The 126,284-nt window shown below is 40.1% G+C and overlaps 1 protein-coding gene across 1 annotated transcript; it reads right to left on the bottom strand.

Moving 5' to 3' along the window:
- Nucleotides 1-5,413: 5,413 nt before the first annotated feature.
- Nucleotides 5,414-97,288, bottom strand: LOC139734291 (nuclear factor 1 A-type-like). Its single transcript, XM_071645085.1, has 12 exons — nt 96,947-97,288; nt 90,165-90,699; nt 55,392-55,454; nt 26,395-26,481; nt 23,924-24,256; nt 22,041-22,202; nt 18,987-19,153; nt 17,522-17,711; nt 15,240-15,406; nt 14,088-14,256; nt 9,415-9,462; nt 5,414-7,510 (listed from the first exon to the last, which is right to left on the bottom strand). The coding sequence occupies exons 1-12, from the start codon at nt 96,980-96,982 to the stop codon at nt 7,434-7,436; spliced, it is 2,034 nt and encodes a 677-aa protein (XP_071501186.1). The 5' UTR covers nt 96,983-97,288; the 3' UTR covers nt 5,414-7,433.
- Between the last annotated feature and the right edge of the window lie 28,996 nt (nt 97,289-126,284).

Here is a 126,284-nt window from a genome sequence, read left to right as displayed (position 1 = left end):
CTTGAGTTGTATATATTGATAATTGAAAGGAATCCTACCAATATGACCCCATTTAACCCGTTGAAGACAAGTCCCGAGTATACTTGGGCAGGTGTCTGGGGAATGCATGTTGTAGCAAAACAGCCCATCCTCAACGGGTTAGAATAGCACATGGACACAGCCAAGGCATGAAAAAAACATAGAAGAAGTGCATCGAGTAACAGTTAAGCTTTTACTGGGAGGTAACAGCTACATTTATATACTTCCAGTGCATGGCTTGGATCCCTCCCCTCCTCCCCCCCCCCCCCCCCCCCCCCCTCCCATCTGACCAAGCAAACCAACAAAAATAAAAATAAGAAAAAACAAAAAATGACAATACATGCAGAGAATTCATACAAAGTAACATCATTCAAGGAAGTACTTTGAAATCCACTGCATACAATCCAACTCTTACAATTTGCTTCACCTCTATCCTAAAGCGTGGGACTCAATAAAATGGATAGATTAATCTGTTTACCATTCCCACCAACCCCATAAAAGAAAGGGGGGAATGAGGTGGGGAAATCAGCAGAATTGTACAAAGCACAATCACGCAATCACAGTGAAGAAGATTGACTAACCAAAATTTGAGCATCAAAATGAATATATACGCAAAGACATATACCCTGAGCTGTTTTAATTTTGTACAATATAAAAAAAAAAAATGGTAAGCTAATTTTCAATGGAATTTATATAATCTTTCTTCCTCCTAGACACCAAGATCTGTTTACAGTTCAAGCGAGGTGGCAAAAAAGGGACATGGGGGGGGGGGGGGGGGAGGGGAAAGGAGAACACAGAATTGATGCTAAGCATCCTATACACTAAGCAAAACTTCTAAAATTGAATTTACACAATCATTCCAAGTACTTCAAGTCTTTTTCTCTATAATACATCCTTTCTTTTTTTTTAAAGCTTCTAGGTATTTCCTGACAATGTGTTTGAGGGAGAGAGAAAAACGTTTACGGGATAATCTTTCTCTTCCTCTGCCTGTCCTAAATCCTGACTTTATTCCACAGAGCTTCATGTACTGCTACACTAGTAGTACTGACTTCATCAGCTCAGCTCTCCCTGTGATATTTACCAAAGAAAACAAACCAACGAAGAAACAAGACAACCTACGCCTAACACAGCAAAGTAAACAAAGAAATTTTAAAAATCCCTCACAAAAAGCAGCAAACTCTGCATCAAAGATAACATCCCTGCTCAATGAAAAACATCAGTCTGCTGAAATGTCATTAAATTCTGGGGATTCCGGGATCATTTTTTTTTTTTGACGGCCTTCATGAAGACATCTTCTAACTTGTGCGACAGTGAAATATGGGAGAGTGTTGACAGACCAAATATTTTACAAACAACTGACATAATTTTTCTTTCATTGACACTTCCCACCCCTCCCCCCCCCCAAAAAAAAAAAAAAAAAAATAAAATAACAATTCCCATATTGATAACTTTAGTAAGCTATGTTCAAAACATTTTGTAACTTAACAAACTATTGGTCCACTGGGTTCTTGGAAATAATAATTATATTGGTCTACAGGAATTTAAATCTACTGCACAACAAGCCTTTTAAGATCTAATAAAAAAAACAAAAACAAAAAAGTCCAAACACTTCAGTTCAACTAAATCAAGCTGGGAATTCGATTATTTTTTACTATACAAACAGAAAGATGAAATGCAATAAAGACACAGAGAGCAGCAACTGGCTGTACTTTTTTCACGTTTGCCTCAATTGTGACAGCGTAATGCACTGCACAGAATCAAGCTGGTTTTACAAGTGGTCACTTCTACACTCAATATCAGGTTTCAGGAGTTACAGATAGGTTTATTCTGTACATGTCGTCTTTTCCTCGCCGAGCAATAAGGCAGAAACGGCGCTCAGTCATTCCAATTTTTCAAGAAGGGTCACAGATTTCACAAAACGTAGAGTTTCTCTTCCCGGAGAGCGAAGGAAAGATGCAGTAAACATACAAATGATGCCAGAAACGGGCGAGATGGGAAGAAAAAAACAATGCTGCAGCAACCCCGCCTCTGTCCCACCCATGCAAAGCCACGTCAGACAACAGGTAGAGCAGGCACAATAGTAATGACCGTACTGGGTCTAGTTTGTGGTTTTCAAAGGCCCTGCGAGATGCATTGGATTTCTCCGTCCACTTAAGAACCCCTCGCCCTCGTCCATCTCATTTGGGACCTTAAAATTCACCAAAGAATTGGTCTGAATGTCTTCCGCACAATATAAATCTCGATGCCTACCGCACAAAAAGCCCTAAATCTAGCCATAATGAAAACTCAAAACATTGGTGCCTTCTAGATATGGGCAAAAATAAAAGAGAAACAGCAATCATATAGCGGTCATGTTCTGTGTGTCATCAAAAAAAAAAAGAGGAAGTAGGAGTTTCTAATCAGTGAGAAAACTTACTAAAATATCCAGACATAAGGTCTCTACCTGGTGCTTACTTCATGCATTATCAATCAATTCAGCACATGAAGAAAAAACTCAAATCACCTGATTTTTAGAAAATGAAAATGAATTTTATCAACTCACATCCTGAAACAGCGAGTCCTAATATTTGCCTCCTTTTTAGAGGAGTTGTGGAGGAGAGGGTGGGTAGTTTTGGAGTCAGGCACAATTTTTTTTGGGGGTCTCACATTACCAGAGAGCAGTAGCTATTTCTATTCTGCTTACAAAATTTCAAGAGACTCACAAACAAACTGACATCCTCATCAAGTCTGTCTCTATTCATTTTCCTATTCCCACATAGCAGGCATACAAAATCCCAATCCTTTTACTTACACACTGCCTGCACTTTTTGATTAAATCATGCCACAAGATATTCAATATTGATTCAGAAGTGTGACAAAAAAGTTCTGGAATTATGCTGGACCAGATAAAAAAAAATGAAAAGTTATAGTATTGGGAGAGTGTGAGGAATGAGAACACTGTTTAATGTCCCGTGTCTACTTTTTTGTTTTTCCTACCATCTGCAGTCCCTTTTCCTTGCTCCAACCTATTTTCATGTTTTCAAAGCGTAAAAAAACTTGCTAAGCAGCTTCCGTTGTTGTTGTTCAGCTTCTTCTTTTTTTCCGATCAGCATCATACTGGAGACAATTGAACGGAAGCATTGTGGTGTGTGTTACTCTGGCATTTAGTTTGTAACTATGTTTGCCATGGGAGATTTCCTCTGTCGAACTGGTTACAACTTCGTCCGCTAATGGGAGAACCCTGTCTACACTCACAAGAATAGCTGTGAGACAAATACAGTGATTAATACGTTTCTTAAATACAGAGGTACACGTACTGTGCTAAATATAAAAAACCGAGCATGCAGGATCTAAACATCTTACGTACAGAGTTAATTAAAGCCATTGTTCCAAGTACGAGTGAGTGTAAACATGACATTCAACAATTTCTAATTACAAAAGACATGGACGCCACCGGCACGGCGGGAGAGCCCCCTGCCGATGTTCGTCAAAATACACACATTACCATATAAAATACAAATACATTGTACATTGCGCAACATTTTATGAGGATACACTGCGAATATATATAGATAAGCTTAGTAGTTAAGGCTGAATATACAATTTAATCAAGTAGCACTTGGAAATATGTAGCTATACAATGGTATTTCATCCTTGCACAGTTTCATAATGACTGTTCCTTCACATACAAAAAAAAAAAAAAATCCTTATCCACAAACTGTTGAGTAAAGTCTCAGGAATCCACAAATATGATTGAAATCATCTGGAAATTGGTAACATCAGCCATCCTAAAACATCTCTTTGATCACTTTTAATTCTCTTCATTTCTATTAAGACAAGGAAGGCTAAGCTCAATACATTTTGGTATCAATATCAACAACAGAAAATGACATCCTTCTTTTTCTGCATAAAAATAGAACTCTTCTCTTTACTTGATCCTATACAAAAAAAAAATCAAAATAAGATAACTCTGTTTCAAATTTCACACTTTTCACAAAAAGTAATATATATAATATATATATATTTTATTTATATATTTATAATATATTCATAACATATATAGAGTATACAACAGAAAACAAAAATAAAATGTACAAATATGAAAAACTTGTTTGGTAAACAGATTCTTTAAAAAAAAAAAAAAAAAGGTATGAAACACTCCTTTTCAGTTCCTGCTCATAATTTGAGCAATTTAGATTTTACAAATACTGCCCACAGAAAAAACACACACAGTCACAACTTCCGCAATAGTAACGTGGTAATATTATCATAAAAATGTGTGAATTCACCACCAAAATAGAATTTCCAGGATAAAATAGAAGAGGAAGACAGTTGGCTATCCATTCCAGTGTAAGACATACGGTTGAAACGATTAAAGAAATCAAATCTCGCTCACTCCGAAAAACCACTCCGCCACCCATGCTTCTCTTCTCTCGTCTTTCTCCCTCTCAATTTGCCATCTCCATCATGTCACTCTTGTGATGGCGCCCTCACGTTATTGCTACGAGAATGTCGAAGAATCATTTTCAAATTATTCTGACTGGGATAACATTTTAAGAGTCAGACAACAAAAAATGAAATGCAATCAACACTCATCCGCTAATCATTCATACCCAAGCGTTCTCTGACTCCTCTCTCTCTCTCTCTCTCTCTTTCTTTAGCTGTCTCTTTGACTGACACGCATAAACACACAAACATACACACAGACACACACACAAACACACATCGAGAGTTTACATGCTACTCATCTTTCCTACAGAATTCAAACACCATTGCAGATACAATCTCAACTCAAATTTGAATATCATGATTTTTATCAACATCTAGTCACCTCTGGATTCTTCAGTCTGCAGCCTTTAATACACCAAACCTTCATTCACTCATTCCAACATTAGAATTAGAAATACTCCTTCCTCTGTTTTTTCTCCTCGTAGAGAGAAGAAATATCGAAGAATAACGCATTGCTAAGGTTAGGCCGCAGCATTTCAGTTTTACGTGGTGAGAATAACAGCCATTAATATACCAGTCGCCCGGTGGGGACGGTAGTTTGCGAATTTTGTCTTGCATCCTATTCAGAATCGACACCCACGGTGTGACTGTGTAAGGCCCCTTGGCATACATCAACAAAGTCTCAACATCTCTACAATAAAGTGTGGCATCCTCTTCCAGCCCTTCCCTTCTATGCAGCCATGACTTTTTCTTGTCTTTTCTTTTTTTCGTTGCTGTTGTTACAAAAGCTTCAACACTGCAAACATTGCATACTCGCCATACGACGGTAAATTTGTCTCCATTTTTTTTTTCTTTCCTTCAGAATTTCAAAGGTCTCACTGCAACAGAATGAAACTAGAACGGAAGTAGTTTCACCCGAAAGGAAGCATACTTGCCAATGCTGATTCTACTCAGTTTTTAAGATATCTAAAAAAACAAACAATAACATCTATCTGTTTTTACTAGCTGTTCTATATTTCTTATTTGAAATTTTCCTTGATAATCAATCACACATTGTCGATGGCCTGTCATCTTTCTAGCAAACACAAAATTTATGACTGTGGGAAACAGAGACAATGGGAAAGTCAAGTATTTGATTACTCAAAGCCCATCTCATTAAAAAAAAAAGAAATGAAAAGAAATAAAAGAAACAACAAGTCAAAGAGGAAGAAGAAAAAAGATTATCCCAAAATGTGTTGATAAAGAGTCCAATTCTAAGCCTGCTGAAGGATACGACTGCCTTGGAAAGCCGCCGATTGAAGTCAAGTCTTTTTCGGCTTATTCCTACGTCTGTTGCTATCTCGGAAACTAGAAGAGACAACTGCACACTCTGTGGTTTCTTTTTTCTTACGCTATGCCTAGCCTTACATTTTTTTCCCTACCAAAAATATTCAATTATTCACCAATCATATTGGCAGACCTCAAAAAAAAAAAAACAATAACAACATTGCAGCAGTTTTTATAATCAATACGCAAAACCACAACTCTCAGAATTTGGCAATATCATTCATGCTGTGTCAAACTGTATAATGTGTGTGATTCCCTTCATTTGTTTTATAAGACCTAATTAGCATCCCAAATGACTGGGCATTGCCACGCAAATTGGTTTCATGGGCAATTCCGCAATCTTTTTTTTTTCTTTTTTCTCCATACAAATCACACCAATTTAAAAAAAAAAAAAATCCATTTGACAGCCTTTGAGGCCAAGGCATGATAGAAATGAAGAAAAAAAAAATGCAAACCTGGACAAGTGCTGGAACAATGCAGGAACACAAGTCGATCACTTTTGCACACTTTCTAGAATACCATACCATCATTTCTGTACACGTGGAAGATTAACAAAGAATCTTGGCTATTTTTCTTACATACCAGACTGAAACATACAAACAGGATGTATGTTACAATGAGCTGACCATCAAAAAAAAAAAAAAAAAAAAAATCAATAATGAAAAACAAGAGGAAGAAAAAAAAAGCTGATTTGATCTATGTACAGAATACCCGCTTTCTGCTTGCAAAAGACTCATCGTCCCCTGCATCCATCACACTTTGTGTAAGTCTTGGTATCCGCTGGTGGTAGCAAGTCAAGGCAAACTGCAAAATGCAGTCAAGAGTCATTTTTCCCTTCGCTGGGAGCTCCTGCGAGGCCCTTGGGTCATCTCCCCCCCAGCCACACTCCCCGCCGGCACATTATCAGCCAGACAGACAAGACACCTTGCACGGAATTCCGTCCTCTTTTATATATATCTCTCGATGCACCTCGACAGGCTTCTCAGAGTCATCAAACTGTTTCTTAGCCAAGACAAAGCTTCGGTCAATTTCCTATCACTCCCTACCTCTCTCTCTCTCACTCACTCACTCTCTCTCTCTCTCTCTCTCTCTCTCTCTCTCTTTGACCATCATAGCAAGCATCTTTGCGCTGGGCAGTTGTGAAGCATGGAGGTGACAGCGATATATTATGATCTCTGAGAGTTGCTCTGGGTTTTTTGTTTTTTAACCAAGTCTTGCTCAGGGGTACCACGCATGCAGTTCCCACTGCGCATTCATCTTGGATATCAGCTCCAGTCATCGAAGGGGGGGGGGGGGGGGGGATAAGAAACCTACGAGGGCAGTTTTGAGTCTTAGCACGAAAAGTCGAGGGCTCGTCCCGTGTGACTACACAACAACTGTTCGCTCGCTCGCCCAGGGTGGCACGGGGGTATTCCTGATGATCCAATAAATGACAAACAAATGACAGTCGGTCGTCGAAATTCCCATCATGCAGAGGAGACGGTGGTGAATCAGTGGGGGCGTGAAGGAGGGAAACCAAATGAAAACGAGGAAAGCGGGGATGAACGGATGACCCTCGCTGGTCTGAACTCTGACCCAGGCTTTGACCCCGGTGACATCATCCACGCTGGGTTGGAGTGGTGATGCCTTCCAAGGCCGTTGCACTTCTCTGCGAGGTTTCATCATTTGGAGGGGGCAGAAGGCACGCCGGTTTGACCGGTATCCATTGGCTCCGAGCTCATGACTGGTACAAATCTTGCTGAAGGGATATTCAAAGTGAAAAAGAGTAGAAAGAAAATCAAACCATGGAGGCACGTTGATGTTTGACAGATTCGATCGTGACTTAGAATTTACTATCATGACGTACAGAAGACATATCAGGCTCCTATACAGTATGTCCCCCCAAAAAAATTACAATCATATTTTCACATTGATAACTTCCAATATGATTTAACCGTCTAAATGCAACTTCATGGTCTTAAAATATAACATCTTAGCTATATTATACAGAAAACCCCATTCAATTTGGTTGAGTGGTCAGGGAGATATGCGGATCATTGGAACGCATGTCATATTCCAAGTTAGGCACTTGGATGCTCTTGGAACTGCATAATGTGTGAACACAATGGACAAAACTTGAAGGGAAGGGATTCCTGACATACTCTACAAAACTCCTCATTTCTCTTTGACTACTGAAGCAAATCGGATGGGGTTTTCTGTAAGATGTGGGTAATAAGCTATAGTGTCATACCCTAAAATTGTATTTGGGTTGATTCACTATTTTTAGAGTTATCATTGTGGAGGGTCCCGTTGTAATTTTTTTTTTAGGGCATATGGTAGACAGATGGGAGATGGCACAGAAGAGAATGCTTTCATGAATGGAATCATCACAAGTCACAGACCGGCAAGTATTTTGGCCAAACTGGATGAGAATTAGTAGAAGGCTAGAACTGTACTAATGTCAATCAAACATATTAATGATGGCATCCAATGGGTACCTTGGAATGGACACCCTGATCTGATGACAATGGTGCCACTTACCAACACATTCTTGTTTTACCAACTTTGCCCTATGTTCCTAGCCTTTTGTCAAGGCCCTCTCGCTGTAATGGGCGAGCGAAGCGAGCCCAGCCGAGCGCGCCAGCGCGAGGGCCTTTTGAGATCTGCTTCACACTATTATTATTCATGACACGTGAACCCTTCTGAATACTCATTTTAACGGGTTCCGGTCAACCAATGGATTGGCGCGCTCCCCGAATCCTCAGTCTTGGTGCTGTCATGCCTGTTCGCATGCATCACTGACCACCCGCAGAGGTCTGCCACAGAACTCTACACACTCTGTGTGTGTAGAGTTCTGTGAGGTCTGCGGCGTGCATTCGCTCCTTTCAAATCGGGTTCGAGCAGACAGACACGCTGATTGGTCGACTTTTGCTCCCGAAATCGGGGAGCAAAAGTCGGTAATTCAAAGGGCTAACAAAAGGATGCGAAGCAGATCTCAAAAGGCCCTCGCGCAACCCCACTCAGCTGGGCTCTCTTCACCATACAGCGAGAGGGCCTTGACAAAAGGCTACTTTGTTCCCTGCTACCCTGCTTTTCTTGTCTCTCTTGTCGTTGTACCCTTCCCCTATGGGAACCCAACCCAACCCCGCCCCTCCCCCCTCCTTTAACACGTTGAGGACGAGTCCCGAGTATACTCGGGCAGGCGTCTTTGGAAAATGCGTGTTGTAGCAAAATCAAACCGTCCTCAACGGGTTTAAGTTTGTGTGTCCTTCTTGCATCCCTGAAAGTTACACTGTAGATCCCTTTCATAAGCTGGTAATTTGCAGAGGCAGGTAATTCAGACCTTTCCTCATAATACACAAAACTGGAAACGTCTTTATAATGAAGGAGAATAAATACTAGAGATTTCAGTGGATATATAAAAACCAAACAAATTTGCAACTGTTTTTCTTGGTAAAACAGGGGAGTGTATACTTGAGTGACATGGGGTTAGTTTTTCTTCTTCTTTATTTTTTCTTTTTAACTTTGAGGTGTATCATCGTAAGATTTCATACAAAATGTTGAGAGACATTATTTTTCACCTAAGCAAATTTTTCACAAAAGGGATATATGACCTTAAAGTTGATTATAATCATAGACACTTTAGAAAAACACTGTACTCACATTCCTGGTTCATCAGCCCGTCTTCGGAGGACACACTCTGAATCATACCTGCACCATGGAAACAATCAAAAGAAAAAAAAAAGGTGGAGGAACAAACAGAGAGAGGAAGGTTAGTTATCATCGTTATAAACTCACAATAGCAGCCAAACATATTAAGGTTGTATTGACACACACCAGTATTCATATTGCACATGCAATATCATTCATATTGCCCGTGCAATATCATTCATATTGCCCGTGCAATATCATTCATATTGCCCGTGCAATATCATTCAAATTGCCTACACACAGACACAGACTCATGAAGACCTGTGTGTCTGATACTGAAGGCAGTGTACGGACTAAACATGTTTCTCTGTAGAGATAGGGGGTTGCAAGATACTAGCGGACGTGAAAAAGAATTTGAAGAACAGATTTCGTCACTTGTGATATCTTATTGGCTGCGACTTATGACCACAAAAAAAAAAAAAAGAGGAGAAAGTATTGAATTATCGAGGACAGTTTGGTGTGAGTTGTGAAGAAAAGTACATGGATTATGGTGGAATAGGAAAGAAAAGTCCCTTCACACTCCATCTCCTCTTGATTGATGGTTCTAACATTTTGAGTATTCTTTGACTGATAGAAACAAATTTCAGCTATCAAGGTGGTCTAGAAGCCACACACGTTGAATCCTCACCGGCCAATCTGTGCACAATGAAAGGTGAGTCAATTATATCAATTTGTATTCCTCAAGGTAGATACAAAACATGAAATTACATTTCATTTCATTTCATTTCATTTCATATTAAGGAATGGAGTAATATGAAAAGAAAAGATTTAATCACCAAGCTGAATATTGCTATGAGTGTAGAACTATGCTCGTGAGGGAAGAAGAAATACATTCCAAGAACAATGTGAATCGACATGTATCACTTCATCTCATCAATCAATTTTGGTAATACACCATATCTCTAGCACTATGGTCATTCTTAACTTGTGAAAATACATTTTATGACAAATAACACTTCTAAATCTAATGCAATCCTGGTAAGTCACATTTTTTTTTTTTAATACAGCCAACAGCAACAAACTGGCCAATGACTGCATGTGGCAAAGATCACAGTTCTTCCTTCTCAATATCCACCTTGCAGCAAATGGCCACCAGTTGACAGTTATTTGCAGACATCATCAAGGAAAGTTGAATCCAGCCAAAGGAATGTAGATAGAAAGTTCTTGTTAAATATGAAATTGAATTGATGACGAATGTCTTGTGATCTGTGATTTTATTTTTGTTTAATGTGTTCACTGTGTTTATGTGTAAGGCTTGAAACAAAATGAATTTCATAATGGGCAATAAACGATTGAAATTGAATTGAACTGAATTGCTGGAGCCTAATTTAATGCACCTGTAAAAATAGCACATTCCACATTCATGGCATTACAACGGAACGCTTACACCCACACACTTTGTTCACTACAGATGCAGAAGGGAGTTAACTGTTCAATGTTGGTGCTGGAGTCGAAACCGTCTGCATTTCCAAAGTCTCCCAAGGCAGGTTTCAATCACCACCGATGCTGATCATGATGACAAGTCATCTCACAAGTTTCATGTCCTTTAAATTGGTTGACAAGCACATACAGCAGTTTCAGAGGAGAGAGTGTGGATTAATGTGAAATGAAATCTTACGCTTCATGCACTGCAGTGGAAACATACACGTGGTTATCAGAGTACTTTCGTGTTTTCCCTTTTTCAAGGAATATGCAGGCATGCAGGTATCAGTAACATTGCATCATTGGCCAGACACAGAGGCTTCTTTCCAGAAGTCCTCACAGTGATGCCACACTCAAGAGAGATGACTGCTGCACACTCCATGGATGACAGCTATACTATTGAATTTTTTGTCTGGTTTCCTAGGTTCTATGTACTTCACCTACACACACCACTTGTGATGGAATTGAAAGGTATTTGAATATGATCTACTGCAACACTCCTCAACTGTTTTTTGACCCAAGGCCCACTTTGAGTCCGGAGGCCCAGTTAGACAGAATACAAATATTCTCATTTATTACTTCTTCTTTTTTTTTTTTTTTTTTTTGGGGGGGGGGGGGGGGGGCAACATCGTGGCCCAATTGAGAGAGAGCTTTGCAGCCTACTTATTGAGAAGCCAGATCTACTGTGTGTGCGTTATGTGTATCACTGTCATGTGCATGGCCATCTGCTTAGCATTGCTCCCTGGAGCTGGATGGGAGCAAAGTTAATGACAGGTGTAACTTTCCAAGGAACCACATGAGGCCCGACCAATAAAGAAGAAAATAAACAACAAAAACAGAGAAATAAACCGAAACAAGAAGAAGGTACGGACAGGTCTGTGTTTTCAGTGCATTGAATAAAGTGTGCACTTAATACTGTATACGCCATATATTTCGCGAGTCTAACTTTTCGCGAATCGGGCATTCCCGGCGATTTCGCGAGTGGTTAAATTCGCGATCGTGGAGTCCTGTACTGAACAGAGAAATGTACATGCGTACGTAACATTCACATCGGGGATCAGAGTCAACATTTTTACATGTCTTTAATTTCGCAAATAGCACCCGACTCACGAAATTCGCGAAAATAAACACCTCGCGAAATATTCGGGGTATACAGTATGTCACGCTACAAGGGTACTGCCCTCTTTGAAGTGCGCCCGGAGAGTTGCCAGATTCTCAATGCAATATCAGCTCACAGTAAGTCCATCATCTTGTGAACATCATGTTTGCTTGGACATCTTCAGGGACATTCTAAGGCATCTTTTTTCTCTCTCTGATTCTGTCTTTCTCTTCAGAAAATGGTCTATATCAAAATGATTCTTGCACTGCTAGTGGCTAGAGAAAGCGACGGCAGGTCGTAACAAAATTGTTCATCCTTCCATACCAAACTCAGCGGCAAATATGCAGAAAATCTTTCAGATCAAACAGATATCACGCAGTGACACTTTTGGGGAGGTTGCTGAAGAAGTACATCCTCTATACCAGCTGAAAAACTGAGAGGTGCAAGGGAATGTCCACTGGGGCTGAATTAGTAGGGCCACGCATCCTTCCTGGCAGGGAAAAACCAAGGGTTGAAGGGTCACAGAGGGGGGCCAGAGAGGTCAAGGGGGTCAGGCAGACACCAAACAGCCTTTCAGAGTGGCTGTTCATCCGAATTTTTGTATCTACACACACAAACGCACAAACTCACACAAGCACAAGACACTTCTAGGCGAACACTCCAAGGTGTGTCCTTAAATCCCCTCTCTGGGTCCTTCAGGGTATGGCAGATGGCCCCGGTGGTCAGCTGGGCCATTGGTCAGCTGGGTCGGTGTCACACCAACTGCTACCGGTAAAGATCATCTCCAAAATTTTCTGCCCATTCCACTATTAGGAGTGGTACTCATGTTAAACACTTTCAGTGCATGTCTGCAGTCTGGTTCTACCAGACTACTCTTCATTTCTCATTCCAGTAACTTCCAGATCCCTCCCCCTCCCCTGTTACAAGCCTGATGCTGCATGTTGATCTTGCTGTGTCTTGTTATGTTCTCAAGTGGTATCAAAATAGCAGTTCTTAACTGTGATAACCATAGAGACTACAGGGAGGACACTGAACAACACTGATTCACATCGACATTCACAGGAACAGCCAGCACGGTACAAAGCATGAAAAATAGAAGAAGAAACTTAAAAAAAAAAAGAAACAACTATAATATATAAAAAAGGGGGAGGATACACGGGCAGAAGAAGGGCTAGGTATACCGACTGCAGATTGCGAACTTATTGACTCACTTTTGCGGCCTGCGATTATCACTGAATCGTCATACCTGACGACTCAGCTTCCAACAGAATCTGCAAAACTTCTTGGGCAGCAACTATGGGTGAGTTAAAACAGTCAGGGTAAGTAACCAAAAAAAAAAAAAAAAAGGAAAAAAAAAAAGAGACAGACAGACAGACATACATACAAACATACAGACAGAGAGACAGACACACAAACACACACATACATACATGGCAGATGTGACAGAAGAGAATTTTGGACCATCATCGCAGGACAGGTAAAACAAGAATACACAGAGAAATCATAGTAGTAGGGGTTAAAGGTCGTGTGGTGACCCCCCCAAAACGGCATGCAGCAACACTACCCCTACGTCTTGCTTCACTCTCACCATTCTTTTGTTATTTCCCTATTTGAGGCTACCATACACTCAAGGCCAATCCTGTTAAGCATGCGTCTAGTCTACAGGTTGCTGTTTGCCTGTGATAGCGCAATCGTCCAGTTTATCAATTTGTGCGTGCATGTTCCCACGACCATTCCTGGATGGGAGACAGCAAGGCTGGGGGGCAAATCCCAAGTGACTCAGAGTCAAAGTCGTAATTCTGTCCTCTCTGAATATTTTTGTGGTTGCAGCTTGCCGTGGTAAATGTTTTTACTTGTTTGCACACAGAGTACCAGTGAGGCAATGCTTAAGGAATTTGCAAAATTGTTGTAGTGAATCTCATCGAAATGCAACAAAGTTTGTCCTCACATCATTACCACTTGCTCGGCTCAACCTAGCCGACATTTGGATTTGATGGAAAGTGTCCCCTTCGACGGACAAAAGATAAACTGGATAGATTGCCCGATCACTGCCGATCCCTCCCAACTGGAGCCGACTGACAGGCTCAGGGACACCCCTACTCACCCGACATCAAGGAATAGTCCGAGCTCTCATCCAGTGAGATGAGCGGTGCAGTCCATCGTGGGATGGGGGTGGATCGCGGTGTGGTGCGGGGTGTAGCAACAGGCGAGGCCAGGAGGGACATGGAGGTGGGGCTGATGTTCACGGGACTTATATTTGGGTAGGACAGAATCTGCAGGGACAAATATGAAAAAAACAACAACACAGATATCTTGATTTTGTTGTGTGAACACATTGAGAATATCTCTTCACTTTAACAACATATGCAAAGCTTCAATATCTGAATTTTCATGCCCTCGCATGGGAGTGCAAAGAAAGGGGCACACTCATTTTAATGATTGTAATTTCCAAGCTCTGAAGAGGGTTCCATGACATTTGTTCCTGCAGCAAACATAAATTCTACCCACAAACACAACCCTAACCCTAATCCTAATCCTAATCCTAATCCTCACATCAAACTAAACCTAACCGTAAATCCCTGGAGAAAATAAGACTGTAGCAATCGTCGCAGGAGCAAATGCAGTGTCACCCTGTAGAGGCCTTTGCCCGTTTGGCTTTATCTTATGACTTTTGGAGTGAATATCTTGACAGGTGATTTTTCTATTCTATTCATATCCTCCTATCTTTATCTCTGGTCTTCATTCATCAAGGCTGATGGCTGATGGCACACCATCCTCCATCATTTTTTCATCGAAGATAAAGGTCATATTGAGTAAAAAAACACAAACAAAAACAAAACAGAAAGTCTAATTGTTCAGCAGGTGTGATGATGGAAAGTGGTCAAAGATATGGTGGGGAAAAAAAAAAAATCACCAATATCGATTCCTGACAGGGAATGTAATCAGACATTATACACATGTAGCTGAAACTGTGATAACTTGGGGGCAGTTTGTTCATCTGTTGCCCATTGGGTCCAGTGATGACGTCAATGTGTATTGGCTGCCTGCGAATCCATCTCCCACATAATGAGCAGAAACACAAGAAAATGCTGATTATTTGTGGTAACTTTGGAGGTAGCATGAAGGGTGGTTCATGACATTTGGCACCTAACACACTAGGGAATCATCTCATACAAGAGACAACTGACATGGAAAAGTGTGGGAAAATTTAAAAGAAAAAGCCAATGAAAGGGAATGGTGCTGTATCAATCCTCACCTGCTGCTGCGTGTGGACAAACGAGTTCTCCGGCCGTCCGAGCACAGTGAAGGGGCTTGTCATGATGCTCCGACTGGCCGGCGGCGTGGTGGGCCCACTGGACGCTGCGGACAGGATGCTGCCCGTTGAGGTGATGGAAGGCAGGTTGAGTGGTGCTGCACTTGTTGCTGTCAGAGGAGGGGGAGTGGGCAAAGAGATCGGGCTCAAATTAGAGTTACTTTACTTGATGTTACTATTTAACCATGGTAAAAAGCTTACCATCAGCTATAAGCTGTTTTTCAGCAAGGCCGCAAAATCATAATACATAATATACAACGAAGAAATCATTGAATGAAGAGAATGGGATTTAAAACATATAAATAATCAACACAAATGCAAAAAAAAAAAAAAACACAATAGAGAAAGAAATTTATTCATCTTCATTACTAATTTGTGTGACAAACTGAAGCTTGATTCATTGCTATCATCAGGAGGGTGTGGCATGTGCAAAAACTACAAGGAATACCGCCATCTCAAAGGCAACAATGTAAATGGAAAAGTGAACACATGCTTTTGGTCAGGCAAGTCAATACTGCATAAAAGACTTCTACTTCATAGGTCTGTCTGTATCCTTGTCTTCCTCCTATGCCTCTTCGAGAGGTCATCAACTTGCAAGGAAATCAAGAAATTATCTGCCTTGGCCTAGATCTACCCCACCCACCCATCCATCCAATACCAAATATTTAGAAAGGGGTGTCGGCTTGTTAGTTCTGTTACCCCCAAACTTTAAGAGCACCAAACAAATGTACTCTCTTTTAAAGACTCAGTGTCTGCGCTCCTCCTTCCGGACCCTCGCCTTCCATCCCTCTGATAGGGTTATCATCTGGAACATTCTGTCTTACCATGGTGGTATGAGACAACAAACAAAACTTGAACAAAACAGAGCACCTCTTACAAAGATTGGTGTGCAATCTCCCTCCTTTGAGCGAGACGGAAAACATTGTGACGATAACCTCCCATCAACTCGTTTTTTTCGCTAAGATTTCGGGTCTTGTCTCTGCCTTTGTAAACTTATTAGCCTCCTTATCAGCATGACCGAAAAAGTAAGGGCATCAACCTGTGTATTTCCCTCACCCATCCCCCCCCCCCCCAAATGAAACACATGTCTCACACAGTATCTTATGGATGAACTCATCTTACTTTCACTCTATGTTTGGAACGAGAATTGTCACGAGCTTAAAGGGCAAAGTAGGATGCTCATTCATGCTATCTCACATCATGTTCTCATGACCCAGAACGGCTATCAGGGAGTCATTTCATAAAGACGATCGCAATCATCACTGCCAGTTTACCACCTGTTACAGTTAATGAGGCAGCAGTAAGTAAACTATTAAAACAATCAGCTGCGAGAATTTAAATTGTTGTCATGGTAACAGCAATTGTGGCGAATCTACCTGCAGCAACTTCAGACACTTAAATGAAACAAATCGGGGATCAGCAAGCTTGTTCCAGCCAAATTTGCTGCAAGCCCTTCTCTCAGCATTGTATTTTTTGTTTTGTTTTGTCTTTTTTCTTGAGTACAATTTGGAAATGGCTGAGCAGTCTCTGGGCATATCAACTACTGCGTACTGTCTGGTTTGGCTCAGGACAGACGAAACCACTCCTAACCTTAAAATTGAATCTGGCCATGGTCAGGAAGACAACTTCATATAAATCATTTATCTCCCGCCCACGGCACTGTTACCTCATACCCAACCAGATTTTGTGAGCTCTGATTTACATCTACTGTCAACCAAATCCCACCCACCCCTCCCCCCCCCCCCCCCCAAAAAAAAAGAAAGAACCGAGGCTATACAATGGTAGCAGAAGAGAGCAGAGAAAGAGGAAGGGGTAGGGAGGAATAAGTTTTGTGTTCTGGCTCATACACATCCAATCATGAATGCTTTGAATAGCACCTTCAAATCAAAGCAATCGTTTTCTTGAGAGTATAATCTGGCTTGAAGCAAGTCAGGTTGAGCACACTTTGAAGGGCGACTTTGACCTCAACCAAGCCAAAGCTGGAAGATCTCTCGGGGGAAATCTCCTTGAATTATGCTTGGCTTAGAAACATGAGAAGTCTAAAGGGCAGCTTGAGTGTATCATCTGCCCAACAGTCATGACACCGCCTTTTGATGACAACCCGATTTTGCCTTTTTGTTGGGGTTCACTTTTGAGGGGATCCTTTTGTGTGTGTTCAACGTCAGTCACCACATGCAACGGGGAATAATTATCTCATGACTGTTGCCGGGGGGAATCACCCTTACCCATGACGCCGTTGGAAACAGCTGTTGTGCAGTTGTTGCCCGAGAGCGTGCCCATCTGTCCGATGGACGTCGCCAGTGCGACGGGCCGAGCGACGGGAGGCGGTGGGGGAGGAGGAAGCATGGCGGTGGGGATGAAGCCTGCGATCTTGGTAGGGCTGTTGGCGTTGCCGACTGCTGCCCCCGTCTTCACCTGTTTGGGAGGAGGGGATGGGGGAGAGACGGAATCCATTCATTGTTGATTCAAATCAAATTGATCGTGACTCCAGCTCTGCTAGTCTGCACACACCTGTTTTAAATCATATCTGTTACTATCTCAAGCATCATATGTATATCACATTATCATTGTAAAGAAATTTATCCATTTGTTTAAAAAAAAGGCAATGTCATTTCCCATGATATACAAGTTTATTTATACTCCAACACAATCTCGTATACATGTACAAATGTATGAAGACGATTTATCGCAACTCTCCAATACGACTCCATCAAACTATTTACAGTTGTACATCATGAAGAGTTTCATAAGAATCATTCTCATGTGATCACTACCACTATCTTAAACACAAACATCACTTAAATGATACCGGGTCCACTGTTTCAATATTATTAAACCATCGGCCGCGCACATACATGCACTTAAGGTATAGCCTAATTGTATTGCAACTGGGTGCATGCATGGGCCAGTGATACGTTGCTCTACTTTTATGTTGATTTCATCGGGTGATGAATCGAGTCAATCTGGTAACAGATATCACAAATGCCGCCGTTTGTGGAGTCAGAAGGGGTTTTTGGGGTTTTTTTTTTTTGGTTTTTTTTAGAAAATGGCTGTAATTCAAAGTATATATCTTTATGACTGGTGTATCTGTCATGATTAGAGAGAACAAAGTCCTAGCCAAGAGGTATGCTTGAACTCTTTATGTGCCACGTTTGTATGCCCGACTCAGTTGACGGTGTGCCAACTTCGCATATTCTGCTCAAACGCACAAACCCCCCCAAACCGATCGATAAATCGCCAAATGAAACAGTACATTGAAAGCGTTTCTCGCGATTCCATTCCTCTCACACGTAATTTGTATTTTATGTGGTGAATGACCAGCAAGCGGTGTTCCCTACCGGATTCTGCGTTGAAATTCTAGGTTTCTGTCACCCTTTTGTGTGCAGAAGTCATGCCTTTACAATAAATGTATCTCTTAGTCATTTGAAAGAAAAACAACATAGATTTGTCATACAGTTTACATCAAGGCGAAGCCTGGCATTTTCTGTACAACATTGCTCACTACATGTCCAGCTTAACAGAAATCTATACAAGTTACACAAATTTGAAAAATAGAATGTTTTCCCAAAACATGATGATGTTGCTGTGTCAGAATAATGTGGCATGCAGGGGGTTTACACCCATGGCACTTAAAGAGATAAATCATCTTGAACACCAACACCTCCCATCTCCATCTCATCGCCATCGTACCTGATGATTGGCCGCATCTTGGTGACTGACCAGCTGGACATACTCTGACAGCTGGGGGTTGTCCTGGGTGGACGCTGAATGAACTCTAAGCTGGTTCTGGTAGTAACTGGACGACGCCGGGCCGGGCGAGGGCGCCATGCTGCCATACGACAGGTTCGGTTGGCCAACTGTGACAGAAACAGGAAGAAGACTTTGTTGAATACACAACATGGGTCTACCTTGGGCCACAGTGCTACAAAGTCTTTGCTTACACATGAATATCTTCTCATTATCCTGTTCTACTTTGCTCAAAATGTTCACGTTTGTGTGTTTTTGTTGTTTTTGTTTTTGTTTAATTAACAGTCTCGGTAGTATGCACCTAATAATCCAACAGCTATCAAGTCAATGACACTTTGGACATCATGCAAGAGTGAGAAACATGAGCAGCAACACAAACAAGAATAATGCGCATGTCATCTTTGATTATGTATTAGGCACATAAAAGGCATCCACCCACTACCAACAGGAATCGGGCGTGTCTTGTATGTGTATCTGGATACATGGAAGATAATCATTCCCTAGGAGGCATAAAGTTAATAGGTCAACAAGATAAAAACAAACAAACAAACAAACACCCCCTCCCACTTGCCCAAAGCTCCTTTTATTATATGACTTTGCAACGAACAAAAAGGGGGTTATACAATGTATATTTAGCATATCAACAAGTCCTAAGGATGTATCACTTTCGGAGGTTAAAAATCACTTTCACCCCTACGACAAACCCCCCTCCTCCTCCCAGTTTCAACCCTAATCCCGATTGCTCTTGAACTTCTCCTCACTCCCTCTACGACTTCCGATGCGAGATCCACGGTGTCTGTGCCACGTATCCCATAATCCCCCAAACTTCCCCCATACGCACACACAGGAAGGAATATCACACGACACAGGCACGTGGAAATGAAGGAGGGATGAATTTTTTTCTTTCCCCTACCCCCTCTTTTTCTCTGTCGCCCCCGAAACAAGCTACCTCAAAAGCACTGTGATACGGCCGCAGTTGATTCTGCGGGTTAACGGGTGAGCTTAGAGCGCTTCTGGTCGGTAAGGTATAAACGGCGCTAATCCCCAGCGATGGATTGAATAACTAGGTTGGGCTTTGGGAAAGCCGTGCGGTTTTCCTCAACCCATGACACGCAAACAGCTCTGAACTTTGCTGACGCGAGAGAACTTTGCTTTGCACTTTTCTGCCCCCTTGTAATACCCTCTGCACAGCAAATTAACAGACCCCACGCAGTGCAAGTGATCTTATTACCATGCATTAACCAGGACTGAAGAACTCATTTCACTGCCTGTACAAAATGTGACAATTTAAATTTTCCAAAAGCATTAGCTGGATAAATCTTGAATTGTATTGCTTTTGAACAATTGTCACCAACAAATGTCACCAACAAAACCCTGTTTGGAATGTGTGAGGAGAGCATATAAAAAGGGCAATTAAAGCTTTCAAATGGCAAAAATTTGAGCAATCCGGACTCGATGCATAAAATTGAGAGCATAGTTTACTTGCTTATTCCAAAACAAAAGAAAGCAAAACAAAATGCACATTTGAAACCTGGCAGGAAAATTCTGCTTGGCCAATCACAATTGTATTGCCTGATGATGAACAAAATGCAGCTGATTCTAGTAGGGGGCAGTGAATTTGACATCCTACATCAATAGCCAGCTAATACAACATAGTGTACTTGATACTACAAGTGTAATAAATGCAGCATCCCTCTCAAACATGACACAAAGGTGAGGCACTGCCCCTCCTAAAAATCTAACAAAAATTAGTCCCATTAAGATCCCAAAGACAATCTTTACAAGTTTTCTTCTTTTTTTTTCCAATTTGTGTTGTTAATAGACAAGGCTAAGATTGGAACTAATTTTCACCAACCCCCCCCCCAAGAAAAAACTAAAATAATGATATCATTTCTAAGAGAAATAAAAGAGCATCAAGTTTTGTTGATTGTTTGTTACTTTTTTCTCCATGGTTCAAGGTCATGACTGACTGTAACTGGGGTCAGGCATTTTGATAACCCAAATAGAAAACAAGATACGACAATATGTGGGACTACACTGAGATATGTGTGTCTGAGAGAAATCTCCTGTAACACCTGTTGGATAGGAAAACTCTTCACCACTATAAAAGAGCAGATAGTGGGAGATACCAATGGCATTTTAAATCTGTCAAAATATGTCAGGATGCCAAAATTTTTCCGTGGGACTCGAACCAGAAATGTGGACGCCTGCACAACCTGAGGAAAATGACCCCGCCTCACCTGACAGGTATATTTCTAGCATTTAACCTCTTATGCTACTCAAATGATTTTATTTTTCAAGTACATCGAGGAAGAAAACCAAAACCACCAAATAAACGAAAAAGACCCAAGATTTGACATTATTCTCTCAGCGATGCAGTCCGGCAACTTTGAACTTGATGCACATACATCTTTCTGCCATGTCTGATTCCGATGGGTTGACAGATCCCGGTTAATGGCACCAAGAGATAGTCTCGTCTCCCTACTCTACCCCCAAATCCCTCCCTGTCCTCTCAAGAGACAAGAAGAGACAAGGACAGACAAGAGACGGGAGACAGAACAATGGCTCTGAAACCTAAAAACAAGCCGTTGATCAGCCAACACCTCTCTACTAAGTGGTCCTGTTGCACATTGCTGCCAACATGGCTTGCACAATTTACGGATCATTCTCACGGAAATTACTGATGTTGCTTTGCAAAGAAGCACACAATACAATTGTACATCTATTGTATAGAAAAAAGTAGATAAGTACTACAGCAGAATTTTACGAGGCCAATTAACAGTAGATACAAGCTGAAGTTACTAATACCATTAACTTTTGCTAATGGTTGGGAGCTATGGCCTTGGCATCGGCAGAGATCTGCAAATTTGTTTGTTTGTTGACGCTTCCAATGTTTTGGTTTGTTTGGCTTTTTTCCACATATCGTCTAGTTTTCTCTTTACATCACATCAAGATGCCTCCCATGTTTTGGCCTGTTTGGCTCTTTGCCCCACATACCGTGTGACGTCTGGGGGCCACCATCGGGCAGTGTGCAGGTGCTCATCGAGTTCTCGCGCTCGATCTTCACGCAGACGGGTCGGGGTCCCGTCGGCGACTGGGCGTTTGGTAGTCCTGTCTTGGGCTTGTTCATGTTTGGTGAGTGGATTCCAGGACTGGCACCTACAAAAGATACAGCAAGGAAGAAAGAACCAACAAATGAAAATGACAGAAAAGCTGATGAACACTGAAGGAGAGAAAAAAAAAATTCTAACAAAAATGGCAACTGATATCCTGGGGGTAATACTGGCTGACTTATACCCCATTTATACAGGGCAAGTACAGCCCTCAAAGAGTGCTTCTGAACCCCTCTGAGCTCTGTATGAACAGACAGTCAGGACCTGGAGCGCTCTAAAGTTATGCCCCTCTCGAGGCTACGTTCAGGAGTGCTCCTGAAGTGCCCTAAACTTCGTACGAACTGTCACTAACGGGCAGAACGCTCCGGAAGTGGAACACGGTGCGCACTGTGCATACAGTTTGCATGCTAGAAGTTCCTGCGCACTCGAAGGTCGTCAGGACAGTTATGCTATGCCCCTCTCATCCACTTCACGTGTCACCTCAGCGAGCGGTGATTCTCCATATGAACAGACTCAGACGGGCATAGAAGTTGAAGCACTTCAGGAGCGCTCCCGTTCCCAACTATGTGCGTAAGTGGGGAATTCGACTTTTGCCAAGGTAGCCACCCATTCTCAAGGTTTCCCAGCTTATACAACTTCACATACAATTGTAAAACATCCTAAAATAACCTTACACATTTTCAATTTGATGATACAGTGATTTTCATTCCAAGGTATCAGAGTGCTCTTTTTCCAGAGGACCTTGACGTCACTATGACCCTAAAGCATTGCCAGGGACCAATTTATCCACTTGGGTCAAAAAAAGATGTTGAGCACACATTTTCACATTGAACTGGAGTTGGGAGTCAGGGTCTCCTGGTTCAGAGTCAACATTCCAAACCACAAAACTACTCTTCTGTTCTGGTCTTTAGAGTCTACAGCACAAACCATGATACTACTGTGTGGATAGAATCTATAGTCCAAACCACTATAATACTACTGTATGAACAGCATCTACACTCAAAACCACTTTACTACTGTATGGATGGAGTCTACAGACCAATCCTCTACACTACTGTTCTGTAATGGCAGGGCTTGACATTAGTGGTGGCACAGTGGCCAGGGGCTACTAAAACTTGATGTCGGGCCATCAAATTTCCAAAAAGCTATAAACCATATGGTGGCCTGATTGTGTAACTACATTGTAAGATTAAAAATGGACTGTTAAATTTCCCTTTATTTCAGGTCAATACATTTCTCTTTTGGGCCACCAAAATTTCAGATTTGAAGAGTTTCGTGGCCTGAGCCATCAACCAGAAAAAAAAAAAAAGTTAATGGTTGAAGAGTGTACAGTCCACATCACTATGGAATACTACTGTGTGGATGAAAAAGATGAGAAGAAACTCAGGGTTCCCAGCATTTCAAGAAAAAAAAATTCCCTGATTTTTCCATGATCTTTCCATGATGAAGTCTCAAAATTCCATGATGATTATTTCAACTCATTTCAAGTTTCACATAGCCAGTCATCCAATTGATGTTGCTTTGATATGCAACAAAATATAACAGAGTCTAACCGACTACGTTCAATTTTAGGCAAATCGAAATTCCCTGACTTTTCCATGATTTGAGGCATCTTATTCAAATTCCCTGACTTTTCTCTGACTGGAAAAGAGTAAAGGCATTTTCCCTGATTTCCCTGATGGGCTAGGAACTCTAAAACCACAGAGGCAAGGATGGAAGCTATGAACGAGGAGTGAATGATGGGTCAGTTGCATCAGCGAGTCTCACCAGCATCCATGTCACTCAGCCAGCCGCTGGAATGACTGCTGAGCGAGTTCGCCGGCGACCGTCCGTAGAAGGCGAGGTTGTCGCCTTCCTCCCCGATGCTGTCCACCTCGTCGTCCGCCGATGACATAGTGCTCGAGTTCCGCTTGATGCGCTTTGTCCCGTGTGAGAGCGCCGAGGGCACGTTCCGTCGCAGCCCGCCCACCGTGGGCTGGCCCCCAAGGGTGGGGTGGACATGGTTGCCATAGCTGTTGGCGTAGTATGTGGGCGAGGGCAGTTCGCTGAGGTTCAGGGCATTGCCGATGCCTGAATCGATACTCCCCATCAAAATTGGCACTGTATGAAGACATCAATAAAACAAAGAAGCAATCATTTCATTCATCTCTACAGCATACAATGTACCTATTCTTCATTGTCATCAAGTACACAATAGAATAATAGTACACCATGATAACCTTTTTCTTTTAATAATTACCTTGGCTTTCTAATACATTTCGCTTGAGAAACAACAGTCCAATGCTGAAGAATGTATAAAAGGTTAACAGTTTTGTTCCTGAGTTTTTCTTTTCTGAAAGGGGGGGGGGGTGGATGAGGGGAAAGTTGGGATGCCTCTCGAAACATTCAATCCAATGAAGGAACAACGGGCATTTCAAGAAGCATTTTGTCAGATACTTTTTTCTGACAAACAGTAATAAGCTACTGAAATACTTGCATCCGATTGGCTGAGAGCAAATATGTCTGACAAATTTGTCAGACAAAATGCTTCAAGATATGCCCCCCACGTGTGATTAAACTTCAATATATGATTTGAACTCTGTCCTTAAAAAGATCACTGACTGCACACTGACACAGTCATTCATGCAATATTCCTTGGCGGAGTGTGCTTGTCGAGGCAAGCGCTTCCTAGAATTGCTAAACTAGTGCAGACTGTTGCGACCAATTTGATTGAAACCGATACTCAGACTGCCCAGGCAACGTGTTCCCATTCTGAATGCATAGCCTTCAATATGATATATGAAAGGCAAGTTGCAATCATATATCTTTAGTATATGGTATAGTATAGAGCATAGAGGATATAATACATACAATATAACCTCAATCACCACAAACACACACACACACACAATACAACTTGCACACATAAATAATAGAAAACACTCAATATGACTATTATTATTCTGAAAGCATCTCAAGATTGTGCTGTAAGAAATCAGTCCATCAGCTGTGATTTGAGAGAAAAAGTGCAGTTAATTTCTGATCGCTTTGATTCATTACCCACTATGGGGGAACAAGAATACAGAACTGCATATATGCCGGTATGTGCGCATATACAGGCAGATTCAACTGGAAATCCCACATTTCAGTGACATTGTTATTGCACTCTGCGAGAGACGCTTTCGCAGGATATCATGCTTGTGCCATCAGTGTATGGTTACAAACAAAACCTACTCTGGACAAAAAAAAATTCCTTGATCGGAAACTTTCATTCAGTGATCAATGTCAAGAGGCCAGACGCAAAATGTGCGGCGCCACTCGAGTGAAATCTGTGACCCAGTTCCTCTTTCTGCCTTCATTCCACACAAAATTCTCCCCTCGGATATCACACCAAGCGCCTTTCCCCCGCTGAGCAAGCAATCCACACTTCTGGTTTACAAAGAGGGTATTATCGTTTCTCCATTTTCCCGTTTGTGTGCACTGCGCATCTAGTTTTCAGTCAACGACGTATCATGCACACACACGTATGTCCAAGTGATGTACTGTAGTATGCAATAATGGTCAAGTTCACCCTTCCCATCCCTTCATAAGAAAATAAGAATTACAAAAGCCTCCAAGAATATATATGCCCACTGGTAGATGCCACTTATGAGAATATTCACTTCAAGTACTTGCTCTTCAGGAACACTTGCGACATAATTATGTTTTCTTTTACATATGTATGAGCGTACAATGATTGGGTATTTTGCATCATAGAGGGTATTTTAAGATTGTCGGTTTTTTGTTTTGTTTTCAAGTGTGACGGAAATCCTTGCAAAACACATAGTGCCAAGGACTTTCTTGGAAATTTTAATCATAACTCCACGTTATCGATACTTGTGAGGTTGTGCCGATTTGATGGATAATGGATGGTGCATATCAAGACTCACCATTTGCCCTAAACTCTTTCTCACACACATACGCACACCCACACACAACTGTATTTTGAGTCACCTGTTTTGTACCCACTAAGCTTGAGTGCAAATGTACTGGGCTGATCCACAGATGATTTTCATGCATAGCGCAGTACTGCTTGCATTAAAGTTGAGGTGCTCCACAAGAAATCCTGGAGCGATTTGTGATTTTCTCTACCCCCGTGCATATTTTGGGGGCGCTCTCTGCAACACACACTACAACGATTTACAGTAATCATCCTCAGAACTATTTTTCGTGGTCTCTCTGACTTTTAAAAATCTGCGAGTCTGCAAAGGGTACGCTACCTTGCGTAATTCTCCTCAGCTCCAGCGCAGTGAAGACACCGGTTGACGAAAACATATGATGGTTCTCCTGGCCATTCAGGACACTCACTGTTCCGTCGAAGAAAGCGGATCGAAGAGAGCGGATCGAAGAGAGCGGATCGAGAGAGCGGAATGGAGGAGGAAAGGGGGAAAAGAACACCAGAAAAAATATGAGTGTTGTCAAATGCTGCTGTGTCTTAGTCATCCCATAAAAAAAAACTAGAAATGTCGCTACAGCGACTGGTATGCCTCCGCCATAATGCATGGTTCTCCTAATATAGTACAATGTCTTGACAATGTGTGATGACAGTTTCACATAATTGGCAAAATATTAAAATGACAGGTTTGTCACAAATGTGCTGAATGTTCACTTTCCTTGAACTAGGTTCAATTGGATGAATGACTAAATTGTCAGAGTGCAGGTATTTGGGGATTTACGTTTTTTTTTTACTTTTGACCCTTTTATAAGTTCATGCATTGAGTAATTTTCAAGGTACATTTTGTATGGGGGAAAAAGTGTAATTTCAGTATTAAATGGTAAAATATTAGCATTTAAACCTGACCTTTGACCCTTGACCTTTGACCTCAAGGTTCCAAAGAGAATCACTATTAGGTAGAACATGCATAAATATGTAGTAAGTTTCATGATGATACCTTGAGTTACTTTCAAGATATGGAGGAAGAAGTGAAATTTAGCACTTTCACTTGACCTTTGACCTTTGACCTTTTGGCAAGAAACTTCCCACAGAATATCTATTGGGTAATACATGCATATATCAAGTTTCAAGAAAAATCCTGCAGGAATTGCATAAATATGAGGGAAGTAGTGACATTTTGAGGAGTTGACCTTGACCTTTGACCCATGACCCCAACTTCTCTACATAACCACTGCTCGTCAGTACATGCATATTTACTAAGTTCCAGGAAGATAACTTGAACCACTTGCGAGATATGGAGAAAAACGTAAAATTAATTTCAACCTTTTGACTTGACCTTTGACCCTTGACCTTCGACCTCATGACCCAAAACTCTCTGGAGAATCTTTATTTGGTAGTTCATATATACACTAAGTTTCGAGAAAATACCTTCAGGCATTGCATGGATATGGGGGAAATAGTGAAATTTTGAGCATTTGGCCTTGAACTTTTGACCTTTGACCTTGAGCATGTGCACCTAAAAGTTGACAGGCACAACTTTGCCTACTCATACATATACATGCCAAGTTTCATTAGGATACCTCTCACAGTTTTTTAGTTATCCTGCCCACAAAATTGATTACGGACGGACGGACGGACGGACGGAAGGATGGAAGGACGGACAACCCGAAAACATAATGCCTCCGGCGACACTTCGTGGCGGAGGCATAAAAATGAAGACGACATTATATCACTGTGTTGAAAATAAATCACAGGCAAGAGTCACATTTTTGAAAAAATTTTCTGAGAAATCACTCACAAGTTTCCAAGTTCTTATGATTGTAAGTCTGACACACAACTTTCCATAAATGACGAGTTAGCATACCACAGGAGTCCCACGCATCAATGCTTACATGTTAGACATTCCTGGTATGCCACATGAACATTAAGTTTCGTCACTTTCATCTTCTACTACCCTGGGTTAGACAATAGTCCTACACATTCAAATACACGTGGGGTTTGCACGGTGCATTGAAAAAAAAAGTTTGGTATTAAACTTCATCATGATCTTGCTGCTATAGATTTGTCAGAAAGGATGGGGAAACTGTGGAATAGATGATTTTCAGCAATCAAACAAAATCATATCACTTTCTCTCTTTATATGAGTATCGATGGCCAAAATAACTTGCTGGGACATTTTAGAGTCAAGGTACTCTATCTTACCAAACTACAAAGACGTTGGGGATGGCTAGTAACTGATCAGTGGGAATTAGTGGGAATGCTGGGGGATGATTGTTCCAATCCTTGTGGGATTCATTTAAGAGCACATTATATGTCTATTGTTGTGTGAAAATTATTTGCTTCAGAATGGTCTCATATTCAAGTAATGTGCAGTTCAATGTTTCCAGGTTAGCATGCCTGTACAGTGTCGGGGCGAATGTTAACGGCCCGTTAACGATCACCCCAACACTGTACAGGCATGCTAACCTGGAAACATTGAACTGCACATTACTTGAATATGAGACCATTCTGAAGCAAATAATTTTCACACAACAATAGACATATAATGCACTCTTAAATGAATCCCATAAGGATTGGAACAATCATCCCCCAGCATTCCCACTGATTCCCAATGATCAGTAACTAGCCATCCCCTTTAAGGAATAGGAATGTTGACTTTCCCTACTGCACACTCTTGCATTTCCCAACTTCTAAGACCTACTAGTCAAAGAACTAATCAAGTGATCCACTACTGTATGAGAACCCTAGATTCCTGTGTTCATCTCTTGAAGGGAAGTGCTCTCCCCAAATAAAACATTTGCCACTGACAATATAGATATTAAGGTAAGACCGGAAACATTCCCGGCATGAAAATTCCTCAAACTGGAGCAACAGCCGTTTTCACAAATTGCCGACCATGAAAAACAAGTAAACTATATGTGCTGAATTGTGTAGACAATAAACATTTGCAAGTATTTCACTCCTGCAAACCTTGGCACCTCGCAAAATTTGTGAAAGCCCCATGCACACGTAAATTTCTGATGATACAGTACTGTAAAAGTGGTTTCCGCGTATGCACATGCGACTAAATTTCTGATTATACAGAAGTCATCCCTGCCACCGAAGGAACATGTAACAATGTCTTGGTGTACCAAAAGATAGTAACTAGACTATTAAGCAGCCAGAACTTCTCAGTAAACAATTAAAAGGGTACTACCGGTACCAGTTTTATTTTAGCAATTGATACGTGATATGTGCAATTTTCACAGTGAAGGCATTTCAATCTTGGGGTTTCTCAGCGGACTTAGAAAGGCTTGTATAAAGGCTATAACAATCTTCTTCTTCTTCTTCCTTGCATAACAATGGTATTCAGGGTTGGACAGTCTCCTAGAATACTTTCTAGAGGGTACAGTAATTTCTTGTTTTAGACACTGCATCAAAGTGCTGCTGACATTGAAATGCTGGCATCTTCTCCTCATCTTCTCCTCAATCTCGACGCGACAAGTGATGAGAGAGTCAAGTGGGGGAGAGAGAGCACTTGCCACCTCATAACCAGGAAGCACAACACAAAATATCTAATCAACTAACACCCTACACTTATCTTTGCAGGGTATTCGGTATCTTCTTGGGTTTCAAACACCCATTAACTCAGGCCACTCTAACTGCACTGTGATTAGATAATGATGGTTCGTTCGCTGATAATGCACCATCGTAATCAATATTGGGGAAATATGAACACAGGTGGGCATTTTTTTTCAAAGAGATCTTTGCGTGACATTTAAACAAAAGTTGACAAAAAGAATGAAAAGTTATAAATTAAGTAGCAAACTAGCGAGATATTGAACGCACGAGGCTAACCCCCTGAGGCATTCCTTGACCCACTTACTGGTGACATCTGGGTGATTAGCCCCCATTTCCTGCACTGTGCATGAAGCTGTCAATCTGACGAATAACCCGACATAACTGACAAGAAGCAAAGAGAACCCCTGGGCAATTGGGGGGGGGGGGGGGGGTTAGGGAGAGGACAAATTTAAAGGTACATGTAGGTAGGCTTTGATGATATGTTTAGTTCCAATGGCCATTTATCTGTCACTAAAATTGTCAAGACTCAACACTTGCAATGCTTGTCTGAGGTATTGGAGCTTGAAGCTATCAGAGACTAACTCTCCCGTTTTCGACGGGAGAATCACTCCTGTCTCCCGCCCTGGCTCTGTGTCTCCCGTTGGAAAACTTAACTATATAATAGCCTTTACACCAGAGAGCATCTGATAGGATAGCACACATCAACTTGGAGTCTCCCGTTTGCTACAGGCAGCAGACATCTTGCTCTGCAACATGTAAGCTCCCCCCCCCCCCCACATCCAAAGCAAGAGATTCCTGTTCTTAACTAAGATCAGAAGCAGCCTCAAAAGAGAATATCAAAATTCTACCCTCCTTGCAGAATCTACACAACTGACATCTCATACACCTCTACTGGAATGTGCCAAAAAGAAGTAATCTTTGGTATATTATAGTGACAAAAAGAACAGCAAATTACAGCAGACTACTGGACACAAAAAAGGAAAGTTTAGATGGTTCAAAGATAAGTAAAACTCCAGAAATGGCAGCCTGCAGGCATTTCAGTTAGCTGAACCCGTTGAGGACCGTTTAATTTTGCTACAACATGCATTTCCCATAAACGCTTGCCCAGTATACTCGGGACTCCTCCTCAATGGGTTAAAAAGCCAGGAGACCATCATCTCTTGTTCTCTTGCTTTGTTCTACTCATAGTTTTTAACAACAAACAAATATAGGCCTACACTACATAATGCTCTGCAGAGAATTATACATGTATGTATTAATTTTTTTTCCCTTTCTACGTTCTCTGTTTTTGACGAAGTGTCAGACCAAAACATCCTCCCTAGATCTTGTGCAGAGTCATAGAGACAGGACTTGGTAATGACTGAAAAATGTGACATCCGCAATCTTTAAAGTTTCATTAAGAAGATTGGCAAGGATAAATGTTTTTTTTTTTAAACATCAAATTAAAAGAAGAGATCTGATAGATTGGTCATTGACTCACCAAATATAAACTACTTACAATCATGACCTTAAATCTAATCTCGGATCGACATTGGTACGGCAAAGGAGGAAGGATCTAAGAGAGGTCTTTGGCATGACCTAGCCCCACTACTGTATCCACCGATACAAATCATCACACATCATCAAGGTTAGTGAGTACTGGGGAAACAGTCAGCCTCGCTCCAAGCCCAGGTCCCCCTTTCCGGGTCACACAATTGAGGAATAATTCGGCCGACGATACGAGAGGCTTCTCCAGCTGAGAGGTACATGTACCTTCTTCAAAAATTCTGACACAAGATTGCACAGCGCTTTATGAAGTCATCATGTTTCAGCCCAAGCCAAGATCGCATTCTCCCATTTATAGCGTTGAGGGGATAATTCACACATGGCAGCATGGCGTGCCAAGTGATCGGCGGGTGATAATGACGACTCCTGCCACCAACAGCAATGCTGTGTTGCGAGGGCCGTAAGATACACGCCGCGTGCCGCGTGCTGCCCGTCCTGCAATGCTCTGACGTGGCGGCGGTGGGGCATGTTTACAAACACGACGGTATGGAAGTGATTGAGCAATGCTGTCAGGTATGTTTTCCAAGTGAGGCCTGAATGCAGCCCTCCTCCCCCCCCCCCCCCCCCCAATCACCCGGGCAACCTGCCTCTCTCTACCATCTACCCACTTCCCCTTCAACCCCCTTCACTCACCCTCAGCTCTCTTTTTCAAGTCTTCTTCTTTTTTTCCCCCTACCTTTCCCTCTTCCTCGTTTTGCGTGAGGAACACTTCCGTCGTGCGTTCCAGATCTTAATCTGCGCTAAAATGTCAGGGGTTCCATGCACTTATTCATGTAAATGATAAACACTTCCCAGCAAATGCTGGATGGGGGGGGGGGGGGGGGGGGGGGGGGGGGTGGAGGTGTGGAGAAAACATGGTTTCACTTCAAGCCATGGATTAGGAAGCATTTCTGCTCATCAAGAAAAGACCAACAGGGAGTCTGGTGACAATAATACTGGTAATCATGCAAGGAGCTGCTACTATGACAGAGAGAGCTATGAAGTGAGCTTCAAATCTAAAATACGTCGCAGGGGAAAAAACTCTCCATAGAAAGACAGGAAAAAGAAAGCTAAAAAAAGCTCACTTATTGATGCACATGAGTACTATCAGTAAACAGTGTACTTCATAACACTTTCACCATCTAAAGAGAAATGCACCCACTTTGACTTGACTTTTAAGATACATATACCACCACCTTATACATTTCAACTACGTAAGCCACACATTCAAGTCATGAAACAAAGTTCCTTAAGTCTCTTGGCAGCAGATAAATAGCAGCTCCATTGGATTTGTGTTCCAATTATCGGCAAGGAATGGCATCTCTTTCTGGCCAAAAAGAATTGAACATTTTTTGTGACAGCGCTAGAAGCCCCCACTCACAGAAATACTGTCAAGGTCTCAAATGGGTAAACACTATCAATGTTGGAGTGCATGATGCTAGCTGGAGATCTTGCAGTAGTGAAATATCAAAGCTACTACTACTGACCGTGTAACACCGAGTCTTGAAGCAATTGCAGTAAGCTACAATAGAAGCACTCCAGGAAATACTAAAAGAAGCAGAGGGAATATTTTCCCACTTTGCCTCCAGATGGAAAGTTAATTTACATTTTGTGTTTGCGTGCATATGTGTATGTGTGTGTGTGTGTTTGTATGCTTGTCTTTGAACTGAATGTCATCTTCAGAGAATTCAAGGTGTGCCTGGGAAGATTCGTGAGAGATAATGAGCAGGCTACTTTCAAAGAGTTTGTCAAAGACTCGGCAAGCTTCCCTCAAACACGCAACGACGCTCAATCTCTGAAGGTCGAGTCTTACTGCCTTGCATGCTCTCCCGACACCTGTCCCCAATCGTGGCTCGACGCAATAATTTCTCCCCCGCGATACGCAACGACTGTTCACCGATTTCGACAACTGCTGCTGTTTACTGTCTGCGAACCCTCTCCATCCTGCTTTGCATTTGCTGTGTGCCTGTTCTGGTTTGACGGGTAAACAGTTTTGCGGCTAAGTTACTTCCCGGCACCACAAGCTCAACCTGTGCACACTATAATGTTGTTTCCCCGATCCGGCATAACATCGATGACGGATTGTCTTGTTCTGACACATTTTAATAGCAGTTGCAGTCACCCCTGCCACAAGCCATCGTATTATCGAGTATCCTTCAAGCGGAAAGGTCACACTATCAGAGAATTTCTACAAACACCAATGGTGTCTTTATTTGAGCAGTTTTTCACTCCATTTTGTAAATTTTCATATGCTCGTCAGTCCACAAGTCCTCTTTCTCCATTTTAGCCTGAGGAGTTTGATGTATTAAAACTCATTTGACAACTCAAGAATATGTCAGTGTTTCTACATACATACATGTAGTGCACATATCAAAATTATGAACATTAACTTGTGGGATGCATTTTGGTGATTTCTGTTAGGTGATCTTGTGTGGACATGATATGTACAGACAACCAAGACAGGATAGTAAACAAGAGCAGGACACCAAGAGTGATTGGGTGTGGTTTGGGAAGGGGGCACAGCTGGTCCTCCCTGGCCATCCAATTTTTTCTTCTCCTTGGCCACTTTTTTTTCTTCTTCAAATATAAATATCTCTTTTCATGCTAAATTACAAACTTTTCATCTCCTTTTTCTTCGTAATCTTACATTTCCACAAAGGAATCAAGTGGGGTGATTCAGTTGCTGATAGTTTTGCTGATATAAACTGTTGATATATGTGAAGTTGTCTGATCAAAACTGCCAATGGTTTCACAAATGATCCTGGACACACATATGACTCTTTGGCCCCCAGCCACTGAAAAGTTCATACATCCCTCTCAAAGTCTGTATGTACAATGTATACTACTTTTAGCATTGTCATAACTATGGAATTGAAACGGGAGGGGGGGGGGGGGGGGGGGGGGGGGTGGGGAGTGAGAAGGGGGAAGGGGAGGGGTTGCTCTCCATTCCATGATCACAAATTTTGACTGTAGCCTGTTGATAGCGGGACTGTGGTTCAGCCGGGTGGCTGTATACAGGACAGTGACCCAACGACAACATCACAAACTCTAACCAAACTCTAATCAGGGAAGCAACAAGAGGAAGGAACCATAAAAAGAACAGAGATTGGATGCATGTCGTTGCTAGGTTACCAGGCATTTCCAGTGCTGTGCGGAGAGAGAGAGGAAGCAGGGACACCGGAAAACACCATGCTACTCAGAATCGGAGGGTGATGATCCCATCCCCTGCAAGCCCCTCTTCCAAGAACCTGCTCTGGTAAATAAAGAAGCACCGTAAATTTTGTTGATCCTCCGTCGATATCTAGTGCTGTTGTTTTGCGTCAATCCATACACACAGTCTTTCCTCTCGTGAGCATCCCTCACTAGCCGAAATGGGCAAATGCATATTAGAGATCCATAAATGTCTTGCCTGATATGGCCCTTACTTTGATCCAAGAGCTGTTAACAAGACGTGAGACAACTACACTGAGAAGTATGACAAAACTTCTATTCCAAAATGTAAACATCACGTCAATAGTTATGCGATTGGAAAGTTTTCGTCACTCCATCTGTGGAACTGCTGAAATCTGGGCTGGCATCAGGAAAGATCGGAATATTTCTATTTTTCCGATGCCATATTCGCCAGTCTTTAAACTCAGCCAGCATTTCTCACTGCTTGGTGACTTTGTATGCAGGAAAGCATCGTGTAGTATCATGGACCTAGCAACCTCAGTCCATGATAGCATCAATTGTACAAATGAATATATAGCCAGATGATCTTGAGGCACGCGTGGGAACAGTTTAGTTATTTTAAAGCAAATATCTGTATGACAACATGTTATCATCACTTATTAAATGTGATGCTGCTACCATTGAAACATACCATTCCCGTGATATTTCCTTACAGTTAATTTTTAAGTAACAAAATAATCTAATAGAAGAATACGATGCATTTTGACCTTCTATATTCTCTCCCTTCACCATCTAAGTATCATCACTTGGCTCCCACCCCTCTTTTTTCACCGGTTCTGCCCCTTTTCCTTAACTGACCCGCCTCCAAAATCAGGGTGTTTATGTTTATTACACTGTTCAACGTGACACCTGGAAAATTTCTATCAGTAAGATATCGAAATTTATGACTTGCGGGATGTGGAAAATGGGCAAGGAAGTGTCCCAAGCAATGACTCATAGAATGCATTTATCCTGGGTGTTTGAAACTTGCACATAGTCACAGTCTATGGTTGCTATGAGCAACCCAGCCAATTTGATGACATTCCATGCTAGCGAGAGTCTAATAGATTGCATCACACCAAATAAAGGGGGGGGGGGGGGAGAGATGAGACTTTCCAAAGTAAATTGCTAGCCACGCCCCACCCTGGTGAGCTCTTGCAGGCCGTATCTGACATCATAGCTTCCTTTCATACAACTTCCTCATCGATGGATGAGTGACTGAAGGAAGATGAAGAAAGATAGAGGGAAGAAGAAGGATAGAGAGAGAGAAAGAAGAGAAAACACTTTGAGGGAGCAGAGTATCAGGTGACTTCCCGTCTGACTCACGAGGGTGGCTTGCAACACACCGACACCATCGTTACGTATGTCACCGTTGACGAAAAGCAGTGACTGCACCCATCAGCCTCCTGTACCTCCCTCCCCCATCCCTTCTCCCCCCTCCCCTCTCACCCTTCTCCCTTAACATCCAGCTAGAACAATTGGGCATCACATCACAAGAAGCTGTGGGTGCAAAGAAAGGAAGGGGGGGGGGGGGATCATTACGAGCAATAGGTGGCACCATATGACGAACAAAAAAAAAAGATGCACATAAAAAACACACAAACAACCATCTCAACCTCATGCCTCCAGAGCATAAAGCTTGTCAATTCTGATTGAATGAGATGTAGGAAGTTTTTATTTACTCGTCCTGGTGTTGTGGCTTGTTGCCACGGCTACACGACGTTTTCCTCCCCAATTCTAATCCCGTCACGGTCTTTCTTTCTCCCCCCTTTCCCCTTGGTATTTTGCACTGCACTTAACAACTAATCACTTTCAATTCCAACAGTTATTGACTAGTCAATCTTTCTTCCTACTCGTATCTTTTTTTTTTCCTCGACAAGATGATGCAGCTTCCCTTGCTTTAGTGGAGGAAAGAGAAGTCTGCTGATGAACGCACTAACTCAGGGGGACTTCACTGCCAGCTGACCAGCATTTTTCCGCCCTCTCGTCGACTGACAGCTACATCCCTCCCATCGCTCAAGCTCATTTGCATAGAGGTCACATGATTCAGTGCGAGCAGTTAGGGGGAAGGTACGAATTAAACCGGTTCCGCACATGTGCCCGATTTCATTAGGACTGTTTGTTGGGTCACATGACTCACGGTGAAGTCATGTGATTTCTACTGCTGCCTGTCGCTGCAAAAACATGGCATTTCAAAGGCACGGCTACTGTACCGCAGACACCCGTGTGCACTGCGTCTTGCATCCTGAATCCTTCCATGCAAACTCTTGACAGTTATGGCACTCGTCATTCTCATTCCAAACGCCCACAGGAAGTCGGCTTTCCACGTTATATTACGCAACATTCTATGTGGACTTCCCCTCATGGGTCCAAAGGAGCCACCAGGGAATCGGAATGAGTTCTGGTCTAATCATATTCAAGCAATGTGGCTTGCCTACCTTTTGCCATTCCTTCATCTGACATTGCTATAATCTTCTCAAATGATATTAACCCTTTGGCTATGATACTGAAACTATGCAGGAGTAGCACTTCCCTACTGAATCTTTACACACATTTGACTTTTGTCAAACAATTTATTGCTCTTCAGAAATAGGCCTGCAAAATAGCATGAATCTAAAAATATGTTTGACAATTAAGATGAGCTTTTCTTTTAAAGTAACAGGACACTATTACAACATTCATCCCTTGCGTGACTTCTGATGCAGAGCTACCAAGTCTCACGCATTCTGAGTGAGACTCAAGCATTTAGGGGTTGTCTCACGATCTCACGCATGGCACCCATTTTTCTCACGCATCGGGCAAAGTCTGCAATTTGGGCCCATAATAAGGAGCATAGCTCAAAGGATTAAAGTGATAGTTATAATTGTTGAAGGTATATTTTCCTTTTGTCTGTCAAAATAAGTAAAAAATAGTCACTTAAGTATGCACCTGATCGCGCCATTAAGAGCTAAAAATTGAAAAAGCACATTTGCTCGCCGAGATGCCAAGTAGTCCAGGCTAGAAGGCACCCAACCTTGTTTTTTGATATATACAATGTTTTTTGATGGTTTCTTGTCAATTCGAGGGTGCTGATTCCAAATCCGATTGATGCCACTCGCGTAACCTTGAGCATTTTCGGCAAAATGCGAAAATCCAAAATGGCCGCCAGATATGCTAATTCGGCCGTGATAAACACAATAATGTACATTATATGACCAATTATTCCACTAAACTTTGTACATTTCTGTTCCTAGAGTTACTCCATCTGCGTTTGCAAGCGAATTTTCATTTCATATAGGTTCATTTAGCATTTAAAGCTCATTTTTTTATTCAAAATGGCCGCCATTCCTATGCTTATGTATTATATGAATGGCAAAACATATGCATGGAAATATAGAACATATTTACTGTATTTCCAGTCCCGTACCTACGCTATCATAAAGTGTTGCATGTGCAATATGTTGGGTGTCACTTACAATATAGGGGGCCTACATAATGATGAGCATTTGATATTCATAAACCTTACGATGTTGAACACAATTTCTTATATATTTCATTTTGTCTCAACAAAAGTCTCAACAATATAAGTTCACTAAACGTCTCGCAAGGAATCAATATACCATCATATTCTACATGCCGGTTGAATATAAAAATGTAATACTAACACAATATATTAAGGAGCCTAGATACATGGTATTTATCAAATAATGTTGAAAATGGAGGGGAAGCTAGAAAGCAAAGCTTGTAATATGCATTCCCCTAAAACCATGTCAACAAAGTACAGAAAAATCCTATACAGTATAAGTGCAGAGATACATGGTTGCAGACAAAAACACATCGGACATTAATGATACAACTAAAAACCCTTTACATCATATAGATTTTTTTTTCCAGCAAGGAGTTGGAGGGGGGGGGGAGCAGTCCTGCAATGAGGCGAGTTCGAAATGGATCATAACCTCCATCACTTTGATATGATTTAATTTAGAAGTGCCGCCTTGATATTATCGAGCAAACCTGATTTTCTTCTTAAAACAACAACAAAAACTGTTGAAGGCATAAACGAAACTGTCCTAATGCAATACCGTACAAACTGTTCATTTAACATCAACCAAGGAGCAATGTGAGATACCTCTTTCAGTTCTCTCACAGTTCCCAGGTGTTGATAATATACACTTTGACATCATTTGATCTCATTCAGTCTTGTCTTAAAACTAAAACTGTCATTTCTATTGTCTTTAATGAACCCTTTAGCATGCAGCAGGCGACATCAGTCCTAAATTTGCAGAAATCTCAGGCTTAAGATGCATATTAGTCCTGCAATTGTTTTAATTGCAACCACATCTGGTGATGTTCAGGGAGGCATTTCATGAAGTATTTTGTCCGACAAAGTTGTCGGACAAATTTGCTCTCAGCCAATCAGATGCAAGGAATTCAGTAGCTTGTAACAGTTTGTCAGAAAAATATCCTACCAAAACGCTTTATGAAATGCCCCCAGCACTTCCTCAGGGGTCAGAGGACGATTATTTGCCATATACAAACAGGATGAAGACATGAAGACTTGCTTGATCACCACCCGTTGAAGCCCTGTGGCTTTGTTGCCAGGCCAGAGACAGTGTTGTAGGTAACTTGGGTGTTATCAGAGATGACATCAGACCAGCATCTGCACCAACCTGTTTTGGGGTCAAAGCTTTCAAGTTACAGTAGGGAAATCTAGGCTTGCGGGATTTCAGGCGCATTGATGGCTGGTTGTTCAAGGGGGCATTTCATGAAGTGTTTTGTCAGATCTTTTCTTTTTGACAAACTGTTATAAGCTATTAAATCCTTGCATCTGATTGGCTGAGAGCAAATTTGTCAGACAAATTTGTCAGACAAAATGCTTCATGAAATGCCCCCCCCCCCCCCCCCCCCCCCTGCTATCGTGTTTGGAAGGTCAGGGTATAATGCGTTGACGGTATACTGGTGACACTTGCCATCCTTTCCTTCCAGTGTGAGGGAGAGTGATCGAGTGCCAGTGAAGGAGGGTGGACTTCCTTAGCCTATATGCTTGGAAGGCTTGCCACAGAGGGCTACCTTGAACATAGCGTTGGCAAGATGGTTACTATACTAAGATGGAAGGCATGGGTCTGATGATAATCTGATAAAGGTTGGGGCAAAGTCTCCAGAAGATGAAGTACTCCACTATTGTCTTGAGATGGGTCAGTACTCGGCTCATGTCATCCAAGGACTTTCTATGAGACGTAAAGGCAAGATCATCTGCAAACTTCCTACGTGAAGTGAATGTAATGTCACCACATATGATGTTAAAAAGACCTCTAGTGGAGTTAGTTTACAGCCACCATTAAGGAGGCCATCATTCAAAGTCCTAACACAGCTGGTCTGGTTACCGAGAGCAATCCTGAATCTGCAAATGCTGAAGATTAAAGACAAGCAGTGTGAAGTTGTTATAACACTGCTTTCAGAATGAGGCAGTACTGTACAGATCTCAGAGTCTCCTTCGAAATCATAGGCCTATACTCAAACACATTCACTCCGAAAAAAACGGTGGTAAAATTCATCTACCATATATAATTCATCCGGGTTAACATTAAAAACTTTGGGGCTTTGTTTTCATTTCAGAGATTTGACAACAGGAGGTGAGGTGGTCCCTTTTTCCACTTTCCCCTGCCTCATGTTCTTTCTCGGATGAGGGGACTGAAAAGTTTGTATAATATCGCTTATAGATAATGTAGAACAGGACAGTTAATTGGAAATTTCATTTGTGTCATCATCTAGGATTCAGTCTTTTAATTCAGTAAATCAGAATGAATATTTTGTTGTTGAACATATCAAGGCAGGTAAGTATCAAATGTTCATATCTAGTAATTCCTGATAAACGATCTTGATGTTGGCGTCAATTCAAGTTTTGGTGGATTTTTCCAAACACCTAGGGAAAAATTCAGACTGAGGTAGCAAATTTGGATGTATGCATCAAAAAATAAAACAGCCTTTGTTAGTAACAACCTTCTGATTTATAATCAGCACGCAAATTGGTAAACAGTGTACCTGAGTGACAGAAAAAAAAGAAAATTTGTTTATTTCACACGCTCTGCCGTTCATATTGTGCAGGGGTATATGAGTGGCATCCATTTTGAAGTTTTGTATTAAGAAGAATATAATAAGCCTAAAAACAATAAACTTTCTGTTTGTTTGCTTTTTTGTTTGCTTGTTTTGCTAGTGGCACTCATCAGATTTGCATTGCACATGCAAAACTTGATAAAAGCTTAGGTATGTGACTGAAAATTCGTCTTCTATTTCTATGCATATTTTTGCCATTCATATAGTACATGACTATAGGAGTGGCGGCCATTTTGAATGGAAAATAAGCTTAAAATACTAAATGTACCTCTTCAAATGAAAAATTTCTTGCATGTTCAAGTAGAATTACTCAAGGAACAACAATTTAAAAAAACTTTGATGGAATAATTTGTCATAAAATTGACATAACTGGGATTATCATGGCCAAATTAGCATATCTGGCGGCCATTTTGGATTTTTGCGTTTTGCCGAAAATGCTCAAGGTTACGCGAGTGGCATCAATCGGATTTGGAATCAGCACCCTCGAATTGATAAGAAACCATCAAAAAACATTGTATATATCAAAAAACAAGGTTAGGTGCACTTTCTATGGAGCCTAGCCTGGACTAAAGTCATGAAAATCTCACTCATAAAAATTTTTTGAACTTGGCATCCCTGCTGATGACGTTTAAAATGAATGAAATTGGTAAAACTTTGTGTGTAGGTCAATGGGACAGTTGTGTGTTAATGATTACATCATCATCTCATTGCATTCAAATATCATGTAATGGTGGCCAGGATCACTGTTTCATGACTAAATGCCAAACTTTAAAATCCATTTAACTGCTTATACTTTGTGCAGCTTGAATGGAACTTCTACCTCTCTCTGTTCACTGTGTTTGCTATAGTTGAATGTAACACTGAGCTTTCAAATAAACTTTTAACACCTGTCTGAATCTCTGTATGTCGGCTAAATCCATCAAACAGTTTCACACAGGGACACAGATACAGCCATCTTGGTCACAAGTCTCACATGATGCTTTTACCGTTGATCATTGATGATCATAAGCCCTTTTTACACTTGTGTTTCTTAGCCCCGGACTTTCTCTGACCCAGGACTATCGTTAGTCCCGTACCAATTTTTTTGGCTTTTTACACTCGCCAATTAGTCCCGTACTATCTCTTGTCCGGGGCTAAGAAGAAAACTGACCTTTTTACACTTGTATTTTTTAGCCCCGGACTTTCCAAACCACATGAATATTCATGATTATGCTGTGTACTGTACACGTACACGCAATTGCGGTGCTAACCCTGCTATTTTGCAGAGCCAGATAGTACCGGACTATCGGTGGGGCTAGCCCACTTTGGCAAAAACGAGTGTAAACAGAAAGTGGGCTAAGGATAGTCCCATACCAACGGTGGGGCTAAGGCCCCCCCCCCCCCTTAGCCCCACCGTTGGTACGGGACTAAGCAAAAATTTACAAGTGTAAAAAGCCCTATAGCCTACCTGAAGCCTCAATTTTTTTGCCAAATTACATAGATTTTTTTCCAGTTCATACTAATAAATCAGCTTCACTTTTTTTTGCATGGAAGACGAGCAATAAATGTTTCAGTGATAGATAAGCAAAGTCACAAGAATAATGACAATAATAAAGATTAAAACAATGATAAAATATTGCTGTACTTAGCAATAAAAAAAATGATTATTTAGCTTCTAATGATCAAGCATCTTTTTTTTTTTGCAAAAGACAAAGATCACACTGGTAAGTTAGGAAATGATTATTACAAATATGAGACTTAGTGATTTTTTTATAAGCTGAGATTGATGAAATAGACAAAAACTTGTTTCTTCTTGCAGATAACACAAGAAACCCCCCCCCCCAAAAAAAAAAAAAAAATAATAATAATAAAACCTCAGGTTAAAGGGACTATTATTGGTTGAGGTGAGGATTCAGCTTGTAATGTTTTGCAAGATATTTAGAAACCACTCTATGTTAAAGAGCACACAATTCTAGGGGGAATCAAAAGTTTATTTCTATTTGATGAAAATCAGTTTTGAAATGACTGAGATATCCAAAAACAAAGAGACCCTAATAAAAGTCGTGGTCTGTCAATTTTGTTAGGTTCGCTTTTTTGGATAACTCAGCCATTTCAAGGCCAATTTTCATCAAATAAACGTAGAATCCTTCTTGAAATTACATGCTCTTTCATATTTCATAAGAGATTTCTCATTATCTCACCATAAAATGTTATAAACCTGAATCCTCACCTCAACCTGTACTGTACAGTCCCTTTAAAGACTCTCAAGTTTGTGGCTGAACCAATTCCCCCATGACCTATGAGAGGATGACATCACCCGTGACCTATTTCTTTCACCCAGCACAGTTTGCCTGGCATCTTCACAGGGGTCCACCAACACAGCCACCACATGGTTCTATTTACCTGCCTAGTCTCAGACTTCAGTCTCATAGCATACTTTGCCTTGAAGTGGGGATCTGCTCGCCCATGCTTTACTCGATTCCATGCTGCGTTCCACAATCCATGACTCACATGGATACGTGCGTATAAGGCTAACAAGATGGTTATAAGAGAAAAACCTTACATCATATGGCTACTTGTCATATAATTGCCAGGGACCATTTGAAACGTGCTCCTACGGACAGCACATTTCAAAATGTTCCACAATTTAATTTATAGACGATCATTTTTTGGTCAAGGAATTGCAAAATAAAACCACAGCACACATTAATTTCGTGCAATTAAAACAAGAAATTATATCATACATGATGATTAACCATCATACATGCATCCAATAATGTGCAACATGTATGGAGATGTGGCTTTATTTAGGAAATAGTGTGTGCTAAGATTTGATACATGCTGCAAGCCTAAGGCATGCAAGCATACTATGAGCTTGGTGATGATGCCACCCCCCCCCCCTCAAAACCTCCCCCCCCCCCAAAAAAAAAAAAAAAACTTAAGTTGAATATTACTCCCAATTGTAATTTTCTGATATAACTGTACAGAATAACATGGGGGATTCATACAGAACAACCAAAAAAAGTTTAAAAATATATTTTGGAGATATGCTGTTCTTCACTGCATTTCAAACCCTTTTGGATAGAATGTACTACATGCTCCCTCCACGCAGTCGTCACATAAATGATTTGACGGAGTCAAAAAGTGTGGGGGGATGAAATTTGCCAACTTTCTTGGAGTATGTGGGTCTGGGAGTAAAGACTAGGCAACCCATTCCTCCACACCCCCTGGCCTACAGCCAGTAGCAATGTTTACATTCTGAACCACCTAGGCATTAAATTGATGTGAGGCAAATAAAAACATCCTATTTTTTTTTACCTGTTCTATTTTTTCCTGATCAACCTGTCCACCCCACCCCTTCCCCATCTCTCCTCCCCCCCCCCCCCCTCTCTCTCTCTCCCTCTCTTTCTCTTTCTCTTGGGACCATTTAAAAAAAAAAAGGGAAAATGCTTTGGGGATATAATCAGTCATCAGTTATTCTCCTCCTTAAAAAAATTCCTAAAGTAAGCTCTAGGGAAAGACTTCTAGTCATAGTTTGATGACCTTTGACCTTGAACTAAAATCCTTTCCTCCAATAATTACAGACACATAACTATCTACTTCATTCTATCATTCCTACACAACGATATTACTGTTAATTTTTGTCTCTTACTTATGTATTTACTTTGAGAAATAACAATCACCTAAAAGTTCAGTGACCTCTGACCTGATAGAGCTTTGCCCACAATTCAGAAGGTAAATTTAAACACAATGTGGTAAATCTGAGGCTAAGCAACACATTCAAAAAATTTTAAAAAAAAATAAGCATGTCTTTTGTTTGTTTGCTTTTTACATCATTTTAATGAGAGCTGGGGTGCAGGATAGGATAAATGGAAAATGCGAACTTAATTCTGCTGCAGTCCACAATTTCTGATCATAAACTGCATGCATCAATGAAATCACAGAAATGACACCATTAATTTCAGTGCACTACATGGCAGAACAACCTTGCATATTTTTTATTCCACTGAATACACCCCAGGGCCTGGGAAGCTGCGGAAGCTCCCTGAAATCTCCAGATATCAACAAATGCTATTATAGAAACCCTGGTCACACGAATCAACATGAAGCAAACTCTTTCTATGGTGAACAGGCCACCAGTAGAGAAGGAAATCTGCTCTCATCTCTTCTACCAGCCGCAAAGTCAGTGTTAAAATTCCTCTTTAACAAGGTCACCAAAAACCATTGGGTCACCATGTCACATAGCTACCAGAAATAGCACAAAACGCCAGCTTATTTCCCTCAAATGCGGAAACCAATGCACAGGTATCTACAGCAACGCGCCCCATCGACATGAAGGCCTGAACAGTGGCGTGGTTAAGCCTTGTAACCCCAGTGATGCAAGTATGAGGGACATATCTGCCCTGAATCCAGAAATTTCTGTGTGGTTTCTGCACAAATAGACAGGGAGATGGCGATCATGGTAATAGGCACTTAGTAGCAAGCCTCTCCTCAACAAATTTTGCACACAGCACTAACTCCAGCCAGGGAACCATCCAAGGCAAAAAGTTTAGTGACCCCTTTCCCCCAAGGCTCCAGGGGGGAGTGCACAAGACTGTTGTGGTTTCCCCTCCAGCCTGGCATTCTTGGAAAGGGCTGAGGTTTCAGCAGCTTTCTATTTCCACCCTCTGCAGTGTGGTTTTCGGATTCGTACCCCAGTTGCTGAGGAGTGAGGTACAAACACAACACAACAGCTCACAACTTCTACAAGACCGCAAAGGATTCACCCTTCCATAGTAAGGGGTTGTAATCTTGACATTTAATAGTCGATCAACAGTGGTCATGACTAAACTGGTCTTCAAACTGTACCTACTCCTAGTCTGTCCACCTAAAACACACATAAACATATACACAGAGAAACATAAACATACACATACAGACACGTAAACACACATACAGATTCTCGGAAGATGCTTCCACTCAGACTACTATAGCTTGCTCAAGGTAACCAGGGATATTCCATTATTTGCTCCTGAAGGGAAAAAAAAAATATTTTGATAAACTTTTCATAAACTGCCTAAATAAACTGGAAAAATCATCAAATGTAATATTTTAATTGAATTTAGTAAGTAAAAAGAAAAGAAGGACTTCATGTAGGGTGCAGGTGCATACACAACAATCGAAGATATGTATACCAAAAAAAAAATCCCCCATTAGAACAGTTTGAAGTACTATTCACTTACATGCATGACTAAATATACACGTGTACAGAACTGCAGGTGCACTGTATTGCCTACCCCTAAGGCACTGTTACAGCCTTATGAGGATGCTTTTTCATTTGTTATTAAGTACTGGGAACAAACAGGCATATGCCCTGTGTGAAATATATTCCCAGTTGCCCGGACAGAAACTCATAAACGTCACCAATTGAAGCCGTTTACAAGAAGTCACTGGTACACGTATACAAACACAAGACACATGCAACAATTGCAACGTACATAAGTTCAACTATTGAAATGAATTTCAATGTCACTCCCAAACAAATACAACTGTGCATGTACTCAAGGGGGTGAGTGTGACAACATTAACAACATTGAGTTAGACAAGTGCCTTTAAGTACAGACTTCCTAGGGAAGTAAGCAAGTTTTAATATGGACAGTTCTGGAGTAAACTTTGATAGAATATGGCCAGCTCGTGTCCATTCATTCATACATCCCATTTCCTCCTCCTCCTCCTCTCAAGTTGCTAGGCCAAATTTCATCCAAAATTATTTCAACTGGCAACATGTAGCATAAACAGTATCCATTTACACACTTCCCCATGGCCTTGGCCGTCACCAAACTCTGACCTACATGTAAAGCCAATTGAAGGATAAAAGTCTTTTGGGAATAGCCTATCATCATCCTTTTTTCTCTTTTCTGAAGACAGTTTCCACTGTACACTACAAAAGAACTCGCAGAGCACAGACCTCTGCTAAGCACACATGCTGAAAATGGCCTGCATATTTCCCAATGATAAAGAATCCTCAAAAAAATTAAAAAGACATTTCCTGGATCCATACAGTGATACGGATCCCAACCAAAGTTTAATCATCTGCTTTGTGTCATTATCAACTTTACTAATGCTACTAAAAAGTAGTTGCAGGTGTACATAATTGTACCTTTATGCCTAATATGTAAAATCTTGAAAAAACACTGCTTATTTGAAAGTTTGCATGTTAACTCAAACATTGTTTTTTTACACAAATCGTTTAAATGCTAAAGGGATCAGAGAAAGAGGATTCAGAAATAACCCCCATCTGATTTGAGATGAATGCAGTAGCAACTCAAACTTTCAAGGTTGGGTTGAATATCCTGACTGCGTGGGGAAAATTTTCTTCATAAAATGAAACAACCTCAGAGAGCTCATTCTACAAGGTCTCCACAGAAAAGGTTTCCCAAGTGACTAAAAAAAAAAATGTTTCCTACTGGGCAAAGTGATCTGTTCCTTGCTACATTGTACTCTATGGCCAAATTCTTGAAAAGAGAGGGAAATATAAAAAAAATAAAGCTTAACAAACTCTTAAAAATGGTAACCTTTGTTGGTAAAGAGGAGGAGGAAACTTTCATAAAAGAAACTCCTTCAAGTATCTGCTAAACCTATCACAACATTCGGATCTCGTTTATGACCGATAAGCAACAACTAAAGACGCAGATCTATCTTTTTGTTCACGTTACTCATTACGGGACGAGGCGCGGAAGACACAAACAAAACTGGGTCGCCGGGGTCAACTCCGGTCTGTCGGGAATACAGAAGACAAACTCTTTTGGACGGTGAAACATGGAAAGCACAGCAAAAGTCTAAAAAGCTCATGCTCAACACTGTTGATTTCACTCTGAATCAGCATTCACTTTTCAGAGATCCACAATCCAGTCAGTTATCCTGTCATTATAAACACAATACCCTGGGGCATGAACTGACTGTCACATTCCTTCCGCCAACTTCGCTTTCCTTCCATTTTTTTTTTCTCTTGACTGTGCTTGTTTTAAGTAAGCAAAATATTTCACTGGTTAAAAAACAATAACAATAATGATGATAATAATAATTGCTTCCTCAAGACAAACTTGTGGTCTGAAACTCACTCTATAGCTTGATCACTTGTAATTTAACAGCAGTTAAGAAAACAAAATTTGTGTTATTGAAAAATAGCTCATCATCAAACTACATCAGGATTAATCATTTGGCTAGTTCCTCTTTAGATAAAAGATAAATCCTTGCCTCTAACTAGGCATTGGACTTTTCATGATATATTCTAACAGTAAAGCATCCTTTGCAACAGAAGCACACACCTAGCACAACCTTACTAGTCGATCATAGGCTGAAATAAACTCAAGAACACAGCAAAGTACTTAGCATACACTAGGGAAACGATGCATTGGAAGCAACAGTCCAAACTCACAAAAATATATGGAACCGATGAATAAACAGCTCAGTACTCGACCAGAGTTGCTTGGCACAGCTCCGCCTCGCCGGCCACAACATCGCAGATGAGATTTCTGCGAGCTCCATTCACACACAGGCTATACTATTCCTCGGCGAGTTCCGGCGGTGGCGTCTATCTAGCCACGCACTCGCTCGTAATTCCTTCTCCACGAGCCAGCCTGCAATATCACTCTGGCTGCGGTGTTCTCCGTGGCGGCACTGCCAGCGCTGCTGCGACCGCTGGGGGAGCTGCCGGCTTGGCAGGCGCTGGCATCGTGGTAGGCCGGCATCCCGACAGTGGCGGGCGGCCACGTGTAGGGACGCGACCCGTCTTGAAGTTTGGCTGCGTGTGCGGCCAGACTTGGCAGTTGAGTCTCCGCTCTCCGCGCCACAATTGGAGGTTTGGCAACCCCGTCACATCCCTTCATCATTAGAATAACATGCATCATGAATTGAGATGGGCACAGAGGAATTAAAAATTTAGCCAAAAAATGATGATTAGTGGGAATCCCCCCCATCCCAATTCCCCCCTACCCTACCACAACATTAACATGTTCCCACATTTCCCTGCACCTTGCTCCTCTTCCAAGCCGCACTGCTATTTTTAGAAAACCACAGCCGCTATGTTTGGTGGTGATTTCTTATAGAGGAGAGAGAAAGAAAGAGAAAGAGAGTGAGAGAGAGAGAGAGATAGACTTTCTTCCAGCGAGATTTTCTTCCATGTGCCAACTCTGACAGGTTGGGGGAGAGAAAAAAAAAAACGCCCTACTCTTGAAATCCACCCAAGTGGGCATGAATGAATGCTGAGTGCAGTCAATGAGTAGAGAAGCCAAAGCAAGTCTGCCGTGGGGGAATCCCCACCAAATTTGGCATGTCATCGAGATGCCATGAACACCATCACACACACACACACACACACACACACACACACACACACACACACACACACACACACACACGCACACACACACACAAACAAATGTGTGCGTGCATACCACAAACAGGTCCACACATACCAGTTACGACCTTCCTTTTTTTTTACCCCCACTACACTTTCCAGAACCCTCTTTTCCACCTGACACCACTCCACGAGGCTGCCAAAAAGTGAGACTGCTGAACATGAATCCCCCACTCCTAGTGACATTTATTTTTAATCACTGGACAGGAATGCTCTTGCCTCATACAGAGATTGTATGTGGAAGAACTTACACCCACTGGTAGTGGTATGCACAAAAAGTGAATGAATGCCAAATCACACTTTATGATCACTGGTCAGAGACTTGGGGACTGCTTAAACTGGTGATCCATCAAATCTACACAATTTCCCATCAAAGCATCAGTTCCAATGTAGACTTTTGGACCTCAAAGTTGGGTAAAAATAGAATGAAATATCAAAAATAAAATATTTGAAATACAATGTACCAGTTCAATAAAATCTTTGAGTGCTTCATTCATATCCACAATTCAGCACAAAAACAAAACAAAACAAAACAAATCTGAAGTTGACAAAAAGCAGTTTAGGGACCCTGCAATGCAGTGTCAACAAAGTTACTAATGAATTTGAGTAAAAGTTCACTACAATTTTAATGTGCATCATTTCACACTATAGTACAATGATGATGATGATGATGATGATGATGGTGATGATGCCCAGTTACCTAGCTTAGAGGCTGCGTTTATCTAGAAGCTTTCTGAGGCAGAATCACGATCTAAAACGTGTTTGAGGCATTTTCAGGGGTTAGATAAACGCAACCCTGTTTTCAAACGCGTTTAGAAACGCCGTTTTGAAACGCCTTTCAAAGGGCTTTTTGAAACACGTTTGAGACCACGATCGCCGTTCTGTGAGTAGATAAACGCAATGCCGTTTTGAAACGCGTTTATATCTCAAGGTCAAATCCCAGCTACTTCCGGTTGTGCTCTCTACCCATTATTTGTGTGTGACTGAGGAGGCATGTTTGGTGGTATGCAGTTGACCTTTACTTCCCGGGTCAAATGGCGCAAAGCTGCGCAGTGACACCACTCAAATCGCGACTGTATGATGGTTAGATAAACGCGGCTCCCCGAGAATCGTGTTTCAAACCACGTTTGCAAACACCTTTCCAAACGCGTTTTGAAACATGATTCTCTCTCTCAAGTTAGATAAATGCAGCCTTAGTTTCCCTGCATGTCCAGACTGTAAACTCAATACATTCTCCTGTAATCTTATCACTGTTCATCATAATGTGTCACACCCTCCCCCTCCCCCTCTCTTTCTCTCTCTCTCTCTCTCTAAGAAGGCAGAGAAACACTTTGTGTCAATTTTCTTCTCCTTCTCTGCCCTGATTGCATGTCCTGAACATCTTTGAGCAATAAGCTCAAGTCAGATCAGGGGCAAACAATCGTGAATCACACTTGCACGCAGCATTGAAGAAAGACCTACGAGATATTCGAGCCACTAGGGGCTGTGCACTTCTTCATAAAGCGAATTTGCCACACAAAACCGTTGGAGCCACACGACCTTCGTCTGTGCGCACAGTTTGACATTCAGCGGTACGGAACACTCTTTGTGGAGTATCATGAATCCACTTGATTTGCAACGACACAGTACAACAAACTATGTGCACGGCCTCAATCTGTATCAACGTTCATTGAGACTTGACGGTATTGCAAGTACATTGTAATTGGGGCATGCACAGCCTTAGGTCGTAATAACGACAACAAATAACATACAGCCAATATGACAGGCAAGTTAAATACAGATTTTCTTTTTTTTTTTAGGGGGGGGGGGGGAACACCAAAACACACACTGCACAACCTATCAAACTCCATAGAGTAGTTTTCACCTCCATACGGCCAAAAGAATAAGAGGAAAAAAAAAAGAGGAAACCCACCTTCCCTGGGAAATGTAATTACCATGAGTATTCAGACATGCACACTCATTATGCAAACTAACATTGCAACCCACAGAAGTATGCCGAGGTTAAAGTCTGTAGCTCCAATCAGTGCAGATGCAAGAATGCGATATATTAGAGTGGGACTTCCCCTCCATTGTGTGTCGCGGCGACGACCCCATTGTGTACGGTACGCCGCGGATCAGAACACCTGGTTTATACATAGAGTTCCTGCTCGTAGTCAAAACATGCCTCGCCGCACAAGGCCAAATTCAATGTTGCCAGTGCGAGATAGAGTTGCCGGATAAGCCCATAAAAATAGAACTTCGGGTTGCAAAAAAAAGAAAAAAAAGAAAGAGGAATAAACAACATATTGCACGGGGTGCTGTATCTGTTGTATTTAATTCTAAAAAATGACTTACAGTGCTGAAAACCAAAAATAACACTCAGCCTGTCAGCCTAATCCAATGCTTGAATTCCACTTCTCTGAACTAAAAGACAGTAATGTTCATTTGGGTATTGCTGTAGTGTTTTTTTGTTTGTTTTTTGTTTTTTGTTTTTTTTGGGGGGGTTGAGGTTGGGGTTTTATTTTGTTTTGTTTTAAACAGAATGGTCCCACTGCAGCATCCATAGAGTTAGAATTATCATTTGCAAGGTGAATAATACCAATGTAAGGCCAAGTAAAAAAAGAAAGTAGTTTCTCGTCCGGGTTTTTTGAGCAAGGCGATGAGGGAGGTCCTTACTATTTGATATCTTACTATTTTTTCAAGGATCGTCAAAATGAAAGTAATATGTGTTTCTCGTCCGGTAATTCTGAGAAAGGTAACGAGAGAGGGCTTTACAATTTCCTAAAGAATCCTATATTCAATTTATGAAATGAAACATCACTCTGGTAGCTGTGTTATGAGACCAGGTCCCAAGTGTACGTCTTGCCTGCACTCTGTGCATTTTCAAACAAATAGATATATGTGCCATACTTGAAATGAAACTTCATGCATGCAGAAATACATTTGCTTTTTCTTTCCACTACAGATGTCAAGGGAAAATGACCATCTTAATGTGTACTGGTATTTAGTGTTGTAATGGCTTTTCTGATACCAGTGTACTTGCAATTCTGATGTATTGTGCTATTAATTGAAACAGGTATAAAACATGTCTTTCAACAAATGTACGACTGAAATAAATTCCATGATATTCAAAACACTAGCTTTATTTATTGGTGTTTGTGACTTTTTGTGTCCACACAGCTGGTATGTATATCTGCAGTTCTTCACAGTACAATTGTAGCACATTCAACTGGAAACTGGCTTGTACAATTGCAGATGGATGTCAAAATGATACTGATATGGCATTCTAGCATTAAACGTTTAAAGATGTTTCTTCATGTTCTAAAAAGACATTTGATAATCACTCATTATTTGGATGATGAATGATTGTATAACAGTACACACTACAGATGATACCACTCACGGCTGTGTCCGTGAATTTACATCGTGAAGAAAAGTATCCCGCAGAAATACGAGACAAACCAGAATCCGTGGAAAAGTTATTTATTTTGTAGATACACCCATTTAATAATTCTACATTTGCTGGAAAAGCGCATTCATTTTCTCTGCAAAATAGAATGTATCGCCGTGACAGACCAGGGGATGGGGACCCTGGACAGCTACAAAACACGCACACTTTGCCGATATACGGTGCGGCACGGCCACTGCACTGGCACCAGGGAGGTGTGGACCTCCCTGCTGGCACCGTACCTTCCGACACTGCACACACATGCACATAGTCACAATGACATGAAAATGTATACAAACTCGATACCGTACAATCCTCACAAGCATTTGTACAGTACAATTCATCCGCTTAAAATATCAGAAACAGGGAAAAATACGAACAACGCGCGAAATATGCGTGGAATAACAGCGATTGTTCGCAAAAATGTTGCCGCTATCGCGTTCACGACGTACCGAGTGCGCTGTACATCACAGCCCAGTAGGCCGGCCCGCCGCGCCGCCCATCCAACTACAGTGCAGTTCGACTGCTTTGTGGGTCATTCCTTCTTGCCGATCGGCCGAGCTCGCAGTGTGAAATGCATGCGTTATTACATACGCACTACACACAGAAGCTACAGCTGTACTACAGTCTACAGCTAAGTAGAGGACGCAAGGCGTAAAAATTAGAAATGAGACGTCACGATTGGTAGGTGAATTGTCGATCTTTTTTTTTTTTTCGGCGGCCGAAAAAATAGTAAATATCAAAAAAGTTGATGCGGCAACTGAAAATCGATGCGGGCGGGGAGCGGGCTGGGACGAGAATTATGAATTTCTTGGTATTTTCAGCGCCATTTTGAAAATAGTAAATAGTAAAAAAATCGATGCGGCGGCCAAAATCGATGCGCGCGAGGACGAGAAACTGGTTTCTTTTTTTACTTGGCCTAATAGCTGCTATATGGCATCATGTTACATCCAATACATGCATGAATGTGACTCTCTTTTCTTGAGGCCACAGGCAGATGTCTGAAAAGTACTGGAATTCCAACACACACCCCTCCATCACTTCTCAATGCTCTCCCAGCAGCTACAAGGTGGAGTCTAGAGGAAAATGTGGCACAAGTTTGTTGATACCAAGGGTTCATCTCTCGGATGATACTTTGTTGGGTGAAAGAGAGGCTCGTGACTTCTGGAGGACAACTTCCTCAGAGAATGGGGCAGAATTGAGCCTACAACAAAAACTTTCATCTGTGTCTGAAGATGACCAATTGAACCACCTCATTCCTAGCTACGGTGAAAACAAATTTTGAGAGTACTGGTGGTGCTAGTGCCGGGACAAGTCAAAATTCTGGACTCCTCTTCAGGTCCCAGAGCCACTATCGTTTCCAAGATAGCTCCCTAAACAATCCAGAGTCTTTGAGATGAGAAGATTCAAGGCAAGCAAAATTGAGGTTTGAGAGTCTCTAAATAAGGGATTTCTTTCAACCACCTGCAGGAATGATTTCAACCTCTTATACCCCAGATTCACAGATGGTCTGAAAAGCTCCATGGAATTTAAAAAACAATTATAAAGTCTGTGATCCCTTATCTATTTTATAACAGCAGACTACCATGATTTACACTATCTTTTCTCTGCAAACACTATAACTGTTGCACAAAGATGCTCCAACTTTGCATACATACAGCAGATGGAGGTGACAGAAGGTGGACAGGGGGGAATTTTTCAACTGACGCCACTGCGAAAGTCTCGCAAGTTACTGTAAAAGTGGAAATTTGTGCACATTTCGCGCAACCAGAAGCTACAACATGAAAATAAAAGCATGTGAATATTTTTTCATGCCATACGTTCCAGTACTCAATGTCCTCATTCCAGGGAATCAAAACCATTCGAAATTCATCTTACCCGGGTGAGCACGAAAAATTGCTCGCAAAAAAAAAAAATATCCACATTTACACAGTACTCTCTTGGACACCATGGAACAGAGCAAAAGGACTTGCACTTGATTCTGCAGGAGTGCATCGATATCGAGGCGTCACATACGGGAGCAAATACCATCCGGAGTCAGAGAGGGGGGTACTCATTACCCCACCATACAATCTGATTGGGGAAGTCCACGGTAAACCCTTGGAAAGGACTGTACTGTTCGGGCAAACTCATATCACTGCTGGAGTCACACCTACGGTCATCTGCAACAAATTTCTTAGCCCGGCCGTGACATTTGACGGAGAGAAATAGGCTAATGCGTTTAAGGGGCAAGAGACAGCGATGAAAGCGTTATCAGGAGACCAGAGGATCAGCCAATACTTCTGTGAAAGATTTCCGCACACCCTAATAGGAAGAGCAGCGATGCTCCATATTGGCTAATTCTTCATATATTGCGGCCATTAGCACAAATTCAGTGCAGATCTAGAACATGCTTTACATGTAGATCGGTCATGGGAACACTTGAATCTGAGGTCTGAGGGACTTTAAAAAAACAGTATCTGGGTTGAAGACAAAAGTCTGCTCCTTTCCTATTTCATAGACACAGGCTACCATCTCTATATTCACAGTCTGAGAGATGTTGAAAAACCTAATAATAGTGGCAAATGCTGCAACAAGCCATCTAAAACTATCAGCCACAATACACCAACCCAACGAATGAAACCAAAAATACATTCCTCAAAAGTGGAACAGGTGAACTGAAGATTTTACAAGGTGGTTTATCATGACCCTGACATTATCTGACTCTACAATATTACTAGTAATCAGTTTGTAGCACATGAACACAAGATGAACCCCCCCCCCCCCCCCCATAGTGAGACCATCTGCATGGATACATGACTGGAGGAATTTCCAACTTTTTTTGGGGGGGGGGTGGAGGGAGGAGAGGGAGGGGAAGTAAAGAAGGTAGATAGTATGTATGGGCAGAAACACTTCGTTAGCTGTGTCAACTTTTCAAACCCCTCAAGCTTTCACGGGCACGTAGTTCTGAAGGCACTAGAGGGCACGCCTTTATCTAACGATATGTTTAACTACAAACTGCAATTAGTGGCTCATCTCCCTTTCTCGCAAGGTGCGATTCTACTGAGACAACAGGTCCACCGTGTGTCGCAATTCTGCCAAGGTTTATCAGACAGGTGATGGGAAATGGTGACCTTAGCGTCTCACTTACACTGAAGATCTGGATCGCTTCCACTGCCGACCGATAGCGTGTCTGATTCACTCAGGGCCCGTTCTGCAGCAAAAGAAAGCAAGAGAAAGAGAGGTAGGCATGAATGTTACGACCGAAAACAAGAAAAAAAAATGACAAAACGAAACAAACCACGAAACAATCTTCATAACCATTGTCAACAATTTTTCTTACGTCAAAAAATGCCGTACAGCTGGAAGGGGTGGGGAGGGGAAGGAGGCTATCATCTAGAAAAAACATGACTACACAAAATAAAACAAACCCAATATATGAAAAAAAAACATTGCTTCAGTCCATCTTATATTAAATGTAGAGGAGTAGTACACGGTGTGTAGACATAAAACTATTGAACACAAATGACAAAAGTAAAACCAGATCGTATTAGTTGGTAATTCATTTCTTCCTTAAAGAGATGGTATAGTTTTGCTTGAGATGGGGCTACAAGTTTCTAACTTTTTTGAGAGATAATGAGGAACCCCTTATGAAATACGAAAGAGCATGGAATTCTAAGAGGAATTCACAGCTTATTTGATGAAAATTGGTTTGAAATGGCTGAGATATCCAGAAACACAGAGGACATAATAAAAGGTGGGACCCACATTTTATTAGGACCACTTTGTTCTATTTTTTGTTTTGATATCTCAGCCATTTTTAAAATCGATTTTCATCAAATAACTCTGAATTTCTCTTAGAATTGAATGCTTTTCAATATTTCATAAGTGGCTTCTAATTATCTCACAAAAAGTAAAAATTTGAATCCTCCATCTCAACCAGAATTTTACCATTCCTTTCACCACCATATCAAACAAACCATTTATACTTCAAAATAATCATGGTCTTTCATCTTGGGAGAAAAAGGGTACACTATTTCAAGGTTAAGATGTACTCTTTAACACAAAAGAGAACATTTTGTAGCAAAAAGTGTGAGTGAAAGTACAAAAAGGCCTGCAATATATGACTGTTTGAGCACACAATAAAGTTCTCCATCATAAAATCACACAAACAAACACATACACATACCCATACACACAGAAAAGACCTGAATACTAGTATCGGCAATCTATTGAAAGTACCTGATCACAAAAACAAACGCAAACAAAACAAGCAAATCAAATAACAATGGGGACATACACATCCAGAACATCAATTCATGTATTATGTTATCAGCTATAGCCCGTCAACAGGTAGCCAAACTTATTCAAGGAAGGAAATGTACACACACACTACGTTCCGGTATTAATGTCATGTCACAATGGCAGTCATTTTATGATACAAATAGATGTGTCAACAATTTGTTTGGGCCCCACAAAGTACTTGCTACACCAATGTGTTTTACCCCACCTGTCCGTAGGACGATGATTTCTAAACCCACAACAAACTCTGATACATTTGACCAAGACCAGAGCACTTACTTCCAACAATTTCCTGGGACACAATGGTTGGGACTCTCAACAATAATCTTCTCTTCCTGTTACAATTTTTATAATACAATAAAGAACAAACTAGCAGTTGACGGCTAAAAAAATGGATGCAAATCGAAAGCATTTTGCAGACATATCAAGTACAGCTGCTCTCTGATACTAGTATTGTAACCGTTTAATACTTTCGTCTGTCTTTTTGTTTCTCTGTTAATGCTAATTCCCTCTTTTTCTCTCACTTTTTCATCACCTTATTCTTGGTTTGTTTGTTTTTTTATCCCCTCTCTCAGGCTCCGATGACAATGCTTTGCAAAGTAGGCAGATCATGACAAATGGGTGAAAGAAAGGACTCACTTTGCATACAGACACCCAATTTATATCATTTTTACACCTGTATTTCAACCCTGTGTGGTTGAGTGCCAAGTGGTACACAAAAACCCCAAATAGTGTTGTATACACCATCCAAAATCTGTGGCACAAAAAGGGTTACATGCATTAGCTAAACCACATGAGCAACAGGTTGTCATCCACACTACTAGTGTGCAATTTATGCTTTCATGTAAATTGGATTCTCAATTTGATTAAAAACTGTTTTCCTGCAGAAAGAGAGTTTTAACTTGGAAAAGAGAAATAACTTCAAGAACATATGTTAATGCCCTCCCCCCCCCCCCTCCACATATACACACACACACATTTATCTTGTCCAGACATCAGCTACACATTCTATCATGTCTGTCTTTATTTCAACCAGGATTGCAATTACTACTGTGAACTGAAAATTGCCTGCAGGTAAATATAAATGGGAGTTATATTTCCTGATCAGCATTACGCCATTCGCCCACTCCATGTCCGATACGAGACTGATATCCCACTATTCACTGATCATTCCTGCACAAGGCAACATTCGCTGCAAACACACCCAAACATTGTTCCAGAAATAGGGCAATTGACAAGACGGCCAGAAAGTTTCCATATTACATCCTTCTGGATATATTTTGTCTCTGTTGTTCTTTTCCTTACATCCTGTTTTCACATCACACTTTCATGTTGAAAAAAATTCTCAACGCACTGAAAGCATCAGTGCCTACGGTGGTGTATGTACTTGTCGAGACTTATAAAGACTGTCACATACTGCCTTGTTGAACAGGCAAGTCAAGACATTTTGCATACAATATTTTCACACTCAAACACAATCACGGCTATTTACGGGATGCCATTTGGATGCGACGTAGCTGTTCATTCTTCCTTTGTCCATGAAAATGATTCTGATGACCTAACTAACGTGCATAATGGTGACGAGTGTTAACGTACTAATCAGATTAGCAACAAACTGACGACCGTTCAGGACACGCAAGAACAGCAACAGCAAGAACAACACAAGCACACAATGTTATCACCTCCTTTCAGTCTCTATTAAACAACAAACGGACAAGATCTCTTGGATCCTAGCCTCACGATACAATGTTTGGCAGGGGACTGACGTATTCTTCAAGTGGCCTGAATAGCAGAGAGGGGTGGGGGAGAGAGAAGCAAAGTGTATGCAAAATAGGACAGGCAAACAAAATAAACACAGAGAGAACCCTGCACAATCGCGACTAAACTTGCCAAAGCGTCTGCCACAATCACTCCGCATCCTCTTCCATAAACTTGACAGAGCGCTTGAATGTCTGGCGGAGATTGATTGACAGCTTGCGCTTGCCGAGGAGGGGGGCCCTCATCCGGGAGAAACACATTTCCTGATTCGCTATCGCCATGACAATCAACCCTCGCAACATGATGTCGACAAATGGGGCAAATTGCTCGGCGCGGAGCACAATGGCCATTGTTTTTCTGTGAGAATCGGCTCGCTCGGAGAGATCAAGGCCGCCTGACTCGAGATGCGACTTTCAGCACTCTCCCAACCTCTTGTACAGCATTTGCGCACGCTGGATGGTGAGTGTGCAGAAATTGATACGTCAACCTTAGCGACTTGGCTCAAAATTTCACAAAACACAACACAACTGCATTAGGAAAATGACACGTGATACCTAAGCAGTTTTGACAACTAGTATCTAATTTAAGATATAACTGGCCAGACTTTATGTCATAAATGTTGAACAATTTTTTTGGGGTATTACTCTTTGTAGTGTGGCTTGTACACTTCCAAAATATTTATAAAAGCACACGGTGAAAATCACAAGATACATTTTGTTGAGAAAACTTGAAATTTCACTGTTCCTGTACTGCAAAAAACACTGAGATATATAAAATATTACATATAATATAATAGTTAATATCATTTAATGTTTTAATTTATTTGTTACCAGGAAAATGTGAAAATTTTCAGTTCTCCATTTGTTTTCGTTTTTTTATTTGTGTGTGTTTGTTTTCTGGGAAAGTGTATAACATCTCAGACTGATTGAGATTAAGCAAAGAATGGAGACAACAATTGCATTCCCTCTCATACGCCCATCTGAGTTGTTTGACTACAAAGCCTAACCAATGCAGAACCTCATTCCCCCGAAACATGCCTTTCCCTGACTTCAGGGACAGGTCAGTTTAATCAAATCATCACGACTTCTAGTGGGTGATCACTTTCATTTTAGGGGTATCACAAACTGGGATCGTCACTTGAATATCAGACACAGCTTCAATATCTATCTACTCCAAAAATGATTTTTCTCATTATCCTTAAATCACTTCTACAAACTTTGATGCAAAGTTTGCTCAGTCTTTCACTGCTTATCCTCCTTTTTTGTTCTATTTCATATCATTTCATCTGCTCGTTTACTGCTTTGTTTAGCCCCTTAGAAGAGAGGGGAGCAAGACAGTATAAGATCTATAAACTTATTTCCTCGGCTGACCTATTTAAGTAGATCATGAACTGTAAGATTTCTGGGCCAAGCAGACTCCTCCACAGCAATGCTATACATGTAACTCATTTAATTGTTTTTCCTGCCTTCTACTCACCCTGACAAACCTTGCTACAGAAATTGTGCCAATTATCTTAAAACTGACAACATGAATTTACCAACAATTTTCCACTGATGTTTTGAGATATTTTTGTTTGTCTATTTATTTATCATTAAAATCATTATCTTTTTTTAGATACAGAGTTACGAAAAACTTATCAATAGTCAGGAACCAGTTTCACCGCAACACATCATGCCACGCAAATGAATGATTGAAAGAATGGATGGATAACTGGAAAAATGAATCATTATAAAGCTATCCTTTGCCACTTTTTTTCTTTGTAAAAAAAAAAAATGATCACTCATAAAAACAAAGCTAACTAAGCAATACAACAGCAATGTAGAAAGGGAGCAAGAGGTATGTACTCTGCTTCCTTCTCCCCAGACAAGGTGCCAATGAAAGCTTGGCTCCAAACCCGGCAGTGCCCTTGCACAATTGCAGGATTAATTAGACCTAATGCCAGACTCTTTGTCGAAACCCCGGCGCGCCCCTAAAGTCACGGTCAAAATGAGGCACAGCTACCGCGGCAGCGCAACTGCCACAAATCTCCGCGGAAAATAACAATAATCGAACAAAATCAGGGGAGAGAGAAGGAGAGAGAGAGAGAGATGAAAACATTAAGACAATGTGGGTGAATGATGGTGCCTGCTGATTGGATGCTGCCATGACAGTTGGGGTGGGGTGGGGGCGGGGTGGGATCAAACTTTGGGGCGTGGTTCTAGAGTCTGTACTATGAGTGAAACACATCTATGTTCATAGGATAGTTTGAACAAGTAGGAGGGTTCACAAGAAATATACCTCATTCTACAGTCTTGTGGTATCTTAGGAGTAAAACTTTAACTGAAATCTTGATAAGACATTTTGATTAAAAGCAGCCCTGACTGATGAAACAGTATGTTCCATGAACTTGCCTGCTCTATGCCACACCTTCTCCAGTATGACATGAGTAACAAAACTTAGAGAGATATCATGAAAAGACAAAATAAAAACTATATTGCGGATGCTTGACTGACTTTCACTTCTTGCTCATCACGGTGAATCTACTATTGCTTCAGCAGAATTGGAACAAGAGGAAATATGTAAGCAGCTTGGCACATAGCATTGCCCAACGAGACATGCAGGGAAATCTGCATTCATGTCATCGTAATTCCGTGGAAAACGGTGCCATATAACATTCAAATTCCACTTCATACTGCTGTACACATTGCACCCACCAACAAGAAGTGTGGGCCAAAAACAATAGCAGGCCTACAGGTGTTGGCTGCTTCCAAAGTTTAGCAGGGTAAAAGAGAATTCCCCGTTTCACTGAAATTCAAAGTGAAGAACCTGAACATTCATCAAAAGTACAAAGATACATATCTTTGACAGGGTCACTGAGACTGGTCTTTTTCAACACATCATTTGACTGACCTGCACTCATTTTCTCACACCAGTGATGGTATCATTTTTCTACCACAGTATGCATTCATATGCAAGTATGTGTGACTTCATACAATTTTGCAAGTCCGTGCCATAATTACTGACCCTTGCACAATCAACCAATCTAAGAAATAAAACAGTGATTACCAGTTTCTCTTAAAATGCAGTCCCTGCCCCCCCCCCCCTCCTTAATGATCTGATTCTTCTGGAGCTCCACCTATAAACTCCCCATCCCCCTGACTACTGGCATAGAAGACTCTGCAGACCTGCCAGTGAAACCTTTCGCAGCAGCATGCTATAGATTGCAGGGGCTCTCGGTGTCCTAAAACAGGTGCCCTGTACCTCTTGGTGCCATTCAATGTTATGCGCAAAAAAAAAAGAGAGGAAAAAATCACATGTAAATTGACCCTGATGGGCAAGAGGATTCCGCTAGCCAATCATGACATAACAAATGTGACGAGTGATCTCATTGCGGGAGCGCTGACAAGGTAATCTCTGTCGTGACATTGCGCCCATGCCATTGAATATTGCACGTCACGACTTTCAAACAGTCCCTAAAATATTGCGCTGTTCATCCACTGCCAATCCTGATATTGGGTCACAGCGTGCAAAAGACAGCAACTACATGCCAAATACAAGCCCAATATCAATCTATTGAGGTAATACTCACCATCCATCTCCCCCCCCCCCCCCCCGCCAAACAAAATAGTGGGTAAGTCCCATAAGTTGGAAAGAACACTTGCAAACTGAGCACAGTGTTCATAAGATTTGAAACAGTCATTTGTCCTCTCATGAAATCCACTATTAAAAAATCCCTTATAATGGAGTTGAGGCCTCATATGAAACAGTTTTTGTTGTTGTTGTTGTTGTGTAAGGGGAATCCTGTAGTTTGCTATACTTGCTTGAATTTCATTTTGTCCTGTTCCACAATCAATGATGATCTCAAAACAGAAGGGCCCATCCCAAATTCAAGCTGCAAAATGTCATATATATCGACATCTACAGGAGATAAACACTCCCAATGTTTTGTCTGGTTGCTAGGCACACATATCCTAGACACCTGTGCCCAAATAGAGGGGCGATGTTAGATCCCATTATGGTCAATTTCAACTAACTTTAAAAACTTCTTTTGCCAGTAAAACTGATCATGTGACGTCATCACTTCAAGCAAAGTTTCAAGTCCAGCGAATGCTCCAGAAAACTCTTTCCAACTCTCGTAGCTGCCAAGTGGAAAATGAATTGCAAACCATCTCAAATGGTACAAATGCTATATATCTCCCCATCTAGGAACTGACTCTGTAGAAGAAAAAAAAAATGACCAAAGGAACACATTTTTGGGGTGTAAAAGATGCCACCTTTAGTAACATTACAAACCAATAAATGCACTATTATCACCACTATTATCACTGCATGCACATAATCACTCTTACGACCATCACCCTAAGCTACTTCTTCCTCTTCCTCTTCTAGTCCTTTTATCACTATCTTGTGTTGTCACCATCATCATTGCCACCACCATCATCCTCCTCCTCCTCGTCATCATCATCATCATCATCACCATCATCATCATCACCATCATCACCATCATCACCATCATCACCATCATCATCATCATCCTCATCATCATCCTCATCATCCTCATCATCATCATCATCGCCATTATTTAATCATCTTTTCTTCTCTCATAGATATTGACATGGATCATTTTCACTGCACCATGCCGGTTTGCTGAAATGATTAACCCATGTCACCCCATTCCCCCCCCCCCCCCCCCAAGCAAAACATCCCTCTCAGACCAGGACCAGCATCCATCCACGGTCTTGACACCATCCTCCCTCCTTCAAGGAGCCAAGCAGCAGTGAAGAGAACACTGCCTCAGTGCGTCAATTATAAGCCCTTTCACCATATTATCGATGTGGCTGATGTTTAAATGTCTCCAGCATAATGAAACATTAAATCAGCCATCATCTCCCCTCACCCACGTGGGCTGTCAAGATCACTGCACTTTTCTCGATACCTCAAGGTTGCTGTTGCATCATTGTCACAACAACCTCTCATGTTCAGGGAGGCCCTCTGGGTAAGACCGAGGAACTCTCCATGCTCGCAAACTTTCTCCCCTAACCCTTCCTTTCCATCGTCTCCCTCGGCTGCATCGAACGAAAGCCGGTGCATCTCGAGTTGGCTCCGCCCGCCAGGGTGCGTGGCTCCGCCTACTGGCCGGCCGTCGTTAAAGTGACAGTCAAGTTTGTTGCGGATTCGCTGTCACAACAATTGGACCTCGGTGTCAAGCACGCAGCTGACTCCCGCACTGTGGATGCAGAGCGGGCTCTGGACAGGCACGCGGGCAGGCACGCTCCTGGTGGCATTATCAGATCATTGAACAGTTACGCCGTTTCCGCATTCTGTGGAAACTCCGTGCCAAAATGCCCATAAATGGCTAATGCGCAGCTCATTTTTTTTTTCTCTCTTTTTTTTTCCTGCAAATCACTGCCAATTATTGTGGCACCAAGGATATTCTCGCACGATTGTTTTCTTTGCGGGCCAAGAAAGGAATTATCAGGTGACCTCCTTAAAGTACACAAAGGCCCTCGCATGAAAATAATACAGGATGGAGAGAAATTTTAGATAGGAATTCAGTCCGTCTCCATCTCATAGTCACTTGGCCAAGAGGAGGACCATAGAATATATTGTATTGGACAACAAAGCTCTGCTATAACTTGCACAACCTGCAGACTTGGAGTCTATTCTCCTATAAGAGCCTTGAGAATTACACTTTTAGACTAGGCACAAATCTCACACTAAAACAGTGTATGAGTGGGCGGGGCTTATTATAGATGCTCAATATCAACTTATTTCCTCTGCAATTGACATCTAAGGCCATGTAGCACAACAGATTATAAATTCAAATGACTACAATGCCAATTACCTCAGTGCTAGCCTATCAGGTTTTGGAATATTTGCTCACCAACACATCAGCTTTTACTGTACAGTCACTATTTCCTTGCTGCCGTACAGTTTTAAGCACTCTATTGAGAAAGTCCTGGAGAACATCATCTGAAACTCAGAAACATCATGCAAAATATCCTCAGCTCAGAATTGTAAAAGAGTTATAAACCATTTCTTTCTTTAGTTATAGTAGGTGACGGCAGTTACCTTGGCAACAACTCCCATAATGGCAGCTTAGAAGTAGCCATTGAGCTATAAACTGCTGCGGAAGCATCAGCAAAGCATTGTGTGCTACAGTTGCTATAAAAGGCATGATACAACACAAGTGCCCTGGTGATCCAAAAGCTAATAGTGTTTGCCATGTGTAGCTATACAATATGGTTTTGCTTTTGCTTCTTTGTTTTCTCATGAAGAAACCTTTGCATTGAAAGAGAGAGATGGACAGACAGACAGACAGGCAGACAGACATACAGACAGAGATTGATGAGGTTGATCATCAAGTTTGGGAAGAATGCAAACTCTATTACCCAAGGTATTACCTACAATGTATCTTCCAAGAACTAGGTTGTACCAGCACGCATTCTTCACAGGTTATTGACATCCGCGGAAAATGGGTGTGCACTGGAACATTCAACTCCAAGAGGATGTGATAATATCTATCTTTAATTCCTTATGGACAAAAATGATGTAGATCTAGGACTGCTCCACCGCTTTTTTTTTTCAGAATGTCAAAATGGAGCTGGTTTCTTTACCTTTTCATCTATATTTAGCATTTGTTATAAAATTTGGTAACCTTTCTAAAATGATAAGTATACAGCTCATGGTGATTGTGCATCTGAAACAAAGAGGGCTGTATCCCATTCTTGAGGACAATATTGACATCTCCAGCTGATTTCTTCCATACATTTGCTGAAGGGGAGTACTGGTCCAGTGGATGGCACACTGGTTTTCACCTGAAGGTCTTACGTTCAAATCTAAAAATTGACTTCTTCTATTAAAGCCTTTGTTCAGGGGGGTGAAATGGTCCAGTGAGCTTGCATTCTGTGCTTTTAATCTGAAGGTCTAAGGTTCAAAATTCACAAATTGATATCTTCAGATAATTTCTTCCTTAAGCATTTGCTCAGGGAGCAAAATGGTCCTGTGGATCTGATGATCTGATGGTCTATTTTTTTCATTACTATTACTCTGGGGTGTTTTTCTCATTCAAATCAGCAAACTCGAAAACTATCATTCAGTGTGTAGTATTAAAGCATCATAAAATTGCCACTACTCAGACCAATTCTGACAAAATTTATCTCTTGCAGATATTTTAGAATGGACCAGGTTACTACTGATTCAAAGGATTAAAATTCAAGATGCATAACATGATTATGACAACTTGTTTCAGGCAAGCTTTCTGCTTGCCTGACGTTGCCACTTTATATGCACAAACACTTGAGTCATTCCAAGTACTGGAACATATAGATATGTAGTAGGAACAGGCAAATTGGATCACGTGTAACAAGACTATTAAGAGTAAATCAATCATAGATTTTCAATACATGTGCAGGATTTGATGTCATCCCGTTGTTTATTTATAAACGTTAACTTTTCAGATGGATGCTATTCTATGATCTCACTGACATCAATCATGATCAGTTCCTTCAAAGTCATCAAAGTGGACTCCAGTTACAACGAAGTCCTCGGGGCTGGCAGTTTTCCTCCATTATATCGAAATTTTGTTAAAATCAAACAAATAAACAATACAAAACATAGACGTATACATAATGTTGCGCCTTCATTTTTACTTTGTTATAACCGGAAGTTCGTAAATAACCGTGTTCGTTGTAACGGGAGTGCACTGTATCATGAGTTGAGCACTACATTCTGCCAGAGTCTACACCATTGGTGGTCACTTCCCTCCATAGTATCCTGTCTGTTGCGGACTAACAGGTTACACACTCACCACCTATAGAGGGCAGACTACATAAAATTTTTGTGATCACAAGGAGACGTACCACTCTAGCGGACTTCACTCCGCGAGTGCTCCGCTCACTCATAGAACAATAGTACAAGGCACACCGCGAAACGGCACTCCCAGCTAGTATGTAGTGTCTTTGCTTGTGGACTCTTGTACATTTCTAGCATGCCAATCCAGCCATTTTGTTTTTGAAGCTGTCTATCCAAAGTGATTCTCTGCCTGGCTCTGGAATATAGGGCCCCATAACTTTATGATGGACGATTAACTGTTCGGTGGAGTCAAATCAGCTCTTGGAAGCAGTTACAGTCTTAGCAAATCAAACTTAAACAAAAATTAACATCGCAACTTCGAAGCCCCAATCACCGCATATTATTATGTACAACCTTCCCTGAATCTGCCACCTGTGTTGTCCATGCACCCATCACGTTGCGGCCTGTATCACCATGTATCACCGTATATGATATCCCCAACTTCTCATGTGACCCAGATATTAAACATACCGGAATAAACAGAATAATTTGATTTCAGGACATGTGAGCATATAGGCCTAACTGTTGACAAAAAATTGACAATCACCTGAAATTCAGAGGATGGCAAAATGAAAGTGAGGGGGTGGGGGGGGGGGGGGGGGGGGGGTAAAAAGAGGAAGAGATAATAAACAAACAACAATAACAGTAAAATAAATTTCTTTTTTAGTCTTCGCCATCTCATTCCTCCAGTGTCCTATTTCAGCCTTGCTGTTTGCTCCGCACAACAAGCAAACGGTCACATGCGGAGTGACGTTTCACTTTGCCGAGGTTTTGTCAGGAAGCAAAAGAGGAAAGAATTATGAAGTCGGCAACATTCGAACCCTCTCGCGCTCTCTCTAACTCTCTCTTGCACAAACATGTGACACACTTCGCCTGATGAGTCACTGGTTTGCCCACAAGAAACTGACAAATGGGCCTCCTGAGTTGAGATCGGCAGCAAGCAATGATACTCTCTCTCCCCCAAGGTCATTACATCTGTAAACAAGTTAACACACGAAATACCCGGACCCTATGTGCCATGCATCAATTCTCAGTTGAACTGATGTAACTGGGATGTAATGGGTTAAATTTGCTTGGACATAGCAGCATAACGATAATAATAGTTGACATCTACATCATACACTGTGAGAGCACAATGAGCGAACACATACACTGAGCAAAATGCACTGTGTACATACAACAAGCCCTGCACTGCATGTCCACATTTAAACCAAAAAGCTTTTTTATAATGCATTTTTGTAGTATATGCCTAGTAGCTCTTTGTTTAAACCAAACAGAACTGTTGGACAAGTTTGAGTGGGGTGCAGAGCCATAAAATCTGGATTGCAAATTACAAGCTATCAACTATTTGATCATGGGCGCAATATCCCATCCGTGGTTCTAGCATCACTCTGCCTTCTGGCTCCTAGCATCTACATCCAACTTCCATATGTGACTCTGCACCTCAAAACAAACAAAAAGTCGCCAGACATGAATTTTAAGTTAAGACCATATTCTGAAAGAGCAGACTTTAAGCTTTAAAATGATGTATAACTCAAATCAAATGGACTCTCCTAACCTATCTAAATATTGGAAAGAAAGCACAAACTCAGGAAAAGTGTAAACTGAGAAAAGAGGCTCTGAAGTACAGTGTCTATTCAAGCGCTCAATCTTTACCAAACCGTGCTGGCTGTGCGATGAATGGGACAAAAAACAGGAAGTAAACCACCAGAGTACCAACAATGAAGAGATTATCAGATTAAACTGAAATTATACATGCCTCATTAACACATTCTGTCCATAATTAATGCCAACTTTCAAAGCAGTAGCACTATCCTTTCAAAAGTTATTAGAGTTGAAAGTGAAGTGTGTGGACAAGGTTTTTCAGAAATGAAAAAGGGATTCTAAAGACACACATAATCACACTAATCTACCAAAAATGTTCGAGATAAACTGCTAAAAAAACACGCTTTCCTGCCCGTTTTATGAAACCAAATTTTAGCATACTGTAAAAAAAGACCCGCTCTTTCAGAAAATGTGAAAAAGTCAAGTTCGGATAGGTTGACCCATTTCACTTATTTTCAGTCCTCACACAAATTCAGTGTGTGCGACTTTATGTTTGTTTTGAGGTGCACGGTCACATATTAACCATATAGACCAAACCAAGAGCCCAACTCCAATTATTTTCAACTCTTTAATCTTTAAAGGACAAGTCCACCTTCATAGACATGTGGATTGAGTGAATGCAGCAATATTAGTAGAACAAATCAGTGAGAATTTGAGGAGAATCGGACAATCTGTTCAAAAGTTATGAATTTTTAAAGTTTCTGCTCTGTCACTGCTGGATGAGAAGACTACTACCGCTTGTGATGTCACATGTGTACAACGATACTTTCACAAACGTGTTCTACTATTACGGCTGCATTCAATTAATCCACATGTATATGAAGGTGGACTTGTCCTTTTATATGAAGCTGTATATTAATATCATATACACGTATGTATAAATACTGTGATATAATATTGAGTAAATTGGGACTGGTAAGATGATTTTGTGAGTGGTTGAATTCACAATTCAGAACCACAGCAAAGGCATATTAAAGAAGTTTGAGGAAAATCAAGACACTTTGACCAAAAGTTATGACTTTTGAAATATTTGGTTAAATCAATGAGCTGTAATCTATGGATAAGAAGGCTTGATAAGAATTTGGTACAGGTATCATGGAATCCAACATCAGATTGTCATTCTAGTGGTCATGTTTTGTATGCCTTAGGCAGCATTTACCATGGTAACAGAAAAAAAAATAATGAGAGATTCGCATATATCGCATAATCAGAGCACCTTAAATTTTGGTTTCAAATATCTATTTCATCTCGTTTATTTCCACATTGAAAGAATAATAATCATATTTTCACAATCTTGAGATAAATGCATCACTATGGAGGACCACTATATATACGGTAGGATTTGACACTAACTTTTTTTCTAAAATCTTTGATTTTGACATTTTGGTGGCCCAATAAAGAAATGTAGTGGCCCTGAAATAATAAGGAATCTAAATGTTCATCATGAATTTTAGCTGCCCAATCAGGCCACAAAAAGATCTTGCCCGCTTAAAATTTGATGGCCTGACATCAATTTTTTGGTGGCCCCGGGCAACTGCCAATGTCGAGCCCTGTAAAAGGCAGAATGGGAAAAGGCCCAAATGGGCTCACCGACTAAAAATTCCCAGAATTGAACAGTAACTATGGATGCTACAAGCCCATGCTCCCTCCAGTCCAGGAGTCGTCGGTAAGGGGATAGTGTAAATGCTATGCACAGGGCATGAGTGAATTGCCCTTCTGCCTAGTTTCAATGGAGCAGCAAGTACAATCCATTACAGGTGTGCGTGCATCTAAACAGCTTGACCACTTTTTGCTCCTAAATCCCTTTCCCCGAACTTTCTCTATTTACGTTGTTTATAATACAAGAGTCATCTGGACTTCCTAGAACAATAAATGACAGGCAGGAGATGTAGTCTAGTACATGAACTCTGAAAACAGCAGTGGACCCACAAACTGCACAGAGGGCACTCATATACAGTTGTATCATCATTTTCAATCTCCAAAAAGATTTCTTCTTGACAAACATTTTCTGCTGAATACTGTTATTCAAATGCCTTCATACAACAAGCAAATATGAGTTTTGATTTGCACATCTCTATCAGTTTCCATTTTTTATTTCCTCTCTCTATTCTTCATTTTCACAGTAGGCTTGCATGTAAACATTGCCCTGCAGGGTCTGGAAACAGAGACTAAGCACTACAATTGTAGTGTCCTCAATAGTCATTACAATCTGAACAATAGAATGTGGTTTCTCTCTGCGCAGGGGACTTGAACGGGTTTACAGTGCATTTCACTGAATGAAACCAGAATGGGGCTTCTAAGAAGTTCCAGGCAGCTTGGGCATAGATTTTTTGGTTTGTTTTGCTTTCAAATTTATTCACAAATTTTTGTGATGTAAAAACAAACAAACACACAAACAAACATAAATTTTTGATAGGGTTCATGCAATACATGCACTTCAAAGTATGGCTAAGCTGAGTATTAGGCAGGCACTTGCTAAAAAGACCTCTTCGCAAGATGCCAATCATTATGGATTGGTCAATCAGAAGTACAATTGCACTAGATAATCTTCATGTTGCACACACAGCTTGAGTTTGACATCATTATTGGACATTGGTTGCCTGATTATCCTTTAATCATTGCATCATTCTAGAATGATGAATGGTGCATCACAAAATATTACTTACTGATAAGTTATCAAGGATCATGTTTATATGGGCTATCTTCAAGAACAAAATGCATTTCAACATCATCAAGAGACCCACCATATGCCAAGCTGAATTGGGGAAAGGGGGAAGCCCTAAAAGAAGGGGCAAGTTGGAGGAGAGGGGGCTATTCCTCGCACATTTCCAGCTCTGCGGTATGAGTATCAGATGTTGCACGATTCCAATCCCATGAGAAATGGAGGATTTCAACATTTCCTGGCAATTTCATCAAAGTATCATCAAAGTATACAGAACACTCCCAGAGTATTGCAAAGGAAGAGGAGACACGATATATTCCTCCCGTATGTAGTGAACAATGCGTGTCATTCAGAGAGTGCTTGGTAAGGAGATCATGAGACAATTCCAGGAATATCCTAATCAGCAGCTTCATTTCAAGTCTTACTTGTGTCATATAGAACAATGCCCTCTAACACAGCTCGAGGACTTTGCTGACACTTTGGGCCCTCACAAAACAATCAAAACCTTCTTAGTGTTTCCTTCCTTATTATATTCCCTTTTACTGATCTGAAACCTATAACAGCCAACCTGAGAAGAGCAAAGCAGAGAAGAACGGATATGAAAGAGCTGTTAAAGACCCTGCACCGTGGGCATACCATGGAGTGGGGAGGCTGGCCGGCCTCAGATCATATTAATATGAGAATCCCTGTAACAAATACAGTGTAGGCCCGAATTCACGAAGGTGGTACAAATGAAACCATGGTTTAAACCGTGGACAAAAACCATGGAGCACCAAGTATCGCATGGAATATTTTGTTACGAAATCAGTCTTTTCGTCGATGAAATGATTATTTTGTACGGAAATGACAACATTTTGTAACTAAATGAACATTTCGTCCACGAAATGATAATTTCGTTAATGAAACAGTCATTTTGTTGACGAAATGACCAATTTCGAAACGAAATATTCCGTGCGACACTTGGCGCTCCATGGTTTTTGTCCATGGTTTAAACCATGGTTTCATTTGTACCATCTTCGTGAATTCGGGCCATAGTGTACAGCATCATCACTGATTTTTAGACTCTACATAAGCACACACACGGCCGAAGAATCCCAACTGGAGCCAACCATTACCTAAGAGCATACGCTTTGATGCACATATTCGCTTACGGGCACTATTTGTGGTTTTTTAATGTACCATGGTGGGCAGCGAATGAAGGTTGATTCAATCGGGCCATCCATGTCTCCAGGTATTTAACCCGTTGAGGACGGACAGATTTTGCTACAAACATGCATTTCCCATACACACTTGCCCGAGCATATTTGGGACTCGTCCTCAACGGGTTAATATCAAATTTTGATATCCAAAGCATGGAATACAATTTCAATCTTTGTATAAGTAGTAACTTTGCCCACACGATTATGTACGGGAGGCTCCCCAGCAAGCAGCGGATGATCAGCCTCGCCGCCTGCCATCCACTACAGGGCCATCAGGTGACAAGCCAACAGGTGGTAGTATGGTGTCCATAAACAGCAAATGATTGCCATCTTCAGGCAGTGTAAGATGTCTGCTATGTGGCTTGTCACATTCGCACAACTGTTGAGTGCTGTCTGGGGCTCTGCGTTCTAGTTTTCCTGCATAGAGTCAACCATCTGTGTACCCCGCACATTTCACATAAACTTCTACACTGTATTTCTTCAAAACTTCTCTTTTTCACAGAAATTTCTGCTTAACTACACATTTCTATTTCATACAAACTCCTAGATTGTACCTCTACAAACTTCTATTTCACAAAAATTCCATTTCTACAGGCTTCTATTTCATTCAAACTTCTATTTTTGCAAAACCTCTTCTTCACACAAGCTTTCACTTGTACAACCTTCACCATCTACATTCTTCACCAAAATTCCCAAATTAAACCCTATGCTATACAAACATCTATTTCACACAATCTCCTACATATACTTCTACAACCTTCACACAAACTTCACCTACAACATCTTTTATTAGATATAGAGTTTATCGAAGTTTATAGCTCTGGAACTAATTTTGCTTAATTTCATTGAACAACAACGAAATACAACGCAGTCATATTTTTAGGACTTTATTTCTAAATAATATTCATGAATTCACAACCATATTTTGGGAGATGTAGAAGAATATCATTTTATCCTCATCAAATGAGGTTATTCTTCAACAAAAATAACATTAAAACTCTGAAACATCGCAAGTTTCTGCCACCATAGACTGCACGTGCCAAGGTTTGGCAGTCTCCTTCACACGACTACAGCTGCGACATTTAACAACAGTCCTGGCGGATAGCTGTTCGCATTGTATACAGGCCGCATAGGGGAAGCCCTATAGCCTACATCAGTGGATCACGTGACAGGCATTTTTTTCTTTTCTGTCCCCTCCCCCCCCCCCCCCCCCCCCACCCCAGAAGTGAACGCTTTAAACTGTGAACTGTCACAGCAAGCTTCATATGAAGTTGAGGAAAATTTGCACTGCGGGTCTGTGATTTTCATTTACTTTTTTTTTTTTTTTTTCTGGCAATGTCTTGGGTGGCTTTTGGCAGAGTTGCCTAGCAACTGTCACATATTGCACCATCAGCGTGACTGGTCCTTGAGCATAGAATGTACGCTACCCCCACCCCCATCTTTTCTCAAATAGTTATATCATCATGATATGATAGAGTGTGATATACATTGTATAACTCTGTCGACCATGTCTTCCTTCATGCATTGTCCACCATAAAGAGCATACTGTGAGCGAGTGCTAACAGTAATCACTCCTACCATCAGTAACAATTGACAACTAAACAGAAACCGAATCAAGACGACATCGCTAGGGCCAGCCAGCTACATGCTGGGTTGAACATTGTTCTGGACGGAACAATAACAAAACAATGACTGTGTCACGGATTCCTACACACGCTGAGCTGATCTGCTCCTTCCATAGAGGGGATGTCCCCATTTTCTTGCCCCTCCATCCCATTCCAGAGTGACATCAAACCGAGCAGCGGTGACCTTCCTTCCGCATAGAGCTGTCTGTATACACACACCTCTGGCCTACTCACTATGGCTGATATGTGTGTGCGTCTCTATCTATCTTTCTATCTATCTGGGTTTTCAGACTTACAATAGAGCCTGTTCATCATCACGTTTCCATACCATACAGGCCTATGATCTATTAAACATGTTAACAATAGAGTGTAAAGACACTGGAAATTAATTCTCTCCCCTACCACTGACTGATTTAAGCTAACAAATGGCATTCCATACAACAGCATTACAACACAAACTCTTGGGCATGTTCAATCAATCAATCACATGGTCCTCCACACATGATGCAATAAGCTGTACACATTGTCACATGTTTTTGCATATATACTGTGTTTATATTCAAAATGATGATGCAATGGGCTGTACACAGACTATTACATAGGATGTACAATTTGTAATTGCATCCTTGTAGGTGTTATAAAGCAGTAATACACACGCACCATGGCAACAGTGAATACAAGGTCAAACTTTCTAATGCTCCACCTTCTTCATCTTGTTTCACAAATCAATCACTGACAGAAAGCAAAATAAACTTAGATGCGAGAGAAATACCACTGGGAAACACCCTCCTCTAAACCATCAGATGTGATACAACATTGCTTTCAGACTTATAAAATCACTTGGATGGCATGATATTTAATGAATCTCCCAAACCCAGTGGAAAACAACCATCTCCATCACCATGCTTCGTCAGATTTGATTCAACATCGCTTTCAGACTTACAAAAATCACATGAATGGCACGCAATTCAATACATCCCGCACTAACAAACGAGTTCTTTTCTACAGTCTGCAACTCCCCTTTTCCAACTGTCTCTTTTCCTCCTTTTCTTTGCCTCTTTCCCTCAGGGAGATAAGGTGATTGCAGGAAAGAGAGAGGTCCCGCTGGAAATGTAGGAAATCAAGTACTGGGAAGCGGTGACAGACGGCCGGAAACAAAGTCCCCTTGGGGGGAAAAAAAGGCAGGGACCCGGTACTTAACCCTTCAAGGGTTGGAAGAAAGGCCTTGGTGTAATGTCCTCGAAATCGGTAGCAATGGACAGAGAGATGTACAGTACCTGTGAGCCATGTCTCTAAACACCTGTGCTCAAGTCAGTGTATTGAAGGGAAGAAAGGGGGGCCAAATTATATTTCCCCCTGACTTACGTTTGTCCTACCCAACACCCCCCCTCCTCCCATCCCCCCCTACACACGCACACACAAACTTGCTATAGTACAATGCACTAGCTAGATATTTACATATTTCTTCGCAAGACATCATAATCACTCTACAGGTAGGCCTATCATTTTACAGAACTTGTCAGCTTTTCATATTCCTCTCAAGTTCATTAAACTTTTCCACTTCGAATAGACATGTATATGGTATACCCAACTTTACTGACCCTTGGCCTCAGTATTCCACGCAGAGAACCTCTTGATGGTTGGATGTTATACACTCACCTCACGCCTTCTGAAATTTTAGGGATTTGGTCCTGAAGACAAATTCATTTGTTTCATCAAAGTTTGTGGCCAGCAGTCATTTTCAAGGTTGATAAGAAGTAGGCCAAAATGAAAATTCACTTCTCTATATATGATATCATTTAAAAGAGTAAGCTCTCAGCTTTAAAATCATACATAACTCGTTAATATTGAACTATTCTAACCCATTCAAAAAGTGATTGAAAGAATAGAGAGTTTGATAGGGGGTGCAGTCTCAAAGAAAAGGGAGAAAAGAGTCTAGTTTGAAGAATAGGGCCCCTAAGGTGTGCTATGCAGAAATATTGATGAAAATCACAGTGAAAGCAGTGCCTGTCTGAAAAGGTAAATGGTTCAGAAAAACTGCTTATGTCTTGATGTTGACTTTGTTGTAAGCCACCAAATTTTGACAGAAGGTAGAGAAGAGATTACTCTGCCAGGTAAAATAAACTTTAAAAATGTAAGTCAGTCAACCCACATAACTATTTTGGTTCATTACAGATAGTCCCAATCTGTGACTTTTTGTGGGTTTTGAGCTGGGTAGTCACATATAATCCTAAGAATGAGACTTTAATGGGCCACGTATTAGAGTGCAGGTCATTGTATGATATTTGTATGCCCTACTTGGTTTGACTATAAACTTCTGATGTAAATGAATTGATGAAGTCAATGAAGACATGCATGTCTTAACTATTTGAATATGCAAATACATGAATACTTACAACACACTAAAATTACAGTACCGTAAACACTTTCTATCTACATTTTGTATGAAGATGGGGATGCATCTGAATTGTAACTTCATTAGTCACGGAGTATTCCACTCAGTCTACTATTCCCAGATTCCAGATGTCGAGATGATTTTATACACGGACATATGTCTTCTGACCACATTGGGGATTTTTCTAAGGGTCAATCTTTCAATCACAGCCTAAGAGCGAATGGTCAATGCGTGTGGACAAGCGATGACGCAGCAGAGCGAAACATTTCGTGGACAGAGAACATACAGAAAGCACTCAAGAGGAGTAAACACACAAAACTCATTGGTATTTCCTACTCTTGAATTTTGCAATGCCCCTAATTAATAATAGTGATATTGTAATGATTGCAGATACCTACTGAACACAACCGTTTCTTTTCCAAAGTGCAAGGTCATGCAGATCCTTAAAGATATCCTTTAGCTAATGAGGATGTTCATTGGTACGCTATGGAAATACCCAAGCATCACATGCCTGGAATCCTACTCTTGTGATCAAAGGTGAGATACCTATCATACAAGATACTAAATGTACAATATGCCTTTAATTGGCATTAATGACCTCCTCTTACACATTAATTTCCGAAAGGGGCAAAAAAAAAGGATGTGCAGAATTGTATCAAAAGTGCTCGCCTTGAACAGAGAAAGGAAAGAAAAAAGATGCACAAACCACCATCATGATATGCTATAAATACTACTCAGTTTGGTTATAAAATGCTGTGCGCTTCATTAGGCAGAACTTCAAGGATACAAAATACTTGTAATTAGCTTTAACCTGCCGGACATTGGAGATAGGTCTAAAAGATGCATGCCTGCACATTAAATGATTGAACCTAATTTTGAATAAATACTTTTATATGGCGTTATAATGACCAATGCTTAATGTCTGATCCTGTTTGTCATATTTAAGATTTAAAATAGTTGAGAAATATTTCAGATTGATGTAGTTTCTAAACTTTAGTCAGTTAATAAATGCACCACAAAAGTTCCCTAGATATTTAGATTTTGCAGCGTCATGCTGTTCAATAATTCTCTCTAATAAGACTTCAACAAAGATACCTCATCACTGACATTAATACCACAATCAATAGTTCACAGTAATTTAGTCAATCGTATCAAAGTAGAGTTTGATACAAAACAAGAGACCCGCGGGTCACGCGCTCACCCGAGTATCGCAATTTCACCTTCCATGCATTCTTGCACACTTTTACCTGAGAACATTGGACATTTTAGGTATGCATATGGATCCCCCCCCCCCTCAACTCGGGGGGGGGGGGGGGGGGGGGGCAGCCCTGGATCTGCAATTAACAAACTTGGAACTAAAGTCATCAATGTACAAACTCATGATATTAACTTTGCTTTATCATTTCTGGTTCTAGAGCAGAAGATTTTAAATATTCCTTAATGTGGGGGGAGGGGTGGGCCCCCTAGGGGCCCCCCAAGAGGGACATGGTGCCCATTTGAAGGAATTGAGATTCTATCCCCCTAGGGATGCTACCTGCTAAGTTTGGTCAAAATTCATCATGAGGTTTTCAAGAAGAAGATGAACATGTACAATTCAGGCTCCATTACAACTGTAGGACTTCTTCCCATCCCTCTCCTGGATCCCCAAGGGGGGGGGGGGGGGCACCCCTGATTCCGCCATGAACAAACTTGAAACTATGTGTGTCATCAATGTACTAACTCATAGTATCATCCAAGCCCCATCACTTCTGGTTCTAGAGAAGATTTTTAAAGGTTCCTTAATTTTAGGGGGTTTGGGCCCCCTGGGGACCCCCAGGTAGGCCATGGTGCCCATTTGAACAAATTGAGATCCTGTCCCCCTAGGGATGCTAACTACCAAGTTTGGTGAAAATCAGACATGGCGATCTCAAAGTGAAGATGAAAATGTACAATTTAGGCCCCATTAGAACCCCTCCCCACCCCCCCCTCCCCTGGGTCCCAAGGGGGGCACCCCTGATTCCCCCATGAACAAACTTGAAACTACAGTCTTCAATGTACTTACTCATAGTATCATTTAAGTCCTATCACTTCTGGTTCTAGAGAAGAAGATTTTTAAAGATTCCTTAATTTTAGGGTGTTTGGGCCCCCCTGGGGCCCCCCAGGTGGGCCATGGTGCCCATTTGAACAAATTGAGATCCTATCCCCCTAGGGATGCTACCTGCCAAGTTTGGTGAAAATCGGTCATGGGGTTCTCAAGAAGAAGATGAAAATGTAAAAAGTTTACGCACGATGGACGACGGACGACGCACGACGGACGACGCACGACGGACGACGCACGACGGACGACGCACGACGGACGCCGGACGAAGAGCGATCGCAATAGCTCACTTAAGCCCTTGGCTCGGGTGAGCTAAAAATAATGTCTGGAAATTCTATGGGTAGGAATTCGTACCAATTTAATTCATATAAATATTCATAAAATTCATATCAATTCATTGATGTTGGAATAGGCAATTCATGCCAAAATGGCAACTTCTCATAGCATCAGCCAATCAGGAGGGAGGATTCTTGTCACTCCCATGACCCTTGCAGCAAAGAGTTCATATCATGGCAACTTTCTATCAAATGAAGTCAAAAGTCAATGGATTTTTTATACTCTAATGAGTCTGAGTCCTGACACATGACTTGCTTAATTCACAATGTTCCCAGAAGATGTAGAAAAGGACAAGATTTATAAGTTGAAAACTGCATAGAGTCAATGGGTCTTTGAGGTATTTCATACAATGTACATCCTAAATAGATCTAAAAAGTTAATAGGTGCACCCATACTACCTCCCTATCTCCCCCCCCCAACCCCACCCCCACTCCCAAAGAAAAGGAAAAAAGAAAAGAAAAATACATGTAACATTAAATGCCTTGGTCCCTTAATTCTTTGTGCATTATTTCTGAATAAGTATTCTACATTCTGGTGCTTACATGCTTAAAAAAAGATGAGGAAAAAGGGTCATCACCCCTGTGTGTCCAACACAGATGTTAGCCACCTCCCCCCCCCCCCCCCCCCCTCCTCCCTTATTGAGCCTTGGCCTTCACACACCAATGGGAGTTTCAGCCTCCAGGGACAGTAGAGGGTGACAACTTCGCAACTAATTTGTTCATTTCCGAGTTTCTCTGAGGTGCACGAGACTGGAGTAGGGGGTTCGCTGTGCTTTCCCTCGACTGCAGTGGGTCTGTACCTCTTCCCTCCCTAATGGCTCCTATTAAAATCATTTGCTGATTTGAAAAAAGGAAGAAGAAAAAAGAGCAGCAAAATTGCCAGGAATAATGGAGAGCATTTAAGAATATAAACTATTTGAAAATCTCCCTGGAGATATGGGAACTGGCCTCTTATTTTCAAGAGAATTGCACTTTCCACTGGATTTGAAATCGAATAAATGACACGTCATTTTTAATTAAGTCTGGCAGCTGCACACTCCAGCACTGTAAACGGAAATTCTTGATCTTGACAGAAAAACGCCACGGGGTTAATTCCACACAACAAAAATGTCTTTCCCGATAACTAACCTCATGTCTGAACACTGTTAATTCATTACATAAAGACCACAGCACAGACACTACAAAACAAAAACAAAATATCAGAACAGTATGGTGCAGTTGAAAATACATTTTGATTAAATTCCACTGAAAATCTATTAGTTCAACAGGAATATTTGGTCACAAAAAAAAATCTCAACTAAACCCATATGAGAAAGGACATATGAATGAATTGAATTCGTCTGTTGAGAATGAGAAGGGCGCTAAGTGGTCATGAACACTATGGGTTTAGTGGCAACTTAACGCCCTTATCATTCTCAGCCGACGTAATGAACTTTGACTTATGACTTCATTGGTGTTTACATATTGTAAAACCCCAAGCCAAACTGTATGCAAAGAAAACATGCCTAACCAAGCTGGATATAAGAGAAATCTAATATTTTCTATGCCACTGAGGAGTGGACATAATTCCTCAAGTTATTTTCCTACTGTCTCAACCCGAACTTATCAATAATCCCTATGAACTGGATTAAGGGACTGTCTTAATCTTGCACACTTCAAGAAATACATGTCCGCATTGTTTAAAATATATGTGAGACAAATCATGGCAAACATTTTTTCCCCCCTTTTTTTTTTTTTTTTTTTTTTTTTTGGGGGGGGGGGGGGGGGCTATCAGAATAGCCAGGCATGGCCAGCATGCTGTTCGTGCAAAGTTTAATTGAATTAGTAGGGGTCTGAGGAGGGAGGGAGGCACAATCTTCATAGCTAAGTAGTTGGGAAGGAATAGCAGATGCTCTTCGTGGTGATTGTAACACATCACGCAAGCAAGTTTTCTCTGTCTTGGGAAAAAAAAAATGCAAAAGGAACAAGGTGCTTCACAATATGCAAATGTCCAAAAACATGATTTCTGCATGGCGAGTTGCAAATAGATTTGCAGCAAACTATTCAAGTATTGAATACTACTACCAGTTGACTTTCAAGTAAGAAACTTTTCATCAGTTGAGAGCCAGAAGGTTGTTATCACAATTTTTTTTTTCTTTTTTCTTTTTCTTTTTTTTTTTTTTTTTTTTGGGGGGGGGGATTGAATTATTGGTATCATACTGTAGAGCTCCATCTCCTCCACATTATGGTGTCAATTTAAAGTTATTTCATTTTCAGCAAAATGTTAACAATCAAAAGCACAAAGGTACTATTTCACCTAACACTTGGAACAATTACATTAAATCTACCCACTTTTTACTAAATAAACTTTTTATTTCATGAAAATTGATTGTTTCATTTTTATTTAAGCTCTTACAATCTTACAACCTGAGAGCACCACTCAGGTTCTCAGGCGATGATTTCTTCATGCACCTGTCAACAGTTGAGGCCCTTGTTATACCACCCCCCCCCCATTTTTATCTAAGTGTCCACTATTGTTTCAATTACACTTACAGTGTACTTAGCAGAATACCTTTCTTAAAGGTATTGATTACCATTGGGAGCAGTGATTTGAAAAAAAAAATTTCTAGTTATGTTGAGGTGAGTTGTATCACAAAACATCCTTCCATATAAAATTTTGCAATAAAGCCCTAAGTATTTCAAGGAGACATATCACTATTTTTTCTCAGTAAATCATAACTGTAGACAGTCAAATTCTAGAAACAATTTTATTATAACTACTGTTCACATTCTGTATATCTAACAATAATTAACATTGACTATGAAATACTGATTAACATTTTTACATCATTGGCTATTTCTATCCATAACTCACATTTTAGAACTATTTTGAAGCACAAAAGTTGGGTTTTTGTTTCATCTGCAAATGGTAAATAATGCCTTTAAAAAAATAGTGACATTTGACCTACCACCACCATAATTTTCAAGCCAATATGCAACTACCGGTAGTTACCTATGGATCCATACATGTCTACCCTCTTCCCAAAATCATATGACAAATTACATTCCCAGTTCAAGTAATGGCTTGATAATTTTCTCTTTTTTGTGGGATGGGGGGAGTGTGGAAAGTGCAATGACTGTTGACCTTGACCCAGCAAAGGCTAAAACACTGAGGATGATATGGCAGAAACTTGATACCATTAAAGACCCCACTTTATCATACATATATCATGTATCAATTTAAAACAATTAATAGACACTAACAGAAAAATGAGCATGCACCATGGTAAGGTAGAACATGAAAAGCATTTTCATTGCATGTATGATGTGCTTTGACACCATCTCGTACAACAAAATGGGTAATAGGGTGCTCGTGGAAAGAATAATATTTCATTATGAGTTAAAAGGAAATGAACATTCACCTGGTACTTCATAATAGTTTTCAGGGTCATATGACCAATTCGGCTTTCTTCAGACATTTGTAATTTTTTCTGTGTGCAGGATACTTTCATATGATATATTTTCTGGAAAGATTAATTTCATCATGCATCTACTAAAGATTATGATATACACGTAGATATAGCAGAGATATTATTTTACATTGGACTTTCATTATAATGTCACCTGAGACAAACCAGGCCAAGTCATCCACACCAATTCAGGAAATATTAAAAAGTATTGTTTTTGTTTCCTTGAACAGGAACAAAACACAAGGGGATTTCCATACAAGCAACAAGAGAATCATGCTAGCAAGATGGAAACTATGTGGTTTCCTTAAGATGCTATGTACAACAAAAGTGTAACTGATGGCATTCTACACATTTCCACAGTTCCTGGATTTTTTTTGGTCCAATTTAGCCCAAATCATCAAAATTGCTATTATTCAATTATATTTCCAACCTCACAAGTATGAAAATTCCATACTTCTTTTCTGTTGCTTTATCTTCTCCTTTTTTTAATTATATCTTGTTTACTTGTGGGAATAAGGTAGTGAATAAAGCTTCCTCAAGTTGTATGTTTGTAAACAAATCTCTTTTTCCCATGACCGGGGAGAGATCTTCGACTGGTAATGTTTTTGGTTTGTCTTGTACTTCTGAACGTACTCTGTACGTTGTTACTACTCACCAAAAGAGTTGCTGTGGACAAAAGCCATGATGACAAGTAAGCGATCACTGAAAATCTCAGGGAGATGAGGAAATACCAAACAGATAACCATATGAATATCAGTCTATCATCTCATATCTGTCTTCAGATGCCAAACTTTGGTATAAGAACATCTTGAACCATGTGTCTCCAAAGTAACCATAAGATACAATGAATCTCCTTTGTGTGTGTGTGTGTGTGTGTGTGTGTTTGTGTGTGTGTGTGTACATTTGTTCATGTATAGGAATGAGCATCAACAACATGCCTACAATGTATCTTACGGGGGGGGGGGGGGGGGGAATAAAATTTGGAAGAGAAATGAAACAAAAAGTCTTACAATGTCCATACAAATATTACACTCATGTGACCTTACTGTAGCTATCAAAATGCTTAGGTGTTTATTATTAGTACTGACATTTATGTTAATTGTTGCAACAGCTTTACACTTGTCACATTCCCCTTAAAATCTGGCAAAGGGGTTTATAACCATGCTTGTTTCACTCAGGACTTCAATTCCAAAACTTCGTCCTCTTGGGGAGATGCACTGTGCGCTCTCTCTGAAAGTAGAACAGGACTGGAACTGCCTACAATACACCACATGCTGCAAGGTAAAACACACTCATTCTGGCCAGTCGATACTTCAGTGAATGAAATCAGCTCCTATTGAAACTCCTCTTGGAGACTCTCAAGAAGATAATTTCCTGTTTGAAATTCCATGTCATCGTCATCATGCTGCAGAGAAACATTGATCATACACCACAGTGAGCACCTCTTCTATTCTATCATGACATACATTTCCAGGGGGGCATTTCATGAAGCGTTTCGGTCGGGTATTTCTCTGACATACTGTTACAAGCTACTGAAATCCTTGCATCTGATTGGCTGAGAGCAAATTTGTCTGACAACTTTGTCGGACAAAATGCTTCATGAAATGCCCCCTTTAGGCTTCTCCTCATGACATAGCATTCCAACATTACAGCATTCCATAGGGCCCATTACACAAAATCTGACACGGAACAAAAGCTACAATGTACAGGCCTTTTTAGACCTGTAGTATTCTGCAACTTGTCTTTCACAGTTTCCCCTTTGATAGTAGAGAACACTTATAAAGATCTCCCTAAATGGGTATATTACAAATGAAACACAATACAAAATTGAAAGTACATTGTAATATATTAATAGGAGGTTTTGTACATGTAATGCATACAACAGTGATATCATAAAATTCTTTGTGACTGTCATTGTTGCATATGTACTCCTGAGAAAGATCTATTCATGAGGCAATTTGAGTTTGTTTTTCATCTTTACCGATGCCTCCAGTGCAATGAATGGTGTTTGGGAAGCATCAAACTCTGGACATGATTTCAGAAGGGCAGCATCAGACACACACACACACACACACACACACACACACACAAACACAAACACAAACACAAACACAAACAAACACACAAAATCATAGCTGACAACAACTTGGATTCACTGCGATGTGAATCTCCCCTGCAGGTTTCCCTAACTGTCCTGCAGTAGCCTGAACTGCAGTGCAAACAGTTCTGTTTGTGCTCAGTGAGTATACACCATTCATTTGTTTTCTAAAAGGATGGTTTCTAAATTAATCCCACATTTATATCCTTGCAAAACAAAGCACTCTTTACAATCCTGATTCGAAGAGCTGAGGACTGACTGCATGTATTCTTTAAATGTACTCTCTCATCATAGACACACACAAAAACAATTTCATGATTAGTGAATAAATTCTCTCAATTTAGTCTTTGCCAACCTAGAACAAAGTGGTGTCAGGTGAGTACCCTCTTCACATCTTCTTGTTGAAAACAAGTCCTGACATTTTAGCGGTCAATATTCTATCAATCGTCACATTTAGTTCAAAATTCCACAGACCAAATGTTTCTACACATCACTGAGCCTTCCAACGGATTTAATTTGTAACCCTGACTGTGACTCTGTGATACTGTAGCCTCCTATTGAATAAAAAAACCTAGCACTGTAATCAAAATTATACTGGCACAAATACATGTAGACATAATGCAATACAGGCTTGTTATATAAGATTTATGTATATGTACACCTACTACACTGAACAAAACAATTCATTCATAAGTTCTCTTTATTATTTTTTTCTTTATGAGGGGGAGTAAGTATGTTTCCTTTTCAACATAGTACATGTCCATGAGCTGTGTCCTCCAAATTGCACTGTAGACTAAAAGTACATATTCCATGAACTCCACCTGTATTTGACTGAACGTTATCAAATTACGCCATATTTTTCCGGGTGAAGGCCTTTGAAGCCTATTCCTCGCGCAGCGCCTAACCTGCAACACCCGAGAAACAGGAAATAATATTATCCAGTTGAACATGTCATCTTACCATACCCCCCCCCCCACCTTCTTTCAGCTCACATGACAGACATTAATGATTCTAATTCTAACAGTGGAACGAAAAGAAAACAAAAGTTCACCGGAAGTCCATGTGTCTCCTGTAAATATTGCATAAATCTTGCAGAAATCAAAAGGAAAAGCATTAAAAAATAAAGAAATTAATTTAAACCTCCAAACAAGCGAATATTCATAATTTTGAATTCCATCAATAGAATTGATAAGAATTGATTCTGGGGCCTGTTTCATAAAACTTGTTATCAGTGTCAACTGTCAATTTCTATGACAAATTTGCTCTCAGCCAATCAGATGCAAGGATTTCAGTAGCTTGTCACATCTATGACAACTTGACACTGATGACAAGTTTTATGAAACGGGCCCCAGATTTACGTGACCACTGAGGGAGCATTGCATGCATGAAAGCAAGCATTCATGAGACCAACAACTTTACAGTGTACGTCCCCTCCAAGGGACCACGCAATGAGGATGTGAAAGTACCTTGCCAAAAAAAGGGGGCATCACTGTCGCCAGGGGACTCGAACCAGGGACACTGCGATCTAGTGGACCACCAAATGTTATTCAAATTCTAAAGATCTCTACATTCATCTGTAATACTGGCAACAATTTGGGGTCTTGCCCCTGCTGCCAACAGTTGACTGTCATATCTTCCTAACTGTACGTTACGCGTCTCTTGTTTTGACCTTCATTGACCTTTGACCTTTCAGCAGAATAACATTTTTGAATCTCCTCCTCTGATCAATGCGAATCGCATGGCATCACTCTTCGAAACACATATCGTGATCAACCCTGCGCAAAGTGACAGCCGAAATGCCTTCTGGTTTATATTGCTTCTCAACTCATTAAAATGTATTACATGCATGCATTAATTTTTTACACAAGGTCACTGTCATAACACTGATGGCAATGTTCTTTGAGGATCAGTACCAGTATTCATCTTTTGAGCAATTGGTTTCTTTTTCCCAATTTTACTGCCAGCGACACATCCAATTCCGTTTTATACAAGGTTAAGGCATCATCTGACATTATAAAGTCTAGTGCGGCACGGAAATGCTTTGACAAGCCATGAGGGCTCATTAAAATGTCGCAATGAGCAACCAAGCAAGTCTTCGACTTCACAAAGGGCCGGTTCAAACTATTGTGAGAGCTGGATTGTTAACTCATCCCCCGGGTGTGACACCAGGTCTTGTCACAAGGGAATCGTGAGGCGCGACGCGTGGAGTTTGAAACATTGAAGCCAAGGAATGGTATTCCCTTTCTTGCATGCGGGAGCAATGAAATGGAAGAAAGGCAGTTAACGTAAAATGGCTGCGTAAAGTCAACATGAAAAGCACAGTTGTAGTTTTTCAGATTTTCACATGAAACTGGTCATCCATCCCTGATCTGGATATTTAAACAATGATATGTCTGCCTCCTGTCACAAAGTGTCTTTGTACAAACTATGACAACAATCTAAGCTATGCACTATACCAATACTAGCAGCAGAAGTGCAAGTAGACTTTGCAAATTGATCTATGAAAAGCAGCAGAAAAGTTCTTCATGGTTATTAGAAAAGGAATATCAGCAACAAGAAAAGAAATGTTGCAATCTCACAATCATTTTTTTCTCTCTTTTTCTTTCATTTTAATACCAGCCACTACTGAGAATGTGAGACATCGTATTTTCCATTACATGCAAAGCACCTAGGCTCCGTTGCATAAAACTACATAAATTGTATGGTACTTGTAACTTTACAACGGTTTGGATCTCTGCAAATCAATGGTAATTACCATAGGAATACTATTCCATTGACAATGAAAGCCAAGAAGTCACTGATGGTTACTATATTAATTGCAGACTTGATATTGATTGTAAAGTTACAATACAAAATTATGTAGGATAGGGGCCCTGGCTTCTGTAGGCAGCAGGCATGCATCAGCCATCCAAAGCATCAAATCTATTAAATCAGAAAGAAAATGAAAGAACTGTGCAGCAGCAAAAGTCATCCCTGAGTTTTAGAATATAATTTGAAATGGATTTACTTTTGTATGCCCGTTCATGAGACCATGGTGAGCGCTCTAGTATCAGCCCCATTTAATCACGTGCTCACGGCCTAGAAATGAACGAACGCACATTCATGCAACTACACATGGCCCCTCACATTGTACGCCCTTCAGCATGCTTGTAACATGACAAAGGGCTTGAACTACAATACTCATATGCCACACGCGGGGGAGCAGACAGATAATATCAATGAGCGCACATTGCATACAAGTATTTGATGCCCATCTGTCTTGAATTGCACTTTAAGTAATGCAATGCAATATAGATCATTTCTGACACTGCTTTCCCCACCCCTTCCGACAACCCACACTCTCTGTGTACAGCTATTATTACCATAAATAAGCTGAAAATCACAGACCAAAACAACTGGCACACCAAAGCCACTAACGCCCCTTTAAAGAAAGTTCAATGCCCTCATTGATGAGGAGGTCTGAAAAAAAGAGAGATGGATCGAGCCCTGGGACCGTTTCATGAAACTTTTTGTCAGTGATTTACACTGACAACTGTTAAAAGCTACTGAAATCCTTGCGTCTGATTGGCTGATAGCAAATTTGTCGGTGAAAACCTCCGACGAACTCGTTGATGAAACGCCCCCCTGGTATTTGTTCAGCTTTTAAATACCAACTTTAAAGGGGATGGCTAGTAAACAGATCAGTGGGAATCAGTGGGAATGCTGAGGGATGATTGTTCCAATCCTTGTGGGATACATTTAAAGGACAAGTTCACCTTCATAAACATAAGGATTGAGAGAATGTAGCAATATTAGTAGAACACATCATTGAAAGTTTGAGGAAAATTGGACAATCCATTCAAAAGTTATGGATTTTTGAAGTTTTTGTGCAGTAACCGCTGGATGAGAAGACTACTGCAGTGTGTGAATAACTTAGATATCACATGCGTACAACAAATAGGAAAATATAAAGAGAATTTCACAAAATTTCATCTTTTGAAAAAAGTACACATTCCCCCGACTCGTTACCGACAAATGTTATGGGTAATATTATTCCCCCTGCCTGTAGAAAGAGTCAAGTCAAGTGCTCTTTTGTTATGCGAAAAAAGTGAAAATATGTTGAATTTTCTTTACATTTTCTTTATGCTGTTGTACGCATATGACTCACAAGCTGTAGTAGTCTCCTCATCCAGCGGTTCCAACACAAAAATTTTAGAAATTCATAACTTTTGCATCGATTGTCCAATTTGCCTCAAACTTTCACTGATGTGTTCTACTAATATTGTTGCATTCTCTCAATCCTTATGTTTATGAAGGTGAACTTGTCCTTTAAGAGTACATTATATCGTTGTGTGAAAATGATTTGCCTCAGAATGGTCTCATATTCAAGTAATGTGCAGTTTAATGTTTCCAGGGTAGCATGCCTGTACAGTGACGGGGCATGAAACTGCACATCACTTGAATATGAGACCGTTCTGAAGCCAATAAGTTTCACACAACAATAGGTATATAATGTACTCTTAAATGAATCCCACAAGGATTGGAACAATCATCCCCCAGCATTCCCACTGATTCCCACTGATCAGTTACTAGCCATCCCCTTTAACGGTCAAGAGACTGCATAGCATCATCAACTCTGTGGTGATGTGGTGCAGCATCTACATCGTCATCTTGATGTGCTCTGCTTTATACAGCTAAACCTATCTACAGCCGCCACCCAGGGGAGACCATAAAAGTGGCCAGATTGTTGTAGACAGGTGGCCGCTATAGACAGGGTCTTCAACATGACTTTTCTATTGAGGGGAATTAAGTTTAGTCTTTGTACATGGCAGGTGGCCGCTATAGACAGGTGGTCACTATGGCAGGTTTGACTGTAGTTTACATTCTGACATTATACCACAATTTAAAGATGCATATAATATACCAGGTGCTGTCAGTGTTCACACAGTGATGTCAACAGTGATGTCAACAGAGATTTATGGATAATAGATTGTCGATCCAAATTGCCCACCCCATAGGAGAGAGATTTGAACTCTTAGTACCAGAGATCACAGCCACATGAAACTTAATGGCGAATCAGGTGAGCTGGCAATTCCGGGTTAACTACCTGAGCCCCGTTTCTTTGACACGACCGCTGCCAGGCAAGAAACAAAATGTGGGCCCTGACTTGTATAAGTTTCATCATCCATGGTTACAAAGAAATCAACAAGCGGCAATGAATGCAAGGTGCTGGTAAACGGCGATGGGTCCAACAACGCACGCACGCACAAGAAGAAAAATCTGATAGCCTAAATCCACGTTGCAGGCAGTTTGAATCAGCTGTAATGCGATACATGCCCCTGCAGACGAACTGCAAGTACAATGTTTACAAGATTCCATTGTGTACCCATCATTGACATCAACCTTTGAGGATGAACAAACTAACTGAGCTTCTTCCAGCACTGTGTGTGGGATCAGGCAGATACTGATTGTGCTGTAGAGCATGATAACTCCTATAGTTGCTGACGTGATCAGATATTGGGGAACTCATCTATCAATCTCTATCTTATCTTGTTGATACTATTTTACAGCAACTTTTGCATCATAGCATGCAACTGGTCATGAATGATCTCCCATCAGCCTAGCTAGGCATTGTGTCATTTTTCGCCTTGTTTGTCCATGACAACATGTATAATTTCTTGTTGCTAGGTAAGGAAAGCCTCATATGATACTGTGTTGCAGTTTTATACATGCTTTTCTCTTCCATAGTTGTCAAAAGTCGTAGCCAATCTTTGCTGATCTCTCTCCTACATCAGGAGATCGGCAAAGAAGTGTCGATCACTCTAATCTGGATCAGAATCGACTGATGATCCAATAATCTGTCAAGAATACTACCCCACAATAAGCCCTGGAATTGAAACATGACAGTCTTATGCATACAATATTTTTACATCATTATCATATTTGAGACTGTAGCAGGCAACTGCCTCGGTGCACTAACAAATTCTTACTCTACTGTCAATGCAAAATAGTCTAATTCTTTCAATTAATCTCCCTAACATATTGCTCTCGACGTACAAAATACATATTTCATCTCTATCATTTAAAGCCAATCATTACACAAATTCTGTACATTACACGCATGCATGCTACTGCTGACTACTGAAGACATAATCTGTTTTTTCTCCACGCAATATGTTTTATGGCGCAGCAGATTACGGGATCGTTTTTAAAAAGCAGAGGAAGGTGGGGATTTCATTCCACAGCATACAGTAACAGAAGTCACAGTAGCTGTAGTGGTGAAGGACTAATATGAGTAATAATAGTAATAGGAGGAGGTAGTGAAGTGAAGTAGGTAGAAGTAGAGTTAGCAGCAGCAGCTGCATATCAAGGTTGAAGGTAAAGTAAAAGGAAATGATTTAATACTTGTAGAAAGAGAGGCAAAAGTAGCAACAAGTTAAAGCAGCAGTAGAAACATAAACACGTAGTAACAACATAGAGGTTCAAGCATCAAGAGTATTAACAAGGGCATGTGACGGAGTGAACATTGATGTATTACAATACAGTTAAATTCTTCTGGGTTTGAGAAGCACACCCTCTATAGACTGCAGACATTCGTTGCACTCACCTGGTGACTGCATGATAAAATTTGCGAGGTACATGTCCAGCTCGCGTACACTAACCCCCATGTGGTGGGGCTGGACGCAGAGCGCGTGGTTTGTGCAGTTGGGTGCCTTGACCAGCCGCTCGCCGTCCGTGCTCTCCAGTGGGATGGCCTTGAAGAGGACGATCATGACGAGGTCCAGCCGCCACACCTTGTCCGCCTGGCGCAGACAGTCGATGCGCCTCATCTTTCCCTTCTGGTCCGGGTTGCTGAGAATGCACATGGGCGGCTTCTTGCCCGTCACGCTCAGGACAAAGTTCTCGCGGCACTCCGGCCGAATGTCCTTGCGCAGCTTGGCCAGCAGGCGCGAGGCCCACTTCTGTTTTAACTCTGGCTTGTCGTTCATCAGCTCCTCCTTCACGACCCGCTCCTCCATCGGCGTCATGCGCTTCTCATGCTTCTTGTAGTGCCGCCGCTTTCGCGCCTGCAGGTTGAACCAGATGTAGGCGAAGGCTTTGACCCGAGGCAAGACTGCCTCAATGAATGGGTGGTACTCATCCTGTGGAAACCATTGACAGAGGGGAGGATACAAAGAGAGAGAGAGAAAGGGAGAATAGTAACTTGAAAACTCATTCCTTTCTACTGGTGTGTTGTTAAAGGTACAGTGGATCATCAAAAAAAAAAAATTGCTTTCGCTGGACAGCCAAACTGACTAAAAACACCATTCAAAGTTATAGAATTCACCGCTTTGAAACTTTGGTCTTACTGTAACAGTTTACCATCACATATCAATGCATTTCACAGAGTGCACCATTTTAGAGAATGTTTTTGAATACAATACAGAGTATCCTAAACATGATTTACTGTTTTGAAACCATTTCCTTTAATTTCTAGCTCCATTCAAATGTCATGAAAATGTCAAATACTTTAGAACATTTTATACCTTATGAAATCACAAATATTTTATCCAGAATTATCAACAAGAAAAGTAACTGAAATTGGATATTTTTTAAATCTGAGTTTAACTCTAAATCATGTCGGACATGTACCATGGTAGTAGGACATGAAATCAACTCTGTGAATGATACACGTGTGCAGTTCAACATTTTTGCAACTAAAAAACATATCAAGTAGCTAACAAAGAACACATATGAAAACACTTTGACTAATTCCAACAAAATTTTGAAAATGAAAGCATGAGTACGCATACAAAGGACCTGACAACAATCTCTCAATCTGCCGGGACAGCAATGGTTCATTCAATAAGTCTAATCTGAACTGCCTTCGATCTAAAAGCTTGGATCATTACCATCTCCATACTGTGCCACCTTTCACCACATCACATCTCATTCTGTTTGCCTAAACCATTGTGACAACAATACTATCTCAGTTATATCAAAGTTCAGAGGAATAAAAATGCCCACAAATTGAGTATTAAGGGCAGGAGGACAGAGTCGTACAATGAACATATCAAAAAGAGAAACAAAAAAGAAAACAAAAATGTTTAGATAATGCCTCTCCCCTAGAGAGCACTGTAAATAAATACGAATAATAAATCTCATCAGATATGCACACACGCAGATTCCATCATACAATTACTGTACAAGCACATGAATGTTTAGAACTTTACAACATCCATTGCTCGACCCAATTTACGTGATTTGCGTGAATGCTGTCGGAGGTGTCCCTCTGAAACAAGGTATCAAGCCAAAGAAGATTGCCTTCACCAGTGAAGCAAGGGACATAATAACGGCATATTATGTGGAGGAGAAAGCTGAGGCCCTTAAAATTCATCAAGTTCATCTTACACATCTCTACTTTCTTTGCTACATCTACAACGACATACAAGCAACAGAGGCATTGACATACAATCAATTTATAGTGCTGAGGTATCAAATCACACACAGAGGTACATTGTACATTCCTCTTAGCAGAAACTGCTACGTACTGTAATGCCACATATTTCATGGTATTTTTAATGAAATCCAGTGTTGCGAGTCGACTGATATTCGGCAAATCAACAACTTGCAAACATATTGCCACCCGTATCACAAATGGTTCCATGACATTTGCTCCTGCAACAATTGCTCAAATGATCTTGCACACTGAGCCAAACATAAATTCTATCCTCAAACATAACCCTAATCCTAATCCTAATCCTCACAGCAAACTAAACCTAAAACCCTATCACAACCCTAACCCTAATTCCTTAGAGAAAATAAGACCGGAGCAATTGTCGCAGGAGCAAATGTCGTGTCACCATCACAAATACGGTGCACATATTATACGTAACTAAGATGGGTTAGCTCGAAATTTTCACTTGAAAAGGATATGTACACTTATTTCTCATTCTGCCAAGTTCTGGTTGTGAAATATCATCTTAGCAAGTTCCAATTTGCAAAATATCATTTTGCAAGTTCCAATTTGCAAAATATCATACTTGAAAGATACTGTAAAACATGATTCGCGGCATGAATTTTTCGCGAATTGGAGCCAACAGCCTTTTTCGTGGCATGAAATTTTCGCGAAGTGCCACTGGCGTTCAATGCACATAATGCAAACATGGACTATCGCGTGCACTTTAATTTCGCGAATCTTGGCACTCGCAAAATTCGCGAAATTAAAGTGCACGCGACAATTCCTTGTTTTACAGTATAGCATTATCTGTGGAAAGACCTCCTACTCAGCTGAACATATTTTGTGAAAATAGGTTAGATTACTATAAATGACTCTATATTAATTGATATTCTTCCCCCAAGGACCTACATTATATATATAGTGAAAAGTTACCCCATCCATCTGTACAATATCTAACGCACTGCAATGCTCAAAATTCATTTTTCAGACTCTTGAAAGTTGTTGCTATGTCAGACAAGTCTTGGGCAAGTTTTCTGTTTGTCAGCAACAAACTTAGCTACAGATGTGTGTTGATCCTTTTTACTACATGTATCAATCAACTAGTCTGAAATGTGGGGGAAGAGATTGAAAAATATTAAGAATAGTCCTCTTCACAAAGATAGAAAGCATGCAACTCTATGAACATTATTTGCAAACTCAATCAAAAGAGGAAAAAAGAGAAAAACTGAATCCAAAATTCACATTGGACTGCTGGGGTGTGTAATTATTTCCAAAAGCCTTCCTTTTTTATTCCTCCATATATTCACACATTGAGGACGTCTCAAATACCAGAGGGCAACTTCAAACTGTTCAGTTTTAAGGAATACGGACAGTGCACTATATAACAGGGTAGGCTATACTTTTTTTTTTCCAGCACATTTCTGTGGATATAAAATTCTTTAGATATAAAACCCTTCAACCTTGGCCTTGAGTCCCCAAATCTTTAGAAGCATCTGCAAAAACAATCTAGAATGTTGTGTACTTAATGGCATGCTTGTACAGATCTCCAATGGCATAGATTATAGAAGCCTGTCCAATGATGAATGATCATGGGGAAGGAGAGTCATGGCGGATTCCTAGAAATGGAGTTATTCCCTCCTTGCTTTCATTGCTGAATAAAGCAGTTACATACCGGTAGAGGCATTTAACATTTTCTATGTTGCGACATTTTCTATGTTGCGGCATTCCCCTTTCTGACTTGCTCTGTAATACATGATGCTTGTAAAAGATGTGCTGATTCATTTCTCACGTGTAGCATAGTCTCTAAATGTACTGCAATAATTCACTAATTGCCACTCGATTCCTACTCAAGCGTTCACCTCGAAGACAAAGGCATGTGACTGTTGAGAGAAAAATCCAGTTTCTCGTGCTTTGTTTCGTCTCCATACAATGTAATGCATTGAAACATGGGTGGAAATTATCCTGCATGGTACACCTTTGCACATTCAAAACATGAATGATCACACACACATGGGGTTAATCTCGAGCAACCCAGTTTCTTCTCAACTCAGTGCAAGTGTATCAAGGGAGCAAAAGTAGACTTCCCCCTCATGTGCCCACTCCATCTGGAGTGAAAGAGAGCAGTGCGCATGCTGCTCAACATTTACATTTTCCTCCCATATCCTCAAGTTCAGGCAAACAGAAGTTAAGAGGTCATAAAACCTTTGAGGCCTCATCCATTCTCATCAACCTGTTGCATAAGAAGTCACAGCTTACTGCACCTTAAACATGCACACACACACACACACACACACACACACACACACACACACATACATACACCCACACAACTTGACCACCTTCTTCCTGGAATCTATGCATATATGTTATCTCCTTCAGTTGGTAGGAAGAATAATATTTGAACTTACATATCTCAGCCTAAGTTTATTCTAGGAGATAAAAAAAGAATAATAATTTCTTAAATTCCTGTTTTATTTTGTTTATATTATTCTACCACTATTACAGCATTAATTGTTGTAGCATTTGAATCTTAAAAGGGACAAGGGTAGCACACTGAGTTGACTCAAACTTCGAAGATAATTCACAACTTTTGACTGATATTCTGATTTTCGCAAGTGTTTCACTGAAAATCCTTCTCCATTCACTGAACCCACATACATTATAATCTAATTATGTTTGGGGAGAACTTCCCCTTGAAGGCACATGGGCCCACGTTTGGCAATTCACTCTGACAGTTTAAGGTTGAGGTCATGATCAATGAAATAGTGCCAGCCTCATTTCAAAACCATGGCCAATGTAAACTGTAGATGTAAGAAATGAAGCAATAACTAGGCAAGACTACAGTAGTTAATACCAACTTTAAAATTGTAAAACTGAAGAGTGGGATTCACACACAGCTGTAGACAAAATAAAAATCATAACCAAGAACTACCATATCTTATATCAAAATATCAATGATGATAATAATAAAAATATTGATTTCAAAAAATCAACTAATAATACCAGGTAGCATTTCTACTGTGCTTCATACATGTGTTTTCAACAAGAGTTTCTTTTTTCTTTTCTTTTTTATTCAAACGAGGTGTACAGCAATGATAGACTTACAAGAGTGTATTTGCTGAGCAAATATTATCAAACAAGGTTATTGCACTAGCTGAAGTGCTGCAAAGTAGAGTATCCAACATAATCCTCCCCACTCTACACTTCTTTGAGACTCCCTTGCATCAAGGAGGTGGAAGAACCTCTTCCACCTCCCTGCTTGCATTTATGCAAATAAATGGATGTTGCCATTTGGCATGGTATGAATGGTAACCTCTCCAGCTGATCCAAAAAAAAATAAAAAATACACCAATAGCCCCCACTTGGCGAGCCCCCTATATTTCCAGTAAAACTTGGTGCAGGAACAACATTTTGTAACAGCTAACACTGTCTCTGACTAGGACTAAGACGTGTTATACTCCATACCATACTCTCTCCATGAAAGGTAGAGGAACAGTGAATGCACTCACAAAATTATAAGTAGTTTTTCTGTTGCATAATTAATTAATTCTGCAGTACATGGATACTGCAGATTGATTGATTTCTGAACATACCGTACTACCACATGCACTGTCATATCATATTGTTTTTTTCTAAAATAAGAGCTTGTACATGACAGTTTTTGTTTATTAAACCACTCTTCCCAAAAAAATAACCTCTCAATATAATTTTGATAATTTTCCACAAAAAAAAATAACCAGGTGAAACTCATATGAAATCCATAAACTTTTTTTTTCTTGAATATGTAGGAAAAACATATTTGTACATGTGCACTGAAAAGAATTGTTAAGATAAAAATGAACAGAACTTAGAAAAACAGATATGTTGAGGAATGTACTACAATAATCTTGCAGCACACTTGATTACTTTTAACTGGAGGAAAAATGGACATAGATCACTAATATGATATTCTTGCCCATGAATATGTAATACAAGTACTTCATTTAATTATATGGTATAGGCATTCCACATCTAGATATATATAGGTACCTACAGAAGGCAGTCTGGCTTGCATTTATTTTTCCACATAGAGTCTAGGGGAATATACTTAATGGAACATATAAAATCAAAGAATGGTTTTTACAAAAAGCAAAGTTAAAAAATAATAATCTCTAATATACTTTCTGTACGATCAGTGAGCTATGACTTGATATTACATCATATAATTTTTTATATGAAAACGCCTATGAAATTTAGAGCTTTTCTACACTTGCAATATGGGAAAAAAAACAGTCTAATAAGTTACAGTAGTCAGTACAAGCAGATTGTCTATCTATGCAAATATATTTGCCTATTTAGTAAGAACATAAAGTTCTATAATGATATCCAAACCAAAAGAAAGCTCCACTTAACAAGATGTGGATATCCCATATTTCAAAGATAAAAACAAACCAAAATTCCCATAAAACTACTCAAAACTAAGTCACAAGTGTCTGCATTGTGAAAGAGTTTACGATGCAACTTGTGTGCCCATGCGCTCGCCTCTCTCTTTGCCATGCCTTGCTTGGTGCCTGAAGCCAAGGGAGCTTTCACTATTGTCAGCTTCCTTCGCCAACCGGCCACGTTGCCGCCGAAGCATCATAACAAACCAGTCACATGGCGCGGGTATCCCAACGTAGCATTGCATCGCAAAGGGGATAAACATGCTGGCTGGCGCACCGATAAAAACCCGCTACCCAAGAAATATTCACAAATTTCTACATATCTGCCAAGCAATGCAGTATGATCATGACCTAATCGTGTTGTCTGATTTTCTCCTATCTAATTAGGGCTGCATGGGCATGGCAGCAGCCGATTGATGGAACAAACGGTTACATGATCAAAGAGCTGCGAAGGTAAAAACTATGGGATATTGCACAACGTGTGCGAAGCTGGGAACGTAAACAGAAGAGAAGACGACGAAACCTTACCACGGACATCTCTGGTCGTAAGTTCCATGTACTCATACCACAAAATTTTGAGCCAAAATTTGCTGGCAATATCCCGCTTTCCAGGGCTGCTGCTCCGAATCGATGGGCTCTGTAGACTCCAAGCTATAGTCCACGGGTGAAATCCATGCACAGTTTGGCTGCGTTCCACGCTAGTCTGTATTGAAATGAACCAAAACACGGCAGGATCAATGTGCACTTATGGCGTAGTATGATTTTTCTGTTGGTTCTCACTGGTACAGTCAACTAGCCCCCTTCATAGCATGGCAATGCCTTTGTTTTCGATCCCGCCTTGTACGCTATGAACCACCACGATGCATGTTCGGTGTGTGTGTATGTGACGATCGTGGCCCGTGTTGATATTTTAGTCATTTGCATACGGCGAGCTATACGTAACCGTCAGCCAATCGTAAGTCGTATTAGGAGGAGTGTCAGTGACGAAGCCATTTGATTGATGGATTGGTTCATACATGCGTCAGGTAGGGAGACTTTGCACGTAATGCGAGCAGATTGAGCTGTAAGCTTCATCTCAACGCTAAAACAACACGCCAAACCCAAAAAAGATGAGAAATACGGCAATACATGTATTTCATTGACAGAAATCGTGGAATCGAGAATAATTGAACCTAATCATGACTGCAGCGAGTGATGATGGGGATCTCCTTGCCACTTTCTGTTATTTTTTTTTTCTTTGAGCGATCATTGACCCATGTGAGCGCGCGACTGTTTACAGGTATTTGAATATAATCATCTGCACACGTACACACACATCGCAGCTCAGATACAAACCTATCATGGTTACGAAGCTCCGCCATCGTAACATCAATCACGCAAAAAACAGCTGCGCTTTGTTTTATCATTATAAAAATTTTAGCAATAGGCAGATGAGGAATTTGGCCGGTGCTTATAGCAGTTCCATCAATTCTAGCAGTTTCTTTTCTGTTACCCAAAGTTTTAATTTCGCAAGGGATACTTCTGACCACTTCAAGCGCATTTTGATAGGCTGCTTTCGGACCACGTCAACTTCTTGATCACCTGACTTGACTACTAACTGCAGCCTAGTCACCTCAGCTCATAAATCTCGCGCCGAAAACAGGTCGTGTACGCTGATTCTCGAACCGAAAGCAGCAGCCGCATGTTGCGTTCATTGTGCGCTTTATGATTTCAGTGGATGCTTTAGACAATTTTAGAAAATTTTAGACAAAATATCTGCTTAACTTTCATAAGCTTGATGACATCTAACACCCTTCCTGCACACAACATTATTATGATAAATCATATAAACCTCACGGGAGGTTCAGGTGGTAGGCCGCTCCTAGTATTCCACGGAGAGAAAGCTACTCTCAATTCTCATTTGCAGAGCATACTGGGGCAGAGATATGATGATAAAAAGGTTGCCGTTTCTGTGAGGACAAGAACATTTTGTTTTTGTTTTTGCTTCTTACGTTTGTCACATTCTTATTATGATTATCAATTTAACTGTCATTATCATCATCATTTTCAGCAGCATCATTAGGGCCTATTATCATCATTATCATCATCACGATCCTCATCAACATCATCATCATCGGCATCATCATCATCATCATCTATCCCCGTAATCCTCATGGAACCTGCTTGTGTGTAGTACCTGGTACAAATGTACAACCAATAAAGGACGTATAAGGATACCTCCTTGGTAACGACAAAAGAATCAGTCAAGCAGTCAGTGTACGGCAAGGGACTCGTATTCTTCTCGCCAGTCCACGAATTACCTACCGTTATTTTCAGAGTAATGCAGTCAACGGATGAAGTGTCCGACAACAGAACCATGGTCCGACATAACGGTTAATGACAACAATAGACTAATCGGGGATTACGCAATCGGTCACGCTAAAGCGCCGGGTAAATTGTTCGCATGCTTGTCTTTATTCTCAGACCTTCTTCGATGATTGGATAGGCTTTTGGTGCATTGCGTAAAATATGATCATGGAGATAATTATGACAAGCAATTACAACGGAAACCACAAGTATTTCTAGTGAGGTTTCACAAGAGAAAGAAATAACTGCAGTATTTCCCTCCTCATCCGAATGGGTGAAATTGAGTTTTTGAACAGACATGAACATGATATTGTTATTCTTTGCTGCCTGTGTATCATTGTCGATAAAATCGAATGTTCAAACATGATTCGATGTTCAAACATGAAAGTGTTGTTATTGTGGTTTTTCTTTGCTGCCCAACGGTGTATTATTCGATAAAATGCATGTCAAATTCAGCATATTTCTCTGTACATTCTGTTGAAAAAATAAGTGAAAATAAAGTTTGAACGGAATTGAATTGAATTGAATTGAATTAATTGAATTGAATTGAAAGAAAGCTGAATGACGTTATGGACGTCAGCAAATCATTGAGCGCGTCGCTAACTGTTAATATTGATATTAACTATACCTCTGAGATGGTTAGCCTATTATGCAGTTCATAAGGTGCTGTCTCTGTATAGCATCACTTTTATTCATATACACACTCTTACACGATGATTGTGGCAATAGTAAGTGATTAAAAACAAAACAAAAACTTGCTAAGTGTCTACTAAAGCAATGGTGGAGGAGTGGACATCGTTCATTAGTGTGTAAGGTTAAACTCATTGATTTATTATGAAGTAATATTATACATGTATATAACAGCCATCACCGTCTAACCCAAAGGGGTGCTGTTCGTTATTCCGAAGGTTCGCTATTCCGAAGGTTCGTTATTCCGAAGGGTCGTTAATCCGAAACACGCAAATTCCCTATACCTAGAGGTTCGTTAATCCGAAAATGAAAAAGGGTTCGTTGATCCGAAAACATGTGGCGTTATTCCGATGGTTCGTTATTTCGAAGATTGGTTAATCCGAAAATGAAATTCGGAACAATGAACCTTCGGAATAATGAATCTTAGGAATAAAGAGCCTTCGGAATAACGAACCTTCGGAATAACGAGCTGTAACCTTACCAAAGGTATACAGACAGATATAACTTGGGCTTTCGTTCCCACGTCTACATGTACTAAAATTTATTCATAATTAACAGCAATAATTTGAAGGATCTCCGATAAAACTTTACGTAGGCCTATATGCATGGTAATGTGACATGCAGCACCCTGCCGGGCCAGGAAATCAGGGGATAGAGATGAATGCAATGAATGCAATGAATGCAATGAACTCATGTTACGCACAGATATATTCTTCTTCAAGTAATTGTTACATGAGTATACTATACCCTAGGCACTCTGATTACAACTTGAACATTATCTATACACTCTCTAAAAAAAAATCGAGTGAAAATATTCACTCTTGAAAGAGTGAATTTAAAAAAGAGTGAATTTAGAGTGCAATTAGAGTAATTTTTGAGTGAAAATGTTCATTTTCACTCATTTTGGAGTGACCTCAGGGATCACTCGAAGATTTTAGAGTGATCCCTGAGGTCACTCTAAAACGAGTGAAAATAAACACTTTCACTCGTAATTCACTCCAATTTCACTCTAAATTCACTCTTTTTTGTATTCACTCTTTCAAGAGTGAATATTTTCACTCGATCTTTTTTAGAGAGAGTTACATGATTTTTCCTTTGTTCTTTTTTTTTAGGGGGAGGGGTACTTTGGGTCTGTTTATTTTCCTCGAGAGCAATTACAAAAATATCATGAAATTTATTATAGAATATACAATAATATAACAGCTGATGCAAAGACAACACGGAAATGGTCAGTTCCACGTCTATTAAAATTGATCGCATAGTTGTTTTAACAAGGATATTAAGTGTGGGTTATGGTTGCATAAACAAATACAGGAAACCGTCATCATTAAGCAGTGCTTGACTTTGGATGGCAACCCTGAATAAAGTAAACAGAAAAGGAACTGCCGGAATAGAATTCAACTGAAATGGATACATCATTTTTCTTATATCAGAGGAAGATGGGGATTAAAAAACGCAAATGATTGGGTGTAAATCAATTTGCAACACACATAGCTATAGAGAGGAGCGCCATTATTTACACTGTTTGGGAGGGGCTGGGATACCTACACATAGCCCTACTCAAACACACACACACACACACACACACACACACACACACACACACACATATATATATATATATATATATATATATATATATATATATATATATATTATGAAGAGTTTTATTTATATTGCAACATTTAAAGTTAAGTCCATCATCAGATATAGAGCAAAATAAAATTTTTCCAATAATGCCTCACTTGTAACTAACATAACAAGGAATATTGTAGAAGTTGTGATTAAAGATATCCCTTATCTTCTCACTATTTTCTTTGTTTTTAGCAATTTCAATCACAAATATCTCAACTAAAGAAGAATGGAGTTAGCTCGATTTGCGATAAAACTCTTCATATACATTATACATACACACATATATACATACACCTTCATAGGTCATAATATTATTGCAAGCCCTATTTCTGAAAGAAAGCAAAGTAGAACCAACTGAAAAAAAAAGAAGTTTTGTTTTTAGCTAATGGTAGATTATACCTTATACACCATATAGATTTTTTAAAAAATGTTGATTTTACTTTATAAAGTAAATAGTCATTCTATTCCAAGTCATTGTTGTGATGTTACGGCTGGATGTGATCATGCAAAGAAATGGTCAAATAATTTTCATTTTGCGTGGTTCACAATATTCTGCAAGCATGCTTTTTAGTGGACATCTCAGTTCTTTTTTTTTTCTCTAAACATAACTTTGTATTTTGCTGGTATGCATGTACATCTCTATATTGTTAACTATCATTTATCGTTCGAACGGTCGAATGTGTATGTCTATGATATTATTCCTGATTTATTATGTGTTTTGTTCTGTTGAAAAAAGAGAATGAAAATAAGTTGAATTGAATTGAATTGAATTGAATTAAACTGATTTGAATTGAATTGAACTGAAATAGAAAGAGAGAGAGAGAATATATTGTATATATACCGGCACTGTAAAAGGGAGAGAACAATATCGAATGAAATCATTACTGTTCTGTATCCACTCCTTGTTTCCTCCTAACTGTTCTTTCTTCTTTTTTTTTTTTTGATTTCTCTTCCTCTGTTGTTCACCCTCTGTCTTCTTTCATACCCGTTTCTCATTTCTTTCTGTGTATGGGTCTTTTTCTCAATCGTCACCCCAGTGGCCCCCGACGCCCATACGTCCAGTTTCCCCCTCTCGCTCTCTCCGCGTAGAAAACCCCCATAGTCCCAGCCTATTAGGGGCAACCAGCGAGTGACGTCACATCCGCCTGTCAACTCCTGAATTCAGCGGGAACTTCCGACACTAACTCAGTTGCCATGGCAACGTCACTAGGGAGCCGCCGAGTGGGATAGTGGTCGACAACGTGACTCGCTTCTAAACAGCCGCCCTAGCTATCAGGAGAAAAACCCCATTTAAAAAAGAAGAAGAAGAAGAAATGAATAGAAGAAAGTATTATTAGGAGACTGATAGAAGACGAAAAGCTATAGTTGAAAACTCGTTGAATGACAAAGATATCCAATACCTCGGTGAATAACGTTTTTGCTATTTCATTAGTTCTCTGCTCAGACAACGCTGCATCTCTTTTATCTTCAGGAACTGCCATGACTATCCAGGATCGCGCCAAATCCAGAAAATTGAGAACGGCTCAATGTGGGATTCAACAACCCCTTAGCTGATCTTCGGTACACCATCATGCTTCATCCCGTTCCGGTGGCATTACCTATACCCACGGTCAAGGGGCCCACGTTTCATCTAGAAGTTTTGTAATCATTGCAAGTTAATTGATCGTGGTTACCATAGCAACATCTTAATCGCTCACATATGATCAGGATTTTGCTGGCCGTTTCTACATTAAAGGAGACCTCCGGATGATTTTCAGATTTTTACATTTGAACAACTATGAATTAGTTATACTGAGGACAGAGTTTCAGAATTTATGATAATTGGCTGGGACGAAGAATATTTTCGAATTTTATAACAAATTGCAATGAACAAGGATGATGACATGGCAGGGTCACCATAAGAATACAAGAGTTGGGGCTCAAGGAAGCAGAACAAAAGAAGAAGGCATGCATAGATTATACACAGGTGAACTCGCAAGCAAGCAGTATTGTAATGGAATTACACTGAGGTACATTTCTGAAACATGTGAGCCTCCTATGTCGTCATCCTTGTTCAGTGCAATTTGTTTAAGGTTTTTCAAAGTATTGTTTGTCTGCTCAAGAACCACAATAAATTCCACAAATATATACATGAAGCTAGTGATTTATGTACTACATGATGTGAAATTATGAAAATCGTCTGGAATGCCCCTTTAACTACGATTACATTTGCAGTTGTAAATAAGGGCTTTGATAGTGAACAAAAGTCTATGATATGAAAAAGAATAATTGTTAATGATGATAATTATTATGATAATAAAGGCTTGGTCATGACGATTGTGACAACGATGATAATGATAATAATAATTATCACAATATCACCCTATGCCGGCAGAGGATGAAGAATATATAGGATGTTGAGATGCTAAGCATGTTGTGGGGTTACCAACAACAAAGAGGGGAAAGAAAAGGAAAATGAAAAAAAGAAGAAAAAGAAGGAAGTAAAGAAAAAGGGGAAGAAGAAGAAGGAGGAGGAGGAGAAGAAGAAGAAGAAGAAGAAGAAGAAGAAGAAGAACAACAACAACAACAACAAAAAACAAGGAGGGAAATCAGAAGAAGAAAAGGAAAAAGAAGAAAAAAAATCAACTACAGCCACAGTTAACGAGATATAGAAGAAGAAGGCTTAGACAAAGAAGCAGAAAGAAAGAAAAAAAAAGGAGAGATAGATAAAATCACGATGTTTTGTGCGATAACTAAAGATGTGCTTTGATCCTATCCAAATTCATTCATTTCGATTTTTCATATTACTTGCTTAAGCACACATTCGTTGTATACTTTGTCAAAAATAGTTAAAAACAAACTCACTGGTACTTGAGTGAAAACGTGCAATGTATATTTTTGTTTCGCTTCTACATTGGTCCTATATTCGCCGATAGGGGTAGAAACTGGGGGGGGGGGGGGCGGTTAGCATGACCGAAGGCAAGCTCGCTATCAGGTTGAACATACGGACAGACAACAATACGAAAGTCTAACACATCCTTGGGAGATATAATTTATATGACGCTCGAAAGAACGATTTGGAATGAATATGGCATGATTGATGTGCCTTGACTTAACGTCTGCATCTTTTTTTTTTCTCCTCGATTGATTTTGAACTCGGAAATGTTCTCCCCGAAGAGTCACATTCATATTGATACTCTTGGGTCGCACTCCGTATTTACGTGATTGGAGGCGCGGAGTAAAAATCTGCATCCGGGATTGAAGTTCTAGAACTGCTATATAGAGGGCACGTGATCCGGCGATACCAAGCCATCCATCGTGCGGACTTTCGTTTTAATCGTCCATTTCTTCGAATCGGACTTGATTGCGTGACGTTCTCCTTCAAGCGCAAGTCCGCTTGAAGCTCAAATTGCTGTTATAAATGGAGCAACGTTAAACAAACAGAACCCTAGAAGTTCCATTAAAATCTGATAAAAAGAATCACAAAATCACGGAATTCTAAAATTTCACACATCTTTTAAAAAAATGTGTCAAGTGAATGTTGTGATAATACCATCGTCTCTCAACTTTCCCCAAAAATATTTACATTAAAACAAACACGGTGTGAAATCAGGGGTTTTATCGAAAATCAGGTGTTTTTTGTCGAAAATCAAACAAGTAAATTTCCCACCACCAAAAGCTATTATTCCGCATTGTGATGGGATCGATATCATAGGAATTTCTTCATTGGATTTCCTTTCAAATATTGACAATCCCCCGCCCCCTCTCATCTCGCCAGAAACTTAAAGGTTCTGTTTACCTTTGGGAGCAGTGATCTAAACAATTTTCAAGATATCACTTTTGATGCATAATATAATGTATAGGTCAGTGGTATCACAAAACATCCTACCATAAAAGATTTTTATAATAAAGCCTAGATGGAGATATCACTATTCTTTTCATTAAACCATAACTGTAGACGGTTTAGTCTGGAAACATTTTTATTATAGCTATTGTTCATACTTTGTATATTTAACAATACTTAACATCGATTATACTAGTTCAATTTTTTAAATTGGTTGTTTCTATTCCTAATTCACATTTTAGAGCTATTTCGCAGCACTAATGCTAGGTTTTGTTTATTCTGCAAATGGTAAATTATGCCTTTAAGTGCAGGTGTGTAGTGCAGTTCACTGGGAGACACACTGTGAGCCAACCACGTGGAACCGTCTATCATCACCTGATCTGTATTTGCGTATGTTCCTGTGACCACTGCCTCTTATGACACATAACATTTCTACAGTTCGACGTCGATTATCCGGCCATGTCGGGACCGGCGCTCATCCGGATAAGCGAATTGGCCGGATATGGGAGACACAGTATATAGCTGCCGTCCAAGCTGCCGTCCCTGTGCACTGGCAGCTAGGCAGGTAGCGTACCCCGCAACGGTGGTGATGACTGCTTACTTTTACGATGATAATGTGGTGTGAATTTATGTTAGTTCTGTCGGGAATATTGTAGGTAAATCGTGTGAGTTTTGTAGAAATTTTGATTGAGTTTAAAGTCACTGTTTTTCTCAATTTTTGGATGAAAAAAAAAGTCTTTCACTGCGTGAACGCGTCCGGATAATAGAGATTTCCGGATAAAAGGAGGCCGGATAATCGAGGTCGAACTATATATTATCATTTTCTCCGTCTCGGTGTCATTTTTTTAGGAATGCCTCCTATAATACTACCATTCTGAACATTTTACACCAGTAGAAAAGTTAGCTTGAACGTGGAGTGAACGACTCGAGAGATCGCTTCGCCGAGGCAAGCAGAGTGGGGGGGGGGGGATCATTTTATCTTTAACCTGCCGCCCTGTACTCGACAATAAAATGTAATGTTAAATGCAAGATGTTTGTAAGGTGAAACGTTGAAATTGATTTGTTTGGTTTGGGTGCTTATTATTGTTGTTTCTTCCAGTTGTCAGTAGAGATGATTCTTGTTGGAGTGAAGCGGTTGAGAAAGGCATGGGTGGGCGGGGAAGGTGGGGGAATATAGGACAAGCGAACACACTTTAGGAGAGTATAAATAGTTGGCTTTAGGTAAGGTACCTGCGTCAGTTTTTGCGGTATTTGTGAAAACGGCGTAATCGCTCTTTATACACAACTCTTACCATTGACCTGTAAGCATATTATATTTGCACTTATTTGGGTTATTTTTTAATGAAGTTATAATAAAATGAAGTAAAAAGTCAAAGACAAATTACATCCATCGCAAGGAATCAGCATAGTCTGGTAGAGATGAGCAACCACGAGTGTAAAGAAGAAATACGTTTATTATAGTTGCTGAATTAAGGAATGAAAATTGTTTTTTCGAGGTATGATTACTTGCAAATCAAATTATGATGCGATGACGTCACCAGTTGATTTGATCTGCATTTTATAGCGTGAGCGCGATCGCTATTACTGTAACATTCAATAACTTTTCGATTTCATGTCACCTGATGTCATGAAACGGCAAACATTCTGTTTCTTTTGTTTTACTCTAATTATTCTATTCGGGGGGGGGGGGGCATTTCATGAAGCGTTTTGGTCGGATATTTTTCTGACAAACTGTTATAAGCTACTGAAATCCTTGCATCTGACTGGCTGAGAGCAATTTTGTCTGACAAGATTGTCGAACAAAATGCTTCATGAAATGCCCCCAGGTCATGGATTTAAATCCATTCTGTATCATCATTGTTTAAAGGGATCATACAGTTTTGGTTGAGACCTAACTTCAGGTTTCTAACATTTTGGGGGGAGATAATGAAAAAAACTCTTATCAAATATGAAAGAGCATGTAATTCCAAGAGGGATTCAACGTTTATTTGATGAAAATTGGTTTTGAAATCGCTGAGATATCCAAAACAGAATAATCCTAATAAAAGGTGGGACCCACCTTTTATTAGGATCGCTTTGTTTTACTTTGTTTTTGGATGTCTCAGCCATTCCAAAACCGATTTTCATCTAATAAACTTTGAATGCCTCTTAGAATGGTATGCTCTGTATCATTTCATAAGTGGGTGGGGTTTTTTGGATCTCACAAAAAAATTAATAACCCAATCCTTATCTCCACCAATACTATATCATCTCTTTAAAGTCTGTATAAACTGAATTTTCAAAATTTGTTACTATTCATTGATCTGTGGTTATAGTATGTTACTTTAATGTAATTTGTGTGGAAACCTAATAAAATGAAATGGAATGAGATCAAGTGAAATCTAAAACGGCGGAATTTGAGCTGAGAGAGAAAACAAAAACACTCAGTGCAAAATTAAGATATACTATAGATATGAAACACGAAGGGCAAAGAAGCGTTTTAAGGTATTTTATGTGTAGATTTCATTCCAACCTTCTTCTCTTTCTTTTTTTTAGTTTTAACACGTCTGTCTAAAGAATTTGTACAGATGATTATTTACAGGCATGAGATTATAAAAGTGATAGATTTTGTATTCGCTCTCGTCAGTGTTAGATATAAACCGACTTTCTGCAGCCAGATGACACACTACAACAGGATCAAAATCATAACAATAATATTTTTTTTTTCAGCACAATTATTATCCCATGATTGACGACGTAATGTTCTGGAGACGACCCGAATTTCATTGCTACATTATTTTTCAAGCGACATTACTATATAATAGTCGTGATCTAAAATGGGTTAAAGGTCCTGTTTACCTTTGGGAACAGCGATTTAAAAGATGTTCAAGATATCTCATTTGATGCATATGTGTAGGTTTATTGTATCACAAAACATCTTACCATACAAAATTTTCGCAATAAAGCCTAAAATATAAGGAGATATCAGTATTTTTCTCAATAAAAAATAACCGTAGACGGTTTAGTCTGGAAAGATCTTTATTATAATTTTTTTTCACATTTTGTCTATTTAACAATACTTAGCATCGATCACACGGATTCAAACTTTTACAGTGGTTGTTTCCATCCCTAACTCACATTTTAGAACTACATTTTAAAGCACTAATGCTGGGTTTTTGTTTCATCTGCAAATGGTAAATTATGCCTTTAACTGGAATTCGAAACTTCCCCACTGTCTAAAACGAGTGAGGGTTTCAATGCAAGTCTTCCCTAGAATTTACTTGAGCAGCTATAGGTCTCTGCGCTAATTATCCGTTGAGGGATATGGACTCCCATTATCATTACAAAAGGGTTTTTTTTCAATCAAGGAGTTATTGCGACACCTTCAGCAACCGATGTTATTTCCCCAGGTTATGTCTTTTTCTTTTATTACTTCTGACATGTTTCTCTTTGTCGCCATTATAATGAGCCAAAATGTGATCACTCCATCATTTTCTTCTTTCATCTTGTCATTGCAATCTTCATGCACTATGTACATCCATGTCATCTCAATTCTGCATGCACGGCAGCTAATATGAAATCACAGTCTCCCCCCCCCCCCCTCCTCTTTCACTCAGTAAGAGGAAGATCCAATAGATTTTTTCAAAGAAATTTGCGTGTAAGCGCAAACAAGCGTCTTTTTTTTTAAGAGAGAGAAATGTAACATCCTATTCATTTGCTGAGAAATACTGGTCGAATTTCCCTGTCGATTTCAGCGAAGAGTCGGTTCCCAGTTTTGTTGTACCCGAGCACTATTAATGATGGAGAATGGCGTTCATCAGTTCCCCTGGATGTTCTCAAAGAGACCTTGAGAGGGAAAACTTAGTCTCGGATTCAGGCTCACACGCTTGTACGCATCACAGAACTCTAGAGTTCTGTGGTACGCATCCGCTTTTGATTTCTGCATAAAACGCTCTCTTCATATACACACAAATCCCTTTCATGCAAACATAATATACGTAGGTATGTGTCCCGCGCTTTTTCTTTTTTCTTTTTTACTTTTTGTTGATGGTCAGTCAAACTAATTCAGTCCTATTCAAGTAAATTTGCTTTACGCCACCTGCAAGATATAGGCTGCAGTTTTTGGTGGGATAAACACATATAGGCATAAAGATGCTACCCGGACGCAGACATACCGGTTGTTCATTCATCAAACAAATGGATTCACACTGTCAAAGTATTGATTTGACCATACATGAACAAGAATCAACTTATTCTTTTTTTCTTCTTGTTGTTTTCTTCTGTTGCGATTATTTGATTTTACACTTACTATATCGACTGGTAATTCCCGTCGGTTTTGTTGTGAGAGCTGCAAGCGAAATCCAAGCTCGTGTTTAATTGAGCTGAATGCTGCTCCTCCTTTTTCCCCTCTCCCCTTTTCTATAAAGTCTGTTTAATCAGTCGATTGTAAGACAAAACTGTTTTGTCAGTAAATTATAAAACAAACTGCAAAGATGCATTCTATTTTGAGGGAAAACAAGAATCAATGGCGTATCATATATCAAACAGCAGGCGAAGGTTGTGCAAGACGTTTATGGCTCTAAGTTCCCCAAGGTATTATAGTGTCAAGTTTGTTTGTTCTTTTCTCGTGTTTATGTGACGTCATTGAACTGATCCGACTTTTTTTTTTGATAAGAGCAAAACAGACATCAATATACTCTTATTATGATATACATATACATGTAATATCAAATACATGAATTACATAATATCAAATAATTATGTAATATCAAACACATCACACAAATATCAAATATGAATGGTGCGTGAGGGAAAAAAAAGAAAAAAAATCCTCACATAAAATACTTGATCACGATAGAACTTCCTATGCAGTGAATAAAATAGTGAGTATTGATGAAATACAAAATGTCTTCTTTTTTGTCTACAGTTTTGTAAATGTTTGCTTCGTTTGATATACGAAAGAAACAAAAAAAAAAACAACAACAACAACAACAACAAAACGTGTACGTTTTTGCAGGCGTAAGTAATCCCGCCAGAATTCTTTTATTATGTTTCCTAGAATCCCCGGGTATATATCCCGAGTGTCCTGTTATCAGTGATATAATTTCAATGTGATGTTAAATACGTCTCCATGGTTTCGAGATGCCCCGGTTCTTTCTGTTTCTGCTCTTACAGTTATGGGATGCCTATTAACAATATCAAACCCGGACCTAAGGTCTTTGGAGCACTTTGGTATTTATGCACTATAATCATTAGTGTGACCCGGCTGGACTTATAGCTGACAACGCATCCGTCAATTCAGTTATCATTTTTGTTACCTTTGTTTCAATAAACCACAGAAAAAAAGGCGGGGGATAATAATTACACTCAACTTATGTCAGTAACACGTGAATGTGAACTTTTCATAAACAATTACATTTTGTGGAATTTTCTTTACTGATTATTTTCTTTATATCTCTGTTCATGTGTGACACATGAATATGTAGTCTTTCTTACCCAGCGATAGAGTGCAGACACTTTTAGAATTTACTACATTTGAACGGATTGTCCGATTTTCTCAAACTTCACAGACATATTCTGGATACTGATATTTCAGCATGCATTCGCTGTATATAATATAGGCATACATATGTCTGGGTTTCGTCCCCCTTGAAAGGCGTTGTCCGGGCGTCCTGAAGACCGAGATGCAATTGTCAAAAATTCCAAATTTAGGTTGATAAAATAATGGTGCTTAAAATCGAAAAAAAAAACAGTTGTAGATTTTTTTTTCAAGATCGGAAGAAAGCTTGGGCTAAGGATTTTGCAAGTATTCATGAAACAGCGATGGAAGTAGCTACCATCTGTTCAATTAAATTCAATTCTTATTTTACACTCATGCGGTGGAACATATCCTCGTCAGGAAAGACTGTTTTTTTCAGAGGGATCCACACTGCCAGGTGAAGAAAAAAAATGTACACAAAATAGAAGCATAGCAATAAGTTAAATGCGTAAACCAATTTGTAGATACAAAATCCCCAAAAATTAAAAAAAAACAGATATGTTAGAAAAATGGAATCAGTACAAATTCATAGTTACTAAAGCCAGATATAAAGAGGTGCATGCTTGAATGCAAGAACGAACCCACCAAGACTGGTTTGATAAGAACAGTGGGGACATTGACAGACTTATGGAGGAAAAGCACATCCCCTTCACTGAATGGCAAAACAGCATCAATTCCGTCTCCATGCTAAAGCAGGACCGCTCCAGGCACCTGCGGTATAACGCCCGACGAAAAGTACGTGTTATGCAGGACAGCTTGTGGGACCAAAAAAATGTCGAAGTCGAAAACTGTGCAGAGTCAAACAACTCAACAGGAACTCTTTCGGCCTCTAAAGATTGTGTTTTGCTCACAAAGGCCCAGTTATGCTACCCTATTCCTTGCAGCTGACGGAACTACACTCTGGGTCTCCAACGGCGTGAAAAAGGGCTGTGTACTTCAGTACATGACTTTCAACAAGGGGTGTACCTGAGATGGTGACAAGACATTTGCTCCTGCGACAATTGCTCCGGTCTTATTTTCTCCAAGGACTTATAGGGTTAGGGTTGTGATAGGATTTTAGATTTATTTTGATGTGAAGATTAGGGTTAAGGTTAGGGTTAGGTTTGTGGGTAGAATTCATGTTTGGCTCTTCGTGCAGATACTCCATGGGAGCAATTGTCGCAGGAGCAAATGTCATGGAACCACCGTAGATAAAGACTGGATGGATCACTCTTTGACCTGCGGAGACTAAATGCAAAGTCAAAGGCTGTCGAACGACTCCTGCTATATGAAGCACTTTTTTTGCTGACGACTGTGCCCTCATTGCACATTCGGAGTCTGACCTCCAAGTCATGAGCACCGTCAACAGATTTGCTGAGGCCGGTCGACTCTTTGGTCTCGAGATCAGTCCGGTAGTGACAAGACGGAAGTCCTCTATCAACCACCACCAGGAACCACACCAACCATCTCCACTGAAAGCATTCAGCTGTAGGCTCCTGACCAAGTCAAGAATGATATGCCTTATTGGGAGCATCATTTTCTTCAGACGGTACACTGGACAAAGAGATACGCGCGCATCCTCAAAGTTAGTCAGTCGCTTGGTCGCTTTCGCTTACGTGAGTTGAGCAGCAAGAACATCAAGCTGGAAACCAAAATCAAGGTTACAGGACAGTTGTAGAGCGCTTCGTACGGTCAATCATGATGGGGGTAAAATGGCAGGACCGAGTAACAAAACTAGGAAGTCCTCGATAGAACAGGTCTCAGCAGCATTGAGTCCATGATAGTGAAGGCCCAGCTCCGGAGGACTGGCCATGTGATTCGCATGGACAGCAACCGCCTCCCACGCCAAGTTCTCCATGGATGTATTATTATACTCTCACACATGGTCAGAGGCGAATGCAAGTAAAACGGCCAAAGAAGAGATTCAAAGATTGCATTAAGGATACTCTCAAATGTTCCTCAAAAAGAAAGAACAAAATCGCGGTGCTTGCTGGAAATAGGCAGCAACTGCGTGACCTGATAGGACAGGCCCCTTCCTCGATCCTGTGAGGACAAATGACCGGAGCGAATCAACAGTGCTAGAGAACGCAGGAAGGTCTCCATCTCAGTACCACCACCTGCATCATTCCAGTGCCCACACTACCCCCGCATAATTATGTTCCTCACGAATAATGGCCTCCTCAGCCACATCCGGACCCACGAGAGATGGCAGCACAACCAAGAAGGCATCTGCGACTCAATGGTCTACCTATTTCCTATGTCAGATCAAGAATTTACGATCACTCCTTGATCAGATACACCATATACAAAGGGAACAAAAGAATAAGTAATGTCAGAGTGAAAATTCAATCATTGGGACAAGGAAATCGGTATTTCTGGCACTTGCCAGTGATTTGATAAGTGCAAGAAAGATTGAATTATTCTGTCATGGCCTCACAAGTTTCCCATTTACCTAGACTAAGAAAATCTCTACTTTGCTATCTCCCCCCCCCCCCCCCCAAAAAAAGAAAGAAAGAAAAGAAAATGTATCACTCACATCAAATTATTGCAGCGTTGTGAAAAACTTGCAGTGATAGCAACAAAGATTAGAGTTGCTGAATTATCGACGGAAAGCACGATTATTGCGAATCTGTGTTTTGCACCAGCCAATCAATAGGAGATGATAATGTGAGTTGATTACATAATCACCTCAGCTTATTTGAATATACATTTGTAATTATTTATGTGATTACTAACTAACATCACTATCATTGGAAAACGCGTGAGGAAAATTTGAATTCCTAGAGTGAAACATTTTTAATTTTATAAAAATATCCGAATCTGGAGAATTTCTTGTCTTCTAAGTTTTGATCTGGTTATTGCTGTCAACTTGAACGTGGTTCGGAATTGCACTTTAACGGAGACTGTATTTAGCCTGTAAACATGTTACTAATTTACCGCCAACTCAGATCATAATTATCTGGCGTCTAACGGCATTTCCTATTTGATCTTCTCGCACGCACCCTGCAAAAGGACAAAGCTAGCCTTTCCTTTAAAGTGAAGTTGCACATGTTCGGGTTGATTTCATTGCGTCTGACATAATTTATTGGAACTAATAGAACAGCAAACAGTTCACTGAAATTGAGAAAAAAAAAAGATCTTTGGGGTGAAAATAATGAGGTGATCACGTCGCCCCTCAAGTCCCGTTGACTTTCACAGAAATTTTTTTGCAACAAGAGTTTAATAATAAAATATGATTATGTCCTTCCATTCACATAATTTTAGATTGTAATTACACGAGGCTATCCTATAGCAAACGTCTCTTCTTTTAATTTGAATATGGGACTGTGACACGTGGAACTTACAGATTCCATGATTTTCTTATTTGTATGAAATAAAACTTTACAAACTGGTTTGTTGATTTTACATTATGACAGTTAACTTTGAACATGGTGTGGAGATTCCTCTTATGGAGAATAAACGAGTGCTGAATACGAACATGATATTCTCGAGACAGAATTCCCACATCATCGTCGTCGTCGTCGTCGTTGTCATCTTTTGTTTGTTTGTTTGTTTGTTTGTTTTTATAGTGGAATTAGGCATGGATATAAGCATTCTCTCTGGTAGAGCAGTGGTAACACTGAAGAGGCTACCCTGGGTAAATAAGACCTTATTATTATTATATTATATATTATCCAACTTACATGGCCGGCACGCCAAGTCATACCTATAACAGATTATGGTTCCTGTTCATGGTTATACGAAGCCACTTCATATTTGTTCGATTCCAGAGACCACTGGAAATCAATGGGTATACGCTGTAAGACACTCGGGGGTACCATTAAAGTTGCAGTACATTGTGCAAACGTTCCTTTTAGATTCAATATGAATTCTTTTAATAGCTATTATGATAAATCACATTGGAAAATTATGATACTCAAATAAAAAAGTATAGGTTAAAAAAAATGAATGTAGGTTAACTAGCTACTGAGCTGTGTAATGCCACTGCATTCGATTTGCTTTTACCGTATCTTTTCATATTATAATTCGTGATTACCAATAGTATGTCTTCGGATACTTACTCACGGAATGCCAATCATACGCAGTTTCGAATGCTAAGTGATTTGTTTGTGTACGTATTGTTCTTCAAAAATAAACATGGCCGGGTAATTACGTGTGCTCCTCCGGATCCCGATGATTTCATCGGGGGGTGGGGGTCGAAAAGAGCCTAGACTGTATAGACATGCAATGAGAAACGTGACTTCAGAGCACCACGCATTTCTGGGGCAAAAGAAGGAGAAAATCTATCTCATCAAAATAAGTTTAGTACTGACCTAGTTTTTCACGATGAAATTTTCGCGGAACACATGGCCTTCGGAACTCTCTCTTTAAATCGCAAGTGGGGTCTGAGAAGGGGAACATGAATATCAATATTCACGGACATCCAATACGCACATGCTTTTGAGAATGGCGTGAGCCCCAAATATATCGGCTATGCTAAATTAAGACGAAATAGTTTCAGGAATCGTGTGCCCACTTCAATTAAGCCATTGCGCTGTTTTGTCTTGCCTTTTTTTTCCCGCAACCATATTTATAGTGTGATATATAGGAGTCAACGAATGTTTTCAGTGACTAAGATGTGTGAGGGTGTTCTCTGTCTCTCTCTCTCCCTCTCTTTCTTTCTCTCCCTGTGTGTGTGTGTGTGTGTGTGTGTGTCCGTGTGTGTTTCTTGTTTGACCAGTTTAGACACGCAGTCCCACCAGTTTACGTGCAAGTAAAATTTTGTCGTGGTAGCATATAATTTTTGAACATAGTCTATCTACTTTCTATTCCGAGTAGTTCTTTTGCAAAATTTCCCTAATATACTTTTGATTAAGGAAACATGAAATGTAGCACAAACTTGCAAAACTAACGATAGATCAAGAATGCATAACCCCCTGATATCTTTGGTAAATATATATGTGTATAATACGAGACGGGGTGATACTTTTGCTAGGAGGAATCATTCGCCGGGCATGAACAGTGCTCATTTCCATCGTCATCGGTTTTAACTTTTCGTCAACCCAATTGTCAAACACGAGATGGATTCCTTTCGGTCAAGTTTAGCGATGGAGAAAGAACAGAGAAGGAGAGCTCTGACGTAATGTTTGGATTTGCTGTTGTTTAACCCTTAAAATCTGCTCTTGCGGCGTGAAAGTTACAACCCTTGCCGTTACAGGAAACCACCAGGAAAATTCTCAATCATAAATAGGCTTTTCTTTATCGACGCGAAAAAGAAAGAATCTGGGCCTTTCTATTGTTTAAAGAAAGTTATTGGAATGTGATAAATAAACAACAATAAACATGAAAATCAGCACACACACAGACACAGACACACACGCACAAATCAATTTCTATCGTTAGACTCGGACTACAAAATTTTGGCTTCCCCTGCGTATTCATCATTTTCAACATTATGCAGTAAAATAGCGTGTATCTTCTCCCTCAATTTATTGTGTTCATATTATATTTCGATGTATGCAAAATATGTATATTGTTTTTCTTTCTTTCTTTATGCTATGTTTTGTATACACTGACACTCTTCCTTGAAAATGAAAATAGAAGAAAGGAAATGAAATGAAATGAAATTGCCTCGGCTATATTCAGATTTAAGATAACACAAGCAACGGAATTTGGTATTTAGGAAGACTTGCTGCTGCTAACCCCTTGCAACGTTTGCCCATCGTCGCCAAAACAACGATAGACTTTTGCAAAATATTGCTCATTAGCAAGAAAAGAAAAAGTGGGAGAAAACTTTGATTAGTTGTCTCTATTTTGTATTCATTTCATCTATCTAGGTCATTGGGATTATCTCTTTTTCCCGGAAGTGACGTCACGAACATTGAATACGCACCTTAACCCCAGACTGTCGTTAATCGCTTATACCTCTGAGACAGGATAACTCGCTGACAGCCGGTTTAGATGCAAGCAATGAAGTACATGATAAAACGTGATTGCATTATAACGTATAATGAACATGATGAATAAATTATCGTTTCATTTTACTCTACTTATTTCTTTCAGGCTCTCATTTTGCTGTTGTTGTAGTTGTTATTTTGTTGCATGATTGTCATTGCTTTCTCTACTTTCTATAGTCAGACGATGACCAGGGTAAACTACCTCTATCCCATTTTCTCGAAGGCCGTGAGTAACTCTGTTTGATCCCTTCACCCCTCTTGCGTGACGACAACGTCCAACGTGACTAACCGAAATGGTGAGTTGAAGGAAGGCTAAAACTCATGTCTCTCTAGTCTGCATTCAAGGAGTTTTTTAACCTATCATTGCAGAATACCATGTTTTGACATCCTACCTTGAGATCGAATGGCTTTTGTGCGGCGAGCAGTGAGACATCTAGCGTTGAACGTATAATTATATGCTGACAAACGAAGGTCATGTTTGAAATAATTACATGGAAGACAAGTGGGCATATGCAGATAGTGATTACCCCCCCCCCCCCCCCCCCCAACTATGGACATCATACAACTCGATACTACGAACTACTAAGAAGTCATATTTGTCTTGTTTGGACTGACCTCGTTTATCTTAATAGAAAGGAACGATACATAATAGAAGTGTGAATATGGTATTTATTGTATAGGCCTACAAAGCTTAAAAATCCCCAACGTCATTTTCTTACATCACTTCTGTGGTACCTTGCCGAAAGTGACAAATAGAAATTTCGTCACGAAAGATGAGGCAAGACACGATTAGATCCTTGATATTTCTTGTCATATCAATAGGCAGGTCGTCTATAGGGTGATCTCGCGATTAATAGGAAGTGCATCAGAAAACGCCTTCGTTGAAGACTAGCGTTCCCTATAAGCCCCTATACCTATCAAAGTAGATCAAATAAAACCTTGCTCTGTCATACAATGACCATATTCAGTGTTGTGTTTAAACAATGCAAACTCATCAAGGTTTCGCCTCACAATTTGTGAATGTCTGTATGTCGCTTGTTCGAACAACTGTTGCAATATACTTACCTGGACTTGATTCTTGTTCAAAACAAGAAGAAACCAGATATTTACAAAGAGTGTAATAAAAAAATCATGAAGACAAACGAAAACAGAAGCGGAAGTTAGTATGAAGAACACAGACCTCGAGATCACTGTGATGTTACAGAGATTCTTCAAAAGAAATTGAACCTTAGAGACACACATCTGAGGGGGAAAGCAAACCACGATGGTAATAATTATTTAATATGTATTTTTTATTTATTTATTTTTTTGGTGAATGGCATGAAACGTTTTAGTCAAAGGCGTATACATCCGACAAAGGTGCAAACATAAAGATATAAAAATTCATGTATTCACATCTTTGGGAAGAGAGATAGAAGATATAGATAGATATAGAAAGAAAGATAGATAGATAGATAGATAGATACATACATACATACATACATACATACATACATTATAGGAAGGTAGATATAGGTAGATAGGTAGAAAGACTGATTAAATAACGAAGCTAAATATGCATGTATATTCAAAGTGGAGAAATATTGCATGCTCTCAGAGGAAAATAACATTGAATTTACGGACGACCCACTTAAACAAAATCTTGTCATCGTATTGATACGGTAATGACATGACGATGTTAAGATTATACGTTGGTTATGATATATTTAACATCTGTTCCCATCGATGGCTTTAGCAAGATGAGAAACTTCCGTATTCCCACCCCCTCCTCTTTCCTCCATCCCAGGTGTGTGTGTAGTATACCTTCCTCGCTGCTGTCAGGGATTCTGTGCCCACCGTCCCCGAGCGTGCTACTTCCCCCTCAAGGGGTTAATGTTGAGCTTCCGCCTCCTCTTCGGCGGAAGGATCCCAAGCATTACCTTTCACCTTCAAATGTCTTCGTCGATTACTTCATGATGCTTAACAGGTATGCGCAATTACGTCGCAACACGAAAGATATCAAGGGGGAGGAGGAGGGAGTCGAAGAGGAGGAGGAGGAGGAGGGGGAAGAGATGGAGCAGGTGGTAGATGAGGATGAGTACAAGGAGGAAGACGTGGAGAAGGAGGAGGATGATTTGAAACAGGAAGAAAAGAGGACGGAATGTACATAAGATGGAGGAAACCGAGATGCACTCATTTTGTTTATTAACCCGACGCTTGCGAGCAGCCGGTGCGCCACGTATAATTTTATACAGACTTCATGAGGAATTACCAAGTGTCGTAGACAGCGGGGTAAAGACGCTTTACTCACGTTCGACCCATCACTTAAACATTTTAATGTGGCATCCAATGTTCCAATTTCAAATTGCATCGACATCTGTGTCCGAAACCCGATTTCTATGCGCCTTTAGAGCTTCTGTATTCAGAGATTGTTGATAGGACACATCGAATTTATGGAGATCTCTCTTTGTACTTGAGATTGGTGCTTTAGATGCTTGAGTTTTGTTTTGTTTGTTTGTTTGTTTTTTTGCGTCAGAATAAGTATCTCAGGCGGGAGCAAGAATGAATGAAGAATACACACTTACACAGACACATACAATCACATACACGGAGAAAGGCTTATAATGCGAAAATGTTACCTTTTTTTTACTAAACTTGCAACCACTCGTGTAATACCATGACGATACTTAAGCATGTCCGGTTTGGAACTCATTTGATTTGATTTTGCTCGCTTGTGTTTTGTCGATCACAGAATTAAAGCAACAAACAACGTCAAATCAGATGTCAGATAAGTCCAGAAAAGTCAGAAAAAACCCCGAAAAAACCCCAACAAAGTTAATGATAGCTGTGGCGAAAAGGAAATGATTGATCCCATGAAACGCATCGCACTCAATTGATATTAAAATGAAGAAAGACTTGAGAGGAGAATATATCCCACATGAATTGTTTTGAGACGGAAATAAGCTAATGAATCAAATATCGCTGTAGATTCTATCGATTGACAACAAATGTATAATAAGCGTTTGGGTGTCAGTGAAATCATCTATTACAGCACGAAGCTACTTGTAGCTTCATGATTACAGTGGCGAAATCTCTTATACAACATCAGGGCGAGATGCTAAATTAGGTGGCCTTCTTACTAATTATCACTGATGTGCTCCTCGAAGAGTCAGAAGTCTTTCGTTTTTCTTGTATCTTTTTGTGTGTGTGTGTTTTTTTTTTTCACTCTGCTCACTAAAAGAGCGGGCACCATTATATAGTTATCAACCTGTGACACCCCTCCCAAACGATTAATGATGTGATGCTTGCGGGGACTCAGAAAGGATTAGAATCATTAGCTTGAAATACATTACGGCCTTCGGAACGTTATTCTTGTCAGATGATACGACAAGAAGAGGTAGTATGTTCCTTTCCCGGATTCTCCACACTTCCTTTACCCCCGCCTCTCGGCTTATATAATTTGCTATTTTCTCCTCTTTCTGTAGGTCATCGCGCTATTGCCCATCAGAGAAGACAAGGGCAAAATCACTGTGCATAATATAAAAGGTGTTTCGTTTCTATTGTCGTCACGCTAAAAGATTAGTTCGTTGGTATAATTAGAACGACATTTCAAATAGTTCATTATTGGGAACTATAATAATGTGGCAAAACTTCCTTGATAAAAGGACCCATAACACACTCTTTCTCAAAAAACAAAGACTGCAAATACATGGATTGATACATAGCGAAAAACATTATATTGTAAAACCATGGACCCTACCTTGGTAAAACATTTGCGCCAAATGTTTTTCCTACAAAATTATAATCTATAAATAGAACATTGTCAAATAATCATTCAAATCATTTTCTTTTCTCTTATCTTTGAAATTGTTCCCCCTGCAACCATGGATCGAAATGCCTGACCCCCCCCCCCCAAAAAAAAGGAATAAATTACTAAGATTACTGATGTAGAGCAAGTGGATCTATTCAAGAAAAATTTCGTGCATGGATTCTTCTTTGCTTGTTTGTTTACTTGCAGTACTTTAAGCCTTCTATAATTGCTGCACGTCTCTTTACGGAAACCATTTACAGGTGCCAGCCCTCCAGCGTAATGTCGGAGAAGGGTCTTGGAGCTTGACACGTCACTAACACACACTGAGCACCCCGTGAAGAAAGTTACACCATCCTCCTCCTTCCATCCACCCCCTCAATTAGCCTAAAATATGTAGCCTATAATAATGGTAATGATTATGATATTGATGATGTTGTTGATGATGATGATGATGATGATGACGATAATGAAAATGTGAAATAATGATAATGATAATAAAAATGTAGTAATAGTAGTATAGTAGTTGTAGAAGTAGTAGTAGCAGTAGTAGTAGTAATAGTAGTAATGATAATAATAATAATAATAATGATAATAATAATAATAATAATGATAATAATAATAATAATAATAATAATAGTAATAATGATAATAATAATAATAATAATGATAATAATAATAATAATAATAATAATGATAATAATAATAATAACAATAATAATAATGATAATAATAATAATACTTAAAGGTCTTCTTCATCCACGGGGAAACCTCTTTGCTGTTGCCACGGCTCTACCAGAGGGCCTTATCGTTATTATTACCCTGGCCATCGTAGCCTGCCATGCCAGGTATACCCACATCTGGATCGAGAGAGTATATGTATGATGGGTAAAACATCTTGTCCAACGTGTATAGTCACTTGACGGGATTCGAACTCGGGACCTCCTACTAAAAGTCAAGAGTCTCATCCACTAAGCCACAATGCCCCTTTTTTGTTTGTTTGTTTGTTTGTTTGTTATAGGTTGGTGTTTTTTTTTAATCTGCTGATGTTTTTGAATGCGATAAAGATATCTGCTATAGGTAAGAAACATCAGAACGCGAATTAAGGTCTCAAATAGTTGCATAAAGATCGAAGGGGGAAAGCTGCGTTGCCAGATGGTGTTCTTAGTTACCAGTGATAAATGGATAAAAGTATGGATGAATGAATGAATGAATAAATGAACAGATAAATAAATGATTTATACATATAGCTAGCTGGTGAGAGACAGAGAGAGACAGAGCGAGAAGGAGAGAGGGGGATTAGAATAACTGCAGTTTTGAAAGCCTCACTATAGATAAATTTTAGCCATAACACCTTACCAAAGTGATTTTTGTTAAATGTTCATTTCGATGATTTCCGGACAGCATAGTTTAGAGGGAAGTATAGGAGGAGGAGAAAAAAAAAAGACAAAGAAGAAAATGGAGGAAGAGGAAAAAAAGAATGAAAGAAATATTGTTATCTGTTCACAAAAACTGTTTTCTTAACAGCTCTATCCACCGTTCTGCTCACTCTAGAGTAACAAATGTCCGCTAAGAATGAGGAATAACTATAAGTACCCCTCAATACTTTTCTCGTCCTGGGCACAGAAATACACTCTCATTACTGAACGTGTATATCTTGCATTGTCAACGCGAATTCATTACGCATGAAACTGTAGACTTTGGAATCATGGTACGTCAAGTTTTAAAATGATTCTACGAAACAGCGATTGTGACACTGTATTGTCGATTTTTCAAAGAAAAGTAGGCCCTGTGTTGATTCTAAGAAAATTGGCTAAATTCGTATTAAAGAAAACGGTGAAACTTGAGAAACAGAGTAGGATACATTTTGAGTTTGTGTCGACAAGACCGGTAAATCTCTCGATGGGTCGCCGCATACGCTCAGCTTTTATCGCCTACGCTAATTATTAACTGCAACGTTACTGCATCGATCGTACTTGGTGTATTATATACTCAACATCGCGGCACGTACCGCGTGCATCTCCAATGGAGCGCCGCGTACAAAACTCTTAGCCAATCAGTGGCCATGTTTTACATGCACTCACCAGGTCCTTTAATCGATTTTGTGTCCCGCAGAATGGCCATGCGATCATGGCATCTACCGAGAGTATAGTAGGCTCCGATATGTTGTTCAGCAAGAAGCGCGTTCGGTATGTCACGTTTATAATATCTTAGATATAAAAACCAAAAAACACACGAAAGTGTAGTCAGTTTCAACTCTGTTCTGTCACCGATAAACGTGATGATCGCATGCTGCGCTAAACATTCACGAGTGTAAGACTAATAGGAAAAGATCTATTAAAAAGGAGCAATGCTAAAAGTTAATCGATGTTGCAAATGACGTTCGAATGTAATTGCGTGGACTAAGAGTAACCATGTCTTTTGTTGCTGGTAGGTTGTTGGAACCCCAAGGTCTTTAACTGAAATACCCCCCCCCCCCCTATCCATTCAAGTCGTAACACCCAATGTATGATTAGTTTACAAATATCGGTTTTGTAAGATGCTCGCGGAACAAAAATACACAATAAAGAATAAACAAATGACCCTGCTGGAATACAGCTGAACAACGGCAGTAACTACCATGTCAAGTTACTTGAAGTAAAGATATCTTTCAATCCTATTTTCCCTCCCAAACATTTTTATTGTAATCAGCTTCAATTATAGCTTGTTTTATTTCTCCTTTTGAATGAAAGAAATCATTATGACAAAATCGAAAATTTTCGCATTGAAGTATAAAAATGAATGTTCACAAGAAATATAATTCATTTATTATGTGAATATTATATTTCATGGTAGTCTTTAAGTATTCAGGTGGAGGAGACAATTATCGATAAGCAATTCACTTGACTTGGACAACGGCCTCTGGACATTATGGTTTGTTACAGTTCTATGTAATTTTTATTTGAAGGAAATAAAACACAGACACACAGAAATAAATAACCTGAACTTCCGAGTATTTTCAATGTCATTTGACCGAGGGGAACAACACAAGGAGGATATACCGAGACAGAAACGAGATTAAGGAACAAGAAGAGAAAAGAGGAGAGGAAAAGAGAAGAGAAATTCAAATATCAATTATTCAAAAAGATCAAAATTATAATTTCACAACATCTCTTCTAGGATATCCAAATAGGATTTGAGCTTCCTCCGTCGGAAATCATGCAGTTAGGGTAAACATCCGCGAAAGTGAAAGCGCAAATATCTCTATCTTCTTCTTTTTTTCTTTACTTTTTCTTTCTTTTTCTTCTTCTTCTTCTGCTTCTTCTTCTTCTTCTTCTTCTTCTTCTTCTTCTTCTTCTTTTTCTTCTTCTTTTTTGTATATAATCCTTGGAACAGCTGTACAGCCACTTCTCCTCAAATTCCCATCTAGAGTGGAAGGCACATGTAATCAACCGAATGTTGATTATCCTCCACCTCATAGAAGGAAAGTTTCGCTATAATACTACTTTCTCTGAATCCACAAAGATGTTAAGAGAATTCCCTCATGAATGCGTTAAATCTAATCGTCATCAATTATATCTTCGAACTTAAAAGTGCATTCTTCGAAGCAGCGTCCAAGACAAATTATACACAAAACAAAAACTAAAAACTAATAATACTGCTCAAGAAATCAAAACAATCAAAACAAAGTAATAAAAACAAACAAACAAACAAACAAACAGAATCCATTACAAAGAATCACACGTAATGTATACGTTAGGAGGAGTACTAATCTCTCGGACCAGCATAGCGCAAGACGGACCTGTGCGTGGAGTGCAAATAATTGAGTCAGCAAGGAAGGACTTTGATTCTACATTCTGTTTCAATCATCTAAATATTGAGAACAGATTCTTCGAGTTTCTTTTTTTTTCAGCAGTAACAGTAAGCAGTAGTGCATGTTAACTTTTTAAAACATGGATTAATCATTTATTTCCAAGAGCAGTTTAAAACAGAAAAGTAATAATTTACATATAAGTGTTATATGAAAAATCCCAACGGAATCCCAATGGAATCCCATTTTCTTTGCTCAATTTTCCTATAATAAATTATATTCATTTCTGGTCAGTTTTCTTCTGTTTACGTTTGTTACATACTCAAAAACTGCATCACTTCGGTGATCCCTCGCATTTATCCCCAAGTTGAATTATCCTTCGGGTTTATGCCAGGTTTAAGTGCGTGCGTGCGTGCCACACACAAAACGCACTGCTCTTGCTTCTGACCATCCGAGCATTGAGAATTTAGGGTTTCTGGGACAATTGAACCAGGGCTTTCTATAGCTCAGTCGGTAGAGCACCGGGCTAGCATACGGAGGTCTCGGGTTCGAATCCCGATGGAATCCCATTTTCTTTGCTCAATTTTCTAATAATGACTATTTTATTTTAATGATTATTATTTCGACCGAAAAAATACGCATTCACCTGTGCATTCCATTATGCACCTATAGTTTACTTGATGAAGATCTTTCAAATACCTCAGTTACAAGTTAAAAAAAAGAAGGTCTATGACTGTAACTGTAACTGCAGTCTGTAAACTGTAGTCTGCGAACTGGCATAATCAGGATGTGATAAGCGTGTCAGATCAATGCAAATTTAGCCAGTTTAAGTACTTAAGAGCGCAAGCTCTAATCACCATGCCCTGAGGAGAATTGCACTTTCAATTATTCCTCCGTTTTTTGTTTTCTCGAAACAAACGACGCACTCGAAGACCCCCTTTGTTATTGTCATCATTCAAGAATTGAAAGTGACATGAACACATGAATGGACAATAAAGGTTTATTATGCATGGAACCGCTTTCATCAGTGCATAATACCAAGCAGAGCATGACCGGCACGGAGGCAAAAGCAAGGCTAATGAAATGAGATAAACTACATGAATGCTTTCACTAGAGTGTACTACTTACGCGTAAGCATAAGTGAGAGAAATTTATCAATGATACAACCTGAATTGCCACTTTAAAGCATAAATATGGTTTCGAGAAGGGAAGAGTTTTACTTTTCGAAACAATGGTCTTCAGTCTCTTCTAAAAGGCATTGTAGTATTAACTAAAAAAAAAAACCAAAAAAAAAAAAACTAAAGAAATAAAAAAGACTGCAAACATGTCTGGTTCGTATATCTGTTTGGGCATTATATACACGTGTGTATGTGTGTATGTGCACTGTAAAAACATCGGTGTTAGATTTAACACCATGGGTGTTAAATCTAACACCGATCAAACTTCAATAGAGGACCACACCCGCAGGTGTAGAAAATGCACTGCGATGGTGTTGAAAAGTGTTCACCTGACACTTCGTGGTGTTAATTTGACACTGTACCTGGTGCTATTTTGACACTGTACTGGTGTTAATTCAAAAATGACACCACATGGTGTTGATTTGATATTTGTTGGTGTTAATATCAATGGTTTAACACCCGTCCAGCTTCAATAAGAGACCACACCAGCTGGTATTACTGTGGTGTAAATTTATTTTCACATTTTTTCAAAAATCTAGTATTTTAATGTAAAATTCTTGATCGTCTTGTTTAAATTAAAAATCAACAAGAAGTGCAGTTACTAAGAAACTCTTCAAAAAACAGTTTTATATTTGGAAATGACACCCGGAGGTGTTAATTTAACACCATAAATGAGCACCGAAAATTTAACACCAGCTCGGTGTTCACTATTCAACACCGGACTTTTTGCAGTGTATGTAGGTATGTGTGTGTGTGCAGATTCAACCAAAACAAACGAAAATGTAATGGACTTTAATGTTTGTTATGTTTGCTAACATATATATTTGCAGTTAAGCAGTATTGATAAGTGGAATGCTAGTATTATCATTCTTGTGTAAAATTGTTTGACTTGTTAGAACGATTTCCATATCATTGACAGAAAGCCAAGATAAAGAATGCGTGAAAAAAAAATGCGCGTACTTGTATATTGTAATATGCGGTTTTCTATTCCACCACTGGGAAGTGTATGAAAATAGTCAATTGAAATTTGAAGGATTGTTCCAAGAATGTCGAATATAACATCATATTAGAAAGGGTGATGTCGACACGACTTCTAAATATTCAATTATTATCGCATGGCCCATGCGGCACACAGAAGATAATAAAGTAAAAGTGAGAGTGCATGCGTGAGGAGCCGATAGCCG

The sequence above is a fragment of the Diadema antillarum genome, unplaced genomic scaffold, assembly GCF_040938485.1.
Source record: "Diadema antillarum isolate AM-2024a unplaced genomic scaffold, OU_Dant_1.0 seq00000522_RagTag, whole genome shotgun sequence".
Taxonomy (NCBI): domain Eukaryota; kingdom Metazoa; phylum Echinodermata; class Echinoidea; order Diadematoida; family Diadematidae; genus Diadema; species Diadema antillarum.
The sequence above is the reverse complement of the archived record's forward strand: the minus strand, read 5'-3'. Positions and strand labels throughout refer to the sequence as shown.

Excerpts from the sequence above, each read along its gene's own strand:
- LOC139734291 (XM_071645085.1), bottom strand. The coding sequence starts at position 96,982 with ATGAGTACATGGAACTTACGACCAGAGATGTCCGTG. Across the intron at positions 26,482-55,391 it reads AAGCGATCCAGATCTTCAGT|TGAGTGTCCTGAATGGCCAG; the intron begins GTAAGTGAGACG and ends TCGACGGAACAG. Across the intron at positions 19,154-22,040 it reads TGGCCCCCAGACGTCACACG|TTGGCCAACCGAACCTGTCG; the intron begins GTATGTGGGGCA and ends TTTCTGTCACAG.